The following is a 135905-nucleotide window of genomic DNA, read 5'->3' as shown; positions in this document are numbered from 1 at the left end:
TGGCAACACATGAATAAAGATTTTAAAAAACATATTGGGCTTTTAGTTGGCTAGAGTTCAAACATTAGGTTGAGCTCAACCTCACTCGTTTCGGTTTCGTAAGCTTTTTCGGTTAAAAATCTCCGGTTTGTCTAGTTTTCTAGTAAATTCGAGGTAAAACTATTTTGAACTTAAAATGATTTCAAATGAGGTTATTGATATAATAAGGTGTTTGAACTTAATAAAGGTTTGTTGTCAAATCCAGACTATTGTTCGGTTTATCGGAATTTTGTCAAACGTCGTTTTAGAAGTTAAATAAAGACATGTGCACTTAAAGGCATTTCTAATAGGCTAAGACTTAAGACCAAAGACTTTCATTGTGACTTGTCATGTATTATTGGTAGGTATTGATTGTCGTGGACTTTGATTGTGCTTGTCGTGCTCGTCCGTTATACTTTCATAACACTTTTCAGGTGAGCTTCGTAGCCCTCTTTTTACAAGTTTTGGGGTGGAAGTATACTTTATTTTTCAAACAGTTTTGTCGATCCTGTTTATGTTCAATATGGAGCTGTGCGTATAGAGTTACTTGTGCCATTTGACGTGCTTGATTTTGTTATATGTGTGTGATTTATGTGTTTATTGTGTGATTTATGGTTTGGCATGCTTATTGTATGAGTTGAGACTTGGACAGAGTTGAGACTTGGACTAAGCAGGTACCGTAAGGCCGGACTTTGAGACATTGAGACTTTGAGACATTGAGTCTTCGAGACATTGAGTCTTCGAGACATTGAGTTTGAGACATCGAGACTTTGAGACATGAGACATGAGGCATGAGACTTGAGACTTGAGACTTTGGCATATTATGGCGTAACTCTGCTCATTATGTATTGAATAATATTGTTTAGACTTTAATGAATCGACAAAAGACTTTTTCTTTCACTAAGACTTATTCTTTCACAGACTTTTTGACTAAAACCTACGAAACTCACAAAACCTTTGTGTTGACACTTGTATACTTTTAAGGTATCAGGATAACAGGGATAAAGAACTGCTTATGATCGATGTCGTTGGACCGATCAAAAATATAAACTAAATACCACTAATTAGTTAGGGTAAGTCGAATATCGTTCCACAGGGAATCACGGGAAAGTGTAAACAAGTTTACAAAATTAATAATCTAGGCATAAACTTAAAATCGATTGATTGATTGATTTAGTTAAACTAAAAATGATTATTGACTTAACACAATAATTCAATTAAACAAAATAGACCATTCTCATGCTCCCAATTATGTTTTCAAATATGTAATCTAACTTATACTCATTGGAAATCACATAGACATGATTTGTTATAACGTTTGGATTGAATGAATTCAAGAACTAGATTAGTTGGTTATGATGATTCACGATAATGGAAAACGGGGAATTGACACAACTAGACTTCTAATTCATTGAAGTAAAACAAGTTCATGAGAGATTCTTTCAATAATCCATGATAAACAATAATTGAAATCAAAAGATAGATGAATTTCATTCAAAGTCATAAACAAATCATTCAAACAATCCAAGAACATTAGATGTAAAAGACTAATAAGAATTAAACATCTAATCCAATATGAATATGAGAAAGATTGAACATAAATGGCTTACATAATTGTTCACATGAGAATGATCAAAAGAAAACCTAGCCTATCATCTTCATCATTGAATCTTCAATTTGAATTGTCATCTTCATGAATTGGTGATTTGATGATGATTTGGGGTCTTCTCTATGTTAGGAACTGATATTGTGAGTGAATATTATGAATGGTAACTTCCCAAGTCGTTCAATTGAATTGTATATAACTGAAAGTTAATTAAAACCATAAAAATCGGGTTTCTGATCTGCAACTGGCGTAACTACTACCCCCTGGGCGTAAGTTACGCCCCTTGGATTTTCAACTGGCGTAACCTACTGCCAAGTCTGGCGTAAGTTACGCCCTTTGTAATTTCAGAATTCCAGATTTTTGCTTCTTGGTTCCTTGACTCGTTTCTTGATTCAATTAGCTCCATTTCATCACCTAGTGCCTGAAACACTTAACAAACATAAGAGTACCCCTAATCGTCTATTAAGCTTCACAAAACAACTTGATTTTACATCTTAAAATTATGCATTCTAGGCGTTTATCACATTCCCCAACTTAACTCTTTTCGTCCCGAAAAGACATTCATCATGTGTCAAAGCTAATTTACAATCCTATAATACTCCTATCATCAAAGAAACACCATATAAGAATTATATCAACTATACATACTTGTAAAACTCAATTTTCAAGCAACCTTCAAAGTACACTGGGCAAAACTAAGCAATGCAAACCAAACTACATAACACAACCAACTCATGAGACTTACAACTATCAAAAGATTTACAACTAGTAATAAAAATATAAAATGTGCAATTAAACCTAATAAACCTCAAATTCGTCACAATACATGCATCACACTCTCACAATGTGCACTCCCCTCGGTTCATATTTGAGTGAATTAGCAAAAGATGTGCCAATATATATATGATATGAAGCTCTCAACTCATTATTGCACACTAAAAGTCATAGGCTAGTACACAGATCGAATCAAGACCTCATAACTCAAACTATTACTTCGGTATTCATACAAGATTGATGGAATGAAAACACAGTAATGATTCTCAATTGGCGATTTACTAGAATGATTTTGGAACAATTCACTTTTGGTTCTTTTGATCAACTTACATGGATAATTGACTTGAATTTGACTTTTAACCATATACTTTGATTTTTCAACGGATATTTCAATTTGACTTCAATTTGTTCTTTCTTTCGATTCATTATCATAAACAACACAACTTTGAACTATTAACAGATTTATGACGAGGTGAAGTGAACTATGGAGTGATTTGTATGATGTTTTATGATTTTAAGCACATAATTCAAGCTAGAGGTCTCGACACGGTAAGTATACTAGTTCTAACCTAATGTACAATAATGATTCACACAATATGATGATCACGAAAAATAATGCTACGCTAACAATCTAAATCAATCGTCGACGAGGCGTTTTTTTCTCTCATGAAATTGAAGGATATAACGGATAAATAAGTATGATGCATGCATTAGAACTCACAATTGGCATATTACCTTCAATTGTACATTTCTATGTTTTTACTTGCTAGCAACTCTATCAAGCGGCTTATAAATCAATCATGTCATGCAATCTAGCCTATACTACCTAGCTCCACTTACATATACTCATCTAATTACAAGAAAATCTCATTTTAAATGTATTAACTAATATAACTCGAACATTTTGTCTCTTTGATTCAATTCCATAATACAAGAAAGTAAATTAACAATAAATTAACAAGAAATTTGAAATCTACCTATGAATTGAAAATGCAAAAACACAAAAAACAAATAAATAATAATCACATAATCACACAAGAAATAACAAAAGTAAAAATGAAAAGAAGGTACCGATCACTGTCGTGGACCTCGTGATCCAAAATCGATTCCATCAAACCCCGATAGAGAGATTGGGCTTCAAATGGATCCGAAGCTGCTGGTGATGCATCCGAAGTATCCTCGACCCGACACCGACGGGGAAACCATTCAGAATCATAATTGAGGATATGCTGGATGAGCTGCAGGATTAAACGGCTGTGTATAATCGTATGGTGGGGGAGTTTCTACATAATCAAGACCTGCAATGTGGTCCTGATGATGGCGGACCTGCTCATAATAATCGAACTGTTGTCTTCTATGTTGTTCATGAGCATACGCCATAGCTAATTCATAACTCCGCCTCTGTACACCACTCTGAGCAGTAATATCCCACATACTCCTCTCATAGGAGGTCCACTGATCATACTCCTGAGGCCTATCATAACCAAAACTCGGCCCTGTACCTCCTACCCCAGCTCCCAGCAAACCATCTCTTCTTCCTTGAACACCTTCTTGAGGCCTACTTGATTCACCCCTTGACTAGCACCCATTGATTCCACCAGTGCTATTGCCTCTTCCCGAGTAACCCCCTGCTTAGGGCTACCAAGTACCCACCCACCTTCAATCCTTAAGGAGTCTAAACTGTGGATGATCTTGAAACTCCCATTCATTCCCTTTCAACAATCTCTTCCTTGTATAAGGAGTACCATCCAAAAACTGTAAATTAGTATCCTTTGGGACTACCTTATTGATTTGAAGTAGGCGAGAAATAAGTTTTGGGTGAGGGATGACAAGCTTGTTCCTCTTGTTCCTTGCCTCCCAAATATTAAATCATAATCTGTCTAAGTGATAAGGCTAGGTTCCCCGTTACCAAGGCATATAAAACAATAACATCCTGATGCCTAACCATACTTTTATCACTGGTTCTGGGGCAAACATTCCAAAGTAACATTGACATTATCAACGGGGCAGTGGTTTCAACAAAGAACGCTCCAACCTAAATGTTGTGCTCAAACTGTCTCTTCTAACATCAAAAATCTCAGAAAGCATATCAATCCAATTAGGTGGTGTTTCCGCCCCTGCCAATATTTCTCATCTACATAATCACAAGCCCTTCCCGACGTAGCACCCGTGTCAAATTTTGCTATTTTATCTAAAGTAGCAAAAGACATTATCACCTTCTTTCCATTTACCGTGCCTACTAACTTAGAAGACACAGGAGGGTTACTACCATGATTAATTCTAAGGTACTTAACCAATCCATAATACCATTTAAGTACACCTCAGAATTATCATTATTAGTCCAAACAAGGCTTGTTTCCACCCCATTTGCTCAAAGGCCTCAATCATCCCAAATCCCCGAAATTCTGACAAATCAAGTGGCCTTTCCCCCAACAATTGATCCTCAAGATGTCTAGCCTCCCCCATTTTTTCTTTAAACAAAATTGGTTGCCATTCAAGAGGTAATGTAAATAAGGGGATACCTTGACGCCATTCCGGTTTATCCACTTCAACTTCCATTTCATCACTTCTCTGCTGTGAGTTTCTTCTTCTGATGATGATGATGATGATTCTTGAATAACCACTTGCCTTCTCTTCTTCTTTTGTTGACTAGAAGAAGTGTCACCTTTCTTGCTTAAATTCTTGACCATCTTTCCTGCCTTTTTAGAGCATCCATGTCAACAACTAACACAAAGTAACAACTTTAGCAAAGGTTAGTGAATTAAACAAAAATTAAGAAGAAATTTCAAAAAAATTCGAAATTAAACTCACATGAATCTTGAAAATTAGGCTGAAATTAAACAAATAAAGATAGGGGTTTTGTAGCCCTCGAAAAGTTATGCAATTTAGCCTAAAGAATTGTTAGAATTGATGAAGAATTGAAGAAGTAATTAGAGATTGAAGGTTAGGGTTTTGTGGAAAATAATTGGGGAAGAAAGAATTGAGAGATAAAGATATGTTCAGATATATGTGTGTGAAAGAAAAAGAATTCTGGTTGTGATTGTAATTAAAAAGTTTTAAATTTTCTGGATTTAAAAAAAAAATTCGACCTTCTGTTACCGTAATTTACGCCAGGCAGGGGCGTAACCTACGCCGGTTGTCTTTTCTGTTGCCGTAACCTACGCTGGGAAGGGCCGTAACTTACGCCAGTAGTATTCAGACATAAGTCTCAGTTATACTTACCGTACCCTACGCCCTATGTAGGCGTAACCTACGCCTGATCAAAACACTTACCGTAACTTACGCCAGAAAGGGGCGTAACTTACGCCTATCTGGAAATAGTCATTTTGGCGTCTTCACAGGCGTAAACAGAGGATTTTTGGCGTAAACTAAAATAGCCACTTCCAGGGCACCGTAACCTACGCCAAGTCTGGCGTAGCTACGCTAAATTGAAATTTTGCAAATCCTTTGTACCGTAAGTTACGCCAGTTAGGCCGTAGCTTACGCCCTTATGAATATCTTTTTTTTTTTTTTTTTTTTTTTAACTACAGCCACTTTAACTACAGCCACATTGATTGCAATTGGTTATAAAAATAGACTCCCTTCCCTAACTTAAAGGCACATTGTCCTCAATGCACGCCCGAAATTAGAGATGAGTTACTCAACTACGTAACTTGCAAAACGTTTTCCTTTTTCACCCAAACTGACCTTCCCAACTTAATTCTCAAACATAAGTGCTGGGAATTAAGTTTTCATGTGTGATTATGCTACAAAACACTCAAACAAATAAATAAAAATGCAAACAAGCTAACTTACCGAAAATGAGGCTAGAAAACAAACAAACAACGGGTTGCCTCCCGTTTAGCGCTAAGTTTATTGTCCTCAGCCCGACATTACCTCAATTTGATTCATGCAAGATCATAAGATGGTGGACTTGAGATGAAGTTCACCATTTCCTTTGTAGAGCCATTAATGTCACTTGCATCCAAATAAGGCTTCAAACGGTGCCCATTGACTATTTGCTTCACTCCATCCTTTGGATCCTCAATTTCAATTTCACCAAACTTTCCGACTCTTGTAATAACATATGGACCCATCCACTTGCTCTTGAGTTTTCCCGGAAAGAATTTGAGCCTTGAATTGTAAAGCCACACCTTTTGGCCAACTTCGAACACCTTTTTCTTTAATTTGGCATCATGAACCGCTTTCATCTTGTCTTTGTATGTTGATGCGCATTCATATGCTTCATTTCTCAGTTCTTCCAATTCGCACAATTGCAACTTTCTTTCCTTACCTGCACTCTCAAAATCCATGTTAACGGCCTTAACGGCCCAAAAAGCCCTATGTGCAAGCTCAAGTGGAAGATGACAACCCTTCCCATAAACCAACCGATATGGTGTAGTGCCAATAGGTGTTTTAAAAGCGGTTCGATAAGCCCATAAAGCATCATTCAATTTTGTTGACCAATCCTTTCTATCGGGCCTAACCGTCTTTTGCAAAATTTCTTTAATTTGCCTATTGGAAACCTCAACTTGACCACTCGTTTGTGGGTGGTAAGGAGTAGCAATTCGGTGGTTCACGCCATACCGTTTGAGAAGTTTGCCAAACTGAAAATTTTTAAAATGAGATCCCCATCACTTATGATCACACGAGGAATTCCAAATCTTGAGAAAATGTTACTTTGAACAAACTTGCAAACAACGGTATGGTCATTGGTTTTAGTGGCAATGGCTTCCACCCATTTTGAAACATAATCTACGGCTACTAAAATGTAGTAATTACCAAAGGAATTAGGGAATGGACCCATGAAATCAATGCCCCAAACATCAAAAATATTAACAACTAAAATAGGTTGCATGGGCATTTCGTTTCTTTTGGTAATACTACCTAGTTGTTGACACCTAACACACTTTTTAACAAATTCAGCGGCATCTTTAAAGATACTAGGCCAAAACAAACCACACATAAGAACCTTATGACCTGTCTTTTGGCCGCTGAAGTGACCTCCACATGCAAATGAGTGTGCATGAGTCAAAACCTCTTGAATTTCTTCTTCCGGAACACATCTTCTCACCAATTGATCCGGGCCCACTTTAAACAAATCCGGCTCATCCCAAATGTATTGCTTTGCTTGTGCCAAGAATTGTTGTTTCTTTCTCTTAGGCCAATGTTCCGGTATCTTACCTGCAGACAAGAAATTCACAAAATTTGCATACCAAGGAACAATAGAAATGGTTAGTAAATGTTCATCCGGAAACGTTTCATTGATCTCCTTGGTTGATCCATCATCCATTGATTGAATCCTTGACAAGTGGTCCGCTACCACGTTCTCACTTCCTTTCTTGTCTCGAATCTCCAAATCAAACTCTTGTAGTAGCAACACCCACCGAATTAGCCTTGGTTTTGCATCCTTTTTCTCCATCAAATGCTTCACCGCGCTATGATCTGTGTACACTATCACTTTGCTACCACAAATGTAAGAACGAAACTTGTCAAGTGCATAAACAACAGCAAGCAATTCTTTTTCGGTGGTTGTATAATTCAATTGGGCATCCGATAAAGTTTTGCTTGCATAATAAATCACAACGGGTTTCTTGTCTACCCGTTGCCCCAAAACAGCCCCGATTGCAAAATCACTTGCATCACACATAATTTCAAATGGCATGGACCAATTTGGTGATTGCAAAATGGGGGCTTCAACCAATTTCTCTTTCAAGGTTTCGAAAGCTTTTAAACACTCTTCATCAAAAACAAAAGGTACATCTTTTAGTAACAAATTACACAAAGGTTTTGTTATGACACTAAATCCTTTGATGAACCTTCTATAAAACCCGGCGTGTCCAAGAAAAGAACGGACACCCTTAACATTGGTTGGAGGGGGTAAAGTAGAAATCACTTTGATTTTGGCCCGGTCAACTTCCATGCCTTTATTTGAAATTACATGACCCAAAACCGTCCCCTCTTGAACCATGAAGTGGCTCTTTTCCCAACTTAAAACCAAATTTGTCTCAACACATCTTTTCAAAACTTTGGTAAGCTCATCAAGACAATTATCAAAGGTTTGACCAAAATTGAAAAATCATCCATAAAGATTTCTAGTGATTCACCGACCATATCTGAAAAGATACTCATCATACACCTTTGAAAGGTGGCTGGAGCATTACACAAACCGAATGGCATTCGCCTAAAGGCAAAAGTCCCATAGGGGCATGTGAATGTGGTCTTGTGTTGGTCATCGGGATGGATAGCAATTTGATTATAACCTGAATAACCATCTAGAAAACAATAAAACTTCTGACCTGCAAGTTTTTCGATGATTTGATCAATGAATGGTAATGGGAAATGATCTTTTGAAGTAGCGGTATTCAATTTCCTGTAATCAATGCACACCCTCCACCCGTGATGGGTCGGGTAGCAATTTGCTCACCACTATCTCCTTTCACCACTTGAATTCCGGCTTTCTTAGGTACCGTTTGTGTTGGACTCACCCATGTACTATCCGAAATTGGGTAAACAATTCCAGCATCCAACCATTTTAGCACCTCCTTCTTCACAACTTCACGCATATGAGGATTCAACCTTCTTTGAGCATCACGTGAAGGTTTTGCTTCAGAATCGGTGATTATCTTATGCATCACAATTGATGGACTAATACCTTTTAAGTCGGCAATTGTCCACCCAATGGCCGCCTTGTTTTCCTTGAGCACTTTTAGCAATGCCTTTTCTTGCACTTCTTCCAAATTTGATGCAATAATCACCGGTAAAGTTTGTTCTTCTCCCAAAAATGCATACTTCAAATGAGATGGGAGCTCTTTCAACTCAACTTGTGGTGGACTTTCAATGGAAGGCTTGAGATGAGTATCAATATGATCCGGTAGACTTTCCACCAAGTGAGTCCATGGTGGTCTACCTTCTTGAATTGCCATGATCTCCCAATCTTTCTCTTCCTTCTTCAATGTTTCACTATGCTCCACAATTAACCTGTCAACTAAAGCACAAGACTCCCGTGTGTCCTCCTCATTTTCATGAGAAATACACTCATCAATGACGTCCGCCATAAAGCATTCGTCACTAACTACGGGGTTAGGAACACTAGCAAAAACATTCAATCTAATCTTACGGTTGCCAAAGGTCATTTCAACCGTACCCCTTCTACAATCAATTAATGCATTAGCGGTGGCCAAAAAGGGTCTACCCAAAATAACGGTGGGTTGCCTAACATTACCGCTTGGTGCAAAATCAAGTACCAAAAAGTCTACGGGGTAGTAAAAATCCTCCACTTTAACTATGACATCTTGGACAATTCCCCTAGGGAGTTTGAGTGACAAATCAGCCATCACCAAGGTGGTGTCGACTTTTTCCAATGGTCCAAAGTCATATTGGTCATACAAAATACCCGGTAGGATACTCACACCCGCCCCAATATCCAAAAGTGACCTTTTCATCTTAAAATCACCAACTTGAATTGTAATCAAAGGTGCTCCTGGATCTTGGAGTTTGGGTGGGAGTATGCCCATCACAACGGCACTAACTTCCTCATTTAAAACAATTTTCTTTGGAAGCTTATGCTGCCGTTTTTGGGTACACAAGTCCTTGAGGTATTTAGCATAAGCCGGAACTTGTTTGATTATGTCAATAAGAGGTATATTGATTTTCACTTGTTTAAAAATTTCCCACATTTCTTCCTCATGGGGACCTCTTTTCTTAAGTGTAGGCCTAAGTTTTGGATCAATCAAAGCCAAAGGGAAAGGAATGGTATTACCCTCCATATCCTTACCTTGTTTTTCAGAAAATTTTTCACTAGACCTATTGTTTTTTACCTCTTTAAAAGACACTTTTTTACTTGGTTTAGGCAAAACAAATTCCGGTTCATGCTCACTATCTTGGTCATCATCAACTTCCTCCACCACACCATCTACCAGTGATGATGAAGGTTCAACTTTATTATCATAAATCCTACCACTACGAAGAGTACTTACATTATTTATCTCCACATTCTTGATATTCTTTGAGCCGCTACTTTGGTGTTGTGGATTGATCTTTGTGTCACTTGGTAGCTTCCCCGGATCCTTTCTCAACGCAGCCACATCTTCCGCCAATTGACCAACTTGCTTTTGCAAACTTTCAACCGTTTTGTCCCGAATCTCATTCTTTCGATCCATTTCCTTCAAGTACTCCATAATCTCCCCGGTTGATACCTCATTACCTCCCGAATTCCCACCTTGGTTATTACCTTGTTGATAGTTCCTTGGATAGCCTCTATTGAACCCTTGATTTTGGCCACCTTGATAATTTCCTTGGTTGTAATTTCGGTTTTGGAACGGTTGAGATGGTGCTCCACTGGTTTGGTTGTTTCCTTGAAAGTTCGGGTTGAGTTGGTTTGATGAATTCCCATATCTAAGATTGGGATGGTTTCTCATTCCCGGATGATAAATGTTGGAGTTCATGTCAAATGGCCTCTTTTCTCCAAACACTTGATTCACCTCTTCAACTTCTTCCGGGAGTAATGGACATTGCAAAGCCGTATGCCCAAGCTCATCACAACTCTCACAAATCGGGTATTCTTGAGAAACTTGAGCAACACCCCTATTTTCAGCTTTCCCCAACTTGGCAAACTTTCGCTCCAATGCCTCAATTCGATCTTTTGTTGCTTGATCACTTGTTGATGATAATGAAGCAATTGGATGCCTTGCCCTCCTATTTGATTGAGCTTGTCTCTTTGAATTCACACTCATCTTCTCCAAGAATTCCCAATCAACATCTTCGGGATTTGTCAAGAAAGTACCATTGCTAATAGAATTCACATCTCTTTTCTCTTCCGGTAACAAACCATCATAGAAAGTCGTGATCAACTCCCATTTAGCAATCCCATGGTGTGGACAAGTTCTCAACAACTCATTAAACCTCTTAAATGACTCATGAAATGTTTCACCCGATTGTTGTTGAAAGGTTCTAATGGAGGTTCTTGCATCACTAGTCTTTTGCATTGTATAATACTCATCCAAGAATTGTTGTTGCATTTCAGCCCATGTAAAGATACTACCCGATGGCAAAGCTAAGAACCATTGCTTCGCTTTATCCTTCAAAGTGAACTGAAACAAAACTAGTTTAATCTCATCCGGTGAGAATCCTTGACCTCCAATGGTACCACAAATAGCCTCAAACTCTGACAAATGCAAATAAGGCTCCTCCGTTGCTTTTCCATAGAAACTCGGTAATATACTCAAACATTGAGGTCTTACCTCAAACGCTCTACCCCTCAACACCGGTGGTACTATAGGTGAAGCATTAACGGCGATGGTGGGTCGAAAATGACTATCAACTCCTTGTGGTGGAGGTTGATAGTTCATGTTTGGAGCAGCTCGATTACGTGGTGGGTAAATTGGGTGGTTTCCATGACGGTTGTGGTTTGGTGGTCCTTGAGGAAATCTTTGGTTAATTGGAGGTTGGTTAAATTGCGGGTATTGGCGGTTTGGTGGTTGAACATAATCCTCCCCATCATTCCATTCATACCCATCCGAATGGTCATCAAACCTCCTATCATCCCAATTAGCAACTCGATCATACACATCCTCCGTATACCGTGATCTATCTCCAACATAGGTTGGTGTTCCAAATCGGTGAGGAGTTGTAAAACCACTCCTCTCGGATCGGGGTGGTTGTTGATATTGGTCTTGATGTTGGTAGTTTGGTTCAAAGTTGGGTTCATGTTGAATTCCGGCGGGTTGGGTCTTTGGTGGAATGTTTCTTTGTGAATTACCGGGGTCACTCATAGTTGCACGGTGAAGTATTCGGTTTCTCCTAGCTGTTTTCTCAATTTCCGGATCAAACAACAATGGTGACTTCTTCTTTGAATACCTCGTATGCATATACAAAAAACCTGTAGCCTACATACAATGAACACACCTAGCGTAAAACTGAAATACAAGAATAAAAAGGAAATAAACAAACTAACAACTAAAACTAGACTACTTCTTTTTGGATTTTTTTTTTTTTTATTAAAATTTTAACAAATTACAAACAAACTTTAACACTTTGCACACCGATTCACCGGCAGCGGCGCCAAAATTTGATCGATGTCGTTGGACCGATCAAAAATATAAACTAAATACCACTAATTAGTTAGGGTAAGTCGAATATCGTTCCACAGGGAATCACGGGAAAGTGTTAAACAAGTTTACAAAATTAATTAATCTAGGCATAAACTTAAAATCGATTGATTGATTGATTTAGTTAAAACTAAAAATGATTATTGACTTAACACAATAATTCAATTAAACAAAATAGACCATTCTCATGCTCCCAATTATGTTTTCAAATATGTAATCTAACTTATACTCATTGGAAATCACATAGACATGATTTGTTATAACGTTTGGATTGAATGAATTCAAGAACTAGATTAGTTGGTTATGATGATTCACGATAATGGAAACCGGGGAATTGACACAACTAGACTTCTAATTCATTGAAGTAAAACTACAAGTTCATGAGAGATTCTTTCAATAATCCATGATAAACAATAATTTGAAATCAAAAGATAGATGAATTTCATTCAAAGTCATAAACAAGTAATCATTCAAACAATCCAAAGAACATTAGATGTAAAAGACTAATAAGAATTAAACATCTAATCCAATATGAATATGAGAAAGATTGAACATAAATGGCTTACATAATTGTTCACATGAGAATGATCAAAAGAAAACCTAGCCTATCATCTTCATCATTGAATCTTCAATTTGAATTGTCATCTTCATGAATTGGTGATTTGATGATGATTTTGGGGTCTTCTCTATGTTAGGAACTGATATTGTGAGTGAGTATTATGAATGGTAACTTCCCAAGTCGTCAATTGAATTGTATATAACTGAAAGTTAATTAAAACCATAAAAATCGGGTTTCTGATCTGCAACTGGCGTAACCTACTACCCCCTGGGCGTAAGTTACGCCCCTTGGATTTTCAACTGGCGTAACCTACTGCCAAGTCTGGCGTAAGTTACGCCCTTTGTAATTTCAGAATTCCAGATTTTTGCTTCTTGGTTCCTTGACTCGTTTCTTGATTCAATTAGCTCCATTTCATCACCTAGTGCCTGAAACACTTAACAAACATAAGAGTACCCCTAATCGTCTATTAAGCTTCACAAAACAACTTGATTTTACATCTTAAAATTATGCATTCTAGGCGTTTATCATATGCTAGGCTTGGACTTCGGAGATTAGTGCTCCTCTATTTATTTTCAGACTTTAAGGCTACATGCCTTGGAATATTTCTTTATGGACTTGGTTGTAATAAGCTATTTTAACACTGTTATGACTTTGAACTCATGTATTTGGGAATATACTTATTATATTCTATTTCATTTAGCAGTATCTATGTAATTCCATGTTGTGCTGTACTTTTCATGACACCTCATGTTTCCGCCAACGGTGGGGTGTTACAGTTTGGGGTTCTGTGTTTAGCCCATTTGACTTTTTAGGCCATTCCATATCTAGGGTTATTTCAAGGTATTATGATCATCTAGGAACATTCAGTTTTCCCATGTATGAGGTCTAATCTTTCTCTCCCAAATCACAAGAATCTGTGTTTTGTGTGAAGATCACCTTGATTATCTGTATTCTTTTGAATTAACGATAATTAGAAGAATTCTCCCTGACATTCACGTGAATCCACATGTGCAATTTGTGTTCAGACTATTTAAAGTCTACATCATGTATGAAGGGGGAACTCTATGCATACTGTAGGCAGAGTTCACAAAGTATAACTTGATGAATCAAAATATTTTCAAACTGAAGCAACAGTTATGATAAAACATCACTTTCATAATTTTGGCGCATCAAAGCGCGGAAGGACATGTTGCGACTAAAGTAGTCACACATGTCTTAAATTCCAAATTAGGAATAATACATAGCTATCTATGTTCAAGAATACAATGTTTTGAATTATATAAGATCGCTTTTATGCACAGAGTGATTTTCAAGTTTCTATATTGGAAACTATGTAGATACAAAACTTTGATACTATACAATTGTCTACTCTATATCAAAACCAGATTATAAAACCTTGTTTCCGTCCTCGTAGCTAAAAGGTAATGGCACTGACTTGACAGCTCGAAATTTCCCAACATTGTTCAAATGCTCATTCTCCAGCCTGAAAATTATTCACTACATCGTTAGATTATGCTTTCCAAATAATGATATGGTGTTTTTGTTCAGTCACAATCAGGAATAAAAAGAGACCTAAAGAAGTTCCATATTCCACGTCGAATAATCTCCAAACTGGCAACTAGTGCTATCATGGCCTTTCTATGGAGGAAAGGGGCGTCGGTGAAATCCATTACTGTTTGCATCCACGCAAGTCTTAGTAGCACATTCAATACCTGCAGGTTAGCCAACGAATCTTAACTTTTGGACAGCTTTTGAAAAGGATGGTGGTTTATCATTGCAACTTATTTTCACAAGTGTCCCGTTTACTCAAGGTACTCAGAAAGACAGAAAACCATTGAAGTCTTTAAGAGTTTAAAAAACTTTGCAAGCTCGATGACTAAATGCGTACACAAAAGAGTGCATTGTTTAGAATGGATCATTTGTGAAAGTAAGTTGTTAATACATACCATTGCATCTTAAATGGGGTAGTATTGCAGTGGTATTTAGTAAACATGAATAGTTAGTTAATTACCATCGCTATGAAGTAGATAGATCTATTAGGCAAAATGAGCTTATCTCTTAACCAAGGATTCTCAGAATTCCTACATAGCAGACCCCAATCCATCACTATATCCCAATAGGTAGCAAAAATTGTTGCAAATCCGGAGGTAGCTGCTGCAATTATTTTCATGGTCATCCCTTGTCTTTGACTATAGATTGTCCTTGCAACAACGGCGACAATGATGGAGAAGTATTTAAGCGCATTTAGAGCTTGTGTAGAATCACGCCCTTCACACAAACGTCGTATGCACTACAGATTCATACACAGAATAATAGTTTGCATCTCAGAATGCAATCGTTGGTGGTTAAATACCATCTATTTTCACAATGTCATTTAGACTACATACCTGTAGGAGCCGTATCCAGTATGGGATAACAGCAATTACTATAAAAATAGTCTTATAAACTTCGCTGTTTTCGCAAGTTCCTGCATCCCTTTTCTTGAAATCTCCCCAACCATAGTAGCATACATAGAATTGCAAATCCCTAAATAATTGAACCTGAAACGATATACAAACCCAAATGATTATTATCTAGATGATCGATTTTGATTAGTAATTTTCCGTTGTAAACGTTACTTGCCTGGCTAGTTAACTGATCACCCAAGAAGAAATCAGGGAGAGTAACCGTATAAAAAGGAGCACATATACAGTGCCATAAACAGACTAATAGGAAGAAACGGGTTGTACGATAGAAGATATCGAATGGACAGATTGTTATCAAAAGTACAGCCTGCAAAACAGATTTTCTTATAAAATCAGAACACTATACAGTTTCCTACATGATGAGCTGTGCTTACAATAGACATCTTGCTCAATGCAGTAAGTAGTGGCCATATGTGGCTCAGGAGGTGGCAATTTCGACCCAATTACCTATGAATAGGTTGATTCGTCGTATATTTCATGGGTCAAATCAACAAATTTAGCTAAAAAGGAAACGGGTCGAAAGTCACCCAAAGCTTACTTAAAGTTATGATCCATAAACTCTCAGTCATTTTCTATATAAAATAAATTTGACCATCACTAGGAAGAAAATTTCTATAATCATACTTTACGATCAGCTTTTTAAGACTTCGAGTCTACCTAACCAGAAATGTTGCAACCCCTACCAAATCGTTACCCGTTTTGACTATTTACTCTGCCCTACCATTTGACACCTCTAACTGGACCTAGAAGTCACTTGAATGTTTGTGGACCACTCAACAACCCTCTCAGTTAACCAATAAGTCTGCCCATTGGACATATATACACCATTTATTCATCATGGGCATACTTTAAAAAAATACATAGTGAATACTAGAGAAATAAGAGGAATTACTTACAATGAGTAATCCTACAGGGACTAATTCAGTTAGAGCTTTGTAAGTTTGAGTTCTCTGATCCATGTCCATTTCAAGGTTTGACAGTACAGCTGCAAGCGTGAGTACTGATAGACCAGAACTGAGAAGTAGAACTTCTTTATAACCCAATTCAGTACCCGGCTTGAATCCAATTATAAATGAGTAATTGATCCGATAACGCATCCAGTAGTATACATTTCCAGCATACATCAGCATATGTAACACTAAAAACCCAAACAAGCTGTATAATGGAAATAAAGTATTCATGTATTGATCTCGAAGTGGACTCTTAAAAATATTTCTTGCGTGTATGGTTAAAACAATTGCCACAATAAGAGCTAACGAGCATCCAAAAAAACAACCTGCAAATCAAAATACATTCATAAGTTATAATGTACAAGTCAATAAGTTTACTTGCAGGATGCTTATAAGTTATAACTTACCCACAAAAAAGGTTACCCAATGCCCATCTTTTTTAGCTTTCGGCCTTAACATGTCCATTCCCTGGTGGCGATTACCATTACAGAAATGCTTTACAAATGCTGATTCTACTCTCTCTAGGAGCTTAGTAACCTGAAGGAACTTTTGATTAAATGCTTACACAGGATTATCTACTTTATAAACATCACATATAATTGTATGTATACCTCATCAGAATGGCTCAAGTATGATTCTTCAACCATCTGTAAGTAAGCATCTGATGCATTTCTTGATGTGATCTGCAAACAGTTCGGGTCAGCAATCGACAGTCTGGATAATATATGATTAGATAAAACCAATAAATCCTTATTACCTTATCATACTTTTTCATTATTTTCGAAAAGGCCAATTGGTTCAAGAACCTGATATGACAAGCAATACACAATTGAGTTACATTTTGAATGATTTCTAGTCGATATCTATTTCAACGAAAAGCGTACTTACGCATAGTTCTTTAAATACCGAAGCTTTTCATGGAACTCAATGAAAGCCCGTTTCAACTTCTCCTGGGCATCTTTAAGCTCTTTTTTGTTGTAATGCAAGTCTGATCTTAACATATGAAACAGACTTTTTATGGTGGATCGCGGCGATGTAGTGGTAGTATTAATCTTTATATTGTCTAAAACCTCTAAGGAAGCTATCTTGTAGTCCTTCCTATCATCTTCCAAATTTTTTTCTTGGCTTTCTTCATGTATTACCTCCATTGGATAAGACCCTAAATTTTACCCAAATTCATTAAACATTTTCATACTATACAAGTAATAATCAAACAAAATTTTGTAAAAAAACACCCTTAGCATAATAAATGTAAAATGCGCCAAAAGGGTGTCTGGATAACAACCTGGACACCCTTTTAAGGCGCGTTTTATCGCTTTTCTTTCAATAACACGAAAACTATTGTTTCAAATATAAGTCTAAAACAAAAAAGTAAATACCTTTTTTTGTATCATTGACAAAAGGAGAGACAGCATTAGGATGATTGACTTTGATCCTAAGAGCAATAAAAGCATCCATTTGCATATTCAACTCTTCAGCATGTTTCTTAACTTCCTCAACTTTATTTCTATAAAACTGATTCACTTTATTAAACTCATAATCAAGTCCTCTAAAGAACACAAGCTCAAACTCTCCACCTTCTTCAGACGACCGAAGAAAAATCGTCTGATAGTTACTATGACTATCCTCACTTTGTTCTTCTTCATCAGATTGATGCATTGCACTAACTAATATAACTTCATCTTCTTTATCTTTTTTCGGACTATTGTGACCATAACGACTTGTTAGACCACTAAATGCTCTAAAAAGTGACACCCTTCTTCTTAAAGATGCTACTTTGGAAGGTGATGATGATTTTGGAGGGTTGACTTTGTTTGACCTTGTTTGTCTTTGCTTGAAAATCAAGATTTCTTTTAAAAGTGTCTTGAGGTAATTGTAGTTCATGTATGCTTCTTGCCATTCTGGCACCATTTGTGATGCAAACTCTTTTCCAAACTTCATTCTTTTGTTCTGTTTCTCTGTTTTATCAAAAGTTTATTATATATTAATAGATGTATATATTTGTATGTGTGTGTATATATATATATGTGAAGAAAAGAAAGTGTTTATTGATAAATATGAATGTTCAAGTAGGAAAGATGTTAGAACATTTCATATGTGTTATGTTGATTGTTTCTTGTGTTGTTGTTTTCACATTGATTTTAAAAGTTGGAAAATGTATATTAAATGGCCAACCTGCATACAGCTTTTATTATGGCGTGATTATTGAAAGGAAAATATTATTTGAACACGGAAATCAATTAGAGTTGGTCAGGAAGGTGATAGGCTTAAGTGTGTATATATTTCCAAAATAAGTAAATTAAAATTTGGGAATTCAAACTTCAAAGTCTTCCAGGTTAAATCTTTTTGAAAAAATATATCTTTTTGACAAGTGATGCATTATTTTACTCGGCAAACTATTTTATATCATTTCCAAAATTTTGGGCTTGTATTCACTTACCAAGAAAGTGGGAGCAAATGATTTACCCATCATATCATTTGAAAAAGAGCCCTGTCTATATTACTCCGTATTACTAAAGCGCCATCTAAGGCATTTTTACCGAGGTTGTCTTCCGGAGTTAAGCGATGATTTGGGTAAGCTTCCTACAAAAATAAAAAATACCAAAAAGTTTGAATAGATCGACCCAGTTCCCGTTCTTTTTTAGGGTTATTAGTCATTATAGATTTGGTCACTTATATGCTTGTATATAAAAAGAGTTTTTCAAATTATTGGCTTAAAATTGTCAATAATATGCATGACAAAAAACTTTTAATATATCAAATGATTGCCTTCTTAATTTTATAATAAAAAATATAATAATTTTAGGGTTGTTTTTTTTCCCTAAAATCACAATTTACTTTTTTAGTTTGTCCTTTTCGGGTCATCGTATTTTTTAATTCATTTTTAGTTCATTAAAAGTTGTCAATCTGCTGATATGAACTCATAACTCTTTAAATTGAGATGACATTGCGTATGTGGTTTTAAGTATGGGAGGAGATTGTATACCAAATTTTGAGTCATACTTCACCAAACATGCTTCTTACATTGTACAATATAACACTTTAAAACATGTAAGTATACGACTAAAAAATGACAATTTACGAATCATCACTCCTTTTTATTGCCACATAACTAATGCTACCTTAATTAGATGAGTCCATGTTAGAAAATGAATGACCCACTTGAAACAATTTTATAATTTTTAATGACCTAAAAAAAGTAAAAATCTCAATACAAATTAAAAAGTACATAAAACCCATTAGTTTATCCATACTAATAAGAGCTCATAAAAAGGCTTTATAAAAAAAAAAAAAATTTAAAAAGCACTTATGTGCATTGAATCAATAAAGAATTTTGATATCTTATTTGCTTTCATCTATATTCATATTAAAAAATTATCGAACCATGTACTATACGGTTATAAACGTAATAATATTCATAATTTTGTAATAATTATCTCCTTTGGTCAACAATATTGGCTTGATGAAATGGTCCAACCGTACAAGGGGTCAGTACTCGCATCTCGTCCTCTCCGTAGCCGGCGGCTTGTCCCCATCGGACTCTGACGTCTTCCGGTGATGAAAGAGCAACTTTACCTGGCCACCTTTTATTTATAATTTTATATATAGAATAGAAAATAGAAATTATATGACACACATTGATAACATCTTTTTCCTTTTATTGAGAAAGTCAATGACCATGTCTAGCAAATATACTAATCGATTACTATATTGCATCATTATGTGCAAATTGTTCTGTTTATTTCATACCTAATAGCTTTTATTATTATCTAAACATATCTAGAAGATAAATCCATTATTTTTAACTAACAAGTTTTACTTTTCTCAACAACTCAAATACTTTAATAGTTTAATACTTTTGTACTCGCTTTCTTATGTGGTTACGTAATGATAATAAACGTTGAAAAAAGGTAGAAAAAATGTACATAAATACATAATACAACGAATTGCATTTTATTTCACCGTTACACGGAATATGTTTCGATTACTGAAAAGTTTATGTTAGTAAAACCGTTGTCACCTTAAGCTCTTAAAGTTTATGTTAGTAAAAACCTTAAAAAGAGCTTGTTAGGTTTGGAGTGTATATTCAAAAGGTGCAGTGGTCAGTGGTGATCACGGTTAAAGCTATATCTGAGCTCGTTAATTTATAATGAATAGAGTTTTGGAACTAAGGGGTAGCTTTTTTTCTTTTTTCTTTTCTTTTTAAGCTTATAGCTTATTTGTGTGTATCTTATTTGTGATAAGTTTAATTTGTATGGTTTAGTTTTTGGATTACAGACTTATTATAACTTAAAATATGGAAAATAAACACATTAAATTAAAAAAAAGTTGTATAAACTTAACTTATCAAAAATAAATCATATTTATAAATTTCAAAAGATAAGCTAAGTCAAAAAACCCCTTAAGAGTTAAAGCTAGGCTTGAGGTTGTAGTCATGTAGAGAATAAAAATGGGGCCTCTATAACTTGTAATCGTTATAGTAGTATTTTGTTGGATTAGGTGTCTAAGCCATAACTGTAATTAATGGAAGCACAGTTTTTTTGGGTTGTCCTCAAGGCTTTGATTCTGTTTTAGATTGTATGCTACTTTAAAAGTTTAAGTTAGTTTGTAATGCCTAAAACTAATATATATATCATATTATCATATTTTTTATATATACTACATCGATATGGATATGATATTGATTCTTAAGTATATGTGAAAACGTGGCATCATGAAATCGAATGATGATTACTGCAAGCCTGTCTTAACAATTAATACTTGTCCTCCATTACGTAGAACATAAAAAACAAAAGGAAAAGATCTTTCATTATATTCTAAAACATTATGTTACAAAATTGTGGATAATATATTCCACGCTGATTTTGATATATAAGTATTGTAATTGTAATTAACTTTGGGGGTAGTCACACTTATATATCCAACAAATAATCATTGAAAGTTGGATCTAAATGGATATATCTTAAAATCTGATGGGCCAACTATCAAATTCTTAAGCCTTAACCTGTGGGCTTATCCATTTGCTACTCTGGGCCTGTACCCATCCAACTCTGGTGCCCATCCAATGGTGGATAATATAGTTCGTAGAAAATTTTGGATCCCGACTAAACACAAACTTTGATTTTCCAAAGTTCGACCAGGTAAATGTTCGAGTACAAATACACATAAGTAAACACGTATACATAAAGCCATGTAAGCTTAATATAGCAATTCAAAATGACTAATAGACACAACATTTTCAATATACACACAAATGTATTTGTCATATAGTTGTATATATGATACATATATTTTGGTATACCATAAAAATATTAGAGTATGGATCACCTCCCAAATATATTTATACTCTATTATAAAACAAATACTCTCTCTCTATTCAACTTTTTACTTTTAAAATAACCAAAATACCTATAGTTTTTAAAACAATTCCAACTCACACACTAAATCTACCCAATATATCTCTAAAATATTAATCATATTTATCCAAACTATATATCTCCCTTTACTGATTAATTTAAATATTTCCACCTAATATCTCTATGATACTCTTAATAAAATTATTTACAAAAGATACATCTCTTAACCATAAAATAACAACACTACCATTTACATCAATTCTTTTTAGATCAATAACCACATCGTTACCACCGCCACAATCATCACTCGTTGCCGCTACCGCCGCCGCATTACACCGGTACCCAAAACAAGCCAGGTAAACAAGTGATTAGAGTAAAATTTATCAATTAAACCAAAATCATCATTTCATCGAATCAGTACAGAGATACCTTTCTAGTTTTATTGAATACATTATCAACTTTGGGACAACAAATGAAAGTATGTTACTATTTTATTTTTATTTTTCACATAAAATAAGCTTCATTTTTTTTTACTCTAACTAATATTAGAGAATGAAATTCCAAAAAACAAAAAATAAAAATGATCCGAGTTTGCAGAGAGCTTCACGCACTTTATCATTTTACCCAATTAATTCACTGGTTTTTAATTTTGAATTTTTCCAATAAACAAAAAAGAAATGTGTAAATCAATAAGCGTATTATTAAAAATCATAATTGTAACATTAGGGTTAATATATTCATCAAATATGGTGAAAGGAATGAGGTTTGACATCAAAACAGGTGCCACAAAATGCATAACAGAAGATATTCAATCAAATTCGCTATCGGTTGGGAAATACAGCATTGTAAATCCTAATGAAGATTACCCTGTTCCTCCTGATGCCCATCGGATCACCATTCGGGTCATCTCTACATTCCCTCTAGCTTTTATATGGACGTGTTTTTGATTGTTTATGTTGCATGCTTATGATTACTTATTGAATTAAAGTCGCCAAATTATCATGTACTTTTTCATGCCAATGTGGGGTTAGCCCACTTAGGAAGTAAAGCCGTGTTTATGGAAGTAGTATAAGAGTAGAGTAGATTTGTCGTTAAAAAAAAAAAAAGAGTGGTTCTTTTCATAAATGCTCATTTTATGTCATTTACATTTGTTTTCATCATTTGGGTCAGTGTACTCTTACATGTCAAAAAAATCTATGATCTTTGTCCAAATTGTTAAGTGCCATCATTATTTGTCAAATTGATGAAGTACTGTAATTAACTCTAGAATATGTGACATGCCTACATTGGTTACATTTTAATGCATCGTTAATTACTTCTTTGTTAAGGTACCTTTGATCTTTAACTAGCCATATTACTTTATCTTTAAAGCCGGATTCGTATATGTGCTAAAGGAATGTTACAGGAACTTGTTTGTATGAACTAAGTGCGGGGATTAAGTCAAATCGTTGAAAGGATGAAACAATGAGCATTGAGTTTGACGCAGATTTGGTTTTCTGTGATGTGTCTAAATACAGATAACCTCACCACTGGGAAACAATTGTCACTATGCAGATAAAAAAGATTTTGGTACATTTGCGTTCACTGCAAATGAGGATGGGGATTATATGGCTTGTTTTTGGGTTGCCAAACAAAATCCTCCTACAACGCTAACTATTGAGTTTGATTGGAAATCTGGACTTGCTGCAAAGGATTGGTCTAAAGTAGCAAAAAGAGGACGACTTGAGGTAATATGTTTCTTATCCATCTGTGTTGCCCGACCCATTAGCTTGGAACGGGCAGATAACTATGTGGTCGTTATAATGGACATTATGCAGTTATGCGTATTCTTACCTATGAATGATATTGCCTTTGGATATGTTTAATGTTATTTTCTTACAATTACATATGGTGGAACTACTGAAGTCAGAGTCCTTTTTGCAATCCAAAATTCCAAACAAACTCTGCCCTATCTCTAAATTGCTAAATTTTGTTGCCCTTTCTTCTGACAAAACTTATATCTCATTTTTTTCAATAGATGATGGAACTTGACTTGAAGAAATTGTTTGACACTGTCGCCATAATCCATGATGAGATGTTTTATCTTCGCGAGAGGTAAGCATTTATAAAGCTCGATTGGTGCATATGGTTAATTATTCACAAACTTATTACTAATAAATTTTAGGCTGGCCAAATAAATCGCTTGATCTTTCAATTTTGTAATTGTGGGAATGTAGGGAGGAATCAATGCAACATCTGATTAGATCAACAAATTCGAAGATGGCCACTTTTAGTATCTTTTCGCTCATTGTTTGTTTAGGAGTCGCCGCTATGCAACTCTGGCATTTAAAGACGTTTTTTGAGAAGAAGAAGCTCATCTAGTTAATTGCTATACAATGTAGGTTTCACCCACGGATTTTAGTTCCCTGTAAGATTTATTCATTTGGTTCTTATTTAGTGTTTTTTTTGTTTTGCGTTATCATTTTATGTATCACTTAAAATATGAAATCCAGTAATTTTAGTTTTTTTTTTATTAACGTGTTCAACAAATGCTAATTAAAGCTTAGACGGAGTCTGAGGTGATCCAACGCCGAAAGACCCCCACATAGCTGGCTTAACCCAGCCGTACGGAACTCAGACTAGTTGAAGCAATTTTAAGAAAAACCCCACAAAGACCAAGTCAAAGGTTAGAAACTCTGCCTTGTAGGTAAAACCTGGGTGCCTCATCGTGCCGACCATGGATCATTGGCAATTTTAGTTGTCTTTGTGTCAAGAAATTTATCAAATTTAAGGACCTTTGCAATCTCCCTCTATATTTTTGTGATTACATGTAATGGCTTGTGGCCCACGACATCTTTATATATGTTTTATAAACAAATACCTTACCTTACAAATTTTATCAAGAATTGTTATTCTGTATTTATCTATAAAAGAAACACGTACCTTACCCTTCTGTTCCATCATCATCGGCTGTATCAGCAACCAAAACCCTACAAATTGAAGGGAAAAAAATAAACCCCTTTACCTTCTTCGAAATCAATATCAAATATGTTGTTGTCAGGAGAGTTACCATTCGATATAGTGATTGAAATATTAAAAAGGCTTCCTACAAAATCGTTGTTGAAATTCATGTCCGTTTCAAAGTCATAAAAATCCTTCATCTAGTCGTCCCATTCGTGGCCGATTACAACAACACCCACATTCAGGGGAATGGAGAACTTTGTCTAATGCGTTTCCTCGTGAATCACTCAAGTTGTATGAGATGAAGGTAGTGATAGATGGGTTTATTCATTGGATTGCTTCTGATGGTACTCTAGAGGGTGATATATTAAATAAATTGGTATTGTCATTTGATATCAAGAGTGAACAATTAACCGAATTATGCCTCCCACCTAGTTTAGCAGCTCCCACTTCACGGGCTAGTTTGAATTTATCTAAGCTTAGAGAGTCACTTGTCGTGCTTGAAGAAGCTGAATGCGGAAAAGAAATCGGTGTGTGGATGATGGAGCATGGTGGTGTTCAAAACTCGTTCACAAAGCTATTCACTGTCAACAAATCACTAAATGTACCACCGATATACGGGCTAAATATACTTGGATTTACAAATGATGGCAAAACTATATCTCATATAGGTTTTTGTTTCTTGAGTGATTTCCTTCCTAGTGAATGGAAAATTGTTTTTTATGAAACTCACTCGATCGAAATGCTTCAAAAATATTGGGATTTCTGCAAATCGGTGTCCATGTCTTGCAGGTTCATATATGGAAACGCTATTGTTGCTTGACCACACAGATTCTATATGATGTTTATGACCACGACAAAGGTACGGCCAAAGTGTGGAAGTTGGAGATGATACAGGCAAACAAGGTATGAAGCATCAATTGTGGTAGTAACGAGGTCATGCTTTTAACATTTCAATAAATTATCAAATGTTTAGTAGAAATAATTTGAGTTATTTTAGCAATCTTTTATTTATAATCAATAGTTTGGTTTATAATCGCGAACTCGATCTTTGAACATTAGATTCGATAAAGCTCGTGAATCTAAACGAGCTTAAATGATTTTTTTTAATAAATTTAGTATCCATGTGGTATCAAAGTCGACCATCTACATTGTCACGGCGATGTGCTAGAATACATTAGCACTAGGAATGGTAATGGGGTAGCATCGGGCCGGTAGTACCATACCCAAACCCGACATCCATCAGGAATAAAAAAGTTGCCCACAACCGACCAGGAACCCGATCCATATTAAAAAAATTCAAAATACGACCCGATAATGTGGACTTTCGTAAAACTTGCCTCTTTCCAAACTAGCCATTGTTAATAAAATTTCATCATCTTGAATGATAATGCCGATGTCATGAGCTAAAGCTGTTGAACAAAGTTAAAATGTCAATGAAGTTATGTGTGGTCAGTACTTCAAGCGTCTACATTGTTAAACTTTCGATGGGCATAATGGCATACAGAGTGGGCTGATTTTATGCGGCGGACTGGGCTTATGCCGGTGGGTACACTGCTGCCGGTATCGGCGGTCTGAGCTGGCAGGTATGGTGGAGGTTTCACAAGCCGGTTACCATAAAATCAAAAATGAGTGGGAGGTGCCACATTTGAACATTGGGGTGGGTCCATTTTGACCAAACTAGCCGTTTTCAACCTTTAAAAAAAAAATTATCCCCTTTTTACCTTTATTTAAACAACTCTTTTTCTATTTCAAACACCACAACAACATATTAAACAACACACACACACTTTCACATACAATCTAAAAAAAATGTCTAGTTCATATTCACCCAACGAAATCATCCTCCCGCCTATGTTTCCCGACTTATCCACGGGTAGTTCGTTTTTATTTTTTCAAGACGCTTTAGTGGCGGCGGAAGAGTTAGAAGACTCGGGTAGCTCTAGTGACACACGCACTTACATTGAACGACACCGGGAAGAAGCTCATGAAAAGCTAATGCGCGATCACTTTGTGGAACCTCCAAAGTTCGGCGAACGCTTCTTTCGTCATCATTATCGCAAGAGTAAAAGGTTGCTTTTAAAGATTGTTGATGACATTGAAGCTCAATACCCGTACTTTCAACAACATACGGACGCAAGGAATGGACAAGGTTTCTCGCAGATACAAAAATGCACGTCGGCAATCAAGCAACTCTCAACCGGTGAACCATCGGATAACTTCGATGAGTATTTATGCATGGCCGATCGCACGTCACGCGAATGTCTTATCAACTTTTGTGATTCGGTCATTAATATATATGAGTGCGGGTACTTACGTAGGCTGATGTCCCATGACGTAGCTATGATCCAACAAGCGCATTAAGCGCGACATCATCTTCCCGGGATGCTTGGTAGTCTTGATTGTACGCATGTCGAATGGAGGAATTGTCTTAGGAGTTTGAAAAGGCAAATACACACGTAGGGATCATAAAGTCCCTACGATCATGGTTGAGGTTGTCGCTTCACAAGATTTATGGATTTGGCATTCTTTTTTTGGTCCTCCCGGGTAAAACAACGATATAAATGTGTTGAATCAGTTGTCGTTGTATGATTTGGTTCGAAATGGGACGGCTCCAGACTCATCATTCATTGTTCGTGGTCGGTATTACAAACGTGGTTATTTGCTAACTGATGGGATTTATCCTAGTTGGTCTACGTTTGTTAAAGCGTATCCACACCCTGTCGATCCAAAAGAAAAGAAGTTCAAAAGAGTACAAGAAGCGGCAAGAAAAGACATTGAAAGGGTATTTGGTGTTCTTAAGGGAAAATGAAAGATTTTGGATCGCTCGCTTAGTTTTTTCAATTTAGACAAGATCGGCAAAGTCGTCGAAGCGTGAAGTATATTGCACAACATGATTATAAAGGACAACGGGAGGACAATATCACCGGTTCATATAATGGACCCACCGACGCCAATAGTGTATGATCCTAGCGTTTTACCCGAGTTACATGACGAAAACGTACATCATCGTCTGCGGTATGATCTTACAGAGCATGTATCGGGTCTAGATTTGTCATACCTCGATGACTCAGCTTTTCAACCACTATTGATTGAAGATTTAATTTAGTATGTTGTGTGATTTAGTTTTAAAAATAATGTTAGAAGTGTATTTTTCTTTTTCTAGTTTTTAAATGTAGTATTGTGTTTTTATTTATGATATGTTATGTTTTAATAATAAAGTGTCCTAATGCCCTAAGTGATAAACCCATAATTTTCAATTCTCACAAGGTGTTTACTTCTTTTTGGCATTAAATTTATGAGAAAATAAAATATGCGGTAAACTGCAGCCATAAAATATGCAGCTAGGAAGAAAATTTTAGCTTTATTTTATAAACTAACCTTTTTACTTTATAAACATACACAGAGCCCCCTGATTTTTACCTTGCTGCAGCCAAAAAATGTTGCAATCAACAACAGCTATGCTAAGCCCTAAATCTATATATATTAACTATTGGGATCGGTGGGGTAAGCACGCCCTAATCCCGCCCCTAAAATAAAATTAAAAAACCCGATAATTATCTCAAAATCCGACCCGTGACCGGCTAAGTTGCCCTGATCCGACCCAAAACTTTCAAATGTCGGGGTTTTTTCCATTCATTTGTTTTTGTTTTTGTTTTTTTTGGTGGAGTTCAACCGCGCGCTTTTAATTTTACCTACTACTACTTCTTTAAGTTTCGTCTTTCAGCTTGTCAAACTTTTTATTTTAAAGGGTCAACCTTTTCTTTGTCTAAATTATAGATCGATGCTCAACTTCATAATTTAGGCGTAATTATAGTTTATTTTTTTGAACATTAATTATAGTTTATTTGACTTATACTTTTTCTTTGGGCAACATTTATTGTATAGACGTGATCAATGGTTATACCATTACATGACAAACTTTTTTATTATTGGATAAATATCTCTCGATTTATTTTCATACTATCTCTCACTTATTCATTCTAAACACATATCCCATCTTTACACATCAAAGTTACATAAATCCACCAAAAACCACTGGATGTATTGTATTCACCAATTGTCATTTAGCTAATAAACAGGTGGATATTTAAGTTACCCAAACAGTATCTTTATTTTTTTCCTGATAGTCGTTCGAATTCTTTATGAAATGTGAGTGTTAATGGTAAAAAAGAAAAAGGAAAAAAAAAAAAGGGTTGATGTGAGGGCTGTTATTATGATATGCAAGCTTTAATAGTTAGACAAATTAAGTACAAATCTATATCCAAAATGTAAACATGTCCAACGCAAATTCATAAATTTAAGGTACGACAACACTAAACTTAAGGAATAAAATGATAACCGTTAGAAGCCAAATATGGAACCTTTCACACAAAAGACTAATTACATTAATTACTTCATACCCAAATTGGTTAATTCCCTAAATTCTTTCCTTATTACACCAAAATTTATAAAAATATATATCTAGCCGTTACTTTTCAATGCTACTACAAAAAGATCGATTCATCGATCAAACCAAATCTTCAATTGGATTTCTTCAAGATCTTGACACTAGTAGCCTTGGATTCAGTCAAGATTTTCTCTAAACTAGATACATTTCACAAAAAAACAACACTTGACTTAGCCATGACTAAAGCAACTCGATGTGCGGCTTGCAAGTATTTCAGACGTCGTTGTCCTCGCGATTGCATTTTTGCTCCTTACTTTCCTAACAATAACCCTCAAAGATTTGCTTTTGTACATAAAATTTATGGTGCTAGCAACATTGGCAAGATGCTCGAGGTATGTGTATACATATGTATAGACATAGTAATTTTGTATATGTACTTACTTAGTTGATGGTTTTTACATTAAAAAAAAAAATCAACTTTTGTAACTTAAAACGAATACGCGCCATGATTTTTTATTTATTATTATTATTTTTTTTTGTGTATTATTTGGTTGATAATGAATGATTTTGTTTATATACGTATGAAGGAAACACCGGTGAAACTACGTGCGGATACAATGGATGCATTGTATTGTGAGGCAAAATGTAGAATTGAAGACCCGGTGTACGGATGTGTTGGAATAATCTCTTCATTGTATACACAAATTCAATTAGCACAAAGCCAACTAGCAAAAGCTCAAGCCGAAATTGCTTTCCTTGAAGCTAATAATGTTTCATCAGTTGCCGAACTAAAACCAATTACATCGGTTCATCAGCCTTTGGTTCAACAAGTTGGTTTTGATTACGGTCTTGATGTCGTCGACCCCTTTGATAATTGGTTCTACTACTAGAAATTATTACGTTTAATTAGTTAAAAGCGTAAATTTAGAGTCAATTCATCGACAATAAGTTTGTCTTTCCTTTTTGTTTTTTAACACGTACGGATTGGTCACAGTTATAGGAATATCGACTTTGGTAAGTCATGGTATTATAATGGTCGATATATATATAGAGCTAGCTAGAGAGGTAAATCAGTGTGGAGGTTATTAGTCGATTGCCTGTTTTATTCGATCTCTTATGTACCATGCATCTCTGAAATTTCTTAACGTTCTGTTAATTTCTTATTTGCGTCTATTCAATCCGTAATTGTACATAGAGACATAGAATTATTCTATAATTGTTAAGTTTACTTTTTGTCAAACAAAAAAAATTCCTTCCTAAAATAGAAAATATAACGTACGTTCCGCGATGATTATTGTCTTCAGCTTGTAAATTGACTTTCAAAGTCAAAAAAGTAAGTTTTTTTGTCGTTTAGTGACTCCTTAATGACAACATTATTAATTTCGTTAAAGTCGCAAAAAAACCTCATTCACAACCTAATCCAACAATGCTATTCATTAATTTATCTTTTATATTTATTCAACCCAACTAAATTTAATTTTTACACTCCTGTTCACAACCCAACCAAAAAATATATATTTTTAAATAAATTCACTTTTACACTCCATCAAATAAAATTCAACACCACTCAAAACCATTAAAATATTAAAAAAGAATTAAGAAATCTATTAAATATATAGCTACTGTCAGAAAAATCATACTACTACATATATGCTAGGAGAAAGCTTTTATTATAATATCATCCGACTTGATTGTTGGACCGATTTGTTTGGAGGTGTTTTAAGAATCTTTTTAATTTTTTATATTATATATGTGTGAACGACTTAAACAAACAAACTATTGATGGGATGGTCTTATCTCTTGTAGTGAATTTTTTCTTTTTTTTTTTTAGAAATGGTTATACTTGTGAATTACGTAAAAAAATTATAAAGGAACTTGTAGTGAATGTTTATCAAATTATTATGTTATCATGAACAATAACAAAACTTGTTAGTCATTAGCAAAAGTGAAATTGTATTAATTAATCCATAATGATATGTTTTTACTCAAGATTCAAGACTTAAACCCATAATTAAACCTTGAACAATATAGATTGAAGATGATCTGTACACCGCTTGTTTTTAAGGAGCTGCCTTATGCCTAGACTCATTCTCAGGAGGACTAGTCCTAATCAGCGTCACATCAGCAAAAAATCATCCAAGGATTAATCCCCCTAAATCCAACCCTATACCCAGGACTAGTCTTTGACCCACTTTTTATTTAATTCTACACTTTATCCAACTTTACACTTTCAATCCCTCCAATATTTAACTTAAACTAAATAACACACATAATTTTGTTCACATTAAAAATAAAATACAAACAAAAAACACATACAATTTTATTTTTAAAAACAAAGTAGAAAGGCTAGAAATTAAAATAACTAATGTACTTAGAAATCAAGGCTACATGAAAATAAAAAGACATTAACAATAATTAAACCATTTGATATTGACATTCCGCTGATTTGTTCCGCTCCTCAATGCGAAAGCCGTACTGTCAGGTTGTTCAATCGCTTTTTGGAGGTTGTCGATCTTTCCTTGCAAGTAATCTATATACTGAAACTCAAGCTCAAAACATTCTCTTGCATGTAAAGTAGAAATTTGTTGACGGCACCATTTCTTTTTGTCATTTAACTTATGCATAATTGCCACCATTTCCTTTTGAAATGTTACGTGGTCTAGAATATCGGCCACCATACTGTCCTCCACCTGATTGACAGTCAATGGTGGTTTTGGAAAAGTGATATTTGATGAAGAAGCCATTTGGATGATAGAAATATATAAATGTTTGATCTGTATTGTTTTTTTGGTCTGAAATGTTTGATGAAGAAGATACTATATGTAAATAAAGTAAACAACACTCCTCCAACGTTCAAATTTCGAATTTATTTACATTACTAGTCCCTCCAACGTTCAAATTTCAAACTTATTTACATTTTAAGTCCCTCCAACGTTCAAATTTCAAATATATTTACATATTTAGTCCCTAAACAGCTACTTATTTATTTGGCTATATAAACACGATTCCAGCATAACAAGGACATCCCAAATTCATTTCAATTTCCATTGCACTCTTTCAATTTCTATTTCACTCTTCATATCCAAATGACATCATCATCAAACAACGTTCACCGACCTTGCATGACTGTGGATGAGATGAAGACACTAATCATGGATGATATCAAAGAAGACACCCCCATTCAAACAGAAAAATCTGGGATTATGGAAGGTTTAAGGGAGAAAAGGCGACATTGCGAAGGCATGTTGAAGGAATTACAGGCGCCAAACCATGCGATGTCGAAGCATGAATAGCAATACTGCTATTTTCTGAAGGAGGAGATTATGAGGATCAAGCCTGCAATCAAGGATGTCTTTGATGCCGGTCACACGTTGGGAGACCAGTGTACTTGGGCCAAATCGTACCATGATAATTGCGGCGAAGACAAAACCATCGAAGATGTCAGAATGCCGCCACATGACCTATGGTGGCTCGACCGAAACGCTCACCATGACATAGGAAGTATGTCACTAGAGGATCGTCGTGAGTAGTTAATTAACCGTAACACGTTTTTATTATTTAATGCGTTTTTATTATGTAATATGTTTTTATTATATAATGTGTTCTTAGTTTATGTAATGTATTTTGTTATTAATAAAATGACTTTATTTAAATTGTTGTGTCATTAAAGGTATGATTAAGAAATAAAATGATGAATAAAAAGGTTGAACTTGTCAAAAGATTAAACATGTTTTTAGGAATTTAAACTTTAAGGGACCAAAAGTGTAAATCTGAAAGTTTTTTTTTTTAAAAAAAAAACACAGCAGCTTTCATTCGTGCATGGGGGAACGAACGGCCGGTGGACGAAGCAGGGGCGAGTCCAACACCGTGGCGTTGGCTCATCCCTGATAGAGTGACTAACAAAAGGACGAGTACATAAGGCACCTTCTAACCGTGCACCACCAAATGTGCTTTAGAGTGTTGTACTGTACAATATTATATAACATGTTTGGTAGTGTACGGTCAAAATCTGGTGGTGTATAGATCACTTCCAAATATAAAAAGAGCAATCTCTATTATAAATAAAAGAGAATTGTTTTCAAAATATATTTTTAGTAAAAAGTTGATGTGGCAAACTAAAAATTTTCTATACACCTTATTTTTAAAATAGATGATGTCATATAACAAAAGTATTTCTTTTTAATTTAATAATTTTTTTTTATTTCATTTCCTTCCTTTCCAATTTTACCATGTAATTTTCACGTATTATTTTCTCTCACGTATTTTTGACCCGCATCATCTCAATTCGCAAGTATGGTTCTTTTATTAGTAATTGTACATGCATCTTAATCTTGTCGACTCTCCGTTTTTTTTTTAAACCACTTTTATATGTATACTAATTCAAATTTCCAAAAGTTTCAAGTATACAAAATGTATCGGCATTTTAAATCTTTCAAATGATTTTTATGTTCAAAGTTGTATTAAATTCAATAATATTAACATCAAAGTTCACCTATTACAAATACTTTTATCTTGTATTTATAATAAAAACATGTTTTTAACTACCCGAATTGAATCCGGATTGATTAGCTAGTTCGTTAATAAAACACAAGTCCTGCCAAAAAGAAGTTTTGGGATTTATGTTGAAACCCACAAATATTATTACAATTGAACGATAAGTAATGGTCCTACATGACCCAAATTAAGCAAAGACCATTTTTAGGCCAAATGCACGAATGCAAAGGTTATTATTCAATTCGGTACTAATTAAATTCATGTCGATCGTATAAAAGAACTCCGGTAATTGATGTTCAATTAATTAATATTCATCATCATTATGGTGTCTACGGTGATGATGCCGATTCCTCCGCTCATCATCATCATCGTCATCTCCCTGCGAAAATTTAATAAGCCAATGTTAAATTTATGTATGTTACACGTACCGTATTCAATAGTTGTGAATAGTTGTGAATCCGGTCAACCACTAGCTTAAACCCCAGTGGCCAGGGGTATTTACATTTTCCACTATGTGGGGCCCCGGTGGGTTTTCTTTCAAGCCTGTGCGTTCGAGCTTCGGCTGACACAATCCTTGGGTTTCCCATCTAGGAATTTCCACAAGGAGGAGGGGTTGAGAGACTATAGCGTATGCTCAGTTTCTCGTGAGGTCCAACGATTGTTGGTTAAAATTACCTTTAACCATGTCTGAGTCGAAATACACATTTTAAAAAAAAAGTTGTGAATCCAGTCTATAGATAATACTCGTATACAGTTAGCTTTATGTTTGTCTTATTATTTATGTCGAGCTATTTCGTAATCTTAAGGCCCGTGTCTACGTTTGTAATGTTTATTTTTGATGTAATTATATAATGTTTTTATCTTATTATATTTAATTATTTATTATTATTATATTTAATTAAGTTTTAAAAGATTAAATAATGAAGGATTTAACCAACTCCACTTAGGTGGGTTGGCCAGAGATATGTTCTAAATCCATTATGTGGGTCTCGGAGGTGAATTTTTCCCAAGGTCTCGAGTTCGAGTCCTGAGTTCTCAAGGTATTTTTTATGAGGAGAGGGTTGGAGGTCCAGCAATGGGCTGGTTAAAATTGCCTCTAACACGTTTAAATCGAAACTAACTTTACAAAAAAAATATATAAAAAAATGAAGGACTATGTCGGTTGGAGTAATAATTAGTATGTCCTCCCTCCGTCCCATATTAAGTGTCCTAGTTTGACTTTTTGAGTCTTGTTCTCTCAACTTTGACCACAAATATATTTGTTTGTGTTATATAACACTTGATATAACATATATCAATTGATTGAGTTTTAAATATATTTTTCATTGATATAACTTTTATCAACTAATATATAACACAAACAAAAATATTTTACGATCAAAATCAGAAGAAAAAGACTTGACAGTCAAAATATGACAATTAAAATGGGACGGAGGGAGTAATTCATTTAGAAGCGTTGATTTAACGTTGATGTATAAACGAAAAAATATAAGTTATCCATATATATGATACAAATTTAAACTTACATGTGTAGGCCGCCGACGATAACCACGGCTATCGTCGTCTTCGTCGTCATCATTACGCTTTCCGTACCTAGGTCTCTGACCATCATTGTCGTCATAGTCGTCATTTCTCCTACCATACCTAGGTTTTCGATCATTGTCATCATCATCGTCATTGTTCTGCCTACCATACATATTTCTCCTATTGTCATCGTCAGCATTATCATGTGTACGATAAGTATGATCCGAGTGCCCAAATGTTTTATGTGCCCCACCATATTCGTCAGTTTCATTTCTCCTAGGATGCCCTGACCCATACTCTGACCCACACCCCCCTCCTCCATAACGACCATCGTGCTCCGTCTCATCCCCGTATCCAGAAGCAGGGTACTGACCATCATTCCTCCTTCCATAACCCGATCCACTACCGTGGGGCTTGGAGCCGTAGCTGCCAGAGGAACCCGAGGAACAGGGAGGGTGACATATTTCCTCGGACGGAGGAAGAGGGCGGCCATAGGTGAGTGCTAGATCGTATCCACCTCCGTATGGGGTTGGATCATGCTCGTCAAAATCGTCAACATCTTCATCGTCATTGGGGTTGTATTGGTGGCCTTTCGGGTAATACGACATGTTTAATTTGGTCTTTTACAATTGAAATATAAACAATACAAGGGGTCGCTATAATAATGTATATATAAGTTTGTAAAAATATGAACATGTTATGATAGATATCGCTAATTAATTTGCTTAAAGCATGCGTGACCAGTCGATTGTTGACGAAATTGCTGGGTTACTTTGGTTATTGTGGTGGAGATCTATATATCTTACACGTCCATTAAATTGTGAAATGCTATGGATTGAAAAAATCAAACGAATGCATGCTACCTATTGTTTAGGCGAGCTTAAGAAAAATGGTTCTTATTATTAATCAAATTAAGGGAATATGGTTCAATATAGAAGGTGTTTTGTTAATGCATTATGGTCATAATATATAGTTTAAAATCGGATTAATGAACCAAATTTTTTTTTTTTTTAATTCGTGTTATTTGTAGGAAACGAGTCAGGGACATATACATATAGTTATTTTGTAGCTTCAAATAAAATGAGGGGGTTTTCCACAAAGTGATTTCCTCTTGGGAGGTCTCAGGTTTGGATCCTGTCACATGCAAATGTGGTGAGGGGGTCTTAGCAATGTTATACTCATCTAACACATGAGGAGCAAACCCTTTAGGGCATTGCCAGGAGATGAACCGACGTGAGCGCATCCGCGTGGGGGGTGTTAGCCATTTATCCGTTACTGCCTTTTAAAAAAATATATATAAATAAATAAATAAATAAAATGAGTGAGTATAAATACAATAATATTCCTTTTACTTTAAGTCGACATCGAAATGACAATAGATGCACGTACATTGTTTTATTTTATTGTTTTTTTTTAAATAGTAGATGCACGTACGTGATGTTGGCTCAAGGTTTATTTTGGGCCACTAACAAGATTAAACTTGAGGGTCTGGTTTATTAAAATACTAATTAAAATAAACAAAAAAACTTAAATAATAGTTCATTTTGTGCTGTTAAAAAAAAAAAGTTAGATGCAAAAATCAATAATGGTGTGAGTAGAATACAAATTCTATAAAGGTATATAGCTCAAAATCTAAACCTTCAAGTCTACTGTAATATTGATGCCTTAAATTTTTTGGTACCCACTAATAAACTATTCAGTATGACACGTAAGATGTGTTTGTCAAAAGTAGCTGTATCTTTTAGTTGAAGCTATAAGTTGTAGCTTTTAATTGTAGCTGTAAGCTGTTGCTTTTATTTATTAAAAGTGTTTGGTATGGTAGCTGTAGTTGTGACTTTAAGAGGCATTTATGTAACTTTTAAAGAGTAAAAACTTAATCGAAAAGCTAAATCTCCTGAAACGCTACTTCAACTATCGTTTCATTTTGGAGTTTTTTCTTTCAAATAAAAGCTAAAGCTAGTTGAATTCAAACAAAGTTTTTAATATTTTAGGAGCTTTTAGTTTAAAGTAAAAAGTTAAAGCTCTTAAAAACCTTTTTAAAAAGCTTGTGCCAAACATAGCTGTAGTATATCAATAATCTTGATTCTTAACTGGACTGATCGATTAGATTCAAGACATATTTCAAATTCCACTTATATAAAACTTTGAGACGGTTAATTTTGGTTACCTTTTCACAATATGAGTATAAGATTTTTTACAAGATTTATAGAGATCGGATATCTATGTATATATATATACACATTGGATAAAGTTTATTTAAAGTTATATAACTTTGTAAGTAAACTTGAAAGTTTTCTAACCCTTCGACTAAAAAGGTCAAGAAAGTTGGAAAGTTTCTAACCCTTAGACTAAAATAAAAAATTAAGATTCAAACTTGATTTTTGAATCTTGACTATTGATACAAGTCTTATATTAAAATTTTACTAAAATTAAAAATTAAGATCCAAACTTATTTTTTGAATCACTATTGATATAAATCTTATATTAAAATTTTCATCATTCCACCTAACTACAATCCACATCATTTATCTCATTTATGTATATAAAAAATTCCAAACCAAATTAAAGTGTTTATCTAGACTATCTTATAAAGATGTGATTACACCATCGATGTTAAAGTTGCATCAATTGGATATGGAATTGACCAATATACTCTTAATAATAAAATTATACTATTTGTCTTTTATTATTTACAATATCTTTACTAACCCTTCACATTAACTACTTTTACATCAATTATCTACACTACTTAACACCGTCTCAACTACCAACAGTCGCCCCTACCACCGACGCATTGCGCTGGTACCATACTAGTTAAAATATAAAATTTACTTCCGATAAGTCAATTATATTCTTCGATTTGGTGTATATAGAAGAAAAAAGAATAATCTCATTTTTAATTCAACAACACGTTTTGTGAGTATAGTCATGGATTAAATTTAGACTTTAAGCCAATCCAGATATAAAATTTTGATGTGGGAGGTTGGAGTGGGTTCAATTTTTTTGAGTTTGGTTAGCTAATATTTTGGTTTGTTTTGCTAATGGTGTATTAATTCCCTTTTTGGTGTATACACTTGGTGTATGTATTGTGAACTTGTTTATGGCTTTAACTTGGTAATTGACGAAATTAGTTGAGGACTAGGTGTCTTGATCAAAATTTTATAGTATAAATCGAAAACGTGTGATAAAACAAAACCGTAATTTTTGTTTTTTTTGAAAACGTGCATAAAAAAACTTGTACCTTCCATATTAAAAGTCTGTCCCCTGATTTTCATGATAAATATACAAACAATTTATGCACCTTAGACACAGCCCAAGGGCTGTATTTAGCAAACCTTTTTTTTTATTATTTTTTTTACCTCGGCCTGTTTTACCACTGTTAAAACAGTTAAATCCTTTAATAGAGAAAAAATCTACTCACTTTCAGCAAAGCTGCCCTCCATCAATCAACAATCCTTCCTTCCTCCCTTGACTGATAAATAAATTCCAGCTTTATTTCTTCTTTTATTTCACAATCAATCAATCATTAACATCTCTCACACTATATATATCTATATCTATATCTATATATTATAAAAAAACCACTACAAAGAATAATTGATTTAGTTAACTAGTGAGACCAATAAAAAAATGGCGAGAGTAATAACGGTGTCACAAGATGGAACAGGAAACCACCGGACATTACAAGAAGCAGTGGACACTGTTCCCTTTTCCAACACGTGTCGCACCGTGATTCGTTTGTCACCAGGGATATACAAACAGCCTCTGTATATACCCAAGACCAAAAACCTTATCACCATTGCTGGGTTGTCCCCTGAAGTTACTGTTGTTACTTGGAACAATACTGCCACCAAAATTGATCATCATCAGGTTGGTCCCCTTTATTAATTATTAATTACAATTATTTATTTATTTTTAGTATTATTTTGTATGAGACTTATCAAAGATAAAGTTTGTATTTGATTTTTTGATGGGGTTTATTTTAGGGTTTTGTTTTGCGGTGTAGTTCAAATTTTTTTTTTTTTTGGAAAGAATGAAGAAGGGTGTTTGTGTTTAAATTTAGGATTTTGCGTTAACACGCAGGAAATGTTCGTATATTATTATAATTATATAAAATGTCCCCCTGAAATTCATGATCAACCGCCATGTACAACATTTTTCCTGAATGTTGAAAATGAATGGTTTTTTTCTCGTAAAATGCAATAGTGAAGTACTTCAGTCTTTCTAAGTTATACGCGGCTGAAATATGCACTCCCAAAGTTAGTTGGAAAGAAAAGGGCACAATTTTTAGAAAATACTAGAAAGATAGGAAAATATTCCACTGAATTGAGGAAAGCCACTATTTGGGTACTAGAACGGTACCCGCGCGATGCGGCAGTGGCAATGACGGGTGGTGGTGGCGTGCGACAGTAGCGGCGGTGGTGGGGATGTAATGGCGACGGCGCGTGGCGGCGATTAGTGGTGGCGGCGAGTGGTTTAGGTTACTGATGTAATGTGATTTTCATGAATTGGTGAAACTTAAAATTCAATGTTAAAAGTTAAAACGTAAAAATCAACAAAAACCCAAATTTTGCTTTATATTATAAAGTATAGATAGATATAGATTGACTGAGTTTTTGCAAACGGACTTTCTAGCTGTCTACTGTTTTAGAAGGTTTCTTGTGTTTTCAAAATCGGTAAACAATAACAACTGAACAGTTTTGTTGGTTTTTTGGGAAGTTTCAGTAGTTGTATTCTACCATAGATACTTCGGTTTCCTGAAAGTAAAGAAAATTAGCTGCAACTAAATGCACTTAAAGCACTTCCTGGCATATTATCCATATACTCAAGAGCGCATATCACGTATAAATGTTTAATTAAATTAGCAATGGGCTAATTCACTAAAACACAATTTTAAACGCATTGTTGAATACAAACTACTTTCAGTTTCAACTGCTTTCAAAAAAAATAATTCTTCAAAAAAGCTGAAGATAGATTGCATGTTAAAAGAATTCTTTGAAGTGATTGTTCTTGTTATATATTGCAACTAGTTGTACGAAGTAGATGTTTCTTACAAATAAAATCACAGAGTTACCAATTTGTGCCAGTTTAATATGCTCATGTAACCTATCTATGCACAGCCAGCACGACTTATTGGGACTGGAACATTTGGATGTGGTACTACCATTGTTGAAGGGGAGGACTTCATTGCTGAAAATATCACATTTGAAAACTCTGCCCCTGAGGTTTTTTTCCTTCATTTCTTATAACGTGACTGAAACTGCGATGTCAACCTTCTGCTTGTTTACCAACTCTTTTATTCAGGGCTCTGGGCAGGCTGTGGCTATGAGAGTAACAGCTGATCGTTGTGCTTTCTACAATTGCAGATTTCTTGGTTGGCAGGTAAGTACTTTATTTCCTGGTAATCAGTTTGGTAAGTTGTTATTAAAAGTGGATCCCTTATTCTTGAGCTTACCATTAGTAAGGGCACTCTGTTATTGGCATGTTTATATCAGCATTATAAGTAGGATTATAGAAAGTTCTGATCTTTTTTTTTTGTGTGTGGCAGGATACCCTTTATCTGCATTATGGGAAGCAATATTTGAAAGATTGTTATATCGAGGGTAGTGTGGATTTCATTTTCGGAAATAGCACTGCTTTGCTGGAACATTGTCACATACATTGTAAATCAGGTGGTTACATCACAGCCCAAAGTCGAAAATCTTCTCAAGAGACAACTGGCTATGTATTTTTAAGGTTTGCAGTCAACTATCTTTTGTCATGTCTTAAGTTTATTCAGATTGTGTTCAATTACGAACTTAGCATAAGTACGTATGCATTTGGGAAATGATATGATAGACCATGGCAAATAACTAGCATACGTCTTTTGATTGTGTCAATTGCTAACTTTTCTCGTCACTTTGCGCAAGCACATTGCATTTGGGCTATGATATAATAGACCAGGCCAAATAACTATCATATGTGTTCAGATCGTTTTGAATTACCCACTTTTCATATAACTTTGCAGAAGTATCTATGCATTTGGGCTATGATATGATAGACCATGACAAATAACTGGCATCTGTGTTGATGCAGGTGTGTCATAACAGGTAATGGAGGGACACAATACGCATATCTAGGGCGGCCATGGGGACCTTTTGGAAGGGTGGTTTTTGCATACACTTACATGGATGCATGTATTAAGCATCATGGTTGGAATAACTGGGGAAAAGCCGAGAACGAGAGATCTGCTTGCTTTTATGAGTACAGGTATCTATGCATGTTATGTTTATATTTCTCAGCTATTGGTATTATAAGATATTGCTGATTAATCAGAGGGTTTCATGATCGACAAACAATGCACAGATGTTTTGGTCCAGGGAGTTGCCAGGATCAACGTGTAACATGGGCGAGAGAACTAGTTGATGAAGAAGCCAACCAATTCCTAATGCATACTTTCATTGACCCAAACCCTGATAGACCTTGGCTAGCACAAAGAATGGCTCTTCGGGTACCTTTTTCCGCGTAGCATACACACTTACTAGCATAAGCAAAGTTGCATGTTGCTTTACATTTACTTATGGATTAATTACCAATAGTCAAAAGGAAGTTTAGTCATTCATCCGTTGATGAATAACTAAGATGGTTAAGCAGTTTGACAGCTATTTGTCCGAAAATTAGCAGCTCACAAAACATCCCGAGGGTGGATTACTTATGTCCTATGTTGGAACCTTTGCACTTATGGCTTCACATGTAAGATTTTCTTACAGTTTTTATAATAATCATTACTTCAGAGAGTGAAGACGAGTTTTGTCAAACTGGTATAGCTGTTAAACTGGTGAATGACATATGGTGTATTAGTCTTGTCTTTTTTATTGGTGATTAACCTTATACTTGTTGTAAAAGGATTGGGACTTCAAACTTTATACTCTATAGTGTATTTTCTTGGAAGGAGATAAACGGTATGTATTTTGTTGCATCTTTTGTAAACGTCAAGATGATTCTTGTTTACACACCATTGTATTTGAGAATTATAGTAAGATGTTGCAATGTGGTATACCTATTGCTTACGGTAAAGGTCTTGTGTGCCACTTTTAGCTATTGATAGGTTGTATGGCTTGCCACGATCGCTCAAATTTAGTTTTTTATAATTTTATAGTATGGTATTCCTCTTTGTTGAATATATTTATAGAAGGCTGTTTTTTCGTTGAGTTGTGTGTAAATTTATGGCTTTTTGTGGTGCAAGTGTTTCGGTGTTCTAGTTGGTGTGTTTGCCGTCTTTTTGTAGATCTAGATTTATTTTGAGGTGGGGTGTGCTGTGATTTATTTCAAATGTTTTGGTGTATCCAGTTTATGGTACTGGTTTCAGACTTATATAAGTTAGTTAATTATCTATTTATATTCAATTATAAAATAGAATTGTGAAGATATAACAAATAAATATCTTCAACGATCCAGACAAAACAACACTTTTTGGTACGATTTATTTCAATCAAACCAAATGTTTTACATCCTCATTATAACAAACCACTATGCATTAGGAAGCGTCCGAAGCGATAGACTAGGTATCGCTATTTCTGTTTATCTTTTCTTTCGTTTTCCCTTTTATTTAACAGTCCATTTTTATTAATTAAAAAAAAAAAGGAACTTTTGCAAGATGTTCGAAGGATTACATTTTTTTTTTGAAAGGTCGAAGGATTACATTTAAAGACCTTGTTTATCACTCCAAATAGACCATGAAAACCAAATACTTATAACGTTTCAACAACCAAACTAAAGATAATGAAACAATCATAATGTTTCGAAAATCGAAAGTGTTGTAGTGTCGAAAGTGTTATATTGTTACTAAGTGTGCTATAAATATATACAAGTTTTACAACAGTAAATGTATGAATATAGTAGAAGTATCAATAGTGAGATTTCTTTTTTAGGTGTGAATTACTTGGGAGGTCTATCATGATTGTCTAAACGGGTTTGCGTTATAGAAACCCCATCGATTTCACTCACCCAGGACCGATATAAGTGGTAATTAAATACATATGGGGTCACCTTCAAATAAGTTAAAAGTTAAACATGAGAAAAATTTATGAGAAAATAAGGCTCCTTGCGACTAGACCCGGTTAAGAAAAGAACATGCATTTGTTGCACATTTGTTCGGGACAAGTTAGCAAAACTGTTTTATTTATTATAAAAATTAGGAAATTGATGTTTAACGTGCATAAATTTTTTTTATAGTTTTCATATAAAAATGTATCCATAATGTATCTTAAATACTGCCCTGTTAATAATGCGCTTAGCAAAACCAAATTATTAGAGGTAATTATTGTCGTTTTTTAAAAGGGAGATTACTTGGGTCACACTTGGTAACGTCAAATCCTCCAGATCCACTAATAAGTCGCCACCACGAAATTCACTTTCAAGATAACGTTTAATGCTTGGGTGGGTCAGTCTCCACCTGATTCCCCGGTAGTCGTCACCCAAATCATCCATCCATTTCATCCTCCTACTCCTAGCTAATATTCATTCAATTTCATTTCTACATTACACAATATACAATATACATCTCCTATAATAATAATAATAATTAATTAATTAAATTAAATAAATAGATGGCGCTACTGCCCGTACTAAAATCATCATCATCATTATCATCATGCAACTTCCACCATAAAATGATTAAAATCACACATCACCACCCCACCGCAACTCCAGTTTTAAAACAGAATAATAATAGCTGGCCTAAAAGAAATCAATTTTGTTCATTATCAAAATCGAGAATATGTTGCAAGGTTTCCTCCTCAGCTGCTACTTATTCTTCAAGAATTGCTACTGATATTTACCTCTACGAATCCCCTCACGTACGTCCTATACATACAAATATTTTCCTATATATATTAACAATTATATAATCGTTAGTTTAATTTAATTCCCCACAGGCTTCGTTTGATGAGTATTTAGAGGATAAACCAAGAGTATTCAAAGCCATATTTCCTGATAAACGTCGAAGCCAACAACTTAATCATGTATGTATTTATTATATTATGGGGATTAGTTCCCTCGAATGCAAGAAACTTTGAACGAATGTCTATAGTAGGAAATAACTAAAGTTCTGTGTATCGTATGTAAACAACTTTGAAATAATGTTTATTGTATGTAAGAATTTCGTTTCAACTAATTACAATCTGACAAGTGACACCTGTATATGGTTGCCACGCATGTTTTCTTACATTTCTAGTTGCTTACATAGAATATACATAACTTTAGTTTTTTTCTACTATAGACATTCGGTCAAAGATAGTTACATTCCAGGAAACTAATCCCTTATATTATGTATATATCTTGTTCAATTATTATTACTCAATATTTACGTTTATATGTTATGACAGGAAGAATGGAGAGTACATATGTTACCTATACACTTCTTTTTCTTGACCTGTAATCCAGTGGTCGATATGCGGTTAAGATGTAAAACGGGTGGGTATGATTACCCCACCGGAGTTCCGCCCCAAATCACCAAAGTTCTTGATCTTGACATTGTGAGCTTTCTAGCTACTTGCTCTACTCGGCCTTTCCCATAGTCGATCTAGTTTCTTAATGCGTTATAGTTTTTCAGATACGATGGGAGCTTCTTGGGTTAGAAGATATTGTCAAGCCGTCTGAGTTCTCTCTTGGAGTTAAAGGGGCGTTGTATCCTTTTAGACAAGGAAACAAGAGTCGGCTTAAAGGTCAATTAACTATGAGTATAACGTTTGATTTACCTCCCGTGCTTTCTTTGATACCAGAGGATGTTCGCAGAGATGTAGCAGAGACGGTTAGACGTCCTTCAATACATATGCCTACATATGATTTCTTAAATACGTTGCAGATAATGAATGTTTTGATGATAATAGGTGTTGAAGCGACTAGTGGAGAACATGAAGGACAAAGTGAATGGTAGTCTGCTTGCTGATTATAGCAGATTCAAGACAGAACGGGCGATGAAACTAGTTTGAGCTAGCATGATTGCAGACTGGTCGGGATTCACCATTTTTCTGTGCAGAGATAATTGTGTGTAAAGAACCTGTAAAAATGTTGTGTTCCTCTTATTTTCCCTGTACTTTGCATAACAGAATAATATAAGAGATTATTTGAACATCGCCTAGAAAGACATTTTGTTCAGTTTCCAGGCTAAAATGGATAATAATGATTGACCCAATAGATACTTTCAAATGTTATTTATGAAACTTAGCAATCAACAAGCACTTGTGTAGTGTTAGCAAAGAGCAAAAAACATAACACCTGGAATTCAGGAGATCTTAATATCAACAGCAACTTCTTCCATTATGAAAAAATTTATCCGAAATACAATGCTCTTAGATTATGATCCACTCCCTCTCTCACAACAATGTAAAATGCATAAGAGATGCAGAGATAGACTCCCATCTTTTCAGCTTTTTTGGTTTTAAATTAAATCCTATATCACAAATCCACGATGAAGAGCACACACGCCGCAATAATAAAAACCAACAAGGGTGTTGATAAATACTCGAGTATCAAAAAGAACAGTTATACTTGAAAGGCTAATTCTTCAACTTGAAGTAAAGAATCAAAATGATGGCAAGCACGAGTACTGCAACGATGGAACCGATGATCCACTTATTCCTGCTCATCCTTCTTGACATGTTGGTCATGATCTTTTTACTCTTGCTTATGTTTTCATCAACTCCATTAAGCTGCAAAAAGACAAATTAACTTCAGCATTCAGGTTATACAGGACCAAAAAAGCGAAGTAAGGCAGGGCATTCTCTTGAGGAGGCAAACTCAAGCCACTTGTGTGAAAATATGTCCATCAGGTGATGATGTTCTTTGTTCATAGACACAAAATCTCACAAAAAGCCAGTTGGGCACACGTGTATTCCATTCCCTGAGGTAGCGGCCTAGAGGTGGCAATTTCAACCCGTTTACTAAATAAACAACACAGTCCGGGAATATGTCCAACGGGTACAAAAAATATATTAGCTAAAGAAGCCAAAGGGTAATTTTATTGTCTACATCATATTTCTCCCATACCCCGCACACCAGCTGGATTGGGTATTATTGTGGTTTTCTAATCATACTGGACTCTGATTATTTATTTAAAACATTTTTCGACAAAAAGAGTGTTTCCATTTTCCAGCCAACCGAACCGGGACAAATTATCACATCTAGCTAGGGCAGATAGCAGAAAATATAACCCTGTTGCATGGCATGAGAGAATATTGCATCTAAATGAGATAATGTGAATGCCATTATATGACATACTGTTCGATGGGCATGCAAGAGAGACTGTCGTTGTTGGTTAAGATCTTGAAGAACTGAAACCGCGAGCTCTTCAGTTTGCAGCATCGTCTTTCTACTGTCCCTGACTCTATCACTGGTTTTATTTAATCTTTCTGTCGACATAAGTAGTCTTCCTTTTTGATCTGCTGAAACCTGTGACACCAGCATGTATAAAAATCTAGTCAAGCAGTTTTTGATTAGTTTTTAATAGCTCTACAACTTTGCCCTCTTATAACTTACCTAATTACTTGTTATAAAATTGGAACCTTTTTGACATGTTCAAAGCTTTACTTTTGAAGAGATCAACAGTAAAAAAATTTCCGAATGACAATAGTACCCTCTCTTCACTTAAATTTAACAAAACGCTACCTATAAGTTTTAGATTGTTTTGGGGTGGGGTCAGTGGAGGCCTATAAGTGACAAACAAGATTAATAACCTTACCGACGCAGCATCTGCCATTCCTGATTCCAACAACTCATCCCGCGAAGCCTGATTTAAATTGGTTGATGTAATTCGTTTAACTTCACTTTTCAAATTATTCAAATCAGATTTGTATTCCCTAAGCTTGGCAAGGAGTACAGCCTTCACATTTGGCTGCAGGCTTCTCGCCTCAAGGTCCATTTTCCTTATCTGGGGTAATAAGCCATGATTAAATCAGTCTGTGACACATTTATGAGAAACAATTTAGTAATAACAGAACAATACAGTACCAGAGATTCCGCTTCATCGAGTCCAACTTTTATTTCAGACAGTTTCTGTTTCTTCTGCTCTGCATGTGAATAAAAGTGCATCTTCATCCTTAGAAGGAAAATAATAAAGAAAAACAACGAAAAAAACACAATAGACCATTCACAAGATATATCCAGTTTTCGTTCAAACACAATTACTCTTCTTTTGCATTAAAAATAAACAGAAGAATATCTCCATCCTCAAAAACCACAGAAAGATAATGATCAAATGAAAAGAACAAAAACATAGGCTCTTCTCTTTTTTTTTTTTAAAATCATGTCCAAAAAATTCCAGTATGGTCGGAAATTTTGGTCTGTTTATACTGGAATGCATCTATTAATTACTTATGTTTGCTACGTATTAGAAGCATCTGCTCCTATAAGGATAAGAATCCGATATAATTATTGTTAGAAACTTCAATGATATAGCAAGATGTCCAACGGTCTCAAAAAACTGCACCAACTAAAGCTATAAATAGGGATTTAATGATCAATATGGCCCAGTCCATGGTTTAATAATACAACAGCATCAACAATATCCAATCAAGCTGGTATGCGTGGTATGGGGGAGGTATGCCGTAGTCAGTCATATCCCTACCCAAGGGTAGAGAGATGTCTACACGGTTTGACAACATCCCAAACCACAGGGGAGGTATGACGTAGACAGTCATATCACATCAACCAAACGGGCAAAGCCACACAAAAAGAGTTTGGATAAGCCATTTTCCATTTAGACCGCGATTACTTGAACAACACAAAGATTGTAGTTACAACAATCGGCAGGAGGTATAATTCTCCTTTACTAAATAAAAAGCTCCCTTTGAATGCATTATCTTCAACCTCGTAAGAAGATACACAAACTTATCTTCAAACGAGCCTGAATATCCAACTACGTAGGGTGTGTTTAGTTGTAGAAAACCAAGAGTGTTTTCTAGAAAAACTATCAAGGGAGACATAACAAATAGAAAACGAGTTCAGATGTGGTTTTTCCCAAAAAGAAATTTCATGAAAACAGAAAACTGAATTTTCTACTTTATAACTCTACCATGGAAAACTCATTTTTAATTTTTCGAATTATTTTTCACATTAGAAACACTGAAAGCTCCGCGTGTTTTTCACTTGACAACTAACACATTTTCAAAATTTTCATTAGTTTTCTAGAGATAAAATGCTCTTTTCATTTTCTTGAGAATGTGAAAATCAAAGAAGTTTTTAATAACTAAACTCAACCTAATAATCTCAATCGATAGGGGAATTGATGGAATAATAATAATTCTAATTATTATTATATCAATATATATATATATATATATCTCAAGTCTTAACAAGCAAGGTTTGGATCAAGTGGTTAACACTTTTGCATCTGAATACAGAGGACATGGGTCCTGTAGTAGAAGTAAAGTTGTCTATATCTTAACCGCCCCAATAGACAGTAGGTATTGGGAGTTTTTTTTATCCTTCTTATATTATGTCCTCATGTATCTATAGCCACATTATTATAAATTAACAAGAATATATATAATTGAGAGAAAAAAAAAAAAAAAAGGATGTACCTCCATCGAGAAGAGAGGTGGATGTAGACTTTTTGGACAATGCGGCAGAAAGCTCACAGTATTGACGTTCGTAACCTTCAAACACCTCACTCATCGTCTTCTTCAATTACACACAATTTGATCACAACAATTCTAAATTAAATAATCAATCTGCAAAAATGGAAACTATTTAATTATTAATTATTGCCGAAAGCATATTTTAGCATTGAATACCTGACACTGGACGGAGATCGGAATATTAGGACTTGGTTTTTGTTTCGCCGGAAAGCGGATGAATGATTTTTGTTTTCGTTTTTATTCAAATTTAAATTTAATAATAAAAGGGAATTCGGAAAAGGGAGGATGATGAAAGCACGTGTTATATCAGAAAGAAAAAAAACAAAGTTTTTATCGGGTGGTAAACAATTCGGTTCGGTTAGCTAGAAATTTCGAACTGTTTTTCGGGTTTTGGTTCGGTTTGGTTAACTAGAAATTTTGAACCGTTAATTTCAGTTACCTGAAAAAGTTGGTTAATTTCGGTTTCATTTTCGGTTAACCATTTATTAAGGTTATATTAATATAAAGTTTAAGTTTTCAATTATAATAATCAATTTACATTGTATTAATTAATTTTTTCTATCTATAATAGACATTTAACTAAATTAGTATTTTGTTTTATAAATAAATATACATTACATTTAATATTGAATTAACTTTTTCAAATGTTTTATTTATGAAATGCAAGTTTCTATTTATGAATATCATGATTTACTACTTAAAATGTCTTTTATATGATAGTATTAATATTTTAGATAAATATTTTAAACAAAGTTAACAACTTTTTTTAAAAAAAGAGTGTATATATATATTATATATAAAAATTACTTAGAATATTCAAAATTAATCATAGATTGTGAAATAAAGTTAGTAAAATTGTTAATATTTTAGGCAACAAATACAAAAATTTAGCTAAATAAATATGTAAATGATGTATTCATGTAATACATATATGTGTAAATATACATATATATGATTATATGTAGGTATATAACAAAATTCGGTTCGGTTCGATTAACCGCGGTAATAAATATTTCGGATATTTCGGATATTCGAATACCTTATTTAAAAAAATCAATATTTTATTATTTAATATCCAAAAATATCCGAAACTATCCGATATTTTCCAAAACTATCCAAGAAATTTATAATCATTATCCGAAAAAATATATATATTCCTTAAAATTCGGATAGTTCGGATATCCGAATTTCGAATATCCGAGATTCTGATATATGTTCTGATATTGAAATCTACTATCTGAAATTTCGGATATTCCGAAACTTCGGATATCTGACTTTGAACACCCCTAGTTGATGGTCATATTTGACAAGGTGATATACACAAAATGATTGTCATTTTTGGCAGTGAAAAGTTACTATTATTGTTTGGAGTTCGTGAATGTGAGATACAGAGGAGGACGGTATATTATGTAAGGCTTAAAGAGATTACAAAGTTTGGGGATATTGTATAGAGTTTGCTTTAAAGTTTGAAGGAAACGAAGATCAATTGAATCGGTCATAATTAAAATTTTGTAAAACAACTCTACACATACATTTCATTACTTGTTTTAATATGATGATATAGTTATCATGGATATAAACATGTTCACATTACTTAAGTTTCTATGATACACTTATTATTGGGATATTTACCTAAATAAACAAAATAAAACCCCTATTTATACTTTAGACTCACTTTTTTAAAATAACTGATTTGAACAATATACTCGTGTGTTTTAAGTCTACATACCACGGATTGAACAGCTCCAATGAAAACACACCACCTGTTGACTCCCTGCAAACCCAACTATTCCCCCACGTTCCCCACCATATTCCTTTTGTTTTCCCTCTCTCTTCCCTCAAACACCTCCAGGATCATAACTCTCATATTCAAAAAAATTTATACTCCAAATCCACCCTTTTTATTGTTCAATCAGTCATTAAAATCAGAAAAAACACACCTTTAACACAGATTTAAATTGTGTTAATCTCTTTATTCTTTACTTTTTCTGAAAAAACCCTAAACCATGTGAAATTCGATTTTTGAACAATATTGTACTGCTCGTCTTTAGGGCGTGAACTTGGGCTGGCAGCACTAGTATTTCGGCTGATCTCGGAGTGTTGTATCATTCAAGAAATAAACATCGCGTTGCCTTTTGACTTGTGATATTTCATCAGGTATGGGGTTGTTGAGGGTGGGGTTCTTGTAGGAGTCATAAAGGGTCGAGCTGTTTATCAATTCCAATGGCTGGAAATGTCCCGTTGGCAAACACAAATCAGGTATACAAAACTTTTTTTTGTGTAGTTAAATTCCGTAAATGTTGTTTCATTTGGAACAAGCCCATTTGTTGTCATCTCAATCAAAACATTAATAAATGTACTATATGTTATAAGACTAGGTGTCACACCTTTCTTGACCATTTTCTCTTTTATTCTAAAAGCTTCTTCCAAATCGCGCCTGTTGCAAAGACCATGAATGATATTATTATATGTAACAACATAAGGCAAAACGCCAGCTTTCTCCATCTCAGATAACATAATCATAGCGTCTTTAATCCTCCCATCTATACACAAGGCCTTAATCCCAGTCGTAAACAAATAAACATCCGGTTTAACACCTTTCCGCAAAATACTAAAAACTTCATGACTTTTCTGAAACAAATAAAAGATTATTACCTTCTATAAATTCTTTATCATTGAATTGTATATGTGTATATGAAAGGGAGTGTTTTTAGTTATACTTGTATATATGAGTTTTCTTTTTTTATCAACAGGTTTTTTATACGGCTGATCTGACAATCAGGAGCAAGATAAGTTTTCTTGCTCTCATAAAGGATAAGTTCGGAAAAAATCAAAATAGAGATCTAATGTTTAGAGGGACTTGTTTTGGTCATTGGTTAGATATTCCGTATACAGACAATGAACCAGCATTAGTTAACTTGATACTCCAAACTCAAATCCCAATAAACCTAGATGTTCACGAGGAAAACCAACCATTGATATACAATGTTAGTGGGTTTAACCTAGAATTTGGTCGTGAGCAGTTTTGTTTGATTACTGCTTTACCATTCGAACCAATGGATTGGGCGCCATATTTACAAGGTGAAAATCCATTTCGGGACCGAGTTTTTAGACATGCGGAGGGTCCCTCGGTTACCTTATACGACTTTACAAGTTTGTTTCATAGTGAGCGATTTGATGATTTGAGTGATGAAAATGTCATACGTGTATGCTTAGTCATATGTTTAGAGCAGATATTTAACGGATGAGATACGAAACAATATACTAAGAATTGTCAAGGATATAAATGCATGGAATGCTTGTCCTTGGGGTTCGTATGTCTGGTCCACCACGTATGGATGCATAAGAAACGGGGATTTTCAACAGAATGGCTAATAGAGTGTTAAAGGCGGAACCTCCTACAACGCCAAAGTTTACTTTTGGTGGATTTATATGGGCGTTTAAGGTGATACAATAAAAGTTCCATAACAAAGTTTCTAATTTACATACTTATATTTATTTTTTTTTCTAATGTGTTAATATATACTTTATCGTAGATTTGGATTTTAGAGACTTTTGCAGCACATGTGCGTTGTTGGGAGCATGACTACGCCTTCATCCCAAGAGCCCTTGCTTGGAGAAAGCAATCCACATTTCATGTGAATGAGGATGCATCACCATTACTAAGTAGCATTAATAATGTAATATTCTACTTAATCTCTATATATTTGAAACTTTATAATCTGTTTGCCACTAAATAACTTGATTGTAACTCGTTACACATATATATGTTCATATAACTTGATATGTTACTGATTGCCAAAATAAATTGACTTTGTAGCTTAACCCACCAATACATCCCATACGGCCCAAGGATAGAGAACGTGCGCAAGAATGGTACATATCTAGTACAAGATTTTTTAATGGGATTATGGTCTCCATCCACCACCAATAAGGGATCATGGGGATCATGGTGTCCATCCGCCACCAGTAAGGGATCATGGGGATCATGGTGTCCATCCGCCACCAGTAATGAGACCAAAAGTAGTTACCGTTGAGGAGCGGCTACTCGCATTGGAGTCAATTAGCAAAGAGATGCAAGCGGTTAGCAAAGAGATACAAGCGGATATGCTGAGCTTGAAGAACCGTGTACTAGTAATTGAGCAGAAAGTTCAGGTAACTTTATTATTTTAAAATTGAACAAATAACAAAAGTATGTAATTATGTGCATGAAAAAACCATTATTTGAAGGTCAACGAGTACCATAAAGCTAGAGATTGTGTCGATCTTGACCTTTTAAACAATGAAGATGAGGATGAAGACGATGATTGGCACAAAATAGACGAGTTGCTAGAACTACATCAGGTTTGCTACAATTATTTTTGGTTTATGAATTTGCTTATTACGTGTATCCTTTATTTTCTTGAATTTATATATGCAGAATCACATAGAGAAAAAAGACCAAGAGGTTGACTACTCGAACAATTTGAACGAGCTGCAAAATTTATCGGTGTCACGTTCAAGTATAGATGAGATGGCCGAAAAAGTTAATCAGCTTGAGAGTAGAGTTGATCGAGTCGACACTCGTACAAAATCTGTATTTACATATAAGAGTCAATCGTGTGATGACGTCTTGGCCGATGATATACTTTTTGAGGTGGTTTAAGTTACTTAATTTGTATAGTTTACTAATTACGACTCCTTCACATAATTAACTTGTTTAATTTACCAACTCAATCACAGGATACCAACACACCTAAATCATATTGCCCCCAGCCATATGAAGATGTACAACTTAATAACACCAAGGCACTTAATGAGGTATTGATGCATAACCCATTACCAGTTACAAAAGATTTGTTTGTTGGCATGTCTAACAGGGGTTACTAATTACTGCTTTTGTTTATGTAGAACGAAGAAACAATGTATGTGTTAAATAAAGAACGTATTGCAGAGGTCTTAACACAAGTTGTGACTGGTTTCAATAAGGAGAAAAAGCTAGAGGACGCTCGAGAAGAATTCATGAATGCTGCCCATTATAATAGGTTTCAAGCACACATGGAAGCAAAGAAGAATGCAGAAGAAAGATCGAATGAAACCTGGAGGAGCATACGGGAAGGTCGACGGGACTCTAAGAAAAAATGTCTCCATTTGAAGAGTATCAATGTAAAGGGTGAACCATCTACTGTCCGTTCATTTATCCCTAAGTCAGACTTTTGTAAGTTGCGCCCGGTTGCACCTTGGGTTGAGGTTTGGGCATATACATTGGTTTATTTGATGTTACTTTTTACATGTACAAGTTAGAATATTTTATTCCTTTTTAATTTGCTTTTTCTTTTAGGATCTAAAACGGGACGATCCAACAAAAATGTATCCGATGCCTAGTTATCAATACCATGATTTTTACTGTTTATTAAAATGACTAATCATCTTTAACAAGGAATTATACTGTTTGTTGATCTGACATATCAACTTTAACACGGAAATTTAACGCAAATGTCGGAAGCAAACTAGCTAATTGTCAGTTGGCCTATATATAGGGGATAATATTTTGTAACCATTTAATCATATCAAAACTTGACCAATCCTTAACTTTTAACTTTTTACCACATAACTAGTTTCACATTCTTAACTTTTTACCACATAACTTTAAATTTTTCAAATTCAACCATCAAAGTTTCATTTTCTTTATTTTTTAACTTTTGCTATGAAAGTTATTTGTATCTAACACGTATATTTAGTCCTGTGGCGAAGCTCGGGGTTAATATACTAGTACTAGTTATAAATATAAAATGATCTTCGCAACAATTGTTGATTAAATTTTCTGTCGACAAGCACGAGATTTAAAACTAGTTATTATTTTAGATAATATAATATAATATATATTTTTCCTTTTTCTTTTTAAATTTAAGAATTAAATGTAACCATAATAAAAGGCGCGGATAGTGATACAAACAGACAAACCCATATATATCTCTTAGCTAACGGAATCCGTTAAATCATTTAACGGAATACACAAATATCTACGTTAATTCAAAAGACACGTTGACCGGGTGTTAAACGGAGTCTTTCTAAATCTGGCATGTCCTCTCATTTCAGGTCGGTTTTAAAAAATAAATAAATTCTGAAGAGTGACGAATTAGCAGAAGAAGAAGCTTAAACTCAAATCCACCTTAAAAAAGATTCTTTCCTTCATTGATTTCCCTGTCCGTATCTATCGCCGCATTATTCGTTAATTCAGGTACCTGCAATTATAATTTTAATTATAGTATATATATATATATAATAATCTCATATATACAGCTTAATATAATATGATTAAATACAATCATTTCTAGCTATAGATATAGAAATGCTTATGATTTCTGTATCTACATCTATCTGTATCTATATTTCTAATTCAGGTTATTATTTTATTACCTGCTAAAAACACTATGTTGTTACATTTTATCTAATTTTAATTGCTAATACACTAGGTGCATCTTTTTATTATTTTTATTATGTTTATACTGAATTAAATTAGATGTTTATCGATATTTTGCATCTCTATAAGTGTGTTCAGTGTTCAGTTATGATTTAGCGTAATTTTGATTAAATTTTTGATGTTTGAGTAATTTCGTAGGAAATTATCACCGCTTTTATACTATAAAGCGTAACATCGGTGTATATAGGTTGTGTATGATATAGTCAATATTAGTTCGATACTCTAGTCTTACTAGATAGAGAGAGAAAGATATATGCATTTGTCCCCTAATCTGTTTGTTTAGTGAGTTCATGTTTAATTAAGACTAGAGATTTAAGGATTATTAGATTATGCGTAGAGAATTTGGTTTTGCTCTAGATATTCATTGGTTTATATGGTTATTTATGCTTAGTGATTATGTTCATTTGAGTTGACTGTTCCTCTTATTGGATCCTGTCTGTTTTGTTTTCTGTGGCAAAAAGGCTTTTGAGATGGTTGGCAGGTTGTAGATGATCGAGCATGTTCACTAGCTGAAAAACAGATATCATGTAGATAATTTTAATGAGACCATGTGATGTGTGACGATATATAGAAAGGTTTAGCATGACTTCAGTTAGTGGTACTAACTACTAAGGGGTCGATGGGAATCTGAGATAGTCCATGACCTCACTATTGTTATATACAAAGTGTCATATATCTTCTTACGTGTCACAACTCGTGGGTCGTCACAAAATTGCAAAAGTCCATCTTTCCAATTTGTTCCCAGCGTCATGTTTGAATCCGTTTAAATATTGAGTTTCTTTCTGGTGCTCCCCTTTAGGATAAACGGTACTTACTACCAGTAATATAAAGTTTTAATTATATGATTGATATCTTAGAGATTGACTTTTGATGTTTATCAACTTACCATGCAGCAGATGTTTCGGAACTATTAAGACAGTTTGGAGTAATTGTGGTTTTAGCATTCTGAACCAATGATCCTTTCTGCTCTTCTGACTTCTGTCGGAATAAATCTTGGTTTATGTTTTTTATTCTTCATTCTATACTCCATATTGAGTAAACAACCTGGTAATGCTGATGTATATGCACCACGCTTAGTTGCTGAAGGAAAACTTGAACAGAGAAATAATTTCAACTTGGAAAGGTTACTTCCATCTACCAGTTGGGTGAGCAGGTCATGGAATCCCTCCGAAGAAGAACTTCTCCTGCGTGCCGGTTTAGATGGTGTTGTCTTTATGCGCATTATCATATTCAGGTTACTGACTTCCGTTTCAAATAATTAAATTGTGAAATTTCGTAACCCTATCATATGCAAGAAAACAATCTACATGTATATGCTAAACAATATGGGGATGCTATATTTTGTGTCTATGACGTTAGTAGGATATAACTAGTAAAAGTCAAAAGCGTATGGAGATGCGGAAATGTCCTTCTATCAGAGTATAAGCTATCTAATGCTATTCCTCTATTGCAGTTTAAAAGTAGCTGCTTTTGCTGCGGTTGTTGGCCTATGTGCTCTTCTGCCAATCAATTATATGGGAAGTCAGATTTTTATTGATTTTTCTGATCTCACAAACAAGTCTCTGGAATCATTCAGTATTTCAAATGTGAACGATGGATCGAAGAAGTAATTGTTTACCATCCTTACTCTTGAACGTTTAACTATTGCAGCCATTTATTATTATTATTGTATGTCAGTTTTAATCATGATGTCACCTGATGTATTAGATAATACTTTTGTTTTGGTTGCTGAAGGTTATGGGTTCACTTCGCTGCGATATACATTTTCACTGCATTTGTATGCTATCTTCTATATGTTGTAAGTATTTGCCCCTTCACCAGTAAGTATTGGACTTCCATTCTTATATAAATTATTGAAGAACTTGCAATCTGCAGGAGTATCGTTATATATCTTTGAAAAGGCTTGCATACTATTACTCATCCGAGCCTAAGCCAGAACAGTTCACTGTACTGGTTCGTGGTATTCCAAAATCGTCTACAGACAGCTTAAGTGGAAGCGTTGCGAAGTTTTTCTCGGAATATTATCCTTCCTTGTATCTTTCACATTGCATGGTGTACCACACTACAAAGATTCAGAAGATAATTGTAAGTAAATTCTGAAGCTTTTACATTTGGTGCAGGTGGCGCCTGAGGTTGTACTGGCATAGTTTAATGTCACACTTTCAGTTTGTCCATAACATATGAAGAGTTTTCAAGTCATACGGGCATGCTAGGTTGATTTTAACATTCCCATAGCATCAAATTTCGACAGAAGCAAAATTTTATCTGTAACTGGAATGTAGAATTTGGAAGTTTTTGTGATATATGAACTAAACAGCCTGACACAGAAATAATACTATTTATAATTGGTGGATCTTCATCCTCTTTATATTCACACGCGTTTCCAGTAATGCTTGCAGAGTCCTATTTTACAGAGAAATTTATCTGATTGCGGTCTTGACCCTCAGTGAAAGTCTCTGAAATCAATTCCCCCATTCACAAGTGTTGCATCCATTTCCCTTCTTGGATGTCCCACTATAAATTGGAAGTTTTCCATTTTTACAAACTTTATTTCACCTACTTTAGGAATGACCTGTTTTGATTTTCTGAAATATGGTCTAAAACTCAAAGGGCCTATAGGTATCATCTGTTACCAACAAAAACTTTCTTAGAACTACTCCATTAGATATTTGAAAATATGTTTGATCATACCAATAGGGTGAACCTCCAGTGGTACTGCCATCATGTGACCACATGGGCCCACAGATGAAGGCTAGAGGTCACAGGTTCAAAACTTGCCAAAAGGCAAGTGGAGAAACTATATCTTGTGATCCATGTGTGAGGATGGTGACTTACCAGATGTGTGTTCAATGCGGTGTGCACTGTGGGTACCAAGACGGTACATGGGACCTAAGGGTTCCCACCCATTTACCCTATATATGTTTGATTATCTCCTCCATTCACAAACGCATAATGTCAGATCTATATGATTCTGTTTTTAACGTGTTTGGTGCATTTAATCCATCTAATTCCTGTTTGTCCGGTAAATTCATTCTAGAGTGACGCTGGTAAAGTCTCAAGAAAGCTTGCTCATCTGAAGTCAACGCAAAAGGCTTCTCAACGGTTTGGGCGTGTTGGATTTTGTGGAATTTTTGGGCCCAAAGTTGATCTTTTGGACTATTATGAAAAGAAATTAGAAGATCTGGAAGAGAAGGCGAGGAAGCAACAATCATTACTTAGTGGGAAGGTGAGTGCAGTGTTGGTTGGAACCTATGCCTATTGGACCTGCTATTGACATAAATTTTGTGTTGGGTTTATCATTTCCAATAGGAAGTACCTGCTGCTTTTGTATCTTTTAAGTCACGGCTTGGTGCTGCGGTAGCATTACACATCCAACAAGGAGAGAATCCTACAGAGTGGCTTACTGAGCGGGCCCCAGAGCCTCGGGACATTTACTGGCCCTTCTTTTCCGCATCTTTCTTAAGTAGATGGATCGGGAATGTTGTGGTGGTTTTTGCTTGTGTAATTCTTACAATTTTGTTCTTCATACCTGTCATCATAGTGCAGGGTCTCACTAATTTGGACCAGTTAGAGACCTGGTTCCCTTTTCTAAAAGACGTATTGAATATGTGAGTGTTTTCAACTGTCAGTTCACTCTCTACCAATTACTTCTTTCATGTTGAGTTAGTCCATTTAAGGTCAAGTACTTTTGAACATCCTGTAATGCTAACACAAGCTATTTTGGGATGCAGAACGTTTATAAGCCAGGTCATCACAGGATATCTTCCTAGTCTCATTCTCAAGATGTTCTTATATCTTGTACCACCTGTCATGATTATGTTATCCTCTATTCAAGGCTATGTTGCCCACAGTCAGATAGCGAGAAGTGCATGTAACAAGATGTTATGGTTTACCATATGGAACATATTCTTTGCAAATGCTTTATCTGGATCAGTTTTATATCGGGTTAATATCTTTCTAGAGCCCAAAGAAATACCAACTATATTAGCTGTTGCTGTTCCAGGACAGGTAAATAAAAGTCCTCAACATATAACCCTTATGTAACCAGATCGTGAATATTGAGATGACTTGTCGTATTTAATGGAATTCATGCATAATCATGAGTTGGAAGAGTGAGAAAGCAATTTTTTCATAAATCAGAAAACTGAACTTTCAATGAGTTTTATTGACGTTTGAAGTTCTCTGCAGGCTACATTCTTCATAACGTATGTTGTGACTAATGGGTGGACTAATACATCTTCAGAACTTTTTCGCTTGATGCCCCTCGTTTCCAGTTACATGGGAAGAATTTTTTCGGCTGAAACTGGTGAAAATTTTGAAGTGCCTTCACTTCCTTACAGCAGTGAGATTCCCAGCATTCTCTTATTTGGTCTTCTTGGCATTACATATTTCTTCCTGTCACCCTTAATTCTGCCGTTTCTACTGGTTTACTACTGTCTGGCATACATAATTTACCGTCACCAGGTTAGATGGATTCATGAAATGTATTACTGTTCATAGGAATGCTCTTTTTTGTGTAAATTACAGCATTTTTGGAAAACCTGATCCGGAACTCCATTTCAGTGGGTGGTGAAAATTGACATTTCGTTATATATAACCTGTTTTGACACAAATAACACTGGCATTTCAGTCATTCAGTGGGCTGGTGGCTTCCTTCTTTTGAAACTGCATAATGCTGCTCTAATGTGTTGCAGACTGTTTAGACAAACAATGAATAATGATGCTATGTTATTTCTTTTACAGTTGCTCAATGTTTATTCACCAAAGTTCGAGACTGGTGGAACGTTTTGGCCAATTGTGCATAACGCTACAGTTTTTTCGTTGGTATTGATGCACATAATTGCTGTGGGGATATTTGGTCTGAAGCAAGTTCCTCTGGCTTCCGCTTTAACTACCCCACTCCCAATCATCACTCTTCTGTTTAATAGCTACTGCCGGAAACGGTTCCTACCAGTATTTAAAGGTTATCCAGCTGAGGTATAAAAATAGTTGTTGCTCAAGTAATTCACATTATAGTAACTTTGAAAGTGTCAAGTGTGTCAAATCCACCTAATTTGTATCAAGCTGTGACTGTTGCTTCCACTGACTTATATCTTGCTATCAGATTAATGCAACTAAAATATTACTCATTGTGCAGAGTATGATAAAGAAAGACAGAATTGACGAAAATAATCCGGCAGTGTCTGATTTGCATGAGAAACTAATTTCTGCATATCAAGATCCAGCGTTGAAGCCAACCCGGTTCTCCGGAAGAACCGATGGCCATAATGCCCCACTTCTTGCGTCTGAGGTATGAATGTGCTAATTCTTAAAAGAGAAGATTTATGTGTACTTTAAGACCAATTGACATTTGGCCTGGTACTGAATGTGATCTCCAAATTTGTGCACGAATGGATGGGATATCTGTTATCTTACGGGTGAGATTCTTTTCAAATATGTGAAGTTTTGATGGCAGTTATTGATGTGTGAGTGAACCTTGCTTGATGTGACTGAAGTAATCATGTTAGGTTTGTAATGTTGTTTGAGATGTAAATAGCATTGTAGAAGATACAATAATGTCAGATGGTTTGTGATGGTGAATTTGTTTAGTTGTTTCCAGAGAACAATAATTCTAATAATACAACGTTATTCCCTTCGCTTGAAGCCTTGAATGGTATAGTCTGTCCAGGTGATAACACCTTGTAGGTTGCAGGTCAATGATCAACATTTGTAATTTTGTATATTCAAATCAATAGTCTTTTATGTTAGGACATTGTATTATGTTATATCAACCCTTTTTTTAACAAGAGTTTCTCTCTTTAGAAACTTGATATATCCCTCATATCCGTTACTTTTTCTTGACGTAATGACATTGTATGTTTAGTTGATCCTTTTAGCCGAGAAGTGGTAGAAATTTTGACCCAATTACATATAAATGGGTGGATTTGTTTTTTGTTTTTTTTCCATATCAGATAATAATATTTGCTTTCTGAGTCATAATCAACGGTTTAGTTGCATGGTAAAATTTTTGACATAAAAAGTTCTTGTGTCCTGACACTGCCTATGTGCTTCAACCCATACGATGGGCCGTTCTGACCCCTACTCTGTTACTAAACTCACCGATTTTCCGCGCACACATTCACAGCAACTCTTATTCCGAGTCGCAATTTTTGGTGTTGTCATCAGAGTGTGTATATAGATATGTAGTTCGACTACATGAGCTTCTAGAATTACAGAAAATGCCATATTCACGGCTCCCTCTGTGTAACTTATATTAGTAGTTGAGTTGACTATGTAGCCATATAACTTGAGAACGTTACATTCTGGTCAACTTGATGACAACCACTCTTGTGTTGATGGAATGCCATTTGGAGGTATAAGAATGGCCTTTGACTTGTAATTGCCATTTGTTACCAATTAAAACATCATTAAACCAAAACCTCCCTATATATAATATTGTTATTGATATGTTATATCTTGAAACACAATTAATTATGCCATTAAACAATCGATCACTACATGTGGCAGCCTAAATCAAACATAGACTAATTATCTAAAGAGATGATGGGAGATTTAGCATCTTAAAGTTCTCTTGTCCCTTTTTTCATGGCACTACTTGATGCTGACAAAAGTGTTTTAGGGACTTGAGAAATAAAGATACCCCATCCATTTGATGATGACTTCTTAACATCTTTAAACTTATTATAGCTTCTCTTAATGAAAATTGAAGATTTGCGTCGCGAAGATGTTTATGGTCTATAACTATATTTACTGTCAAACGATCTAATTTAACCATGTATAGCATCAAATTAAATCTAAGCAACAAGGATACCTAGTACCGTCTCAAGGTATGAGAGAGGTATGATGTAGACAGTCATACATGTGCCTTATAGAGTTAGAGCAGCTAGACTTGTTAAGCATCAAAGCTAAGCTTTTGCATATATTGAGAGAATATTCGATATATTAAATACCACTTGGATTGTTTTTAAGTTTTTATATTGAATATATTGTGCCAACTTTGTATTATATATTGACACGGATGTCAGCATTAGTTGCTACTACCTTCAAATTCTTCCCGTGGCTTTAAAAAGATCCTTAGATTAATCAGTAAAAGACTCATGTTGAAATTTTCTCATGTTCAAAATAAACATAATGGATCATGTTAGATTTGTTGTGAGAGTAAGATTAGTTGGATCTTCCAATGTGAGTCATTTTTTTTATTTATATATTTTGTTGTTTTAACAGTTACTGAATTTTCCGTAAGAAAACGTTAACAAAATTATCCCGTAATACTCTAAAATATATCTGGGTCTCACGTTTTAAGACAAGTGAAGGGCTCGGTCGTGGTCCGAGCCTAGTCTTGAGACCATTTGTCCATCTTTACCTTAGTACTGTCTCATGGATGTAACTGGATGGTCTGAACTCTGAAGTTAGTTTGTGTGTTCCATACATACAGACTTTAGGTGGGTCAAACTCCTTAATAAATAATTTGAACTTTGAATAGGTCAGGAAGAAACCTCCAAATTTCACCTTTTAGGTTTGTATTAGAATACACAATAATACGTCACATCCTCTTAATCTTATTTTTATACAAAAAACATTACAAATTAAGTCATTGAACAAGCCATGGAGAAGTGTCCAATTTTCACCTTTTAGATGCAATTATTTGAATAAAAAATAAGACGTCACTAGCAGCATGACCACTTCAAATGTTGCTCATATTTTGACCAATACACTTCTTCTGTTTTTCTATATATATGCAGACATACAATGATTACTCATATCATTAACAAACCAAGCAAAATTAAACATTTTTAGTCCACTCAAAAGTACATAAAACACTTCTAAATATGGCTAGGAAGAGAAAGCAACCTATTGATCAAGAACATGGTCTTGAAAGAAACATGGTTTGGGACGGGATAGTGACCGAGGCAGAACTGACTGCAGCGTTAGATGGTCCCCACCGACCCAGAAAGAAATTTGTGGGGGTCCGGCAGCGACCATCTGGCAGATGGGTTGCAGAGATTAAGGACACCATACAGAAGATTCGGGTATGGTTAGGAACTTTTGACACGGCTGAGGAAGCAGCTCGAGCCTATGATGAAGCTGCTTGCTTACTCCGTGGGGCCAACACACGCACGAATTTCTGGCCTTGTCAACCGTTTTCAATGACCCCTGCCCTTCCTTCCAAAATTACAAGCCTTCTTCTGCGTAGGCTTGAAGCTAGGAACAGATGTTTAGAAGTTCCTACTTTGACACATAATACTTCTGTGCTAAATGTCAATCATCATGATGATGTAAAGAAGCCAAAAGAAGTCAAGGATGATGTGGTGGAGTTCTCGGATACGTTCTTTGCTGACTTTATCAATGATCTGGATCGGTATCCACCAGTCAATGATGCAAGTGATGCTAACTGCCACACAAATTTTGAGTCATGTATACCCATTAATGTGGATCATTTAGTAGATTCACATTCAAGTGGAGACACAAATAGTGGGAGTGAATCTCAAGACAAGGAAGAAGACAGGTTTGATTTTAGTTTTATTGATGAACTTGGAACTGCTTCCAACTTTTCTCCATTTGAGATAGCTCAAGAAATAGCATTAGACGCCGTGGGAGAAGAAGAAGAAGAGCCATTGACAATAAGTGAAGCAATGAAAAGGATGAAATATGAGCGCAAGTTTTCAGCTTCTCTTTATGCTTTCCATGGGATACCCGAGTGCTTAAAGCAAAAACTTGGAGGGCGGTCAAAAATGCAAAGAACTGGTCATGGAGCAAACGAAGAAGGCAATAAGGACGCAGAACGTGTGGTACTAGAAAATCAGGGAACTGTAATGGGTTCGGTTTCCTCTTCAGGTGACCTTGTTGATGCAGAATTGTCGCTATGGAGCTCCCTTGATCTTCCTGTCATTTGCTATGTAAATTAGAGCTTCATATGAAGCGTTTTTATATATACACACACTCTGGTGCATATTGGTTCTAATTTATTAACACAACAAAAGAAACTCTGAAGAATGAAGATGTATTGCAGATGTAAATTTATTTCCAGATGTCGATCCAGCACAAAGAGTATACACATATCTGAGAGCAAATTTGCAGTATGACTGTATGAGTCTTGCCTACATGTGTTCATTGGTGGTCATGGACTGTTAGATTTGTTTGTAATGAGAATTATTATGGTCCAGTAACAATGCAACAGAGTATTTGGGTATTTAAGAGAAGTTCTTTTGACTTTAACAAGTCCTTGAACCCCTGGTTTTAAATCTTTGTCGGCTGGAAGGTAAAAATAAATTAATTCCAGAAAAAATAAAAAATGGTATCTAAAAAAAAATGTACATGACTATGTATAGAGTACATGAAAGTTGGACGATGTAAATGTTGGTTTTTTAGTGTAATTGGGTTAATTGGTTATTTAGTCATAATAATACATCATATAAGTTTGGTGGTGCGGAGTGCACGCTTATATGAATTTATTATGATCTTAGGGGCGAAACCCCTAAGGCACGGGGGTCCGGGGGCAGCGCCCCTGGCTGGGGTCGAGCTAATTTCCGTTATAATTGCTTTGGCAAAAACGTCTCAGAAATTAATTTTCAGAACTTGAGGGACTAATTTTGTCAATCTTGGAAACTTGAATTTAACTGCCATAAAGGCAGTTAAATTTTTACATTCTGTTGTTACGAAAATCAGAAAGATTTTCTCTCCCGTTTTCTCACAAAACTCAAACACAAATCATACAGAAAATTCTCGAATCACTGATTGTATCCGGTTGAATAATTTGGGGTGAACCACCAAATTGATTCAATCTGAAAGCGTATCGCGCCTTCAGTGATTGTATAATCCGGTTTATTTTCGTTGTTTACTGTATATCCCCAACAGTAAATAAATTAGTACTACTACTTCAATTCTTTATCATCAAGCCATTTAAGTCCAGGCAGCAATTTAACCAGAAACGACACAAACCTTTCATCAGCAGCAGCATTCCCTGCTATATTTAGCTGTATCAAATTTAGACCTCCAATAATTGAATAAGCTTCCCAAAAGTTGTCCACTTTGACATAACCATTAGCAAGTTCTTCAAATTTTTTATCATAATCGAGTGTATGTGACAAGGGAGATGAACACAGATACCATTTTGTGTCTACAGTGTGTGCACCAATCTCATTGTGGGATATATTCAACACTTTAAGTGACTTCAATAATCTCAAAGGGTTTAATGCTGTAAAACTGCAGAGTTTATTGTGACCAAGGTTTAAGCATGAGAGAAGCTGCAAAGTCTCCAATCCTGTGAAGAAACCAGAGATTAATCAGCACGCTTAAATATGTAACCGGGTAAACAGATGAGGTTTTCCCTGTCTGGGTCACTTTATTTCAGAAACAACCCGTACCTTTTAGATAAAAAGATTTCAGAAAGGTTTTATGCATTAAAGATACACACTGAGCAGTTCACCAAGGTTAAATTACATGTCAAAATAGATTCAGGTCTAAAGGGTTATTTTCAAGGTGAGCCAAAACATTTTTTGTCTAATTTTAAATATAAAAGGTGTTAGATGAAAGTAGAGATATGTCAAGTATACATGTGAGAATTAACATATATAGATGTTTTACCTTCAATAGAATGAAGTTCGTTGTGGCTAAGATCAAGACTTTGCACCCATAATAACCGCTCAAAGGATCCAATTTTTGACAATGATAAAGAATTTAATCTTAAGCACACGGAACCAGTAATATTGGTAGAAGTTGACTCTTTATACTGCCAGCAGTATTTTAGCAAAGAATCCTTGCTTGAAGTCACCTGTAACATCACAGCTATGAGCTATCAGATTCCAAAAGTGTAAAACTGTTTTACTTAAACTTGCAACTAGTTGAATCGGAGGTGGGAAAATGATCGTGCCAGCAAAAGGGTCAAAACAATGGATTATAAATCCCTGACAAAAGAGCTCAGGCCAGGTTGATCAAACCTGCACACTCTTTATCCATTTCTTAAGTTCTAAAACAACCATTATCCTAAATATGATTATGGAAGTAATTAAAGCAACTTTGGAGGTTTCATATATTCAAATAACAGACATATAATGCCTATAACCCCATTTCACCCATTTGGCCGTATCCTTTTCAGTGTAATTTTTTAGGTTGACCCATTATTCATTAGAGATGAAACATAGTTCGAATCAACATATTCAAAGATAAATGGTTTAGAACTTAGAATGCTACCTGTTTTAAGAAAACCAAGCTGTGCTTATGCTTGTAATATTGATGATGTGACAGGTCCAACTTCATCAATTCAGAATATAGTTGCAAAACTTCCTCTACATTAGACATATTTGGAGTATCGGTTGACACCATATCATCATATGCCATCAATAATCTTGCAAGTGTAAGCTTCCCAATTTTAATACCATCACTAATATAGAAAGAAAGCAAAAATAATAAGATTTTCGAGTGGAGATGAACCATAAACATTGCAGATTAGTGATCTGTCTGGGTTATACTATATATATCTTAAAAATATGGGTTATATAGTAATGAACCAATAACGAACAGCTAGAAAAGAAACTGATCAAGTGCTTCAAGCAGATCAGTAGTCGCCCTAACTGTATACGAATGCATACAACCTGGTAAATCACTTAAGTAAATAAAGTAGATTAGATTTATATAAAAAATACTATTGTGTTAAGACAGCAAACTTTCTAACCATTTAAACTTAAAACTAATCTATAAAAACATTTGATAAATGGACAAAATGTGTTTCAAACTTTCGGGTTGATGCCCTTTCTGCCTGCACTAACTTACCAGCTAACCAATACACAACCTGCCACCCAGCACATTTTGTCACCATTACAGATTAGTAATCAAAAGGGTTAGGCATACCAATTCACCCATGTCAAAAGACCAGGGTTGGCTACATGGAATACCACTCAAGGAAGTTATCCCTTGAAAATGTTCTGAGTTAACTTTCACTTGAAATGTCTTTGAGGAGTTAGGTCTTTCATAAGGAATGCTCATATGTGCCACCCAAGCTGACCACATCCAATTTTTTTTTTTTTTTACCACATCCAAATTTATATGATAAAAGTGGACTCCAAGTAATATTCTTACATATTTCATCATCAATTTCAACACTAACAGTATGTGAACTTAAACCTTCAACTGGTTCATTAAAATAAAGAATGACAGAAGAAGACAAAGCATGTGCCTCTAGATTTATTGGTGCATTTATCTTAGAGCCATGAGGAGGCCATGAAGAAGCTAAAAGAGGCATGCCAGCTTTAACAGTTTGATCAAGAAGCCAAAGATGATAGAACCACCCACTCTGATCACCTGCATCGGTAGATACCGGATTATGTATAAACTCGTACTCATCCTTAAATAACTTCTCCTTAGGAAAATATCCTTTGACCTTTTTATCCAGTAAATGAGTTACGAGAACACTGAAAAAGTCATTGAGTATGAAAATATCACATAATATAAATAGTAAATACATATTCCTATAAAATATATAAATAATGGAAAATATGATTATAGTTTTGATAAAAAGAAAGTGCACCTAAACAATACAGAGATGAGTTCACACTGTTAAAGACATTTCATATGCTCAATATGACATGGTTTTTGAGAACCCAACCCAACATTCTTTATGGACTGAACCTTCAAGCAACAGGGTAGAATTACTCCTTAAGTTCAAAAGAGACAGTTTCATGTAGAGGAAGCATACAACTTCTATGCATAATAAGAAAGGTTACCGTGTTAGGTAGAAGATTCAATATAGGCAGGTTGGGTTAAGACGGTTAGAATTTTATTCAGGTCATAAAGGAGCGGATGAGTTGAAACAGAACACTTATTGTTCAACTTTTATATGAATGATAAGTGTGCCACCTTTTTAATTTGGTTCACCTAGCCACCTAGGTATCTTACCCGCTTTATAGCCGATTAATCCCACGGCGACCACTGAATGATTAGTGTGTCAGATTTAATTACAAAAACATTTTATTTCAAAAATTATCCAATTCTTTGAATAAAAGGTCTACTGCATTCTACACGTTTTACACATTGATTGACTTTCGATCTGTTTCTTATCTAGATAAATTGCTTTTAGGTTTTACCCCTTTGACCTGTCAGAGGTAAAACATAGCCAGTATCTCCCATTTTCAGTAAAGGTCAATTTGCTGAAATTGTTATCTCAAACATCAGCGCTTAGATATGCAAGCACTGCAACTTGGGGTTCATATATCATGAAGGAAAGGATACACAGAAAAGTGCGGTTAAGCTTTCCTACACCATTAGACCGTTGTGAATATTTTAAATTCATTAAGAATACTACTTTTTTCTTCGTTAAAGTTAGGAGATCAGTAGCTTGAGTAATGAATAAATTTGTAGAGCAAAAACCAGTTACCAATTAGATGTCTAGTCAGGTTTCATACATATATGACCAACGACAATGTTTCTCAAGGAAAGACCCATAGGGAACTGCATGATAAACTAACTGTCTTAGATGAAATTCATCATTGATGCCATTGCTGGTAGAACGATAATTTCTTTTGTGGTCTTCTCAATAGCTTAGCCACCATAGTAGTTTTTCCAATAGAGATATAGGCACTAATTAGTCACTTGGGATGGATTCAAATACGGGGAAATCCTTGAACGGATAATTAACCAAAACAAGGGTTAAAAAACATGCATTGCTCAGGCATCAATCAATAACGGTTGCACTTGGATATAGCTGTTTTACTAGTCAAGCAAGTCTAACTATTTCATCCCAGAAAATATATAACATATATTACAAGCATTTGACTGCACAAAATCTGCTTTGTTCTAGTTCATTCTCTTTCCCTGTTTTGTGCAGAAAAGTTGACTTCTAATGCAGAAATCCAATTTATAAGGCATTTGTAGCCTAAACTATGCTTAAAAGCACAAAAATATCCCCCCCCCCCCCCCCCCCCCCTTTCTCTCTCTCCCCCCCTCCAAGCAAATCAGAATAATGAATAATGTGGCTACCTAAAAACAAGAACTTACAATATGCATGCCTACCTACGATTATGCCAAGCAGAGTAATTACTGCAGTCTTTTTCTATCATATCATCAGTAGTAAATTGTAGCTCCTTCTCATCCGATATACTCTTCAAAACAGCTATGAACCTGAAGAGTGAAGATTGAATAACAAATGAGGTCCATTCAGATTTAATAACTCCCCATAAAACATATTACCATACACACACACACACCTCCGGTAATTCCAAGCGTGAAAATTGCGGGCATCTTGCTTCAGAAACTGATTTACAAACCCCAATGCCCGCTCTGTTGAAGTATCCCCTTTGCTAAGCACCCATTTTCGGTGATTCCAAGCTCCATAAGACTTGAAATTCTTCGTCAGTGCACTTTCCACCTATACATACAATCAAACCAATTTCGTAGTATTTCAAACATCTATTAAAAACTATCATACCCTTAAACAATCTTCTGCAAGTAAAATTGAAGTAAAAGCTGCCTTAAACACCTTACATCTTATACTTACGTAGGTGTATCCTGTATCAATTTCTAGGGTGATCGAAACAATTACTGTTAAAGTATAGAGACTAATCTAGATCGGATGGTCTACTTACCACCACGAAGCACGTGTCCTTTGAAATTATAAACCCCATATCAATATCAATAAGATAGTCTCGCTAGTGTGTATATAAACTAGGTTGATCTCATTCATCAAGTGAACTACATGACCCCCGTGTGTTGCCTATTTTTCCGCTCATTTACTTAGTGTGTTGCAACCGATAGTGTGTAATGAACTATTCATACGTGGTGAGCGTTTGATCCATCTTTCCCGACAAGTCTTACTACAATCTAAGTTTACATGTCAAAGCCGGTAACTTATTAAATCAAATGTATATATGTGTGTGCGTATATATATTCATCAGCAACAAGAAGAAAACAAAAAAGAACTTACAACTTGTAATTCTTGATCGATAATCGACTGAATGCAGTCAGCCGTATCTGATTGAGCTTCATTATGTTGGAATGCCAGTTTACGAAAATTCCAAGCAGTCATAAACTCGGGATTTGCTTCGATAAGCTTAGCATTGATTTCTAAGGCTTTTTTTGTTGTAATTTTAAAGTTCTCTTTAAAATTAAACCTATTTTAAAATATTGCCACCTAGGATTACATCATTTGTGTCATCTTCATAATTTTTTACAATATTTATCTTATTTATATATGTCAAAAAAGAATTTAAATATTAAAATAAAGACTAATATACAAAATTAAAAATATAATTGTTTAACTTTGGATATACGTAGGATTCCCTACAAGTACATTAAACTAAATAAAAACTCTATATACACATAATTATAAGAAAAAATAACAAAATCAAATCTCATATCAAAATTAAAGCATGTATATTATGAAAATAACAAAATCAAATCCCATACAAAAACTAAAACAGGTAAAAACTTAACATATATTTTTAAATTTGGAAAGTATTTATTTATCAAAAACATATAACTTTTTATGAAAACCTATAATAGGAGAGAGATCAAATAAGAAGGTGTCTTAAGAAGAGAAAGAGAGAAGGTCTTATGAACCAGTCACAACGCGACATGTGGATTTAAAAAAAAAGGGTGGCATTTTTGTTAATAAATCAAACTTTTATCAGCCTGGTTTTGGGTCAGCTTGGTTTTGGGTCAGCTTGGGTTATGATCAGCTTGGTCTGTCAGCTTGGTTGGGTCAGCTTGATCAGCCTAGGTTCTAAGTCAGCTTGGTTTTGGGTCAGCTTGGGATCTGGTCAGCCTGGGTTCTAGCCCAAGCTGACCCAAACCCAACCTGACTCATCCCAAGCTGACCCAACCGAACCCCAAGCTGACCCAAACCCGTAATCTACATTTGTGTAGATTGTGTGTAAATTGTGTCAAGCTAACCCAACCCCAAGCTGACCAGACCCCAAGCTGACCCAAACCTGAACCAAGCTGACCCAACCCAGAACCCAAGCTGACCCAAAACCCATAAGCTACATTTGTGTAGATTATGTGTAAATTATGTCAAGCTGACCCAACCCCAAGCTGACCCAACCTGACCAGACCCCAAGCTGACCCAAAACCCATAATCTACATTTATGTATATTAATCTACATTTGTGTAGATTATGTGTATTTGTGTCAAGCTAACCCAACCCCAAGCTGACTTAACCTGACCTAACCCCAAGCTGACCAAAACCTGACCGAACCCAGAACCCATAATCTACATTTGTGTAGATGTGTAGATTATGTGTAAATTGTGTCAAACTGACCTGAACCAGGCCCCAAGCTGACCCAACCATGACCAAAGATGACCCAGACCCCAAACTGACCCAACCCCAAGCTGACCCAAGCTGGCCTAAACCTGACAAGACCCCAAGCTGACCCAGATAAACTGACCCAAACCCAAGCTGACTGACCAAACTGACCCAAACCAAGCTGATCCAACTCAAGCTGACCCATCCCAAGCTGACCTGACCCACTGAGATCCCAAGCTGACCAAGCTTCACAAAACTTTCATTTATTTACAAAATTGCCACCGCGCTTTTTTTTTAATTTTGCCACATGTTGCGTTCTGATTAGCTAATAGGACCTTCTATCCCTTCTCTCCTTAAGACACCTTCTTCCAGGATCATCACCCTATTTATATATATACATATATATATATATATATAAAGCCTTAGAAATTGGTTAATTAAAGAGAGAATGAAAAAATATTTTACGAAGAGGTATTTTCAAAAATAAATTGGTTAATTAGAAATTGGGCTTCACCTATATCTTACGGGCTACGCCCTTTGAAAAATAAAATATTTTTAATAAAATTTTAAAATTTTTATATGAAATTGGTTAATTAAAGAGAAAATGAAAAAAGTGAAAAACGGAAAAAAAAAAGTTCAAAAAAGAAGCTAAAAAAAGTAAAAAACGAACCTTCTCTCCTTAAGGTACCTTCTCATTTGATCTCTAGACCGTCCATTTTCATCCGATCTAATCACCACTGATCATCTCCGGCGACTTTTCCGGCGAGAATCAGGTTCGTTTTCGGCTAGATACGGTACGGGCCAGAGGCCCTCATCCGTTCTAAGCAGACCGTTAAGGGGCGCATATGGGAATCGTATGGATTTGATGGGCGGAGATCCAAGAGATGGTGGCGGTTTGATATGGTACGAGCGTAGCCCTTGCTGTCGGCGCCGGCGCCGTGGTCGGAGATGATGTTGGTGGTGGCCGTAGAAGGAGGTAGAAGGAGTTCTAAAAGTCCCTAAGGAGTCCCTAAAATAACTTTTGCCTATATATATATATATATATATATTAAAACAGTAGTTAACCGAGCCTTCTGAATCACTCTTCAAATTCAAAGTTATGCTAAAAATTTGCCATGTAGGATTTATCCTATGTGGCATCTCCATATTTTTTTAACAATATTTTATTTTTTTAATTATAATTATAGATATTAAAAAGAAAAAAGATCCAACTAATTACTTATATTAATATTATAATTATATATATATATATATTAAAGATTGAAAGTATCCCCATTTTATTGTTCATAGAATCTACGTTATTTGGCAACAAAATTTCAAACTCCTTCATTCTCATATATTATTGTCGATATATTTTATTAAGTATAGTAGGATTTTAAATCTTTTTAATGAAAAAATTGATATTACTTATCCAATCACACGAATGTCCATCCTATATATACAAAATTTTTGAGCTTATGTCCCCTCTCTTAACTCTTTACTAGCTCAACGCATTAGATTTAAGTTCTTAATTTGGTTAAGTATTTATATTTATTTATTTGAATTTATTTGAATATATGTCTTGATAGATTTTAGCTTTTATTATTTTCATGAATTGAAAAAAATCTTACTATATTGATATATATTGGTTTATGATACAAATTTGTTTTATTATTGATGTGCATATTGTCTTATTCTATGTTTTCTAATAAATTCTCTGCCCCATATGGGTATATTTGTTTTCCATTAGACGTGTGAAAATAGTTAATGGTACTTTTGTTATAATACTAATTAGTTTGTTTGCTTTCATGACTCTTCAATTTCCACAAATACGAGAAGCCGGAGATCTCTAGAGGTGACTTGGTTTGATGTGTTTGAGATTGTCTTTATATATTAACTCCAACTTCCCCTGTTTCGCTCTTATAATAATAATTAAATATATTCCGTTCTTATTGTGATATCCCAGATGTATCGTGGGCTTTGGTTAATTAGTTGTCACAAAGTTTTAGTATGGGCTATAATATGTGCTTGACAAGTAATCCTAGATTTGTTCTCATCTGTTCTTATTTTAATTTGGTTCTCATTTGAGTATTACTCTAAATATTGTTTAAAAGGGCAATATTGGAAAAAAAAAATAAAAAAAGAAAAGCTACACGTAAAAGAAAGAAAAGAATTTGTAAAAGGGCAATATTGTCTAAAAGGGCAATATTGGATGCACCAAATTATTATATATATTGATAAAAATCTTAAGACTAAGAATTTTACATATACAATATTTCCTACAGTAAAACATGGATGCACCAAATTCTATATATATAAAATATGAATGCACCAAATTTTGAATATGCATAAAGTACAAAGGATTTACAATTCAACCATCACATATATATCCATAAAACAAGATTTATTAGAATTTAAAAATAATATTTTTTATTAAAACATTAAAACACGAATGACGGTTACACAAATTGCTAATTAATTACCTGCAAAATTATAGTATGAAAATGAAAATAAGATGGAGTTATGTGACATGTGAATGACGGTTACACAAATTCTTTTCTTTCTTTTACGTGTAGCTTTTCTTTTTTTATTTTTTTTTTCCAATATTGCCCTTTTAAACAATATTTAGAGTAATACTCAAATGAGAACCAAATTAAAATAAGAACAGATGTGAACAAATCTAGGATTACTTGTCAAGCACATATTTTAGTCCATACTAAAACTTTGTGACAACTAATTAACCAAGGCCCACGATACATCTGGGATATCACAATAAGAACGGAATATATTTAATTATTATTATAAGAGCGAAACAGGGGAAGTTGGGGTTAATATATAAAGACAATCTCAAACACATTAAACCAAGTCACCTCTAGAGATCTCCGGCTTCTCGTATTTGCGGAAATTGAAGAGTCATGAAAGCAAACAAACTAATTAGTATTATAACAAAAGTACCATTAACTATTTTCACACGTCTAATGGAAAACAAATATACCCATATGGGGCAGAGGACTTATTAAAAAACATAGAATAGGGCAATATGCACATCAATAATAAAACGAATTTGTATCATAAATCAATTTATATCAATATAGTAAGATTTTTTTCAATTCATGAAAATAATAAAAGCTAAAATATATCAAGACATATATTCAAATAAATTCAAATAAATAAATATAAATACTTAACCAAATTAAGAACTTAAATCTAATGCGTTGAGCTAGTAAAGAGTTAAGAAGGGAGACATAAACTCAAAAATTTTGTATATATAGGATAGACATTCGTGTGATTAGATAAGTAATATCAATTTTTTCATTAAAAAGATTTAAAATCCTACTATACTTAATAAAATATATTGACAATAATATATGAGAATGAAGGAGTTTGAAATTTTGTTACTAAATAACGTAGATCCTATGAACAATAAAATGAGGATACTTTCAATCTTTAATATATAATATATATATATAATTATAATATTAATATAAATAATTAGTTGGATTTTTTTTTTAATATCTATAAATATAATTAAAAAAAATAAAATATTGTTAAAAAAATATGGACATGCCACATAGGATAAATCCTACATGACAAATTTTTAGCATAAATTTGAATTTGAAGAGTGATTCAGAAGGCTCGGTTAATTACTGTTTTAATATATATATAGATATATATAAAATAATAAGATGAAATAAGTAAATAAAAGGAAATGGGTGGATAGATACTCATGGTTGTGATGAAAATGAAGAAATTGTGATTGTAATTTTCGAAGTTGTTATTCAGATGCCGGATTCTTTTTAAATTTTATTTATTTTTTCAAATTACCTTCTTTTCTTTTCTTCTAATACAAGATAATGAAACTTTGGGCCTTTTAATACAGATGGCCCAAATCAATTAAAAAAAAAAAACCAAAATTCCATCAGCGGTTATTTTTATGGCGGGAAATCACTAGTTTCAAAAAACTGAGTCAGATTCATGCTTCAATGATCATTAATGGATTAAATAGAAATAAATTTAATCTTCGAGAAGTTTTATTAGTTTCGGCGTTGGTTATACCTTTTGGAATTGGTTATGCGTACCAAGTGTTCGATCATATTACTCAACCGGACTTATTTATGTGGAATGTTATGCTTAGAGGCTTGGCTCAAAGCCCGAACCCTGGAAAGACTGTTTCTTTGTTTAACCAGATGGAAAAACGAGATGTTAGGCCGGATCGTTATACTTTTTTCGTTTGTACTAAGCTTTCTTGGATTAACATGGGTTGTGATGTTCATGGGAAGATCATGAAAAATGGGTTTGAAGATAATACGTTTGCGAAGAATACCCTTATTTACTTTCATGCTAATGTTGCGGATATAGATATTGTGGAATGTCACATGATTCATAAGGGGCCGTTTGGTTCCTGAATTTATTGAAATTTGGTAAAATGGAATTTGAATTTTTTTCCTTGGCATGTTAGATTAACATATACGAAATAACTATAAAGTTCAATAATATATATGTATAAGTCGATGTTACTCAGTCACATTTGAACACTAGAAAAAGGGAAACCATAAAAGTACACCAACAACTAGTAAAATTGTCAAATATGTTAATGTCTTTTGGACTCATATACTTAAATCAGAACCTATATATACACACATAAAATGAAGCATGCATGTACAATAAGAAATGTTGAAAGCAAAGAAAATGGAAGGTCGATATTCTGTTTCCTGTCATCGTATTTTAAGGAAAAAACAGGGGTTTGAATTAAAAACATCTTATAACACACACATAATTAAGACCTTCAATTAATTAAAGACATCATTTTTAATTAATTTTGTAAATACATTTTTCCTCATCAAACTTGGCATATTAGTTGGTTTGAGAACACAACAACAAGAAATCAAACATATTTTGAATCAATAGGCCGGCTGGTTTGGTTGTTGTAAGTATTGAATCCACGTCCGACAAGCAGTCGGACTCACATTTTGGTTTCCCCTCTCCCCCTCTCCTCCCATGCATGCATGGCGGGTTCGTTTAAGAGAGAGTGAGAGAGAGGAGATTGTTAAAAGTCCCATTAGCCTCTTGATTATTTCAACAATTACAGGTTAATTATCTTGTTCTCAATCAATATACGTATATATGCCTATATATGGCATTGTTTGTATTGTTATATTACATGATGCATTATTTCTAAACTTATGGTTCATTGTATGTATTATATTAGATGGTTTTCATAATGTGATAGAGATAATCTTTTAAGCTGAACTTGGGTGCATTATTTTTGCCCATTCCATCTTGATTTTAATATATTGAATAATGCATATGAGATATTAGCGGCTTGAAAATATTTGGCCGTATGCATTCTCATATAGTATTTACAATTTTCGTTCATTACGATACTTGAACACATACACAACCTTATGGTCGATGGATTGACACACATATCACATGAAGGTTTATGAGAACGAATATTAAGTCTTGTGAATGGCATGAAGCAAAAGATATAATAATTGGGTTTTTTTGTCATTATTGTGCTATATATGCTTAGAGAACTATAAACAACAATTTTTAGGAAATTGTTTCAATAAAAAAAATAACAAAAAGAATACCATACAAAAATAACAAGATTTGGACAGAGTGTTAATACAAAAAGTAGTTTATGATTCCTTAGTATGACAAAACTTCAACATCATGATTAATGTTTGTTGCAGAAGTTTTGCATCAAGAATCCTGATACTGGCTTTGTTGGAATATCTTGAAGCTTAAGGTAAATTCTTTTAGTCTTCTCCACTCAAACCATTCCACATTGTTAATGGTTGACTTTTATATTTGACTTTTCTCTTCACACATGTTACTGCTTTATAAAGATAACAGGAGACATTATACTTAATTGTGGACAAACATGTCATTATGGAAGATACAATAATCATTATATGTGCATTACCATTTTGCAATGTGGGTAAAGTCTCAGTCTCTCATATATTCTTGCAACTTACCACATTCTTTTAGCATTTTCAGGATGAGAGGTACAATGTTTTTAAATAGGAAAAATCAATCAACCTAATTTATATGCCTAGTAATCAACCTAAAACCTTAAAAATTTGACACGTGGAATCCACTAATTTTCTACCACTTTTTCTTCTTAGTGTTTGTTCTGCGTGTTGATTTGCTAGCTTGGTATGCTATACATCATTGTGAATGATCTTTAAATGGCTTTTCAATGTGTGTTTAACTAATGTTTGCTTATAGTTATTATGATTCTGATTACCAAACTTGGATTAGGAGGCTAGGAATTAGTGTAAGAAAACTTCATATTGAGATACATACATTAACTAAGAACGCATAGAGGAAAGTTACTTAACTATACTTAACTATCTTTCTAAGGATCAAATGAAATCTCATTATTTGTAGCAGGGACTTGCTTGATACGTACGTAATTAAGACGTATAGAGGAAAAATGGGTAGTTGTGCTTCACACCCCGTTAAAACAATTAAACCCAGAAAACCACGGCGTCATTATAGCAAAAAGATCCGTAGGTCTGACAAGTCGAAGAAGAAGAACGCCGACACAGGAGAGTCTGTTGCAGATGGTGAGAATGTTGATACAAACCCCATTAATAGAAATTCAGTGTCTTCCGAGTGTACACAAGAACCTACTCAAATGGAATCACACCGTAGTCAGACTGAAGTCAATGGTATCGTTCTTTCCATTCATTCTAACTTAGTTTGGATTCAAAATAGAGGAGGTAATTTGGGTGGGTTGAGTTGCAGGTTGAGACGGGCCTGATTGACAAAAACATTTTTGTCCAAAATCTAAGATTATTACCTTTGCGTTTAAAAGATATGTTTATACAAAAGATCTGGGGGGATTTATGGATTAACAAATGCACTCGGGGACTTGGGAGACTTTTGACCTGTTCGGCCAATCTGAGCCATTTTCTTTTAAGCTATAACTTTATTTGACCCGTTAGACACAAAACATAACCTGAACAAACCATTTTACTTATGGATCAATGATTTGCCTACTGGAAATGACACAAGTATTATCTTCTAGCTGCAGTAGACGATCCATGGTTTGATTCAGTCAGCAGCATTGAAGATTCAGAATCTGAAGATGAGTTTACTAGTGTGCATGGAGGTAACAGAATTCTAATAGATAGCATTGTTCAACTCAGTTATTAATTTCTCGAACCATCTTACTTGGTTTTTCAAACCAACCATTGTCCTTGCGGAGTGCAGGTACATGAAAAGGACACTGTGCCTTGCAAAACGCAAGATTATATAACATACATGGAAATATCAATGCAAAACAAAATGTTTTTCGTTTCGAAAGGATGGCTTTTTTGATGTAACATTTTCAGAATCCACGTACTCATATATTTACAACCTTCTAAAATGTGACATTATACAGTATAAGTTTCACGTATCATATTCACAATTTATATAATTATAAATCAACAGCAAATCGAGAAAAAAGTGTTGGCGGGTCAACCAATCCCGCCTTGCTCTCTTTGACCTAAACCTGCTTGAACCGTTATCTAAACCCCTCCAAAGCCCACCTGTTTTGCCACCTTTAGTTTTTTCTTTTGCAAAAAAGAAAAAAAATGTTATGGAAAACCAATAATAGCTTAACCAGAGCTAATTATATTCATTTCTGTTTTCTTAGACTATGATATCCCGGTGACACCAAACAAGGAAGTGGTTCAAGATAGCATGTTTTCCATTTGGAGTTCCCATGGGAATAACGGTGAATACAGCCCGACAAACAAGTTAGGACGTAGTTACAGCAGCTATAATGGTGATAAAGATGATAAAAGTCAAGTTCAAATCTTAAAGCATGGTGGACCCCAGTTGTTTCATTCTGCTAGTTTCAATGATAAGATCACTAACACAGCAAATTCAGGCTCGCAGAATCACACAAAATTACCAACAGTTATTAAGCTCGCGGTGAAAAGAACAGATGCAGAGGATCCCAGTGGAACCCGTACGAATCTAACATATCTGATTTATTTTTATTAAAGATGTGCATTAGCCATTAGGTCAGAACCTGAGTGGACTATAAGGAAAAAGTAAAATATGATGGGACTGAAAAACTAGACACATTTCAAGAAGACGACCATTTTAATTCCAGTTTTGAACTGGACCAAAACAACGGTTTTTTAATTAGTTTGGATCCAATAACTAAACCAACAAAGCAGGTATTCGTCCAGATCTTGTTAAGTCCTTTGGTTTTGGTCAGTCAGACCGAGTTTGGCACAACCATAACTTTATGGAAGCTCACATTTGTTTCAAGAAATCTTGAGATAATATAGGGGTAATATGAATTACAGGTGCTACAGAGAAGTTCTTTTATCGTCCCAGAGCAGGATTTGTAATTCCATGTTGTACAGATGAGAAGCCGACTCCTGGATGTTGGTCAGCTATTGACCCGTCGAGTTTTACTCTCAGAAGTGAAAATTACTTTAAGTATATCCCCTACCTATTTAAACATTGACCTTTTATGTAGAGAATATCTCTGATTGTTTTGACATAATTGGCAGAGATAAATCGAAAAAACCTGCTCCAAATTATTCCCCTTACACTCCGTTTGGTGTAGATCTCTTTGTATGCCCGAAAAAAATCAACCACATTGCCAAGTACATCGAGCTTCCTTCGATAAAAGGCGATGGGAAAATGCCGCCTCTTCTCATAGTCAACATTCAGGTTCGAATTTTTATTTTAAAGATGTCTCGGTCTAATAAAATGCAACTCTAATTTTGTTCGTGTAACATGGTTGTTCAGTTGCCTAGTTATACTGCTCAGATGTTCCTTGGTGACAGTGACGGGGAGGGTGTGAGCCTTGTTCTATATTTTAAACTCTCAGAAACGTATGAGAAAGACACCCCTCCTCAGTTTCGGGAAAGTATTAAGGTAATTAAGATTTCCAGTTTCTTAGTTACTTCAGAATGAGCATTTGCACCGTTTGGTTTGGCCAGTTTATATCCAAAGTGTTTGCAAAATGGGTAAGAACTGTTTGGCAATTTTGCTGACCACCAAACCGGCCAAATATGGCTTTGTTTAATCAGTTTGCCACTTTCTGCTGAAAATATGACCCAAAAAAAAAAAAAAAAACAGAAGTAATATAAGAATTTATGAACCAAACCAGCAAAGTACTTTGACCAATCCTGTAAAAAAAGGCCTGGGCCAATTTGTTTGATAGTTCGGTCGGTAAGAAAACTACTTGGCGGACACTACTAATGTGGCTATTTTAGGGACAAAATAGTCAAACCATTCTTTTGGTTAGATTAATAGTTGATGTTAATTAGTGTGTGGTTTCATGCCCAGAGTTTAGTGGAGGATGAAATGGAAAAAGTGAAGGGTTTTAGAAAAGAATCAATAGTAGCTTTCAGAGAAAGGCTGAAGATCATGGTGGGTGTGGTCAACCCTGATGACCTTCTTTCCAACAGCACAGAGAGGAAGCTTTTACATGCTTACAATGAAAAGCCCGTCCTTTCACGTCCTCAACATAACTTCTTTCGGGTAACACCCTCTTCCTTTTCATTCAGGTAAAAAATGACTAATTTAGTGTATGAATTTCATACATTTATATGCATGCAGGGATCAAATTACTTTGAAATTGACCTGGACATTCATCGGTTTAGTTACATAGCAAGAAAAGGATTAGATGCATTTCGTGAACGCCTAAAAGACGGCATAATGAATCTTGGCCTTACGATTCAGGTATGAAAGTATTAAATTCTCCATTCTTTAGAAACAAGAACAAAACTGATCAAGAATCCTCTTTGTAAAAACAAAAATAGGCTCAAAAACCCGAAGAGTTGCCAGAGAAAGTTCTTTGCTGTTTGAGATTAAACAAGATTGACTTTGTAAATCGTGGTCAGATACCCACATTGGTAGCAGGTGACGAAGATTTATCCTCTTGATCATTCTACTAATCTGCTGATCACCACTGAATAGCAGTCCTGACATGTACCCTAAAAAAGGTGATGATATTCTCTTGTGAGCTTAACCCTGAAGAATAAAAAAGAAAAGGGAGGATCTTTTTGTTTCTTTTTGTCAATTTTGAGTATGCTAATCAATGATATAGTCCACTGTTGTAATCTGTACAAATTGATGTACCCATTGACATATTTGTTACCGGTTTTGTAAATACAGGAGCATTATTCCATAATTGCAAGTTCCATCAATTGTAGGTCGAATTTTGAATAATTTAATAACAATGAACTGTTTGGATATTTTGATTGGACTTAAACTGACAACAATTTTAAAGGGAACAAGGCAAAATGAAAATAAGTGAAGAATCAAAAGAGATTAGCTAAAAAAAACTGATTCTGCAAAATCTTAAAACTTTCTTGTTTGTTCAGCACTAAAACCGCATACCACAATGAAACTAATTACCAAATGGGAATGTGTATACCTTGATGAGAATGAATTTTATGTACACCCATACAACGTGAATCCTAAAAGTCAATTCTGTCTAGTTGAGTCAGCATTGAGAGACGGCGTCAAAAAAGGTCTCTTCTTCATCCTGTAGTATTTGCAGATGGGCAATCATATCATTACACGGATAGACATAAGTATTTGCAATTTGAAACTAATATGCCTAACAAGTTACAACTATCATAAAAAGTCAAATCTTGATAAGATCAATGAAACAGTAACTTACATTCAGTAAATCCTGAGAGTTGTGCACTTTTGATGAATCAAATGAACATGGCTGATTAAGACTCTGTAGCCTATGATTTCTAACCCCTTTCCAGACCCCGCTTGTTGACTCTCCATTTTCAGGCATCCGTTGCGAGGATGCACACAAAGGCATTGCACCGGCACTTTGGATCGGATTATCTCCATATTTCCGCTTACTTGTTGCCCACATGAAACCCCCATTTGAAGTTGTAGCTTGTACGGGGAGTGCAAAAACACCTTCAAACTGAGACCCTCCTGTGGTTTGTAAGTATGGACCACCACCATTATTTTTACTTGCAATATGGGCATCTGCATTGACCTCTGTAGGAACTACTTTACAGAAAGAAGTTGGTTCTTTGCAAGTTTTGTGAACTCTTGTTAAATTTCTTGAAGTTCCAGATGCCCGCATCAGGCCAACATGCTTCTTTCTGAAATAAGAAGTTTGTTAAATCATAGTTACAACATTCACTCACAGTAAAAGATTCTTTCTCTTCATAAAGCACACATCTTCTCTTGGCCCTGATAGTTGTGAAATGAGCACATTTTTTACTCATCAACTAGTACTAACCCAGCCTGGTCCAGGCAGTTGGGTCAAAACCAACCAATGCGAAAGTTAGGTCAGTACCCTGAAACCAGTGTCCCAATGGCTAACCAATTTAAGTCGTCGGGCCAGCTTCAGTTCATTTACGTGAAGTTTGGTATGTTTAAATTGAATTTTTAAAAACAGGTCAAACAGGCAAAGTTCAAAATTTAGCTAGAATCTAAAACGGGTCACAAACTTTAAAAAAGCCATCCAAAAAAATAAAACTGGAATTACTTCGAAAAAATTGTTATCTTATTTATATTTTTAATTTGTGTAAATATAGAAAATGGACAGAAGTGTGATTAAGTTGACCCGAAAATGGACATGTGGTTGACCCGACCCGCCAGGCCACCACAAATGAGCATGACCCACTCTAAACTTTTTTCCATTTTGTCCTGAAACAGTAAGCTAAAAGTACTCACCCAAATGTTTCCTCGTGACCATTTACGTGTATCTCTTTGTTTAGTAGGTACTTTGGTAAGCTTGCAGGATCACATGCATAGGGCTTTGTTTTGAAGTACTGTTAAGTGTTAACACACAGATTAAAAAAAAAACACATACAGGTTAAGAAAGTAAAATCTGATTCTGGATAATCAGGTATTTAAATAAGTACAATACACACCTCAGATTCAAGAGCAGATCTAGCAGACCCCCGCATGCAAGGCTCTACTGAAAGTAATTTCTCGATGAGGTTAACGGCAGTTTCTGGAAGTTGTTTACACCTTTCCCGAAGAGTACTTTCATAAGCATGATGCGGTTTAAACATTTTTGCAAGGGGAAGTTTTGACTTGTTCCAGTATTCATCAGGGGGAGTACCACAAAGCTTGTATATTTGGTGCAACTGTTCAACCTAAAAATGTTGCTTAAAGTCAAGGACATTACAAGAAAAATAAGAAATAATTGAAAGAAACAGCAAGAACCAAAAGTGTTTGTATTATGGAGGTATTTTTACAAAAGAAAACAAATCACGAAAGGGATTGTATAGGAGAACATTTTATTTTCAGAACCTTCCCCGGATAGAAAATTTTCGCTTACTAAGCTTCTTTCAATGACATAACTTCCCTGTCTATTCATTCCTAAGCTTTTAAATGAGTCAAGAAAACAGAAAAAAGGAGCTAATCATAAGACGTTTTTACTTTCCTTTCAAACTCGTAAACATGGAAAAGTTATGATGATGCTTTAATTAGTATTGTGTTTTATCCCTAATGGTCAAATTATAAGTATATAAAATCAGAAAAAAAAACAGTCAAATTGGTTGAACGGGTCAAACGGGTTAAAAATATCCAAAATTAATCTAATGTGTGATTTTTAGAAAAGAATATTATATTTATATAAGAAAAACTACAACGGAAATATCTGTTTTTTCGAATCATATTATCTGTTATAACTAGAAATTTCGGACAAATATATGTTTAGGGTCAAAGATCTGCGCCCAACCAATACCAGGAAATCATTCATTTTACCTGTTATTGCACCTGCCCATTTTTCCAAATATATAATTGTGTAAAGATGAGTTTGTAAGATTTTTACCTCAGTTTGCCCCTTAAGAATTGGTTTGCCAAGAAAAAGTTCAGCAAAAACACATCCTACACTCCAAAGATCAACATATGGCCCATATTGTGTGCATCCTAATAGGAGTTCAGGAGGACGATACCACAAGGTCACAACATGGCCAGTCAATGGTTCCCCGCTGTTTGGAGAATGAAACTTCGCCAAACCAAAATCACCGATCTTCAAAATTCCCTTATTATTCACCAAAATATTTGAAGTTTTAATGTCTCGATGTAAAATTCCATGTGAATGGCAGTGTTCAACACCCTTCAATAATTGCCTCATATAGCATTTAATCTGCATATAAACAACCTCAGTTGGCCCCATGTAATTTCCATGATATGTTTAAGTTCTGAGAGGTTAGGTGTCACAAACCTGGGAGTCATTGAACTGGATGTCAGGACTTGATAATACTCCAGATAAATCATGTTCCATGTATTCAAAAACAAGGTACACGTGACTTGATAATGGGGATGTAATTATACCCTCGAGTTTCATGATGTTTGGGTGATCAAGCATTCGGAGGAGTGTGATTTCTCGAGCCATGAACTTCACACTGTCTGGTTTTGAATTGTCAAACCGCACCTTTTTTAGCGCAACCATTCTACCACCCTCAATGTGACGCGCTCGGTAGACACTGCTGTAAGTACCTTGTCCAACCTACATCATAAGAGAAATCAAAATGGTCAGATCTACATGTGGGAAAATGGGTGGGCCAGGTGGGTTGGCTAACAGGTGATAAAGGATATGGGTCGCTAATTTGCACGAGTCAAATCTGGTCAGACCGGATTGACACAATCCACAATGGGTGGGCCAGGTGGGTTGGCTAACAGGTCATAAAGGATATGGGTCACTAATAATCTTAATTAATTTAAAAAGATCTTAAGATTTTATGCATTAAGAATACACATTCGCCGACAAGGCCGTAACCTTATAAGCTATTTTTTTGTTTTAATTTAAAAAGATCTTAAGATTTTATGCATTAAGAATACACATTCGCCGACAAGGCCGTAACCTTATAAGCTATCTTTTTGTTTTACAAGCTTGAAATGTGGGTGATTAAGCATACCCTAAATCTGAATCGCCTCATTCATACATAAATGGGTCGAAACTGCGACCCGCTAGTTGATTTCAACTCCATAGGTGCTCTTGAACCGATATCTTCTTAGGGGATGTTTGGTGTGCGCTTAAACTGATTAATACACATTCAAGTTCCAATAATAAGTTTAAAGCGATTAACTGATGGTGATTATGATTTTCTGATTATTTAGGCTCAAAATTATCAAACTTGGAGGAGTAAAGATTGCAAGAAAAATAACTTAGTGACTTAAATCCAAATATCATCATCACATGTTTGGCAAAAATAAATTACACTTAGATTTTCTTCAATTATTGGACTGAATATCATATTTGATGATGCAGTTTAACAATTATTCAGATAACTTGAATGTATTACTCCCCCTAACTATAAGCACTTGTGTTCCAAATTATCAGATTTTGATTATTGAAGTTTTGAGAACCACTTTGAATACATCTGAACATGCCCATACACATTTGCACTTCAGATCAAGAGCATCATCCAACGAATCTTAGACTTAAATTTTCGGTATTAATCATTCACAAAAGACAAATTACGCACATCAGATAAGGATGTATGATCATAAGACTATACGAGTTCAATACAATCGATCATACAACTATACGAGTTAAGTCATTTCACAAAGATTGATTCATATCACATAAAACTTCATGTAAACTAGAACAAAACAATCAAATAAAAGATAGACTTTTTATAATCAATTTATTGCCATACCTTTTCATATCTTTCGAAATTGCCGGCTTTTAATGGAAGCCAGCCGTCAATTGCCTCCCCTGCAACTGCACTAAGCCAAGAAGGCCAACCAGCAGCTACATGTTCTGCTTCGGTTAATCTTCCGAATTTCAAGTTTATCGAATCGCCATCCCAATTAGTACTATTATCATCATCAGGTACTCTTTTCTTGATCTGTTTCGATGACCCAATTGGGTTTTTATCAAAATAATCATGATCGTGATTCTTTAGTGAAGAAGAACACAAAGAACTCGAATACCCAAGTACATGTTTGGAATTTATACAACCCATTATTACATTTACCGAAAATCGACAAACAAATTAACACATTTTGATTCTTTAAAAATGCCCAGAAAAACCCAATTGGGAATATGCTTGAAACTAATGAAAAATGGCAAAAAGGCAAAGACTTTGGCCAAGAAATTAGTAAATCTTGAATTTTTTTGATTTTTGGACAGTTTCTGAAATTGGGGTTTTTGGAATGTTGGTGTGGGAAGAAGATGAATTTAAAGAAGAAAAGGAAAGTAAAAGAGAGGGACAAATGTGGGTCCCAATTGGTATTTGTAATCATCTTCATATTTTGGTGTGCTCTGCAACAGAAACAGAAAGTAGCCTTTTTTTAAAAAAAGAAAAAGAGGAGGTTGTTGGGTACAGTTAGAGACAAATTGACCAACTGCTTGAGTTGACTCAACAAAATAGTCATTATATTCAAAAAAATCACACTAAAATATACATACAAAAAATCCCCACATATCAAAAGTGTAAAGATCAAATGATTGAAGAATATCAATATATGGAACAACACTAAAATATATAATACATGTAACCTGATCCAAAAAAATAGTCATTGTATTCAAAAGAATCATACAAAAATAGCATCTTTACAATGCATATATATGCTCAACAAAATCAATATAAGACCTATTTCACTGATTCTAACATAAGCATGATACAAGGTCATATCAACAAAAAACCAAAAGTTTAATGTTAATTTCTTCCTAAAACAGAATCAAATATAAACAAAATCTTCTTTCTAAGCACGCGATCCATATATATACCTTCAAACACGAACGATTGCTAAGCAGAGCCGTTCTTGGTTATCCCGAAACGACCAAACTTGAATCACGACACCTTCCTTAAATCCATTCGTGTCCACAATACCATTCCAACCCGTTTTCAACGCATAAATTTTCTTATTCATGTTCCATCGTTTTAAGTTCACCGTTGTCCATTCGCGTCTTTCAGAAACCAAGACAGGAAGGCTGATATCTTCTCCTTCTTCAAGTTCCCTTTTCTCGATTTCTGTCAAGATCCCAGAATCTTCTACGTTCGTTGTCGGTATTAACAGCCTGCCTTGACTTTTAGTCACATCTGATGTGGTCAGTTTCTTCTGGATCAACAACTTGAATCTTGACCCGCCAACAACACTTGCTATAAAATTCCTCAAATCTTGACCCGGATCAAGAATTGGGTCGTTTTCTTGAAGTACATTATCGTTATTGATCATTGTATTCGTACTACAACTTATAGACCTATTTTCAGAACATACAATATTAGTACTACTTTTTCTTGAATCTTGAATTTTTGTAGTATTCTGATCAACAACTAGGGCTGTTGTTACAGAAGATTGTGGCGGTTTAAGAGAAATTGTTGTAGTTTTTCCATCAAATTTGAAAGAAACTTTCTTGATTGTCGAATGTTGGTGTTCGGGTTTCTTGAAAGTTGAAACAGCAGCAAGTGGTGGTTTCTTGAAATTATTGGACTTTTCTTGATGAATCTTTGTTAGTCTGGCAAGCAAGATTTTGACAGTAGCAGCAGGGTTTTCATCTTTAAAACCCATCAGAGACAACAACATTGCAATGTTCTTCCGACACTTTTGTTCCTTTGTGGCTGGTTTTCTTGTTTTTTTCTTGGCCGTTCTTTTGGCCATTTTTATTTTTTTTTCAAATCAAGAATTCAACTCAAAACAGGACGAATGGAAAACTATTGAAGAAGGGGGGGGATTTGAAATCAAGAATTCAACTCAGACGAATAAGATGACGATGATGATGATATATAGAATGTGGGTGTATGTATATGTTTTGATGTATGTATGAGAAATCAAGAAAGTAAGAATCTTGGAACCCAAGAATGGTGGGATGGGGTCTTTATATTGTGTTGTTATAAGTTTGGAAATTCTAACGGTAAAGTAAAGACAACTAATCACAGGGTAATTGTTTCTTATCTCAACCCAATTTACTCTTCAGGTAGTTTCCTTTTTTTTTTATGTCATTTAATTATTAAAAATGGTAACTAATTAGAATTTTTAGTAAGAAGAAATTAAAATAAAAAATTGTTTTTTTTTTTTTTGGTTTAGAAGTCTATACAAATTTTCTAAGTTTATGTAAGTAGATGATTGAGTATCGGATTTGTACATTATTCAAGCCATGTAATTAACGATAGCTGGTAGTAAACCTTTTAACTTAATGATTGATATTTAACTAGATTTTTACCCGCGTAATATACGGAAAACATATATAATCAATGATATGTTAAATTTATATAATATCATAAGTTGACAAATATTTATGCCGATAGTAATTGAACCACTAAAAAACGTAAAGTTAAATTGGTGGTCGTTAAAATTCCGGTTTAAAGTGATCACACCATTAGAAAAGGAAAACGTCTTCGTTAAAGATCTCGTTATCTAAGGTTTCCGTATTGTTTGGATTTCTTTCATGCATCCGAATATGTCTGCATTGTCATTGTGTTTGTGTTTTAACGTTTTCGTTGAATAGTTTAGTTATCCACTAAAATTATTAAGCAATTTAATTATCAATCTATACATCGTATATTGTGCTAATTTATTCATAATATCTTTGCGATTTTCATACAATATTCTTTTGATATATAAATCTGATAATTTACTATTAATTCCGTATATGTTTTGTTAGTTATTTGCGAGCATGGTATCCGCGCAATGCGGTGGCGGTAGTGGGCACGACGGTCTAGTATTGTTGGTGACGGTATTATTTCTGGTGGTGGTGGTGTCAAGTCTCAAATGGTATAGGATGATGTAAAAGTGATAATGGAATATTTAAAAAGATAAGGGCTTAAAATGTTAATTACTAAAATAAATGTCAACGGCAATTCTGGTAATTCAAAGACAGAAATTACTAAAAATAAAAAGAGACATTTTGCTTTATAAGGGAGTAGAGATAGAGATTAACATAAAATTCGTTGAATAATTATTGAAAAGTATGTTAATCTGTGCATCGCACCGGCGTAATCTAATGTGTGTGTGTGTATGTGTGAGTGTGTGTGTGTGTGTGTCTACATATTATATTATATTATACGGTTTTTTAATCCGACTCGACTGATGCGACCATTCCGAACAGTGAAATGGTAAGAAGGTCGTTTTGGCATCTGGTTTGGTTTTCAAAAAGTTGAATTAAATATAATAAGATACTAATGACGTAAAACTAAATGTTTATAACCAAAATTTATTTATTACGTCATATGATTAAAATTTTAAAAGTTATAATTTAATAAAAACGTATTACATTAAAACATGAAATTTTATTTTAAAAAAGACAAACTTGATTTTAAATATAAAAAATGATGTAAAAGGTAATAAATATTAGTTTCCATAATTATATCATTAAATAACAATAATTATTTTGTCTACAACTTTATATAAGGAAATATTGATTATTTAAATTTATTAAATTAAAATTAAATCTAAAAAGTTAAAAAACGTTTATGACATCAGCGTTTTGATCTAATGGTTCTAATTAAAGGTTAAACTTCATCAAAGGGTCCAAACTTTTCTATTTTTGATTTAAAGTTTCTCTTATATATATATATATATATATATATATATATATATATATATATATATATATTTAGAGATAATTCCCTTATTTTTTTTTATTTTAACAACAAGCTAATCTAATTATACTCTTAAATTATACGTATATCTGAAACGAAATTTAGGACTCTCAAGAAACCCATCGATATTCCACTCGTACATATGTAAGAAGTGAGACTCAAACCCTGGTGGTTTTCCCCAAGGTCAACGAAAATATTACGTAGTAATCTAACACATGAATAAGTTCATAATTTAAAATTATTCGAATGGTTCATCCTTACTCCTTTATAAAACTAACTACCCTTAAAAATATAAAATACCTTTAACTTCCAACACATTCTCAATCTACACACCACATCTACTTAAAATATCCTTAAAAAGTTTTGCAACCCTATTTATTCAACTACCTCTCTCCCTCACAAATTTAAATATTTTCATTAAATATACCTATAATACTAAACTATTTACAACATAAATTCATTAACCATTAAAATAACTAAAAGACCCCTTTTACATCAAATTACTGATACATTAATAACCAAAATGTTATTGTCACCACCTCCGTCACCACCACTCGTCGCCGCCACCATAGACGGATAGCGCGGGTACCCCTCTTGTCGGCACAAAAACAAACAGCAATTTTCTATATATTGATTAGTTAATACAAATATTATTTATTCATGCAAATTTATTGTTTTTTTAGGGCACGTGTTTAATCATAAAAATTACCATTTGAGGATTTTAATATTTTAAGAAAAAATGACTTTCATCTAATTTGTTAAAACATGTTTGAGTGACAGGGAAACACAGACATTTATTCAATATACACGTACATTCTTACTTTATTTTCTCCAAACTTAACAAGCCCCTGTTAATGTTACAATTGATGGTGTTTTGAGTAATGTTATTACATGGTCTTGCACCTATATAAGAATATAAAAGAGTCATCTCCAATTTTGCATATCCCAGCAAGTTTTGTTCTGGATACTGGAAACACAAACTGGCTTCTTATTCAGGTACGATAACTTCTGGTTTTAAACAAGCGAATAGTGAAGATCGATATCATGTCATTGACAGAATCAGATATAATTATGGTTGGATGAGTGATTAAGGATACTCCACGAGTAGATGATGTTTTATACATAGATAGCCACAGCTATCCTTCGCCTCAAGCCACCCTTCGCCTCCATATAGTTGTACCACTAGCTTTGTGTCTCACTTGTTTCAACGGTATGAAAATATCATAACCATGACATACAACATTTCAAGAAGTTCTCTCTAATTAAAGGATACCAATTAACCAAGACCAAGAAGCTACAAGCCTACAACGACAACACAATTAAGTACAAAGCTCACTCTGTGTACAAAAAATAAATATAAAACAGTTGGACTCGCTACAGCCAACATAACGGTTGTACATATATATTTAATATTTCCACATACATTCAAATAAAAGAAATAAGAAATAGAGACTTTATCCAAAATGTACCAATTCTATTAGCAACAATATGAGCTTGAAATAACATCCATTTCATAAACCACATTCACACTTTAGGTATTTGTACAAGAACCGGCCTTTCATTATTTTCTAACTAATTTTCTTTGCGTTTTGTAGATGTATCCCCAACATTGTTTTTATTGTAGCCTGGATACTGAAATATCATGATTATGTTTCCCTTCATACGTTGTTACTTGTTACTACAGATTTCGGGTCTGATGGAGCCCTTTTCTACATGCTTTCTCACATTGCATCCTGCAAAATTGCATTTCTATTTTTTTTTTTTTATAAAAAAAAACGAGTTAGTTGTTAGTAGTTAGCATTCGAGACACCACAATGACTTCCAATTGGGCCATATGCGGAGCTCGAACCACGCATGTCTGGGATGAAATCCATGCAGGACTCTCGAAAACCCCCCTAAAGTGCATTTCTAATAACTCCTGCGCATTGCAAAACTTTGTATCAGTAAATGAAGCCATTTTTCTCATCGTATGTGTAACAAGCATCTCGTATATAGTACTTCCGTCACATCCTTAGACATATAAGTGGTAAAATCAGGTCAACAAAGGGAAAAAGTTAAGAGTAGCCAAAACGGTCGGATTGTATAACAGTTTAGGGGTAAATTTTTTGTCTCGCTTTTTCATGTAAATTACAAAATTACGGGAAAAGACCATCAGTTAATTACAAAACTAGATGCACATAGTTTCATGCAAAATCACAGTCCAAAGTAGTTTTCACCAGAAGATCAGGTCCCTCCAATGTTAAAATTAATTATTTTCTATTAAATGTTAGTCAATGAATATTAAAATGTGCTAACAAAGGCTATTGTTAAAAGTATGATCAACTTTTAGAATTAAGAAACTTAGGAGCAAAGGCAGACTCAAAAATTTTCTTTAGAGGGGGCACTAAAGGTGATAACGCATGACTTAAGTAACCGGTCAAACTATGTTCGAATAAGTTGGATTTGGTTTACATTTTAGGCTTGGGCAATTAGGATATACAGTACTCGTATTTTGGCATTTCAAGTTAACAAAATGTCACTCAAATAAGTTAAAATAAGATAAACTTCTTTTAACATATATGCATTTAGAAGCTACTTAAACTTACAAGATATAAGAGTTATATATTCACATAAATCAACATTCAAATGTGGAAAGTAAAAAAGTCAGATTTTGCATACATACATTCATATATAACGTACATTCATATTCATACATATATAACGTATAATGTTTATATATGATATATCCGTATACATATATATTTACATTTATACACCTAACAACCAAAATGATACAATATAAATTTCCAGCGTGAAATTGAAATGTGGTGGTGAAATACTTAGTAGGTTATAACATATACCGCTAGATTATGGCATGGTCAATAATTAACTAGTTTCCTTTTCAGCTAGATATTCAATATACACTTAGTTGACAAACTAACAGTAAAATATAACCCAACATCGACATATTCTCACATAAAAGGGTTTAAATTTTTCCTCTAATTGTAGATAATGAATAATGAAAGTATAAACACAAATATCACCTTGGATTAGTATTCCCTTTGACCACTTTCTGCCTGTATTTTATCCACTTGAACCCATCATTTAAAAGATCCACTTCACTTCTTGTCTGCACCACTATATTTGGTTCAGAGACCATCTTGTTAGCTAAGCTTGAGTCCACGTGCCCGGGCATAGATACAATCACAGGCACAGATACAGACCCCTAACCTCGGTATTCGTGCAGTCCATAAATTAAATCAGTAAACCAACACACAAACCATCAGATGTAACATAGATATACATATGATAACGCACAAGAAATTTAGGCAAACACATTTATGGGACAGTGGTAGCAGCAGATGATCCAGAACCAAACTACATGAGGCCACCATCACAAGTTTGCCACATACTACCAATAACCACAAAAAAATATGAACATTTTCTGCAAAAGAAAAAAAAAACAAAACAAAATGTTATTGTCTTCCCTCCCTCCCTTAAGTATGGACCTTTTAATGTTATTTCGCTTTTAATGTATATCATGTGGGGTCAGGAATTTCACTGAAGCATGCTCTAAGGCAGAAAATTCAAATTTTCGGTAAAAACTAGATTTATGAGACAAAATTGTCAGCAGAAGAGGTATCCTATACATGGAACCTTTCCTATGCCAAGTTATAAATGTAACATATCAGATCTGTTGATAATAGCACATGATTAACAAGTTTTTGCTAGGGTATCTAGAATGCTTCCTTTCTACATCAACAGATAGATGGTGCTAATTCTATTGAATAGCCAAAACAGGCAAATGCATCATGATAGAAGCACGTACTTAGAATTTCTTCCATCCTGCTCAATACATGTTTCATGAATTATACTACATACCTTCTTTTCGGATTAGGTTCACCATCTGGCTCATCAGTTCTCGTTAATTGATTAGACCCTTGATCCGTTCTCATTAAGTAACTAGATCCTTGATCAACAATCGTCATCTGGTTCGATGCTTGACCACGTGCACCTGCTGGTTCTTCTCCCACATGCTTTTCCATTTAAGAATGAATAGGTATGTTTACTTCAGCGCTATGTTTTCCATGTTTGCCAAGCACAAGCGGTTCATGATTGTGCTGACCTTTATATACAATCTCACTTACATGACCATCAAGAGATCGACCAACCTTTTTCTTCACGGGACCGTTAGCATGTGTGCATTTATACTAGCTTCGAGGATGCTCACTGACTTTTACCTATTTCGGCCCATACTTTCTCCAATTGTATCCATCATTAGTATCAGAAGATACAGAGCTACATGTTGAGGCTCGCTAAAGTCGGATTGAGAAACCGAAAAGTCATCTGGTGCTCTAATTTATAAACATCATAGAAATTAATCTCTAAATCTTACGGCAGCATATATTGAGTACCAAAAAATAACTCCATTAATGGCCACAAGTCACACTACCCGCAAGTGATGTAAACAATTTAGTCACCAGTAATCTACACATGAGCAACTGCCGTCTTGAAAACAATGGAAACGCTTAGCGTCTCTTATAGTTATCACCCTGTTCGTAACTTTTGAGATTAACTTCATAGCAGAGTGACAATCATCACAAATCCTTAAGTTCTTTAGGATGCGAATTGGTGCCCCTTCATGTGTTCTCAATAGTGCATATGCTACTGCAAGCTTCTCACTATGATAACCAACAGAATCTTCCTTCTGTTCTTCTTCAATATCGTATTGCACATTAGAAGTATCGACCACGTAACCACATTCTTTAATCTTACCAAACAATTCCTTCAACTTTTCTTGAATCTCAACAAAGTCGGGGTGTTTATTGTCATCCGAAACAAATACATGTGTTTGATTCTTGATCTCCAACCAACTCAATCCCGGCTCTTTTTTTATCTTCCTGCTTCTCATCAAGTTACGGATTTTAGAAACTCCGCCCCACTTATTAGCCTTAGCATGCATATTGGACAGAAGGGTATACGTTCCCACATCTTTAGGGTCCAGATCCATAATAGTATTCCCAATCTCAATGCCAAGAGTATAATTTCTATGAACATTACAAGCATTTAGCAAGGTACGCCATGCAACAGCATCCCATTTGATTGGCATTGATAGCATAAAAATTTTAGCTTCATTCAGTTGTCCAGCCTTGCATAGAAGTCCGACAATAGAAGTATAATGCTCTACACTAGGTTCAATACCCTTTTCTTTCATTAACTGGTTTAGAAAGTAGAACCCTGATTCGACATCCCCCAGATGTCCACAAGCTGTGAGAACACCAACAAAGGTCACGTGATTAGGATCTTCATCCATTTTCAACATTTCTTGAAATAAATCCAATGACTTTTTACCAAGACCATGATGCGAATATCCATTTATCATTGTATTCCATGTAACAATATCACGATTAGTCATACTCTCAAATATCTTCCTTGCAGCGTCAATGTCACCACTCCTTGAGTACATATCGATCAAAGCATTCCCAACATTCTTATGACCCTTAAACCCTGTTTTCTCTACAAGTGCATGCAATGAATATCCATATCCTATAGTCGACAAACCACCACTAGCCTTTAATAATACACAAAATGTAGAGTCGTTTGGGGCAAAACCCTCACATTGCATGTCTATAAATAACTTTAACACCTCTTCGAAGCACCCATGTTGGGAGTAAGCAGCCAACATTGCCGTCCATGACACCACATTTCGATCTTGAGACATATGAAAAACTTTCCCAGCACTCAAAACATCTCTACATTTCCCATACATATCCACAATCGCACTACATACGAACACATCAAATTCAACATCACTCTTCACAATCTGACAATGAACTTCACGTCCCAACCTCAAATCTTTAAACCGGGCACAAAGTCCCATACTACTAATATAAGTAGCCTTATTCCAAGCTACACCTTCATCTACCATTCTCCGCAAAATACCCAACACTTCATTCAAGTTCCCAATTTCAATAAGTCCATTTAAAATCAAGTTATAAGTACAAGTATCCGAACCAGGAACCGACCTCAAAACCTCCAAAGCCCCTACAACATCTGACAACACAGAATAAAACCGTACAACCGCATTGTTCACATATTGATGAAACACTAAACCTGTTTTCAACACATACCCATGACACTGCTTCCCTAACCAACTATCCCCGATATTAGAACACGACGAAAGAACACTTGAAAATATATACTCATTAGGTTGACACATACCCTCTTCAGAAACCATTGATTTAAACAAGTTAAGAACATTAAAATCGAACCCATTTTGGAAAAAACCAGACATTAAAGCACTCCAAGAAACTACAGTTCTTTGAGGCATTTTATCAAACAGTTTGTGGGCATAGTCAAGATTTGAACATTTGGAGTAAAGATTGATGAGAGCATTAGTTTCGAGAAGATTATCATGATGGGGTTGTTTGGATACGATCAAATGTGCGTGAATTACTTTGCCCAGCTTAAGGTTTTTAGTTCCGGCTAAACGCTTTATGGTCTCCGGCAGAAACAATGGCGGCGCGTACATTTGGTTAATGATTATAGCGGGCGAGCACAATATCATGTACTTTTTGTCTTGTTTTTGTCACTTAAACTTTGATATTTGTCTTTTTAGGCAATTTTGTTATCAAACCAATGTCGTTTTGATGACAAAAAGATTAGCATAATAGAAGAGACATTTGAAACGTACATGAACGATAATACACAAGACAAATTTATGATGAAGAGACAAGAAAAATAAATTCAATATTTTAGAAATGACAAATTAAAAACTGTATTAAAAAAAAAAAATTTAAGCAAAACATGCAATACTTATCTTAGGTAAAACAAGGGGATTATGTAAAATTTAAGGGGAGATTATATAAAATTCAGGGGCTATGTATGTTTATCAAATTCAAAGGTTTAATTTGTAACTTTTTTTAAAGTGACAGTACCTAAGCTTAGGTAACGTCTGCAACACGGATATTTTTTTAAAAAAAATACTAGGGTTATATTTAGTTAAAGAAAAAAAATTTAGTTTTTCTTTTGAGAAAAATGAAAAGACCTTTTTCTATAGGAAATCTTTAAAAATTTTAAAAACCCATTTAATTTGTTGCAAAACACATGAAGTTTTCTATTTTTAAAGTGAAGTATATTTTAAAACAATGAAGATGAGTTTTCCAATATGAAAACAATGAAAATTATTTTGGAAAAACTAAATTTGAATACATTTCTATTTTTCATGTTTTCCATGAAATTTTTCTAAAAATTTATGTAGCTTTCCACAACAAAATGCAGTCATGGAATTCCAAGCAATTGTATCACTTTATTATATAAGGTAAACTGTTTACATGTTATAAAAATAGAAGGGGGATATCTTGATCGGATTTTTTAATTTGCACTCAGGTGCTAAAGAATTTAGAGTGGATGTGTGTCCATCAAATGCATGGGATGAGGCATTCCTATCCAATAATTTTTTTTATTTATTTCAGTGCGTGTAGCAAATGCATCTCTAGTTTTTCTAATCCTTTTTGTTTTCATTACGTTATCAGTAGAATTCATTTTTTTATTTATTTCAATGCATGTAGCAAATGCATCTCTAGTTTTTCTAATCCTTTTTGTTTTCATTATGTTATCAGTAGAATTTGTTTCGTATCCATTGGCTAGACTGTCAATTGAGGTACCCTGCCATCTATGTAAGCAAACACAAACTGTCTCGAATTCTGCTATTAATTTTTATTTTATTTTTTTTGCGATAGCTCCCAGGATGGCATATTGCACTAAAAAAAAAGCCTATATATGATGTGCATTTGGACAGGTATAACCTTGATCCAACCTTGCTATTACATTATGCATCCATACCCAATCCCTAAATATACGTTTCCATGTTCACTAAGTTTTGAATGAATGCGTCGAAAAGACCCATAAATGGCTCAGATTTACTGGCAGAGGAGTTTGATTTGGTTTCCAAAACCTAACCAAGATCAAGTAGCTACTAAGCTAAAAGCCTACAATGACAACACATTTAAAGTACAAAGCTCAATCTTAGTGTACAAAGAATAGGGCGAGTAAGGTTGGACTCGCTACAACCAGCATAACGAATTGTACATATATATTTCCACAAACATTAAAATAAAAGAAACAAGAAATGGAAACTTTTATCCAAAATGTACCAATTCTATTATAGCAGCAATATGAACTTCCCAATAACATCTATTTTATGCACCACATTCACACTTAGGCGGTTATTTTCTCTTCTTTCATTTGTAAAAGAACTGGTCGTTCATTATTTTCTAACTTGGTTTCTTTGCGTTTTGTAGCTGTACCCCCACCACTGTTGTTACTGTAGCCTCGATGCCTGGATACTGGAATATCATGATTATGTTTCCCTTCATACGTTGTTACTACAGATTTCGGGTCTGATGGAGCCCTTTCTACATGCTTTCTCACAGTGCATCCTGAAAAAGTGCATTTATAATAACTCCTGCACATTTCAAAACTTTGTATAAGTGAATGAGGCCATTATTCTTATTGTATATGTAACAAGCATCTGGTATATACTATATAGTACTCCCATCACATCCTTAGACATATAAGTGGCAAAATCAGGTCAACAAAGGCAAAAGTTTATGACTCACCAAAACAGTCGGAAACAAAGGCAAACTAGTTTTCACTACAAAATCAAGTCCCTCCAATGTTAAAATTGACAATTTTCTGTTAGAGTGTTGGTCAACGAATAAATAAAATGTGATAGCAAATGCTATTGTTATGATCAACGTTTAGAATTAAGAAACTTGGGAGCAAAGGCGTATTTGGAACTTTTGTTTAGAGGAGGCACTAAGGATGATACTACATGAATTATGTAACCGGTCAAAATGAGTTTGAATCAGTTGGATTTGGTTTACATTATAGGCTTGGTCGATTAAAGTAGATTTTGGTTTTTCCAGCCTTCCAGGTAACAAAATGTCATTCTAATAGGTTAAAAATAAGATAAACTTCTTTTAAAAAACTCCCTTAAAATAAAAAAAATGACGTATACATGCACATATATTACCAACATTCAAAAGTGAAAAGTAAAATAGTCAAATTCTATATACATAGATACAGAATTCCAGATAAAACGTATATCTATCTATATATGTCATATCTATCTATATATGTTGTGTATATACATAGTTATATATACACATTTAAACACCTAAATACCCAAAAGATAGAATATAATGTCCAGCATGAAATTGAGATGTGGTGGTTAACTAACAGATAAAACACTAGATATCAGAGAAAAAAGACCTAGATTCCGCCACTGCTTAGAAGGTTAAAACATATTAACACTAGATTATGGAATGGTCAATAATTAACTCATTTCCTTATCAACTAGATATTCAATATTTACTGAGGTGACAAAATGACAATTAAATCGACATATTTTCACATAAAAAGGTTAAAATTTTCCCTCTAATATTATGAAAACATGAAAGCTTTAACATAAATATCACCTTGGATTGGTATTCCCTTTGACCACTTTCTGACCGTATTTTCTCCACTTAAATCCATCATCTAAAAGATCCACTTCACTTCTTGTCTGCACCACTATTTTTGGTTCTGAAACCATCTTGTTAGATACACTTGACTCCACAGGCCCGGGCATAGATACAGGCACAGGCCCAGATACAGTCCCACCAACCTCAGTATTCCTGCAGTCCACGAGAAAAATCCGTCAACCGACATACAAACCATCAAATGTAACATAGATATGCATATGATGATGCATAAGACCTTCAGGCCAAGACATTTATGAGACAGTCGCAGTAGCAGAAGACCCAGAATTAAACCACATGGGAGCACCGTTGCCACATACTACCCATAATCACAAAAATAAGAACACTTCCATAAAAAACAAAAAGAAACTGCAATTATCTCCCTCCCTCCCTCCCTCAAAGATGGACCAGCCTTGAGTGCTAGCATGGTAAACGCAGCGCATAACATCCATAACCTTTTGATGTTATTTTGTTTTTAATGTATATAACGTGAGGTCAGCAATTTCACCAGGCAAAAAATTCGAATTTTAGGTAAAAAATAGATTTACACCACAAAATTGGCAGTAGAAGAGGTATTCTATTCAAGGAACCTTCCCTAAATATTAAAATGTAACATATCAGTCTGTTCATAATAGCGCGTGCTTAACAAATGTGGTGAGTACTAGAATGCTTCTGTCCTACATCAACAGATATATGTTGCTAATTCCTTTAGATAGGCCAAATTGGGCAAATGCATCTTGATGGAAGCGCGTAATTAGGAGATGCTTCCATCCCGCTCAATACATGCTTCACAAATTATACTACATAGTACATACCTTCTTTTCGGATTAGGTTCATCATCTGGCTCATCAAATCTCATTAATTGATTAGACGCTTGATCTGTTCTCATTAAGTAATTAGATCCTTGATCAACACTTGTCATTGTCATCTGGTTCGATGCTTGATCACGTGCACCTACTGGTTCTTCTCCCATGCGTTTTTCCATTTGAGAATGACTCGGTTTTTTTACTTCAGCGCTATCTTTTCCCCGTTTTCCAAGAACAGGCGGTTCATGATTGTGTTGACCTTTATACACAATCTCACTTATATGACCATCAAGAGATCGACCAACCTTTTTCTTCACGGGACAGTTAGCATGTGTGCACTTATAGTAACTTCGAGGATGCTCGCTAGCTTTCACCTGTTTCTGCCCATACTTTCTCCAATTGTATCCATCACTAGTATCAGAAGATACAGAAACTACTTGTTGAGGCTCATTAAAGTCAGATTGAGAAACCGACAAGTCATCTGGTGATCCAATTTGAGAATCCTCAAGTTCCGATTTTGTATCAGTTACATTGACCATCTGTGGCACTTGCTCAGATACAACTGTTCCAGAATTCTGATTTTCGGGCTGAACATGATTATAGTAAGATTGAGAAAACGCAGCCTGGGCAGTAACGTGAGCCAACGCCTGCTGATGAGACATTCCAAATGGACTCTACACAATTTCAAATCCCAAAAGAAACTTAAGAACCATCCAAATAACAGTCAAACCAACAAAAGTCAAACATATCATGCATATCTAACCAACCAACAATTTCCCCTTTTCCACAATTTTCTCACCTAAAGTTCAGATTTATGTCAAACTTAAAGTTGAAAATTGTTCACCAAACCTCAAAGGTCACACTGTACTTTTTAAGAAAAATTTCTTTTTCTTTTGACTTTAAGCCTATGAGCAAGGGATATGCAATAAAAGATGCCCAAACCTTATCCATCTTTTTTCAAAGGGCACTTTTCATAATTATAACAATTAGTCACAAAATAATGACATAAACCTAACAAAAGACAACACACTCACAACAAATATCAAAAACCCAGAAATCATAACAAATTCCCAGATCAAAAACACAAAAAAGCTCACAACTTTATTTTGATTTATTAAAAAAAATCACAAAATTACCTGAAGTGGTGAGTAAAAACCAGGTGAGTTAAGTAACCCAGAAGGACTAAAAACAGAAGGAAACACAAACCCAGTTGGGGATTGTGCAATTACTAAATCCACTGGCTTATTTTGCTTAAAACCTCCTGATTTTTTTTCATTTTTATCACTATTAATATTATTATTATTATTATAATTATTATCAAATAAAGCGGGTGGTGAGATTTGAGATGCAGGGGAACACATAGCACCAGCAAGAAGCTGAGAAAAAGAGCGGCAATCAACATCTGGGTAATGATCCGAGAAGAAGTTGGATACTAAAGTCATGGGTCCTGGACTAAACCCGGGTCCGGGTCCGGGTCCACCAGTGAATAAAGTTTCGAATGATGGTTGTTGTGGTAGTGCTATCATTGGTGGTATTACTCGCCGGTTTTGTTGTGAACTGCCGTTTATCTCCGCCATAACTGTGTGTGTGTATATATATATGTGTGTGTGTATGTGTATGTATATATATAGATGATGGTGGTAGCCGCCAATTTGAAGTTTTGTAGTGAAAGGACACGGTTTGTGTGGGTGAAAGAAATGAGATGGATTTTGATTAGGAAAAAGGGAAATGATTTTGGTTTGTGTGTGTGTATAGGTGTATACAGACAGTAGTTGTGTATGTTTGTCTCACTGTCTTTGCAATTTGCATCTTGATCTTATCTTTTTGGATTTAAGATTTAGATTAATGAGAGTTACATATATGGTCCTTTAACTATTCTATATACACTAGTTTTTCGCTTTATGTTAAGAGTATATCTGATTTCTTTGATACATCTATATTTATACTCCTTTATAAAATATATTGGACATCTATTTTAGGAAATTTAAACAAATTTTTCAGTATCCTCATTTTACCTCTGACTATCTATACCATTCTCATTTATTCATTAACTTAAGAATCTCCATCTAATATACTTATAATACCGGTAATGAAATAGTTTAGAGTATAGACCTCCCAACATTAATTACTTTTACATTCATTACCATCGTTGCTCCCATCACTATCCCCACTGTCGCCTCCATCACCGTCACCACCACCACCTCCACTATCACTACCATCACCGTCACTGCATTGCGCTGACACAAGTCTAGTGATGGATAAAGTGTATTGTGGTCTAAAATTTAAATGACAATTTTTTTTTCATTATTTTTTTTTTCTTTTAAGAAAGTGATATGAAGCCAATGATGACTAGTTCAACTGGTTAGAGCCATTCCAAGTTTTACCCAAAGTCTTGAGTTCGATTCTTAGAGATGGCAAGTCTTGGAGTTGTTTTTCTCTCAATATTTGTAACGGCCCATGGTCAACATTTAGTTGTTTAGGGTACGTGCAAAGTTTCACCATTATACGGTGAGGTTTCCCTGTTGTCGCATACCGGCTGAATATTTGGAAAAAAAAAAAAGTGATATGTAAACAGTTTTATCTATACTAACATAGAAAAACTCCCTTTAAAAAAAGACAACCCTCCTATAAAAAGTAATTTGTGAGAGCGATACCAAGTTCTCATAGTAGCATTGAAGGAATATTTAGGAACTCATCTTTTATCTATTCACCCATGCTTCGTCGTGGATGTTTTTAAGGGATTAAAGAATATTTATTAACTTCGAGATATAATGGTACTAATAGTACCTCTAAAAAACATTTTTGTCTAACAAATATATTATTAATGTATGCTAACACCGTACTCGTGTAATGCAACAGTGGTCATGGCCAAGACGGTGTGTTGGATGTGACATTGAGTGATGTAAATAATTGATATAAAAGTCATTGGTGTAAATGGTTAATGAACATATTATAAAAGATAAATGATTGATAGTGTAATTTAAGCATTAAGGGTAATTTAGATAATTCCACCATGTAACTTTTTACAAAAGGGTTATTTTTTTTATAATATCATAAGACTATGGTACCCATGCAATACAACGTCAGTGGTGGGGAAGACGATCTAGTGGTGTCGGTGATGATACTATTGGTGACGGCGGCATTGTGAAGTAGTGTATGTTGATGTAATTGTGATAGTAGAAAGTTTTAGATTATAAGAGCTTAATATGTTAATTATTAAAATAAAGGTTAAAAGTGTAAATTAATTCATTAAGGATAAATTTGGTATTTTATAAAAACTCTTTTCATAGTGGGTATTTATTAAAGGTAAGTAATTTTGTATGTATCTATTGTGTAATTATTTCTAAAAATGAAAGGTGTGAGAATTTTTATAAAAAAAACATAGATAAATGTATCTTTTATATGTATTTGGTTTAAGTATTTTAGTCCGGTACAATGTATTTCCATAATAATCTTTTATAACAATAAAAAAAATCTATGTAGCACCGAAACGGTACGGCAAAGAGGTACGGGAACGAGAAACGGCAAAACTAAAAAATGCAAGATACGGGTACGGCAATAAAAAACATACAAATTTAAAATATATCAATTTTTTTATAGACAGACTTGAGACTTTAGATATTATGTATAACTGTATTTGTATAATATATGTTTGATCAGTTATCACTCATCGAATTTTTAGTGTTTAATAATTGGTTTTGAAATTAAAAAAAATCGAATGTTGATCAAATTGTATATAATATAGTCTGTTTGGAATACGAAAAGTCCATTAAACTCTAATATTAACTAGACTCAGTATGGAAACTTCAAAAAAACGTTTCGGTATCTATGGAAAGTTCAAGGAAAAGTTTCACTCGTGTTTCGTACACGGAAACGTTTCCATGGAGTTTCTGAAACGGGTATAGCTACTTGTTTGAAGTTTCGGTGCATTATAAAAGAAAATTGTGTTGACATTGTTAATCAAAGAAAAACCAACTTTGCATTATTAGATATTTTATTATTAATAAGTTGTTTTTATTTTATTAATTTATGACATTATATTTAATTAAATATAGACTTTCTATTTTGTATCTTTACTTTTAAAAATTTTAAACTTTATAATTTATTTATATATTTCTTTTTACTATCGGATTACATATACAACCATTATTTGGTATATCAACATAAATTTTTCTTTAATTGTCCACATAATAAGCAGGTTACTAACTTATTATCAATGATTTGACATCTTAAAATTGAACAATTTGAAAGAAAAAGTAATCAACATAAACATTTAGGAGTATAAAAATGGATGTGACTGTTTAAATTAAAAAATTATTTAAATCTGGGACTTCGAATCATCATAAAACATATAAATGAAAATCATTGAACGACAACGGGTGCAATAATAAAAGACATAAAAGTTAGTGGACTTTATCCTACGAATAAGGAGTAGGCTAGGGACACTATTGTAAGTTCAGCTAAAAGTATTAATCGTACCATTGGACCTATATTTCTTTCCATTTAAAATATCTTTATTGTTTATCATCTTAACAACTACGTAATATATTGTATTTTATCAAACTAATCAGCTAATTATAGCAGAGATATTCCATCGTCCAACTATTTCAATGCTTACAAAACCGGTCATTTTCACATGACATAAAACAAATCATTTTTTTGGAAACATACCTTAAAAACAAAATAAACTATATTTCGTCGAACTATTTCAAGACTTTTGTATAACTTTACAGATTTTTAATTATATATTTATCATGAAGACCTTGTTATAAAATATTATATCTTATATAAGTTGAATATAAAATTTAATAATTTGTGACGTCACTGAAATACAACAAAACAAGTTGTGGTATTTGTCTACCACACAAATAAATGAAGCAACAACCGCCTCCTAGATTATTGCAATTTATTCATGGCGATAAAAGTATGGACTCATGTGGCGGCTTTCAATCCAAAGCATTTAAGAAACTAGTCGACTTTTGGTTATTAAATATAGCAACGTGGAAACAGATTTGATTAACGATCGATCAAATGGTCGCATCTTGATTACGGAGTATGAGTAAAAAAAAAAAAGATGAGTTACACACTTACACCCAACTCTTGCGAAAACACCTATGCCGTCAACATTGCGTTGATGATGCATGAGTTTGGAACCCATAATGGGTTGGGAAATACATATGATCATTGAGGGTGTTTACAGGGTAAAAAGTAAATTCTTTCTTGGCTGGAATGTAAGAAAAGAGAAGAAAAAGTATAAAAATACATATATGAAAACACACTACTGTATTCTTTTCTTGTATAATCAGAAATGCACAACATATTTTGAATGAAAGAAAAATGAAACCACTGCTTGAAATAACTAAACATGAGGAATTATTATATGCTGTCAAGTCATGATAGCTGTTGAGTTTGAATATTTGTTGTAAAAGTTAAATTAAATATAAAAAATGTAAAACGGATTGAGATGTAGTACGGTCTAGTCTCTAGTGATGTCAACAAAATCAAAGGATGTGGATTGAAAAAGGTAAAAATAATGTGGCATAGTGGAAATGTTGAAATGTGGGTTAAAAATTAGGGTATGGGTTGGGTTGCCATTGTCCAAAAACAAACTTAACGGGCTGGAGTTTGGTATCACCGGATCGAACTATTGACAGAAATAACAATAACTATATCCTCATAAATAATCATCATTCAGATTGTCAATTTCAACACCAGAAAAATCAAATCAGGCTGCTGGGTTTTCGCTCTGAAAAACCCATTCGAGATGTATTGTAATATTTATGATACAATACTTTTGTAGTTTAATGTTTAATCTCATGTGAATAATATTTTTCCTAATCCACATGTTTTAATCTGAGTATGAATAATAATGTTCTTGGATACATGTTCGTTTTGTTGGGGTATATAATTACTTTGCGTCGCATAGTCCTGTGCCATCATCACAGAATCCGTCGCGGTCTAGAAGTTTCTGTGGTGGGGCGCTTAACAATGGAGAAGATGGACTACCGTAGGCGTTACGTCTGCTGTTTCCACACCCTAAACTTGTCCTCGTGCTAACTCCTGTTGTAGGGTTTGTTCCACTTGCATACTTGCAAAGTGCCTACATCATATCCAATTTTTAAATGTATAGTTACGTTTGGTCAGGGATTTCAAGAATTATACAAATGAATATATGATTTAGTAAGAGCTCTAGAAATCCTCTAATACCATAGTTTGCTAAATGGGTGAATCGGGTTAAAGGTACGAATCGGGTTGGGTTATGGTTTTTGCAGTTAAATGCTTTATAACAATAAAGATTTAATTATCTGATAAAATGTAAATGAACACTGCATGTCAAGAAATAACTTTGTGCAACTTCCTATCTGCTTGACCCGTTCTCTCCATACTTCATATTTTACTCGACACTTATGGTAGATGTAACCTAAAACTGTTCATTCATAACAAAATTGGACAATATTAAATAACATTGGGCTAAAGTTTCTTGGTTAAGAATGACCATAGTTTATATGTTCTTTACCAAGACAATTGGAGATCCTAGAATAAGATCAATCTAACTAAAGTAATTTTAAAAACATTTAGCATATAGGCGGTGATTGTGTTGATGGTCAATATATTTTTGATCTATATTGAAAGAGTACTCAGCCTTTGCCTAATATATACTTATGTGAAGTACTACAGTATCATATATCTTCTTTTCTTCCTAAACAATTATAGTATGATAGTTTAATATGTCTTAATGGCTTAAAAGTTTGTATACAAAATACTAAGATATATTCTACCATTTTTACGATTACTAATATGTAAAGACTATATAAAATAACTGGTACTAAACCTGTTTTTGGGAAAGGTCCAAAACAGCATCACTAAAATCAGCGCCTTCAATAATAGCACGTCCAAGATCGCTGCGGGTTAGAACGGTTCTTACTAGGATGGCATTTGTGAGATTAGATTCATTTAAGACCTGTTGATAGAAAATATGAACATAAGAATATGATTATTAAATAGATGAAGAGTTAACATATAGTGATAGCTGGGGTAGCTGCCTAAGTATTAAGCAGTAGCGGATAGTCTAAAAGGTATATTTGGCTTACCATACGATCCATTAGTGTATCACTGAAATCTGCCCCTATAAGTAACAAAATTAAAATTTTCATCAGAAACAGTGTGACGATTAATGAAACTAGATTGTGTAAAATGTCCTAGAAAAGTTACAAAAAGATGCTGTTGAAATAGGTAGGAAATGCCTTTTAAGAACTTGGTTGATTTGAATTGAATAATGCTTTTGCATGTAGCTAACTTGAGAAACTTTGTGCTTTTATTAGAAAAAGAGACATGTGAATGAAATTAGGTATTTGGAGTTAATTAAGTTTAAGACGATGTACCCTCAATCTGGAAAATTGTCTATATTTTCACAGAATTATCCACCTTGACCCTATTTACTTACAAAATCTTGGTTTTGTAATTTTGTTCATGCAGTGACTCAATGGATTCTTCATGCAGTGACTCAATGCAGTGACTCAATGGATTCATAAGCTGATGACTATTATACGACAGAAAGCGCCTATCTTAGTATCTTTCAACTTATGAAAGAGCAGTCCGGCAATGGAAACCAAGAATATGTTGGCGTAATGTGTTGTCATCGGCCCAGTTAAAAGGCTACTGAGTTCTATTTCCTTTAAGTACTAGTTAACTTGTGTGTGTGCGTGTTTAATTCCTAACAGAATGTTGTCTGCAAAGCAGGACTTCCCAAAAGCATTTTACGCATGAGCATTAATTAGTATCAAAGGAAAACCTTTAAAACATATCACTATATCAGCTATCAGTTTTGGTGTTCCCCAATGGTCTAAACTCTAAACCGCGGAAAGTGGCTATGGTTCTAGATTTTCTAGTCAGAATGACTGGTAATTATAGAGAGTATGTGGGCCTTGTAGAATCTAAGGAAGGTCCTGCTGATTCAGGGACTTCTCATTTACCATATGTAGATCCTAAGGTAGTCAGTGATGATTTGATTTCTGTTTAATTGGACACCATGTCTAGTGGAGGTTCTTTCAATAGAGGAATACCCTGTTCAGAATATGAAGAAACTGATATCGATGTGTTAATTAACAAAGTGATTCGTGATTTAGCAGATGAAAGGACTAAGATAGTTAGTGGTGATTTGGTTCCTTCTGAAATGGACAATATGACTAGTGGAGGCTCTACCAATAGAAAAATGTGGGGTCCAGATTATGGACTCAGTGACATCAACAAGTTAATTGATAACGATAAAAGAACACTTGATTTACCATATGAAGGTACCAAGGTAGTTAGTGATGATTTGGATTCTGTGTCTAGTGGAAGCTCTATTAATAGAGTAATGCTCAGTTCAGATTACGAAGACACGGATCTTGACCAGGTTATTAAGACACGTAAAGAAACAATTGAATTGCCATATAAAGGCGCCAGGGTAGTCACTTATAATTTGGTTGTACGTAGAACTCATTTTTAAAAGCTAGCTCGAAAGAAGAAGGGACATCAAGCCATCTAGGTTTATAAACCACCAGCCAATCCCATAACCTTGGCCGATGTGGGATCATAACATTGGTCCATGGGTATAGTGGAAGCTCTATCAATGGAAAAATGCTCAGTTCAGATTATGCAGACACAGATATCGACCATGTAACTAAGTCTCGTAAATAATGATTGATCTCCCCATAAAGGTGCCAGGGTAGTCGGTAATCATTTGGTTTCTGAGTCTAATGGAAGCTCTATCAAAATAGAAATGCTCAATTCAGATTATAAGACATGGGTATCGACCAATTAATTAAGACTCGTAGATAAATGATTGATTTGCCATAAGAAGGCGCAAGGGTAGTCAGTGATGATTTGGTCGATGAGTCTAGTGGAAGCTCTATCAATAGAGAAATGCTCAGTTCAGATTACGAAGGCACCGATCTCGACCACTTAATTAAGACCTGTGAAGGAATGATTGATTTGCCATATGAAGGTGCTCTAGTAATAGAGAAATGCTCAGTACAAACTAGGAAGACACGGATCTTAACGACTTAATTCATAATGATAAAGGAAAGCTTGATTTACCATATGAAGGCTAACGTAGTCACTGATGATTGGACTCTGCTTCTGGTGGAAATTCTAACGAAAGAGAATTGCTAAGTTCAGATGAAGACACTGATAATAAACAAGAAAGATGGATGAAAAAACAAGCAATGTGAAAATGTGCAGGTAGAAGGCGACATGCTGGGTCCTAATACTGAATTGAAAATTCATAGAGCAAGTGTAAAATATATTGAATAGAATCAATCTCAGGTCCAATTACAGATCAGTTGCCGATTAATAATTCACAAAAGTACAGCATTAGTATTAAACTATGTTGTTAATAACGGTGGTATAACGGTTATCGGTCCTTCCCCAAAATAACGGTCCCGTTATTAACGGTGGTATTTACCGTTATTTTACCGATATTTAGCTTTTAAAATTTCGGTTGTAACGGTGTTATTACAGGTTTTTTCCTTTTCCCCATTTTTTGGGCCCAAAACTAATAAATACCTTTTTTTTAATAGTCCATACTGCTAACAAAATAAAAGCCCAGATCCATCTAATATTTTAACACAAGATAAAAAAGAAAAACAAGTCCCAACCCTAATTTTCAATCAATCGATCGATCTACAGAAGCTCCCATGAGCAGCTTCCATCAGGTAGACAGCAGCTTGACTTTTAAGTTTAGTATAAAGTATTAACTATTTTGGAATTTTTACATATATATATCTATATATTTATTAAAACAATAGGAATCCTAACCTTTTAAAGCCCTCCTCAATATAAAGCTATTTTTAAAATTTGACACATAAGTTTTTATCCTATGTGTCATTATCACATTTTTTTGACAATATTTATCCATTAAATATTAAATAAAAAAGATATTTATATACAAACTTAAGAAACCAAATCCCTTATATTTAAGAAACAAATCCCATATGCAAAAAAGAAAACTAACACCGTATAAACTTAAATATGAGTTTAAATTTTTTATATATCTTTTTTTTCCTTGTAAAGGCAATATTCTGTATCTAACTTTTTTGATCTTGGATTCATTTAATCAAATCGTATATTATCAAAATCGTTTCATTATAGGAATTTAAATATTTCTAACTAGATAATGATATCACAATTTAATTCATTGAAGTTATGGGTTATGCGGGTTCATTTCTTTCACGGGTAGCAATTGTTTTAATAAAAACATAGGTTGTAATTACAGTTATTCCTAATCAAATACAATATTTAGAGCAAATATGCAACCACAAGATACTGTAAATCTTATTTAAACTAATTTTCACTATCCAAGTAGCACAACACCATTAGGTTTCTAAATATGTTCAACTAAGTTTAATTTTTTTTTTTTGGTATTTAAATGTTGAACATTATATATATTATTGATTTCAATGTCAATATTAAAACTTTTAAAAAATAAATTTAATATCCGCACATCGTGCGGGTAAAAAACCTTGTATATATATATATAATTATATATAGCAAAATATTATGATAACCGTTATACCACCGTTATAATACCTCTATAAACGATATATCAAATACCGGTGGTCGACCATTACAACCATTATTTGACCATTAACAACATAGGTATTAAACCCTTTGAGAAAGAAAATGGTATCTATGCATGTGATGTTAAAAGAATGGCCATTAATCATACTGATACCCATAAACAACTTCATTCTCGCAAAGAAAAGTTTCAGTTGTTAGATGTTTTCTTCCAGGATGTGGGCCAGATGCTGCACCTTTGCACCTTATACGACGAAAAATTAGAGGGAGCCATACCCGACTCTAGAAGGCATATGTTGATTTCTAAGTCGTGTAACTCATTAGAAGCAGAGTGGGACTCTCAGAGGATATTTAAATTCCAAATTACTGTTACTAAGGGTTCTGCACACAGATTGTCGGCGGAGATGTACTACAGCTAAGGGGAACAGGAGTAAAAGACAATTTATTACTTACGATGTAACTTAGTTTCAGATTGCATATTTTTAAAGATTTCATTTATGTATCAAGGGGTAAATGGGTGGGAACCCTCTAGTCCCATGTACCGAATAGGTACCCCGTATCCTGAGTCACTACCGCATAGACTACAGCCCGTTGACTCCCCAAAGAACTAGGTGGGAGGGAATTTGCTTAGCAAGGATTCGAACCCGCACCTTTTAGCTGCCTAACTCTTTGTTAGGGGCCGGTACCACTGGGGTTTCACCCCATTAGTTTTCATTCATGCATCAAACATTTTGAAATATGAAGGTTCTTAATTACCTGTGAAATTTGCTTTGTATGCTACTGCTTTTTCAAGATATGCACCGTTGAATGTTGAACCACTGAAATCTGATTCTCTCATATCAGCCGATGTAAAATTTGCTCTCCTGTAGCCACACATTTCCTACTTTAAGTAAGCATAAGTGAAAGATTCAACTAAAATTTAAACAATTTTTTTTTTTTTTCATATTTGCTTCTTTTATTTTATACTCGATAGGAAGGGAGTGTTCAAATAAGCAATTTCCCTTTTTTATCCAAATTGCTTATCTGATATTATACAAAGTAAAATACTTTGTTTTTAATAAGTTGCTCGCTGTTGCTTATTCCGACAGTTTATCTAAATTTTATTTATTCTCTCGTTAAACGCTTCTTTTATGCTTATATATGAGCAAAATCACATACATTCAACAACTATAATTATATATATTAAAAAAAATGTAAACAAACATTTTACCTGAAATTTTCGTTCACATGAACCGCCTTCCTGCCAAAAAACATCTCAATTTTCAATCAAATATAAACGCTTTTAACACACTTAACTAAATCAACTTGTGGTAAATAAAATTAACTAAGTAGTAAAAAAGTAAATGTAAAAAACCTAAAAAAAACAAAACCTGAGGTCAGCAGAGCCGAATTGAGCAGCGGAACCGATACCGAATTCGCCGCGAACATCGGCTTCGTACTTATTAAGATCGGCTAATGCATACATACTAGTATTATCAAAAGAAGTGAATGTAATCACGGCAGCTGCTAATGCACTTGAAACCATAGCTTTCCATTTCTTATGCTCTACAGTTTTCAAATCATTTCTATCACTATCTGTTATAAAAATTAAAAACTATGATTTGTTAAAAACTTAAAATACATATAATTATTTTCATGAAATTAAACAGGGAGATTAAAAGGAATAGAAATACCTTTATTACTGGAATTGAAGTTTTTGTGTGGATTTGATTGACAAATTATAAATGATTTTGATGGAGGAGATGAATGTGAAATTGAGAAATTGTGTGTTTTGATAATTGGGAATGATGATGAGAGTGAAGTTAGCGCCATATCTGTACGGTTGTGTTTTTGTGTGTTGTGTATTCTAGTGAAACAAAATTGAATGGATTAGGAGAAGCGTGAGAAGCACGTGATGGACTCAACACTTGTCTATTTCTTGTGTTGATTTTACATATGGATATTGGATAATATAATTAATGATTTTTTTTAACAGCTTTAATAATTAATGATTCTTTTTATGTCACAAATTTTTTCATTTTTTTTATTAAAAAAAAAAACGTAATCGAAGATATAGAGATCTTTCAAATTATCACAATAAAATTAAAATAATCTTGATCATTGAAATATAGTCAAAGAATCAAGATTTAAAAATATCATTTATTTTTGATTTTTGATTTAATCTAATGAATGAAAGGCAAAATAGCTTAACGGGCAACTGACGTGGTATTTACTCGAAATCTCGCTTCTTGATTGTCTCTTTTAAGAATAAAAATTTATTTTGGCTGCATTTTATCTCTATGAGGGTGGAGGAGTGGGGGAGAGGGTTGACAGGGAGCTGGAGGCTAGCGAGCTGGAGGAGGACCGGAGGCTAGTGAGCTCTAAGCTCGTGGAGGGTTGGGAGGGGGATGAGGGAAGAAGGACTGAAGGTGTAAACTAATCTGACCGTTGCAGGGACCAACTATGTAAGTTTGCAGACGCCAAGGACTAAAATTGTAAACTAGGCCAAACTATTTTTTTTTAAGCTGTTGTACACACGTTTTTTTTCCCCTCCAACCTTGTAACTTTTTTTTTTAGCAAAGTGAAATTTTAGCTGCTTTTTTTTTTACCAAGATGAAATTGCTTATGTTTTCTTATTGCTCGTAGTAAGAGTTTTTATTTTATTTTTTTTCCCAAACTTTTTTTTTGACATAGTATAAACTTCTTTTTTTAATTATATAATGTTTTATTTTTATTATGTAATGTGCTTTTTTAATATTACGTAATGTGTTTTATTATTAATAAAATATATAAATTAAAAAAGGGTTAATTATGCAAAATTTATAATGTTAAGGATAAATTATTAAAATTTAAAAAAAAGGTTGGGAGTGATGTTGCCACTAAAAAAAGTTTTAAAAAAAAGTTAGAGGGTTAAAATGAGATGGAGTAATTTAATTGAATAATCGAAGGGAGATGAGAGGGATGGAAAGTGATAACTCCCTCCATCCTGATATACCATTTTTTTTTAATATGTTTGTAGTATTTTTTCTTTTTCATCTACAAACAACAATAGTTATTTAACATGTTTTTGTGATCTCCGATGAATACTTAAAAAACAAAGGTTTATTTACAAAATATTGTATATTTTAATTAATTAATTAACTACGTAAACAACGTCCAATGATAATTATGTCAACAGTACATCGACTATCACTATTTTTTTTAGAACGACGTGTTAATTTGTTAGTGGTTCGAAGCCTAGCAGTGTCATATGCTAGCGGTTGGAACCCGCAGGCACCCCTAGAGACCAAGGGTGCGATAACACGACCCACACGCGTCCGAAGAGGTAAATACAACTTTTACAATGAGAGATGATGAATTTATCATAAAATACAACTTTTACAGCATAATGTATAAGTTGTTAATGCATTGGAGAACGATGTTCTAACCACTCATTGTTTGGTCTCGAAAAAGTAAGTTGATGAGACGGCCAAGCCATCTACATCATAGGTGCGAACCAATCTCTGCCTTTTTGTAGGTGATTCGAGCCAGCAGAACTCCAAATGGAAAGCTTTGGCTTCGGAAACCTGTTTTCCCACATCACATGGGCAGCCCATGTACATACCCCCAGGCAGTAACGTTATCTGGTAACCACCATCGTAGGTGACCAAGTTATCAGACATGGTACCCGTCCAACGGACGTTTGCTGTTGCCTTTTTAACCTTGTACGTTGAAGTTTGATCCTGTTTGCATTGACAAAGATGTCAGTTCATCTAAACACATATAGATTGTTATAACCATAAATGACATTTGATTTTGTTAGTCACATAACACATTGAGATTTGTAATGAACCATCAATGAAATGAATAGGTTAGCAAAGGATTTGGGCCAAATAGGTAACATTTTTTGGACGGACTAAAACAGGTTGGCTTGACCGGCATTCTCTGTTTTATTTCAGTAGTACCAAAAGAATTAATATGATCATAAACAAATACGATTTAAAAACATAGAAGGTTGTACACAATTGAGTACACCTTGTAAGAGCTGCAAACATTTCATCTGTTTTCTTCTTATCTATCTTTTGAACCAGCTAGAATTGAGATATAATGCAAATGACCCATCTTACAAGTATGTTGACCATTATCAACAATTATTTAAACAACTATAGCAACGAAATACCTGAATTAGTTGACCATTCTCTTTGAATTTAAGTGACGTCACGGTATCAGCTTCAGAATCTGTGGCACCATAAACACCGCTACGCTTTGTTACAGAGTGGCCTTTCCATGTTCCAAGATGAGGAGTGAGTCTACTTGTATTGTCCTATGATGAATAAAAGTGATGAGAATAGCATTCTACTAAAAACGAGAGATACTATAACTTGAATTTTTTCTTTAATGAAACCATAAAATACCTCTGATTCGTCAAGGAACGGTGGAGTAACGACTCCAACCCCTTTCTGCTCGAAAAAGAGGATAAGCATCTCTACTATACCTTTTGGATCCATTATATGGAATGCTCTTGCTCGTAAATCTTTATCTAGTGAATAAAGACAACTCTCGCACACAATAGAAGGCAGTTTCGAAGGAAGCTTTAGGTTTCTGCAAGTAAAGCAGTAATAACAAAGGTAAGACAATAGTCGGGGTGTTGGCACTAACAAATTAAATATTGTTACATGGCTAATTGAAAAGGATGCAATTAAATGTAAAATAGGAGTTCAGGGGGGTTATCGTAAAATAGGATACTTGAGGGGCCATTAGTGTTAATACCGGTTAGAATTTGAGCGGGAAAAGTCGTTAATTTGAGCGGGAAAAGTCGTTGCTGGCAGTTACTCAATTTTGTGTATAAATAACCCGGTATATCAATAAAATCATTAGCTTTTGTGTGTAAATTCATTTCTCTCTCTAAGTTTCTGTTATCTTCGTAACAAATTGGTATTAGAGCTCTAATCGCCGGCCTCTTCTCCGGCGACGGTTCTGGTAATCAACTCCATTCATTGCGGCGAATCTCTAGCGAGTATCGGAATCATAGATTCCTCCATTTTTGATCGGAATTCTGCTTCTTACAACGAGCAGTTTCCGTCATTACCTCCAGCCACGGTTACCGTTTATAAATCCAACAAAATGACGACACGTAATCAAGAAGTTGAAAAACTATCAAAAGATGTTTCTAAGAGTTGATTAATTTGCCAATACAACACATGGGGGTTTGTTATCTTTGAAGAACATGTTTACAGAGATGCAGAAGCCATGGGAAGCAAATTTTTCATGATTAGAGAACCAGAGGGCGGTGGTGCAAGGTGGGGATGGCGGTTGAGGTGGCCGTTGGGGCAATAACCGCCTCACAAAGGTGGAATTTCCAAAGTTTGAGGGTGATGACATGGAGGGATGGCTATATAGATGCCAACATTTCTTTGAATTAGATGAAACACCTGAGAACTATAAAATGAGATATGCAGCTGCTCATTTGGAAGGAAGAGCCCTGTCTTGGCATTTGGCATACATCAAATCAAGTGGAAAATCAATGCAGGATATTTCATGGGATGAATATGAGAGGTCAATCTCTGCAAGATTCGCACAAACCTTGGTAGAAGATGCCATGGGAGCACTGAAGGCTTTGACACAAAGTGGTGAATTGGATGAGTATTGTGATGATTTTGATTTGTTATTGAATAAAGTAAAATTACCTGAGGAATACACTGTGAGTTTATTCATTGAGGGGCTTAAACCAGAAATTAAGTGCCACATTAAATTGTTTCAACCAAAAACTCTTAGGGAAACATACTCATTGGCAAGAATGCAGAATCAAGCAAATAAATCATTAGGATATAAATCTTTGGGGTCAACCAGTTCCAAATCTGGATATAAACCTTCTTTCACCAAAACAAATACGTTGACCAGTGTGGCTAAAAAACCTCTCTTACCCAGCCCTCCAAGCACAAATGTTATAGTTCCTAAGAAAATTAATAGAAAGTTGATGGAAGAAAAAAGAGTAAGGAATGAATGTTTTTACTGTGATGAGTTCACTAGTGGTCATAGTAGAGTTTGCAAAGAAAGGAAGCAATTATTTTTGGTGGAAGTTTTGGATGATTCTAAAGAAGAAGTGTGTGCTATTGAAAGACAACTAAATACTATGATAGAACCAGAATTAGTTCAGAAAGATTTGGTTCAGAAAGATCCTCTTATTTCTCTGAATGCCATGATGGTATTCTATCATGTTCCACTATGCAAGTTGTGGGCTCAATTGGAACAAGAAGGCTGCATATTTTAATAGACAGTGGGTCCACACACAATTTCATGAGTGAAGCATTAGCCCTGAGGTTGAATTGTCCTATTATACAAAGTGACAGTTGCTAATGGCAGGAGTGTGGATTGTATGAGTTTGTGCAGAAACTTCAATCGGGGAATGTAGGGTACCAATTTTACAGCTCACATGTTACTGATTGAGTTAACAAATTATGATATTGTATTGGGAGTGCAATGGTTGGCAACACTTAATGATATAATATGGAATTTCAAGAATTTAACCATGAAATTTGAGGTGGGTCAACAGGTTTTTGAATTGATAGGGGTGGCCAACAAGGAGTGCAGTTATGTTCCATGGAAAAAATGAGTCAATTGGTGAGTAATAAGGAGAAGGTAGTACAAGCAGAGCTTTTTACCCTGCAAGAAATTTCTAATGAAACTAGCATGGCCTATCTTATAATACAAGGTTGTGAAAGGAATGAAAAATTGGAAAGTCTATTGGATAATTTTGCAGACATTTTTGAGATGCCAAAAGGGTTGCCTCCAAGTAGGGAATGTGATCACAGGATTAGACTTAAGGATGAGAAGGTTGACCTCAACTTAAAGCCATACAGATATCCAAGAGCTCAAAAGGACATCATACAGCAGATGACAAAAGAATTGTTGGACAGTGGCATAGTGAGGCATAGTACCAGACTACCAGTCCTTTTGCTGCACCAGTGGTCCTTGTAAAGAAAAAAGATGGCACATGGAGAATGTGCATTGACTATAGAAGGCTCAATGAAGCAACAGTTAAAGATGTTTATCCAATTCCATTGATAGAGGAGCTTTTGGATGAATTGCAGGATGCAACAATTTTTCCCAAGTTGGATCTGAGATCATGATACCATCAGGTCAAGACGCATGAGTTTGACATATACAAAACTGCTTTTAAAACACATGAAGGCCATTACGAATTTCTGGTACTTCCCTTTGGCCTTACTAATGCTCCAGCTACTTTCCAGGCCCTCATGAATGAGACATTTAGATCTGTGCTTAGAAAAAATGCCCTAGTCTTTTTTGATGATATATTAGTTTATAGTAAAGGTTTGGCTCAACATTTAGAAGACCTTAAGGTTGTGCTTGAACTAATGAGGCAAGATAACTTAAAGGCAAAGAGATCTAAGTGTGCCTTTGCAGCCAACCAAGTGGAAATTTTAGGCCTTGTAATCATAGAAAAAGGGGTGGCAACTGACCCAAGTAAGATTCAGGCCATCCAGAACTAAATGACCACCACAGTGAAACAACTGAGAGGTTTTTTGGGTTTATGTAGGTATTATAGAAGATTTATACGAAATTTTGGGATTATTGCAAAGCCATTAACTGATATGCTGAAGAAAGACAGTTTTGATTGGTCTGAAGAGTCTAAAGAGGCTTTTGGTAAGCTAAAAGAAACATTGAGCAATCCACCTGTCCTAAAATTACCAGATTTTTCTTCTACCTTTGTTTTGGAAACTGATGCTTCAGGGAAGAGTATGGGAGCAGTTCTAACGCAAAATGGACACCCCATTGCTTTCTTAAGCAAGGCATTGACTGGTAGGCAACAAACATGGTCTATGTATGAAAAAGAACTACTGGCGATTATTATGGCAGTCAAGCATTGGAATCATTATTTGGCTTCAAAACATTTCATCATAAAAACTGATCATCAGAGCTTGAAGCATTTGTTGGATCAGAAAATTGTGACTCCCTTATAACAGAAGTGGTTGGCAAAATTAATGGGTTATGACTTTGAAATAAGCTACAAAAAAGGTGGGGAGAATGTAGTAGTTGATGCATTATCTAGAGTTGAAGGGTTGGCAATTATGCAAATGGGAATTAGCTCAATTAATCCTATTTTACGGGAGAAATTGGTTAGAGCATGGCAAAATGATGCAGAATGTAAGCAGCTTATAGATAAACTGCAGCAGGGTGAGCAAATTCCTAATAAGAGTTGGGATGGCAGCTTGTTATTAAGGAAAAAGAAGATCATCGTGCCTAAAGATGCTTAGTTAAGAAGGGATATCATTTCTGCTTACCACTCTTCAGAAATTGGTGGTCATTCTGGAATTATACCCACATTGGCAAAATCAAAGATCTCTTTACTGGAAAAAATGTCTCAAGGATGTCAAGGTTTATATCAAGGAATATTCAGTCTGCCAAAAAGCAAAATATGAACCTGTGGCTTCACCAGGATTATTGCAGCCACTACCCATCCCAAAGTCCATCTTCACTGACATTTCAATGGACTTCATTTCAGGCTTACCAAAAGTTCAGGGAAAATTTTTGTGGTGGTAGATAGGCTTACCAAATATGCACACTTTATTCCGCTGGCTCATCCATTTATTGCTGCTTCAGTTTCCCAAGTGTTCTTAGACACCATCTTTAAGATTCATGGGTGTCCACTGACCATTGTGTCAGATAGGGATCCACTTTTTATCAGTAATTTCTGGAAAGAGTTTTTGAGACTGCAAGGAGTGGAACAAGCAATGTCTTCCTCTTATCATCCCCAGACAGATGGACAAACATAAGTGTTGAATCGATGCTTGGAGTCTTATTTGAGGTGTATGTGCATGGATGTTCCTCTGAATTGGGTTAAATGGGTTCCTTTGGCCCAATGGTGGTACAACACCACCTGGCATTCAACTATCAAAATGACACCCCATGAGGCCTTATTTGGTATTAAACCAAATATTCACATCCCATACATTGCAGGTGACACTGCTGCCCAAGGAGTGGAAGAATAGGGAATTTGTGGTTGGGGATTCGGTGTATGTTAAACTTCATCCTTTTGCTCAAAAGACTTTAAAAACATACTCAAACAGGAAGCTATCTCAAAAAACTTTTGGCCCTTCCTTAATTTTGCAGAAAATTGGTAAGGTTGCTTATAAACTGGATCTTCCTAAAGAAGATCAGTTTCATCACACTTTCCATGTTTCATTATTGAAGAGAGCTCATGGGTTGCTACCTCAACCCACTCCTATACCTTAAGGGTCCAGATTTCTCCTGCAACCCAAAGTTGTTTTGGACAGGGGAATTGTCAAAAAAGGAACCAAGGGAGCAATTAAAGTGTTGATTCAATGGGACGGATTGCCAATGATTGAAGCTACTGGGAGTTCTTAGATGAGGTGCAATGCAGATTTCCTACTTTCCAATTTTGTGGGCAAAATTGTTAAGAACCGGAGGGTATTGTTACATGGCTAATTGAAAAGGATGCAATTAAATGTAAAATAGGAGTTCAGGGGGGTTATTGTAAAATGGGATACTTAAGGGGCCATTAGTGTTAATACCGGTTAAAATTTGAGTGGAAAAAGTCGTTGGTGGCAGTTACTCAATTTTGTGTATAAATAACCCGGTATATCAATAAAATCATTAGTTTTGGTGTGTGTGAATTCATTTCTCTCTCTAAATTTCTGTTACCTAATTGTAGCTTATAAAGGAGCAAACAGATGCAACATTATGCACATTGAGCAGTTACAAACTTTACATAGGCAGGTCAAGAGTTTCAAAAATGAGTAAACAAGGCTCAGACTTCAGGTTCGTTTGCTGTTATTCCACCTATACTTATTACACAGTTTGTACATAATAACACAATACTACTTGCAGTCAGAACATAATAATGATGTATATTGGTAACAAGACTGCACACACTCAAATTGTGGAGCTTAGAATACTCACTTGGGTGATTCCTCTCCGATGTCGTCTTCACCTAATACTCCTTGTCTTAATATTGTTTCTAACATGCCAGCAGTTTGGTACCTTAATGCAAATGCCTTCTGTTGGGGAAAGAATCCAATCTGTAGACTAATTACAGTGGATATTTAGCAGGAGAAGATATCATAAGCAATGACCATATATAAAAGTACATCTTTACAGTTTACACAAGATTCAATCTAAAAGTCTACCTGTAAAAAAACTCACCTGTTGATATTTTTCTGCGGTAAACATGTTTGTTTCTTTGATTTTGTACTCTGCCCATTCCTCTTCGTCATCAGTTTCAGATGCTGAATAGCTTGATGAAGATTGTTTAATGTATAGCCTAATAATATTGATAGCTAACATTATCAACAGAGTAATATACAGCAGAGACAAAGTATCAAATATGAACTGTTTGTATATTTGGACATTTGGTTCAAACTATTCTCTATCTTGCTACTTTATGTCATAAAATGGTAATGTACTCAAGTCAGCGGTCCGTTTTATTTGGTAATTATCTATACTTCTACCACATTATATAAAGCATTTACCCAACCCCATATTAGGATTAAGGAAACCAACAAGGTTGGATAAGTTGTTAACCCTCTTCTCTTTGTAGATAGAGGTTAAGGATTCTATCCTCGTGTGTTGTAAGGCTGTAGGCCATTTTCTATCTTAGATAGAACCTGGAAGCAATCTTTCTACACCGTCGTGGTAGGGGTAAGGACGTAAGGTTGTCTACATCTTAACCTCCCCCGTAGACTGTTGAGGTATTGGGACCCAAACCCACAGAAGACGGCATTGTGCTTACTTTACCATATTAGAATTAAGGACCTCGAATAGGATTGCCCCATACCACTCTCTCTTTTCCACCCAATAAGAATGTCACACATCACCCTCACCCTCTGGTCCCTCTCTTACACCACCACCACCGATAAATGAAAAAACCGTCAAAAACTATTTGTTGCATGGGTACTTGCTAATACTCAATACCAGGGCTGTAAACGAACTTCCCATTATTAAACATAATATGATAACGAAATCTATAATAACCAAACTAGTCCATTTGCTTGATGAGGTGGTTTGCGACATTATCTTTTTTACTGGGTCTACTTGTCAACTATGTCACAAAACTACCTCAATATTCCATTTGAAAATATTGTAGTTACAGAGTATAATTACCACAATAGACCAGTAAACCAAGTACACTGCTGCTATTCTATGTCATTATTCCATGTTACAAACTATACTTAATAGCGAAATCGCAAATTGATTTATAAATTTAACACAGTTCTCTTGTAACTTTGTAATATAATCAAGTTAAATTTAACATTAAAAAGAACTAAAAAGAAACTTACGTTTGAATCAAGCTGATTAACTCATTTTCACCATAAGATCCAGCAGACAACCTCGTATCGATTTTATGAATCAGCTTCCCCTTTGCATCAAATTGCTATAACCATCACCCCATCATCATATATATACAAAAAAAAAAAAAAAAACATCATTTCAAAACAACAACCTTAAATAAAGACAGACATATACACACAAAAAAACAGTTTGATACAAAATAATAATAATAGATAGAAAATACGGACATGAAAAGAACCAGTCCAGTTGCCCAAATTGAGTCGAATGAAACGCTTAAGAGCATCAACACTCATTGATTCATGGTCGCTGTCTTCTTCTTTTATATTCTTATTCTTATTATTCTGAACAACATTGGAGTTCTTGTTATATGCGTTGGTTGATAATGAATTTTGAATTCTACGAAATGGTTTTTTTAGGGGGTGGTTTATGGAAATTGAATTTGGGGAATTATTATTGCAACTACTACTGGTAATGCTGTAAAAAGCTCCAATTGGACAGAATATTGCTGCTGCTGCTGCTGCCGCCATTTGAGTTTAGTGGATACCACCCAAGTATCTCCTTATCTACATTCAAATCAACTTCTTCGGCTTTTAATTTCTTGCAAGACGTTTTACCGGGTCGGGTTTGGGCCATTGGTTTCTTTTATTTTTCAATTATATAATAATATTAATAAAGTAAGTAGATATATTTAATCACATGTTAGATACACGGATTAATTATCATATATTTAAAATAATATTGAACTTATCTATCCTTCTTACTAAAGAATATACCTTCAGAGGAAGGGTTATTTGAGAACTCACAAATAAAAAAAACACGAGAATAATTCTGGACCACTTATTTTCTTATATTTTCTCTCCCTTCCATTAAATAAGATCATTTAAAATGTTTTATCTCACAAATCGTAAATCGTTAGACGAAACAAAAAGCATGGGTAGTCTTAAAATTTCGTCCTCTTTCATTAGAGATCTAATTCCATATAATTTTGACGACTTTTTAATTTTTGTTTTTTTTTCCATTGCGTTCATCCTACACATGTGTAGGTTCATCTTACACATGTGTAAGATCATTGTTTTCACATGTAAATTATTAAATGAACATATGTACACAACAATAAAGGTCAAGGGTGGAGCCCGTTAATCCATGGCAGAGCCATGGTAGCCAAGGACGGAGCCCGTCAGTCCATGTCGGAGAAATAGCGGCTAAGGGCGGAGCCCGTTAGGTAGATCACCCCTCACTGGTCACCCCCTATGACCTATCACCCTCTATGACCTATCACCCCCACTAGCTTTGGTTTATGAATATCCTTAAAGGCGAAGCCCGTTCCGAATCATAATTTTTGTTCAACTTACACATGTGTAAGTTTAACCTACACATGTGTAAGTTCAACCTACACATGTGTAAGTTATGTGTAACTACCAAAAAGAAGACGAAAATTAAAAAGTCGTTAAAAGTATATCGAATTGGATCTCTAATGAAAGAGGACGAAATTTTAAGACTACTCATGTTTTTTGTTTTGTCTAACGATTTTCGGTTTGTGAGTTAGAACATTTTGAATGATTTGGGTGAATTTTATTATTTAATTGAAGAGAGAGAAAGAGGAAAAAAATGTGTAGTCCAGAATGGTTCTTGAGTTCTTTTTTTTATGAGTTCTCAAAATAACTCACCCCTATACCCCCCATATTGAAAGTTACATGGAGGAATTGTCTAAAATACTCTCTCATGTAACATTTTCATCTATCACCCTATAAAACATTTTCACATATACTATTCCCTTAACATTAATAATTAAATTACACTTACTCATTTACTTTTTAAAATATCTACATTAATCCTTTAAATCACATAAAGTACTTTTGTATGAAATATCTACAACACTCGACGTTGTCTCCACCACCAATACTCGCCGCCGCCACCACCGCCGCATTGCGCGGGTAGACTGCTAGTTTATCAAAAGATCTTTGTAAATTTAAATTAAATTTTGTTTATATCATACTAGATTAAACTTGTGCGCTGCGTAGATAATTTATGTCATAATAAAAGCTAAAAAAATAATAATGAAATATGATAACCCAAATTGCGATAAAACCAATGTGACAGTAGAATTGAATCAATTATGGAACTATATATGTATAGATTTAAATATCTAATGAAAAAAACCAATAATACCTTTCTAAACAAGTATATAATTTTTTTTTTGTTAAACCCTACAATAATGAGATATAATTGATCTCATACTTATTTATAAATAACTAGGTCTTCTACCCGTACGATGTGTGATTATTTAAAAATGTTGTTTTAGTTATATGAATATTTATAATAACTTTTAACAACTATACGTTATTTAAGCATATACTACAATGTAATATATAATATTGGTTATATTGGATAGTAAAATTAAGAAATAAATAATTTGAAAACCAAATATTTTTCAATTTTAAAAATAGATTTTAAATTCATACGGTTTCAATTATGATATAGAATGTGATTTTTTACTTTTATTTTTTTAAGATTTTGTTTATATATAGATTTTATTTTTATAAAGTTAAAAGTTTAGATAATGAAAATTTTGTAGATTTATATATTGTAAAAAAATATAGAGATGCCACATAGGATAAAGACCTATGTGGCAATTTTTAAAAATAGCTTTAAATTGTAGAAGACTTTAAAATGTTAGGATAACTACTATTTTAATATTTATATAGAAGATATAATAAAATGTAAAATAAATAATAATAATAATAGATACGGTAAGAATTAGAAGTTTATCCTACAATATCCTACTTTACTAAATAGTTTTTATATATTATAGCAACATAATTAAAATTAGATGGAAACTCATTATCCAAATTGCCTAAATAAAAAAAAAATAATAATAATTACAAAATTAACCACAAAATTACATGTAGGATAATAGCTTATTTGAAAATTAAAGATTATATCCACTGAAGCCCTAACATATCATTTCTTAGTTATATAAAGAGAAAAGGTGACTGATAATGTAAATAAAAAGTAATTGATAGTTATATAATCCACAATTTATGATAATATAAAATAAATTGTCGAATAAAACTAATGTAAAATAATAAGATTATGATATATCAATATCAATATATATATATATATATATATATTAAAACATACAAATGAAATATAATACTTATTGTAAATAAATTGTAAAAAATCTTTTTTAATAATCTATATTATTAAATATAATATAACTTTAAAGAGCGGATTGTTTTATTTATTAAAGAGTATAGATTAGATGTATAGGGGAACTAAAATTAAGAAATAGAAGTATTTTGGGTATAAAAAAGTGTTGAATTTCTTAAAATAGGAAAGGTCAATATACTTTGAGGAGTTATCTACCAATATATATATAACAAGGTGCTAAATTCATTCATAAACAAACAAGAACCCTATGATGAATTTCATCTTTGATTTAGAACCATTAGACGAAATTCATTCCTAATTATTTCATCTTTATTAAATGACAATATTAATATTTTCATTTTATATGATTAGACAAAAGTCCCCCTTTAAATCTTAATCCGTAAATAACATAGTATATGTAATAGCTAAAAATTCCCTTCTGAATCATATATCTACCGTAAATAAATACATATACTTGGTAACATGTAATCGGCAAAATAATTAAAAATTAAAAACAATCCATGGCAACTTAATTGCAGACGATCACACGCTTACCTCTTTCATGTGAATTATATTTGTTATTTTGCTTTCTCACTTATATTATTTAAATGTTTAGTTTTTAAAAATTTCTTATGTTGGCAAAATTTATTCTTTTATAATAGGAATAATAATAATTATTATTACTAGACTTGTACCCGCGCATTGCGGCGGGAGTCGATATAAGCGGCCATTAAGTGAGAAGGTACATCTTAAAGTGGTCGTTGTGTGACTTATATATCGTGTTGTTGCATTACGGTATGAACAAAATCAGATGATATCCTGGTTCATGTTACATCAATGTATGAGTTCAAAAACATGAGAAAAACATTAGGCAAGCAAAAGTAAAGCTGAACAAATAAAAGCTAATAACGTGATCATATAGTATGGTACTGTAGATAATTTGTGAGTTTAGAAATCAAAGAAAAACAATTTAACTGAAGTTGCATAGCAGTAAACATTACTTTGATTGTATTCATGATTCAACTATATTTTAATATCAACACCACCACTACCAATCTACCTCCAAAGAAAAGACATGGTAAAAAACAAATTGACATAACAGTATAACACCAAATTAATATGAAATTAAGTTTATGATTTATGAAACTTTATTGTGTTGTCGAGTATAACCAAACATTAATATATACCAAAATAATAATACCAATAACATGGTATAACACGTGTTACTTCTAGTAGATATTATCAATAACATCTTTCAAAGTACAAATGCGTTTAATAATATTATTGACTTCCTTAATATGGTCTTCCACCACTTTGATTTGGTCATTCATCTCTTCTATAAGGTCTTAAAACACCCCTTCACGATTTGTTTGACGATCATCCACAGCCATGATGGAAGGAAACTTTAGCTGTTAACAATACATACATAGATTGCTAAATATATGATATCTGATAACTGATCCTGTCAATGACCAAATTAAGATTGAAATGGAAGTACGTACCAATTTTATTGCAATCTTGCTTCTTCCCTTCATTTTGTAAGGTAATATAGAATAAATGGGTCAAAGTTACCCAAAAAACATTTTGTAGGAACTAAACCTCTGAAATAGCTTAACTAAAAATATACTTATATTACGGAATATATCTTCAGATCGAAATTAATGGTGAACCAAGTATTTAATACGGAGTATATCTTTTTAGAACTTTAGATCGAAATTGTTTATATGGTCACTACGAAAAAGCACAGATTTTGACACAAACCTGCCATGTTTATATGGAATTTTGATGGCAAGATCAACATACATAAGAAAAAATCACCTAATCCAAATAAACGGCTAAGTTTTATAAATATTAAGAAAGTTCAAGAAAGTGAGAAACTATATATGCATACCTCGGGTAGGCGGGTAGCTAGTTAAGCGGAATCCTTTTTAGTAGGGGTGAGAAAAACCGAACCGGAAAACCAAAAACCAAAAAAACCCGACAAAACCAAATAGAAAAAACCAAAAACCGAACGAAATCCATTGGTTTGGTTTTCGTTTTCTAAAAACCGAACGGATCAGTTCGGTTTTAGGTTTCATATGCCAAAAAACCGATCAAAACCGAACCGAACCAAATATATTTTAATTTATTTTATTTTTATATCATATTACATTTATATTTATTACTTATAATTTATAAATGTGTTAATAATTTAATCTTTTTATTGTACAAATCTATACAAATTATATATTTTTAATAAAAACGTGCAGTAAAAACAATTCGTTTTATAAAAGTTATACAAATTTTAACACCTAAAAAATATAATTACTTAATAAAAAGCTTCTCGGTATTTGAATTTTTATATCATATTTTTTTCTTAACAATTGAAAGTTAAATTTATAACATAATATTTAAAAAAAACTTAAAAAACAAAATTTATTAAAAAAACCGAAAAAAACCCGAAACCGATCCAAACCGAACCGGAAAACCGAGAAACCGAACCGAACAAAAACCGAATCCAATGGTTTTGGTTTTCTAAAAACCGAATGGATCGGTTTTGGTTTCGGTTTTAGGCAAAAACCGAACCAAACCGATCCATACTCACCCCTACTTTTTAGAATTTCGAAGGTCACTCAGCCTCCTGCAAGAAGACCAAACTACCCAGTTCTTTTTTCAGCCAAACAATTAAAAATTTTAGAGCTATACTTTGCAGTTTCTCAAAGCTTATGATGTTACATAGTAGTATCGAATTATAATTACTATCGTAGTTCCAATGAGTTGTCAAGGAACATCAGATTGTGTTATGTTTCCATCACTTGTAACCTGCAACACAATGCGTGAATTCAAGATCAATATAATCAGGAACGACTATGTAAATGAAGGACATCAAAATGAGCCACTAAAATACATCAATATATCTACAATCCAAGTCTCTTACATTCTACGTACTGAATAACATGACTTATCCTTTTTGGTCACAAGTGTCACAATGCTAGTAGATATATTCGTCAACCGCTGAAAAAACACGATTTAAAAACACAAAAACATGTTACTTGACATAAACCGCAATATTTATAACAGCTAACAACTAATAAGTAGAGAGAATAAAAAACGGAAACAAATGACAGAAAAATAAATTAATCAAACCTTGAAATCGATATCAAAGAACAAATTAAGAAAGAATATATATTATTCAAACCTTGAATGACAATTAAAGAACAAGAGTCGATTTGTTAATGATTACCGGCGACGGTGGTTAAGATTACTGGATGAGATTCAAAGTGCCTATAATCGGGCGGCGGATCCGATTCAAAGTACATATAATCATCATTATCATCATCATCATCATCATCATAATAATAATAATAATAATAATAATAATAATAATAATAATAATAACTGTAACGCCCCTAACTTGCTGAACTTACAAAATGATATCAAATGGAATTTAAAGACAAAAGGGCGTTAATCTTATTCAAAAGTCAAACCAAAAACAAGCTAAAGTCAACTTGACAAAGTACTAAAAGGTCTTTATATAATTCATATATATAGTGCTTATTCATAAATTAAACTCTAAGGCAAAGGCGCTAAATCCACTTCAGTCTACGCTCTTCCCTCATTCCCAACGCCCCCTTGATCGCCTGCCGTATAAGAAGAAAAAGGAATACGGCTGAGCAAAAAGCCCAGTGAACGGATATGACAAAGCTGAAGTATATTATATGAGATACAAGTAAATATTTCAAAGACAAACTTATTTTCAAAACAAACTAATCTCAAATTATAGTACAAATATATATATATATATATATATACTATCTTATACATAAACAAATTCAAATACTATAAATCCAAATTTCATAAAATAATGCATCTAAGAGCCAAAGCAAATAACTTATCAAAAGGGCCGAATGAACTCATAGGGTAGCTACTCCACTAATCATTCATTTATGGTGCCAAACGTTTCGTATGACACTATGATAAACGTCCACCGTCAAACTTACCAAAATGCCTAGGACCGATCCATACGCCTCCTATCAAAATATAATATCAAAGTGCACATAACCACTCGGTGGTCATCAAAAGGACACGCCGTAGATCAAATCAAATACACCCCTATGGTAGGTGCCACGACATCGGTGTCACAATAACGCGCCCATGGGACCTCCATGGATAGGTACTCTCTTATATGCATATTTTAAGAAACCGTTTTGACCACTTATATGCTTAAATATATTAAATAAGTTTGCAAATGACAAGATAAATCTTCGAATAAAATATAATAATTTAAACATATATATTTTGAAACATTTAAAATATATCAACTTAAAACCACATCTCCGTCCACCCAATTGGGAAACACTTGTACGAATCACCGCATCAAATGTAACACAAACATACCTTTTTCGGGATCAATACTCGAGGGACATATATGAGTGTACAAATTTGAGAAACACTTGTACGAATCACCGCATCAAATGAAACCCAAATGTACCTCTTTCGGGACTATTTTCAAATCGGGTTTCTAAAGATGGTTTTGACACAACAAGCGTATACAAAGGCTGACAAACAATAATATTTCAAATAATATATATCCTGATACAAATAATACAAAGTTTTGAGAAGGAATATTTTACAGAAGGGAATCTTAATAACACCTAAAGTATCCGTACTATTATATATATATAACAAATAAAGTTTCGAAGGAAAAGATAGTACCGAAAAAAACTCCTAAGAGGATCTAGAATATCCGTACCTTATCTTGATCACAATGATTTGCAAAGACGAAAGAATCACCAAAGGAATGCGATCACCAAATCGAGTCTAGCAAATACCAAAATATAAGCACCAAAAGACATTCAAATAGGAAGTATGTAATATCCTTTATAATTTATAGATTGGTTATATAGTTTTGTTTTTAACAGTATAGAGTGTAATTATACTAGAAGTGAATTAATATAAATATAAACTGATACTAATAAAATTGTAATTATTTGTTTTGCAGTAAGGTTAAATTCACGTTAGAATTAATATTATAGTCAAAATATATAAATCTCGTAGTTATATTGTCCTTCCAATTATTTGTTCAAATAAATCATGATGATATTCTACATAGTTGTTTAATTAAAGACTATACCCATAATTAACTATTCTGCACCAATTCGTTTGACTCATGAAAGCTTCATACAAGATACTTATTAATTTGTATGGCAAAATTTATCATCAGTGAACGTAAAACTCAAAATCTTGCAATTTATATTTATATTAATTAATAGACTTGTTTTAAATACTCATACTACTTAATCAATATATTACAAACTTTGATCATAACGTAGTAACTATCCCGTATGATTTTTATATAAAAATTATATCATATTTAAATCACGTCTTATGTCAGAGTTTTAAAACATACAGAGATATGACACTATGACTATTGCATTTAGATAGATTTATAATCCACTGTTGAAACATTGTATAAATTATATAGATAAGATCAAAAGGCTTACCAATAAAGATGATAGTAGAAGCTTTGACTAGATGAATTACTTGACAGAACCACCGCCCCTAATTTAATACCGTCTAGTTCGAATGTAGTTAAGAAACAAAATTTGTTTCTCTCGACCAACACCCCCCCAACCAAAACAAAGTGATGACTATTATTACTTTTATTATTATATTAACACCTATCTATTGCGAATCTTCTTTATGCGGCAGCCTTCGAAAACATATAAAGGGTTTGTGTTTTGTTAAACGTATATTTTAGGTTTTATTGCACGTATACAATGAGAAAGTTTTATTTATATAGGGAATTTGAGTCAAGTTTCTTGGTGCAAAAGACTCTTACAATATTTAATTATTTTAATTTTAATTAGCCAACTTTCATATGGAAACTTTATTTTCTTAAATTTTTAAATGATTTTCTTTTATAAGGTAATTATTTTAGGATATTACAATAACAATAAAAATAATAATAATGTACAACACCTTAATCAGAAGTTAATAATAATAACAAAAGAAAAACCCCATGTTGATGGTGATGAATCCGGAAGTTGCTTGTTGTCGGGTCAAACAGTAACTAGGTTGCCGATATCAAACTTGCTGATATAAGTTGTATATATGCATCAAAAAGTTTCATAGTTTATAGAACGTATCTGATTACAGTATATTTTTTCATAACTTTCCTAATTCCTCTATTCATCAATCAAAAATCCTTGCTGTCATCCCTAACCTCAAACCCTACACATAAATATATCCTAAAAGTAACTATAAACTATATATATATAAAACAATAATTTAAAAAGCCACCAAAATCACTATCAATTCATCCATCATATGCGACAATGAAACCTAAAATTCATTATAATTAACCTAAAATCAGTATTTATTTAATTTAAAGCTCAACAAAAAGTATCCAAATTTGACCTAGTCATATACATACATATACGTATATAGATATACATACATATACATATATAATAAATAATAAAAATGGATCACACCTTAATATCCTCAGATAATGGATGAAAACGAAGAGCCCTATTTCAAGTCCGATCGAAAATGATAAGATTCCTCATTCAATTTGGCAAGTTAGTAGCGGCGGCTAATTCATGAACATACCGAATTATCTATTGATAAAAATCCCAAATCTGTAAAAATAAAAATAAATAGATGTTATGAAGAGAGAAATCAGGAAATTTAAAAATAGAAAGGAAAATAGATCTGAGAAGGTATGCAGGGCCGGATAGAGGAGGTAGCGCAGATGATGTGTGTTTGTGTGTGTGATCGTGGTGGTGGTGATAGACGGCAAGAATGGATAGATAGGGGGAGGGGTCGACAGTGAGAACGGGTGGGTTTCTGGTATGTGTGTGTGTGTATGCGTTGGGGGTAAGGTTGGGGTGGGTGCGCTTCAGAATTAGTAAAGTCCAAGGGTAAATTCGACATTACTTTTAGTTTAAAAAACAAGTCATTCTCTCTTTATAAGGTAGTAGAGATATATCATATTAAGTGTTCATTATAACTTATAATATAATTAACTACCAACATATATATCTACCTATATATCTACCAATATATATATAACAAGGTGCTAAATTTTTTTATAAAAAAAAAGGACCGTTAGATGAGTTCAAACTTTTAATTACAACCCTTAGATCAAAATAATTATATAATTACCAAATTTATTATTAAAGAAACACAACATTAGTCCTTATATTTTATACAATTAAATTTTGTATATAAACTTAATATTTTTATTTTTCAGTCGACTTCACCAAAGAAAAATCAAATTTTTTGGACTCCTTTTTTTCCTTAGCCCGTTAAAAAAGGTTTTGTTAGTACATACCTAAAAGACTAGCTTTCAAATTTTATTTATAATATTTAAGATTTTTGTTAAGACATGTTTTATCAAAATAAATGTAAGGAATGAAGTATATTTCGTGCACTTAATTCATTATTAGATATTTTTCTAATATAACTAACTAATATCAATAATTAATTTTATTTATAATTTCATTAACATTACCAATATTAGATGTTAAATTATTATGGATCAAAATTTACTTTATTATGTATAGTAATAAAAATTTGATCTATATATTAAAAATTTTGAGTTTTATATTCAAATAATTTTAAAAGTATGTATCAAAGTTGTTTACTATGACATGCTTAATGATATTTAAATACTATAAAATTATAAGATGTCCATCAAAGTTGTAGTTGTTACATACTTAAAGATATTTGTATATTAAATTAAAAAAATCAAAATAGGTCATTATCATTTTATTTATTTTATTATTACACATGATGTATTACATTCTTATTTAACACTATTAGAAATAAAATATTGTTTTTAAATGAAACATATTTTAAATATTTCAATTATAATATGACAGTTATGTGTGTTTCGTATATAGATTATATTTCTACATATATTATTTTTCTCATATTTGTCATCACAATTAATAAAAAAAGACTTCAGACAAGAATAATAGTAAAATTACTTATAAAATCTCTTAATATATTTACATTAAATTTATTTATTTTTACCTTATTAGTTTTATATTTGTATAATAGAACGTACTATTGAGATATGTTTTAATTTTATTGACTATACATTAGAAATTATTCTATTGGATATACATTACCTATTATTCCTTATTTTTTATATTGAAATTATTTTGGTTATAAAGTGTAAATTTGTGATGTAATATTAAAAACTATAACTTTTTTCTTTCTTTGATAGCATAGATTAAAAATTGTAATATATTCTATTAGATATATAAGCTATTATTCTTAGATTTTACATTAGATTTATTGTTGGTTAAAAATTCTATAAGATATATATCAGTTATTATTTTTATATTTTATATTAGAATTATTATTGGTTAAAAAGTATAAATTTGTGATGAAAAATAATAAGTGTAAATTAAAGTCAAAAATAAAAACAAAAGTCAACTTAATAAAATCGAGTTGTGATTGATTGATTAATTATTAGATTAACCGTGTTTTAGTAAAATAGAAGATCAAATACACGGGAGGTTAATAACACTCAATATTGTACCATTCAAAATTCTAAAATTCTAAAAATATTAACTATAAATACATAATCCATAATTTTTAGTATGCTGATATAAATTATTTTAAAAAAGTTCTCACAAATAGTCGAGTTTTAGAAGCTAAAAACCATAAGAGAGAAAATATAAGATTGAATTTTTAAATAGAGGTGATAAAATATCGATAATTCTAATTGGAAAATTGATATACTTTTAATCCCTTGTAAAAGAATGATATTTATCTTCTTTAAAAAAAATAGTATTTAGTTAAACTCACTTGAACGGTAATCAAATTAATATTAAATGTAAGTGTAGTACTTAGTCTAATAGTGCTATTATGCTTTGATATTTGATATAAAATTATTTTTTATTTTCTTAATTTTTCTTTACGTGTGTATTTATATTAGCATTAAACTACATAAATGATTGTAAAAAATGACTAATATAGTTACACGACTCAAAAAGAAGTCAAATCTATATCAAATCATGAAATGTTATGATTTTTTTCCTTATATAGAGAGGTATATCAACTTTAATTGTAAATGTGATTGTTTATAATTAAACTTTGTTTATTTGTAAATTAAGTATTAATTTACATTTTTTGCGTCATGGTATTAAGTAGTTTATTTTCAACATTTTTTTTATCTATATTTGTCAATTTACGATATTATAAAACGATAATATTTCACTAACTAAATATATTCTCTCGCGTATTATTGAAACGTGAAAAGAGAGCACTTCCATACTATTTCACTATTGTGAGCAAAAGACATTATAAGAAAAGTCAAATCAATGATGGAGCCAAATAATTAAATCTACATTGGATTTTAGTTATCATGTGTTTTGTTCATTTGAGGCCTAAATTTTCTTTGGAAACTAGGGGACAAATCTTGACCATTGGATTATCCCCTAAAAAATAAATCCCAACCCTTGATATCTCACCTTCCCGTCGTCTCCTTCCTCCCACCACACACACACACACACAAACACAAACACACACATAGATTCTCTCTTTCTCCCCCGTTTTTCCGGCAACGGCTCCGGCGACGGGATCTTGAACCACGGCCATCTCCACCTTTATCTCTGACCGGCGACGGCGACCAACTCCTCCTCCTTCTTCTCAGGCGATACAACCGCCGAAAAATGCAACAACTTCGCCGGAAATCTTCAAACGCCGATAAAACCTTCGTTCCTTCGAATTAGAACATCACACTTACACCAAAACACTCACAATCACACCGTGAACAAACCCTGACCAGAAATTAATCCGATCTACACTCGCCGAAAAACTTAAAAACGCTATAGCTTTGTTGTTTCTTCGAATTAACGCATGAAACTTGTACCAAATCACTCAGAAACACATTCCGCACAAACCCTAGCCAATAAACACTTTTTTCGAGCTCGCCGGAAAAATCACAGTGTCGCCGGAGAAGATTCGACGACGTTAGTGTCTTAGTGATTACCAATCAAGCTTGATTTGGCTTGACCAATCAAAGATGATTGGACAATGTCGCCGGAGTAATTCACCGGAGTAATTCGCTGGAGTAACCAATCAAGTTTGATTGGTTTGACCAATCAAATATGATTGGACAATGTCGCCGGAGTAATTCACCGGAGTAACTAATCAAGCTTGATTGGCTTGACCAATCAAATATGATTGGACAATGTCGCCGGAGTAATCCGCCGGAGTAACCAATCAAGCTTGATTGGCTAGACCAATCAAATATGATTGCACAGTCGACAGAGTAATTCACTGGAGTAACCAATCATGTTTGATGGGATTTTGATGATGGTTGATCCAAGGGCTGAGATTAGTCCCTTGGTTTCCATCATTTTTAAAGGATTCATATGAATACAACCCTAGTTATTATTTATGTTTATCTCCGAAAAGCTCTTGTTTTCGTTAAACTTTATATCACCAAACTAGTTCTACATATTATCGTCATTTTTAGAAATGGTTTACATATGTGCCTATTCATGGAGGTTTTTTTTTCCTCGACTCGTCTTATACCCATAAATTTTTAAAAACGACGTTTAGTTAGAGTACTTCAATTAGAGGACATCACTTGCTTTGTACTGAATGAACCTAAAGTCAGCATGTTCACT

The 135905-nt window shown here is 34.0% G+C and overlaps 19 protein-coding genes and 1 pseudogene across 24 annotated transcripts; 9 read left to right on the top strand and 11 right to left on the bottom strand.

The window, feature by feature from the left end:
* Positions 1–6285: 6285 nt before the first annotated feature.
* Positions 6286–12246, bottom strand: LOC122587558 (annotated as a pseudogene).
* Positions 12247–14296: 2050 nt separating this feature from the next.
* LOC122589051 (phosphate transporter PHO1 homolog 9-like) lies at positions 14297–18468 on the bottom strand. Its single transcript, XM_043761293.1, has 11 exons — positions 17840–18468; positions 17349–17619; positions 17218–17266; positions 17072–17143; positions 16868–16997; positions 16407–16786; positions 15668–15817; positions 15433–15585; positions 15057–15335; positions 14618–14757; positions 14297–14528 (listed from the first exon to the last, which is right to left on the bottom strand). Exons 1-11 carry the CDS (start codon positions 18399–18401, stop codon positions 14432–14434), a joined length of 2283 nt encoding a protein of 760 aa, XP_043617228.1. The 5' UTR covers positions 18402–18468; the 3' UTR covers positions 14297–14431.
* A 4081-nt stretch (positions 18469–22549) lies between these two features.
* LOC122590216 (transmembrane emp24 domain-containing protein p24delta9-like) lies at positions 22550–24205 on the top strand. The gene is made up of 4 exons (XM_043762551.1): positions 22550–22719; positions 23335–23544; positions 23835–23911; positions 24034–24205. The coding sequence occupies exons 1-4, from the start codon at positions 22564–22566 to the stop codon at positions 24176–24178; spliced, it is 588 nt and encodes a 195-aa protein (XP_043618486.1). The 5' UTR covers positions 22550–22563; the 3' UTR covers positions 24179–24205.
* Positions 24206–25058: 853 nt separating this feature from the next.
* Positions 25059–25580, top strand: LOC122587557. Its single transcript, XM_043759739.1, has one exon. It carries the CDS (start codon positions 25059–25061, stop codon positions 25578–25580), a length of 522 nt encoding a protein of 173 aa, XP_043615674.1.
* A 989-nt stretch (positions 25581–26569) lies between these two features.
* Positions 26570–27569, top strand: LOC122587556. The gene is made up of 2 exons (XM_043759738.1): positions 26570–27043; positions 27336–27569. The coding sequence occupies exons 1-2, from the start codon at positions 26570–26572 to the stop codon at positions 27567–27569; spliced, it is 708 nt and encodes a 235-aa protein (XP_043615673.1).
* Positions 27570–29383: 1814 nt separating this feature from the next.
* LOC122587555 (LOB domain-containing protein 24-like) lies at positions 29384–30037 on the top strand. The gene is made up of 2 exons (XM_043759737.1): positions 29384–29539; positions 29735–30037. The coding sequence occupies exons 1-2, from the start codon at positions 29384–29386 to the stop codon at positions 30035–30037; spliced, it is 459 nt and encodes a 152-aa protein (XP_043615672.1).
* Positions 30038–33909: 3872 nt separating this feature from the next.
* LOC122587554 (uncharacterized protein At5g39570-like) lies at positions 33910–35826 on the bottom strand. The gene is made up of 3 exons (XM_043759736.1): positions 35168–35826; positions 34070–34228; positions 33910–34020 (listed from the first exon to the last, which is right to left on the bottom strand). Exons 1-3 carry the CDS (start codon positions 35771–35773, stop codon positions 33946–33948), a joined length of 840 nt encoding a protein of 279 aa, XP_043615671.1. The 5' UTR covers positions 35774–35826; the 3' UTR covers positions 33910–33945.
* Positions 35827–38600: 2774 nt separating this feature from the next.
* Positions 38601–42221, top strand: LOC122588693 (pectinesterase 31-like). The gene is made up of 6 exons (XM_043760862.1): positions 38601–39035; positions 40286–40390; positions 40470–40547; positions 40714–40901; positions 41241–41414; positions 41511–42221. Exons 1-6 carry the CDS (start codon positions 38796–38798, stop codon positions 41671–41673), a joined length of 948 nt encoding a protein of 315 aa, XP_043616797.1. The 5' UTR covers positions 38601–38795; the 3' UTR covers positions 41674–42221.
* Positions 42222–43737: 1516 nt separating this feature from the next.
* LOC122588763 lies at positions 43738–45289 on the top strand. The gene is made up of 5 exons (XM_043760955.1): positions 43738–44002; positions 44081–44167; positions 44531–44680; positions 44758–44955; positions 45035–45289. Exons 1-5 carry the CDS (start codon positions 43754–43756, stop codon positions 45134–45136), a joined length of 786 nt encoding a protein of 261 aa, XP_043616890.1. The 5' UTR covers positions 43738–43753; the 3' UTR covers positions 45137–45289.
* Positions 45290–45439: 150 nt separating this feature from the next.
* On the bottom strand, positions 45440–49047 carry LOC122588764 (vesicle transport v-SNARE 11-like). 3 transcript variants are annotated; one of them, XM_043760958.1, is made up of 6 exons: positions 48938–49047; positions 48725–48821; positions 47154–47212; positions 46885–47073; positions 46425–46595; positions 45440–45856 (listed from the first exon to the last, which is right to left on the bottom strand). In XM_043760958.1, the coding sequence occupies exons 2-6, from the start codon at positions 48816–48818 to the stop codon at positions 45704–45706; spliced, it is 666 nt and encodes a 221-aa protein (XP_043616893.1). In that variant the 5' UTR covers positions 48819–48821; positions 48938–49047; the 3' UTR covers positions 45440–45703. The 3 variants fall into 3 exon arrangements, with proteins under 3 accessions (XP_043616893.1, XP_043616892.1, XP_043616891.1); XM_043760957.1 differs by having other exon boundaries at positions 48725–48824; positions 48938–49046; XM_043760956.1 differs by having other exon boundaries at positions 48725–48874; positions 48938–49042.
* Positions 49048–54873: 5826 nt separating this feature from the next.
* Positions 54874–60991, top strand: LOC122587498 (CSC1-like protein HYP1). Of its 2 annotated transcripts, none has more exons than XM_043759685.1 (11): positions 54874–55001; positions 56141–56478; positions 56698–56850; positions 56979–57042; positions 57120–57329; positions 58282–58470; positions 58554–58852; positions 58976–59252; positions 59433–59708; positions 59988–60221; positions 60382–60991. In XM_043759685.1, exons 2-11 carry the CDS (start codon positions 56198–56200, stop codon positions 60538–60540), a joined length of 2142 nt encoding a protein of 713 aa, XP_043615620.1. In that variant the 5' UTR covers positions 54874–55001; positions 56141–56197; the 3' UTR covers positions 60541–60991. The 2 variants fall into 2 exon arrangements, with proteins under 2 accessions (XP_043615620.1, XP_043615619.1); XM_043759684.1 differs by having other exon boundaries at positions 56138–56478.
* Positions 60992–63073: 2082 nt separating this feature from the next.
* Positions 63074–64150, top strand: LOC122587553 (ethylene-responsive transcription factor ERN1-like). The gene has a single exon (XM_043759735.1). The coding sequence runs from the start codon at positions 63074–63076 to the stop codon at positions 64148–64150; it is 1077 nt and encodes a 358-aa protein (XP_043615670.1).
* Positions 64151–64877: 727 nt separating this feature from the next.
* On the bottom strand, positions 64878–75232 carry LOC122587552 (geranylgeranyl transferase type-2 subunit alpha 1-like; the record flags this gene model as incomplete). The annotated part of the gene is made up of 11 exons (XM_043759734.1): positions 64878–65505; positions 65829–66015; positions 66435–66624; positions 66778–66835; positions 67014–67032; positions 67092–67240; positions 67272–67651; positions 69249–69356; positions 69443–69603; positions 70159–70312; positions 75177–75232. Coding segments are annotated over 11 exons (1851 nt in total), but the record flags the coding sequence as incomplete, so codon positions are not given.
* A 2667-nt stretch (positions 75233–77899) lies between these two features.
* Positions 77900–81633, top strand: LOC122587551. The gene is made up of 9 exons (XM_043759733.1): positions 77900–78188; positions 78497–78580; positions 79109–79426; positions 79773–79908; positions 79983–80145; positions 80224–80352; positions 80767–80961; positions 81040–81162; positions 81243–81633. Exons 1-9 carry the CDS (start codon positions 77900–77902, stop codon positions 81363–81365), a joined length of 1560 nt encoding a protein of 519 aa, XP_043615668.1. The 3' UTR covers positions 81366–81633.
* On the bottom strand, positions 81166–86453 carry LOC122588604 (protein IMPAIRED IN BABA-INDUCED STERILITY 1-like). Its single transcript, XM_043760753.1, has 8 exons — positions 86076–86453; positions 84638–84922; positions 84242–84559; positions 83334–83561; positions 83134–83231; positions 82109–82556; positions 81860–81970; positions 81166–81416 (listed from the first exon to the last, which is right to left on the bottom strand). The coding sequence occupies exons 1-7, from the start codon at positions 86382–86384 to the stop codon at positions 81929–81931; spliced, it is 1728 nt and encodes a 575-aa protein (XP_043616688.1). The 5' UTR covers positions 86385–86453; the 3' UTR covers positions 81166–81416; positions 81860–81928.
* Positions 86454–87153: 700 nt separating this feature from the next.
* Positions 87154–88023, bottom strand: LOC122587550 (putative B3 domain-containing protein At2g27410). The gene has a single exon (XM_043759732.1). It carries the CDS (start codon positions 88021–88023, stop codon positions 87154–87156), a length of 870 nt encoding a protein of 289 aa, XP_043615667.1.
* A 3315-nt stretch (positions 88024–91338) lies between these two features.
* On the bottom strand, positions 91339–96535 carry LOC122589146 (pentatricopeptide repeat-containing protein At5g39680-like). 2 transcript variants are annotated; one of them, XM_043761391.1, is made up of 3 exons: positions 93825–96535; positions 92987–93354; positions 91339–91881 (listed from the first exon to the last, which is right to left on the bottom strand). In XM_043761391.1, the coding sequence occupies exon 1, from the start codon at positions 96508–96510 to the stop codon at positions 94420–94422; it is 2091 nt and encodes a 696-aa protein (XP_043617326.1). In that variant the 5' UTR covers positions 96511–96535; the 3' UTR covers positions 91339–91881; positions 92987–93354; positions 93825–94419. The 2 variants fall into 2 exon arrangements, with proteins under 2 accessions (XP_043617326.1, XP_043617327.1); XM_043761392.1 differs by having other exon boundaries at positions 92987–93168.
* A 1414-nt stretch (positions 96536–97949) lies between these two features.
* Positions 97950–102045, bottom strand: LOC122587044 (probable WRKY transcription factor 3). The gene is made up of 4 exons (XM_043759114.1): positions 101409–102045; positions 100282–100946; positions 99425–99622; positions 97950–98409 (listed from the first exon to the last, which is right to left on the bottom strand). Exons 1-4 carry the CDS (start codon positions 101847–101849, stop codon positions 98163–98165), a joined length of 1551 nt encoding a protein of 516 aa, XP_043615049.1. The 5' UTR covers positions 101850–102045; the 3' UTR covers positions 97950–98162.
* Positions 102046–105919: 3874 nt separating this feature from the next.
* Positions 105920–112666, bottom strand: LOC122587066 (thylakoid lumenal protein TL20.3, chloroplastic). Of its 2 annotated transcripts, none has more exons than XM_043759137.1 (7): positions 112503–112666; positions 112200–112404; positions 112040–112069; positions 111586–111692; positions 107364–107398; positions 107105–107233; positions 105920–106372 (listed from the first exon to the last, which is right to left on the bottom strand). In XM_043759137.1, the coding sequence occupies exons 1-7, from the start codon at positions 112639–112641 to the stop codon at positions 106181–106183; spliced, it is 837 nt and encodes a 278-aa protein (XP_043615072.1). In that variant the 5' UTR covers positions 112642–112666; the 3' UTR covers positions 105920–106180. The 2 variants fall into 2 exon arrangements, with proteins under 2 accessions (XP_043615072.1, XP_043615073.1); XM_043759138.1 differs by having other exon boundaries at positions 112200–112374.
* Positions 112667–114144: 1478 nt separating this feature from the next.
* On the bottom strand, positions 114145–122692 carry LOC122587024. The gene is made up of 7 exons (XM_043759083.1): positions 122346–122692; positions 122106–122200; positions 120973–121090; positions 120730–120848; positions 115203–115389; positions 114968–115111; positions 114145–114530 (listed from the first exon to the last, which is right to left on the bottom strand). The coding sequence occupies exons 1-7, from the start codon at positions 122643–122645 to the stop codon at positions 114240–114242; spliced, it is 1254 nt and encodes a 417-aa protein (XP_043615018.1). The 5' UTR covers positions 122646–122692; the 3' UTR covers positions 114145–114239.
* Positions 122693–135905: the final 13213 nt, after the last annotated feature.

Source organism: Erigeron canadensis, chromosome 2, assembly GCF_010389155.1.
Source record: "Erigeron canadensis isolate Cc75 chromosome 2, C_canadensis_v1, whole genome shotgun sequence".
In the NCBI taxonomy this organism is placed as follows: Eukaryota; Viridiplantae; Streptophyta; class Magnoliopsida; order Asterales; family Asteraceae; genus Erigeron; species Erigeron canadensis.
The sequence above is the reverse complement of the archived record's forward strand: the minus strand, read 5'-3'. Positions and strand labels throughout refer to the sequence as shown.

Coding starts and splice junctions, on each gene's coding strand:
- LOC122587498 (XM_043759685.1), top strand. CDS start 56,198: ATGATCCTTTCTGCTCTTCTGACTTCTGTCGGAATAAATCTTGGTTTA. Junction 58,471..58,553: donor AATCATTACTTAGTGGGAAG/GTGAGTGCAGTG, acceptor CATTTCCAATAG/GAAGTACCTGCTGCTTTTGT. Junction 59,709..59,987: donor ACATAATTTACCGTCACCAG/GTTAGATGGATT, acceptor TTTCTTTTACAG/TTGCTCAATGTTTATTCACC.
- LOC122588763 (XM_043760955.1), top strand. CDS start 43,754: ATGGCGCTACTGCCCGTACTAAAATCATCATCATCATTATCATCATGC. Junction 44,003..44,080: donor ACCTCTACGAATCCCCTCAC/GTACGTCCTATA, acceptor AATTCCCCACAG/GCTTCGTTTGATGAGTATTT. Junction 44,956..45,034: donor GCAGAGATGTAGCAGAGACG/GTTAGACGTCCT, acceptor TGATGATAATAG/GTGTTGAAGCGACTAGTGGA.
- LOC122587550 (XM_043759732.1), bottom strand. CDS start 88,023: ATGGCCAAAAGAACGGCCAAGAAAAAAACAAGAAAACCAGCCACAAAG.
- LOC122587557 (XM_043759739.1), top strand. CDS start 25,059: ATGAAGGTAGTGATAGATGGGTTTATTCATTGGATTGCTTCTGATGGT.
- LOC122587555 (XM_043759737.1), top strand. CDS start 29,384: ATGACTAAAGCAACTCGATGTGCGGCTTGCAAGTATTTCAGACGTCGT. Junction 29,540..29,734: donor ACATTGGCAAGATGCTCGAG/GTATGTGTATAC, acceptor ATACGTATGAAG/GAAACACCGGTGAAACTACG.
- LOC122588693 (XM_043760862.1), top strand. CDS start 38,796: ATGGCGAGAGTAATAACGGTGTCACAAGATGGAACAGGAAACCACCGG. Junction 40,548..40,713: donor GCAGATTTCTTGGTTGGCAG/GTAAGTACTTTA, acceptor TGTGTGTGGCAG/GATACCCTTTATCTGCATTA. Junction 41,415..41,510: donor GCTTGCTTTTATGAGTACAG/GTATCTATGCAT, acceptor AACAATGCACAG/ATGTTTTGGTCCAGGGAGTT.
- LOC122587066 (XM_043759137.1), bottom strand. CDS start 112,641: ATGGCGCTAACTTCACTCTCATCATCATTCCCAATTATCAAAACACAC. Junction 112,405..112,502: donor CTTCAATTCCAGTAATAAAG/GTATTTCTATTC, acceptor TTTTTATAACAG/ATAGTGATAGAAATGATTTG. Junction 107,234..107,363: donor ATACACTAATGGATCGTATG/GTAAGCCAAATA, acceptor TTCTATCAACAG/GTCTTAAATGAATCTAATCT.
- LOC122589051 (XM_043761293.1), bottom strand. CDS start 18,401: ATGAAGTTTGGAAAAGAGTTTGCATCACAAATGGTGCCAGAATGGCAA. Junction 16,998..17,071: donor ACTTGAGCCATTCTGATGAG/GTATACATACAA, acceptor AAGTTCCTTCAG/GTTACTAAGCTCCTAGAGAG. Junction 15,336..15,432: donor ACTGGATACGGCTCCTACAG/GTATGTAGTCTA, acceptor ATGAATCTGTAG/TGCATACGACGTTTGTGTGA.
- LOC122589146 (XM_043761391.1), bottom strand. CDS start 96,510: ATGATATTGTGCTCGCCCGCTATAATCATTAACCAAATGTACGCGCCG.
- LOC122588764 (XM_043760958.1), bottom strand. CDS start 48,818: ATGAGTGAGGTGTTTGAAGGTTACGAACGTCAATACTGTGAGCTTTCT. Junction 47,213..48,724: donor CACCTCTCTTCTCGATGGAG/GTACATCCTTTT, acceptor ATTCACATGCAG/AGCAGAAGAAACAGAAACTG. Junction 45,857..46,424: donor TCTTGCATGCCCATCGAACA/GTATGTCATATA, acceptor GTCTTTTTGCAG/CTTAATGGAGTTGATGAAAA.
- LOC122587556 (XM_043759738.1), top strand. CDS start 26,570: ATGTCTAGTTCATATTCACCCAACGAAATCATCCTCCCGCCTATGTTT. Junction 27,044..27,335: donor TTATCAACTTTTGTGATTCG/GTCATTAATATA, acceptor GTGTTGAATCAG/TTGTCGTTGTATGATTTGGT.
- LOC122587553 (XM_043759735.1), top strand. CDS start 63,074: ATGGCTAGGAAGAGAAAGCAACCTATTGATCAAGAACATGGTCTTGAA.
- LOC122587554 (XM_043759736.1), bottom strand. CDS start 35,773: ATGTCGTATTACCCGAAAGGCCACCAATACAACCCCAATGACGATGAA. Junction 34,229..35,167: donor ATCGTCGGCGGCCTACACAT/GTAAGTTTAAAT, acceptor GGAAATTCCTAG/ATGGGAAACCCAAGGATTGT. Junction 34,021..34,069: donor ATTCACAACTATTGAATACG/GTACGTGTAACA, acceptor AAATTTTCGCAG/GGAGATGACGATGATGATGA.
- LOC122590216 (XM_043762551.1), top strand. CDS start 22,564: ATGGTGAAAGGAATGAGGTTTGACATCAAAACAGGTGCCACAAAATGC. Junction 22,720..23,334: donor CCCATCGGATCACCATTCGG/GTCATCTCTACA, acceptor GTCTAAATACAG/ATAACCTCACCACTGGGAAA. Junction 23,545..23,834: donor CAAAAAGAGGACGACTTGAG/GTAATATGTTTC, acceptor TTTTTTCAATAG/ATGATGGAACTTGACTTGAA.
- LOC122587551 (XM_043759733.1), top strand. CDS start 77,900: ATGGGTAGTTGTGCTTCACACCCCGTTAAAACAATTAAACCCAGAAAA. Junction 78,581..79,108: donor GTTTACTAGTGTGCATGGAG/GTAACAGAATTC, acceptor CTGTTTTCTTAG/ACTATGATATCCCGGTGACA. Junction 79,427..79,772: donor AGAGGATCCCAGTGGAACCC/GTACGAATCTAA, acceptor TATGAATTACAG/GTGCTACAGAGAAGTTCTTT.
- LOC122587024 (XM_043759083.1), bottom strand. CDS start 122,645: ATGGCGGCAGCAGCAGCAGCAGCAATATTCTGTCCAATTGGAGCTTTT. Junction 115,390..120,729: donor ATCGGAGAGGAATCACCCAA/GTGAGTATTCTA, acceptor CTTTACTTGCAG/AAACCTAAAGCTTCCTTCGA. Junction 114,531..114,967: donor AGAATGGTCAACTAATTCAG/GTATTTCGTTGC, acceptor CAATGCAAACAG/GATCAAACTTCAACGTACAA.
- LOC122588604 (XM_043760753.1), bottom strand. CDS start 86,384: ATGGGTTGTATAAATTCCAAACATGTACTTGGGTATTCGAGTTCTTTG. Junction 82,557..83,133: donor GGTCACGAGGAAACATTTGG/GTGAGTACTTTT, acceptor TTCTTATTTCAG/AAAGAAGCATGTTGGCCTGA. Junction 81,971..82,108: donor ACTCTCAGGATTTACTGAAT/GTAAGTTACTGT, acceptor CAAATACTACAG/GATGAAGAAGAGACCTTTTT.
- LOC122587044 (XM_043759114.1), bottom strand. CDS start 101,849: ATGGCGGAGATAAACGGCAGTTCACAACAAAACCGGCGAGTAATACCA. Junction 100,947..101,408: donor GTTTTTACTCACCACTTCAG/GTAATTTTGTGA, acceptor GAAATTGTGTAG/AGTCCATTTGGAATGTCTCA. Junction 99,623..100,281: donor GAACCTAATCCGAAAAGAAG/GTATGTACTATG, acceptor CGTGGACTGCAG/GAATACTGAGGTTGGTGGGA.